We start from the raw sequence: 142333 nt of genomic DNA on the forward strand, positions 1-142333 counted from the left end.
TAAGTTCATTTTTCCTTATTCTATTATTCTGCTGATATTATTTTTAAAATTTAGTTTGAGTCAAATATCTTCTTTAAAGCAGCAAAAAAATATGACTTAATTGAAAACAAAAATAAACAAATTGTTTACTGGTTACAATGCCACCGTCCGACTATTAAATTAAGCCACTGTTAATTGCATTTTTGTTGCTTGCTTATTTTAAGCTTTCCTTACTTTTTCTTGCAATACGTGATTGTTGTTGTTGCTGCAAATGCGCAATCACCCGCTGAAAATTACAAATCAAGTTAATTTCTATGACTAAAAGGGTACGTTTTCTATTTTTATTTTTTTCACACTCCTTTGTTTATTTCTTTGTTAGATTTTTCTTTTATCTTTTGCTTTCTTAGAATTATTAAAATGCTGCTAATGTCGTTATAAAATTTGCCGTATAATTCTTGTCTGTCGCTAAGTGCATGCGAAAATGTTGTCTGACTTTTAATGACCAGTCTTCTAGCCAGCTTAGGTGGTCTGGTAACTTATCGATATTAATGTGGCCACTTGATTTCAAGTATTAAGCAAATGCACTATGCCGGCAAACACTTGTACATATTTATGGCTTTATATGCTTTTAGTTAAGATTACACAGAAGCTACTTTATTCATTCTATCGCGAGCTTCTAACGCCCAGGAAATGGTATTAGGCTACCAGTGAGTAAATTTCGTATATATGGCCACAAGGTGAAGTCATTTTAGCTAAGTTCGCTCGACTTGCCATTAATGGTACACTGTTTTTGAAAGTGATTCAAGTGTTTTTAAAAATCTAAACATCGAATAAGAATAAAAGATAATAAATTGACAGTGGAACAACCCGTTCCACAAACACTTCATTAGGGCACTCTTAGTTACTTACTAACTTACCCTTAATTTTCTTTTATAAATTGGCAATATCAAAATGTTAAACGAGGCTTGCATCTTCATCAAGGGGTAGTTCTCAGATGGGCAACTCTTGGTTAGTTTTAAAATGTATTATCGAAGTCATGGATGATCGAGTATTCTAATTTTCGGTCATAATAATCCTCTCACAATTTGAGTTAACATTTTCACTATTGAATGTTTTTGTGGCAGTGAAACTACGGACTAGACGAAATGCTGAAACTACTGCAGTCGTAAGTGCTTCAGTTAAAATGAGCCAAATCAGCCAATTCCTTGTCACTAACAGGAGAGAGGTATCTCTCAATTAGCATTAGCACTAAATAATGTCCTACTAAAGCCAACGCGAAAAATCCTAAAATGACGAAAATTTCTGCAAGAAACTTTAAACTGTACTCTTTCTAGAAGAACCGGGCAGTCAATTTCGTCATTAACGAAATCAAAGATAAATGATACTTCCTGAAGATTACCTCTGCCACTTATGGGAAAAGATTAATAAATTGACAGCGGTATTCGTTTGATGCTTTCAGTTCTGAGAAATTAAATGAATGTAGTGGAAGGACACACACATTTTTTGAAGTCTTTTGGAAATGGACTGCATGATATTGTCTCCAATTAGAGAAGCGTAATCTAATTTGGACCGACCAACGTCGAGTATAATATGTATCATACCTTAAGAGTGTAGCGGTCAGTGAAGTGCGATGAGTGTCGTCTTACAAAAGCGAGCATAGCAAGAGAATTGGAAACGGCGTAATTGAAGTTTGTGATAAAATTGAGCCTTGAATTAAAGATATATTTTTAATCACATGAAACAAAGAAAGATATGTATAACTAATATAATATTATATGATAAGAGGTATTAGGGGGTTTTGAAGCTTAGAAAATATTATTTTTTGACATTTTTTAATATTAAGAAATAGGCGATTCATAAGGCACCAGGAAAATAAATTAATCAGCTCAGACTGTAGGACGGTGGAATCACTACAATTTCTTATTTCACGAACAGATATCAAACAAATAACAAAGGTCCTAAAATACTACCGGAGTTACCCCAGAGGTGTCAATAAACTGTTTTGAAGAAACCCCATAGATAACTACTGTGCTGCATCTCTTTTTTAAATACGATCGAATCCAATCAAGTCAAAGTCGAATGAAACCCGAGAAAAGCAAATTTAGTTTCTAAAATTTTAAAGATTTTATCGAAGGCTTTAAAGAAGCCCTTGTATATCGCGTCAATTTTTACCTGCGTGACAATCTTCAGAAAAAACTGATAAGTTAGATAAGGTAGATCTAGAAACTATAAAGGGACTAATCAGAGGTTTAACTATAAGATATAACTGGTTTTTGACAACACATTTAAAGAGTATAGATACAGTAAATAATCTAGAAATTGGTAATTCGCAATACCGCACTTATTGCCGCTTTTATAAATTGGAGTGGCTGAAGTCAGCTTTCAAGCATCGATTAATATTACTTTAGTCAAGGATTTATTAAAAATTAGTTTAAGAGGTTGCCCCATAAAGTGACACATTTTAAGCAATGTTACAGAAAGACCGTCGACATCCAATTGAGAAGAGTTTTTAATCTTTAGCAATCCCTCATTGACATCATTGACCTCATAAGAACAAGTGAACCAAAGTCAACTGTATAAGAAAATTTACTCGAGAAATTTTGGAGAATGGCAGCCAAAAATGCTTCCTGAATATCTTCATCTCGAAGTTACATGAGAAGTAATCAGAAAATAAGTTCACTGCTTCATTGAAAGAGGAAGCAGTAACGTCCTTATAAAAAACGATATTAGGAATACAAGAAACCTTTTTAATCCATTTATATTAATATATCACCAACAATTCTTCGGATTTATTTTTATGTTAAGCTGAAATTTTTGATGTATTCTTTATAAAAAGATTTATTTCGCGGTGAACATTCGACTGGAAACCTGGAGTAAACGGTTAACTCAGTTCGCTATCGTTCCATTTTAAAAGATTACTTTTTACCAGAATCTGACATACTCAACATCAGCGACATGTATAAAGACGCATCTGGAAATAAAAATTTAAAATAGGTAAATATAAAATTTGTGATTATATAAGGCTTCTAAGTTGATGAAAATAGTAATAAAAAATAAAAATATTTGTACATATGTAAATATATATCCGGTCATAATTTCTTTTGATAGTTTTTTCTCAGATAAATTATTATGATATCTGAAATATATAAGGCCAAAGATATTATATTATATTTTGCGATTTTACAAAAAGAGAATTTAAATCCTAGAATACATTTTCAAAGGTTAAATTTTATGAATGCTAATCTTCTATTGACACAAAATAATCCAAATCCATGCAGGACATCCAGATCTAATTTGATTCGCATATCTTTACAAAAAAAAAAAAAAAGGATATTGGCTGCTGAGCCAGGATGTTAGGTAGTATTTTTCTGTTATACGAGTAAGTTGCATGCATTTATTGTGGTTGTAGGTGAATAAACCTCTAATTCGTCACCTCTCAGGCATTCTTTCAAGTCATGTAACTTTAGATTTATTGAAAATATTTAAGGCTTTGCTCAAAATAGGAAAATTTGGCCCACTTTAATTACGTGATAGAAATGCTAATTTTTGGTTTTAATATTTTTGTTTGAGAGCTCAATTTATAAGAGAAATTTTATTTTTGAATTTATTTTTTTGTCGATATTTGGACCTAAATTGAAGTCATTTGGAGTAACTCTTGGCTGTGACTGGTAAGTTTTTATCATCACAAAAAGGAGAGTCTTTATTTCGAAAAACACAAAAAACAAAAAATCAGAAATGTAAAACACATATTCTTCAGCAAGTCAACGAAGCAGAAGCACCTATTTTGCATTGCATACTTCATGAAAAAAATTGGAGCTGTATAACGATACTCGCAAGTGAACTGTGCGAAAAATTTGACTTCAGGTTTATGAAAAAAATGTTTTGGAAAAGCAGCTGTGAAACTAGTTTGGTCTCAAAAATGTAACCAGAACTCGAGATGCTCTTGAACATAAAGACTATACTCTGCCAAAAATGCAAGAGAGTCTCTCATTTTCTTAATTAAGCGCTCAACAAATGATGAAAGCGCCATTTTATAAATTACTTTATTTGGGCCAGAAGGCTCAGTAATTTTATCGTAAGGTGTTTAGCTGAACCAACCAAACGGTACAAACCGTATGAGCTAACGGGCTCCACAAATAAACTCGTAAAGCAGCTCACTCAGAACATCCAGGAATACTTCCCCATTCTCCCTGACTCTAAACAGTTACTTTATATTCGTTTTTTCTTTTATTTGATTATCTTGTAATTTATTCATTTTTATTTGAATTTGTTTTTTTATTACTTCATTTCCTTCCCTTTTCATTTCGATTTATTTATTTATTATTGTTTTTTTTTTTCAAAATATAAAAATGTATATTTATTTTAATTTATTTACCTTTTATTTGATATTTGTTTTTATTTTATTTCAATTTAATTTTTTTTGTGTTTATTTCAATTTATTAATTTTTTATTTATTTAATTTAATTTTTTTTGTTTAATTTTACTTTGTATTTTTATTTAACTTTAAAATTTTTTTTATTTTCATTTTTATTTCATTTAAACTGATTTTATTTAATGTTATTTTAATTATTATTTCATGTTTTTTTAATTTTTTTATAAATTTATTTTATTTTATTTTTATTTGATTCGTTCTTATTTCTTTTCAATTTGTTTTATTTTATTTAATTTTTTTATATTTACTCTTTTGTTTTCTTAGTTTTTTTTCGCTTTTTTATTTTTATTTTTTTGTTTAATTTAATTTAAATTAATTTTTTTAATATTTTTATATACAATTTATTAAATTTTTTTATTTTAACTCTTTTACATTTTTTTAATTTAAATTTTTGTTTTAACTTCAATTTATTTATTGTTACTTATTTCATTTGATTTATTTTATTCATTTTGCTTCATGAATTAATCGGAATATGAAGCGCAATAAAAGTCATTTGTTAGTCTAATTTTAACTATATTGGCACTTAACGCTCCTCCGCACCATCAATTTTTCCATGTAGACAGTTTGTGCCATTAATCTCATTTAAAAGCAATTGATTTATAAAACAGTTATTAACATTTAATTAGACTGGGCATGTGAAATGTAAACGCACAAAAACAGCAAAACGTCCCAACTGCGGTCAGCTGCCACAAATCAAAGCGTGAGGTGAGTTGGTTTAAATCGTGTCGACGGCGTCCAACATTATTTGCCATAAAAATATATAATGATTGTTTGCCATTGTTGTTATTTTGCGATTATTGTCATTACTATTCTATATAGATTATGCCTTATTATTGATTCGTAGTTGTTAGTGCGCTGTGTTACGATCAGACCTAATAAATGCGCCGCTGATTTTTCACATGCCAATTTTATTGCTGTTTCTTGAATGTCTGCAATCATAAAATCATAAAAATCAGTTAAGTGTAGGCAATTCAGCAGATCGGTTGATTTTTTTTTCAATTTTTAATTTGTACCATTTTACAAGAGAGTTGAAGTGTCGTTAAGTGTCTGCACAATCATGAGTGAGTCAACGCGGACGAGAGACAAAAAATAAGTAAACATAAAAGTATGCAAAAATGCGTAAGAGTAGCTACATTTTTGCCGCCTCCGTTTTATTTACATTACTCGCTTCCCACACACGTTGAGTAATTTTCAAAAGAAATGTGCCGCTCTGTAAGTTTCACGAAAACTCTTCACATTCACTTTGAACAACTGTTGCTTAAGCGCACTTCATGGCGTATACGCAACATTTTGAATGGAAATTGAAAGTTGCATGTGTGTGTCTGGGGTGTGCATGTGGGTGATATAAGAGAAAATCAATTTTTAAAATCATTAAAAACAGTATAATTGTGAGTAGCTTGGGATAACTGCAAGAAATATTTCACTGTTTTTTCAAACTCATAAAAACCAATTTCCCGATAGTTAAAGAGTCCACAAGCGCGTAAAAATTAATTAACAAACACTTACAAAGCGAATAATGGAATGGAATTGACTTCGATTGTTGTTAAAGCATGCTCGAAAACGCCATATATTAAAAAGTACTAAAATTTCCTAATGCTTACCTTATTATACTTACGCTTTAGTAGAAAAAATAGTAAAAAATTTGAAGTGAATTCCCAAACTGACTTCTCGATATATATCGAATAAATAAAGTTCAGAAATTTTGACGGACGCAGTTCTTATGTAGATATTTTTTTGTATATCTTAAACTTACGCAGTTTCGTGTGTTTCGAAATATGTACCTTTTGGTCAAATGTGAAAAAAATTATGATAAAGAATTCTTTGAAAATGAATTCATAATTGGTCGGGGTCATAGATCCCGAGGAGTTTTAAGCGAAAATCTCCTTTCGTGCCTGACTTCAGTTGGCTCTTTGACATGCACGCCTTAACAGGGACACATTCTTGACTATAACTCGCTAAAGAGAATTCAATAAAAAACAAAATAAATAAATATAAATAAAGTAAAAAAAAATTTATTAAATAAAATGAAATTTAATAAATTAGGAATTTGAAAAATTACAATTCAAACGAATTGTAACCTCACAATTTTAAAAGAGCCACTTGTAGAATAAAAAAATGTGTGCATATTCTACGGGTTTACTTCCACAAAGCCATCTGTGGTTGTTGCTTGAAAGACGGGGTGTATCATCTCAGAATTTTTTCCTTTGTTACCCTGATTATGCGAGGCTAAGAATTAAACAATGAGAAATCATTTGGCACTTGCCAGTTGCATAAGGCAGTTCTGAAGTATCGCTGGACTTTTTTAGATTGTTAAATATTATATATGGGATTAGGGACATTTTTTTCAATTTTGAAAGAATGTTTCCGGCATTAAATATTATCTATACTATAAAGGTGAATGTCTGCACGTTGTCCGCGCATCACTATGAAACGACAACACCAAATGGCTTAAAAAATTTTATTAACTTATATTTTCACCCATCGAAGGTTATAGGCATGTTTTTGTGATAGAACTCCCTTCCCACAACCCCCAAGCCGCGCCACCACTCTCATTTGCCACTAATAATCGAATATTTTCTTAAATTTAATCTAAAAAATCGTAGTTTTTCCTATTTCCCCCTATATATAGCACACTCTAGACTTCATAATCCGCATAAGCTGTTCAACTATGACCCAAATGCAAAGTTCAAAAACGGGTTGAGGTAGAAAATTAATAAAAATAATTTTGCTTGATATTTTTCTGAATGGTTGTTTTTATTTTACTCAACGAGGCATAGCAGTAATATTATGGTTATTCATAAAAAATTATTTTCTATGAAACTATTGTTTGTAATTCTTTTATATATATATCCTAAATCCCTCAAAACTACTCCTACGTGAGCGGGGCCGGGGGTTAAAGCTAGTTATAAGTAATTTTGAAGAAAGATTTGACTGACACCAGTTTTTTTCTTATTATTTTTCTTAGATACAAGCTCGAGAAAATTTTTGACAGAAATAAATCTATTTAAGATTTAAACGATTTAGCATTTTATGCTTGCTACACATTCCAGGTTAGCTAGAACAATTATAAATATAATATGTTGACTGCGTCATTAGTTACATTATTTTTTACTTTTCAATTTATTTTCGCTTACTTAAAATGTAAAGTTTTTTTATTATCGACAAATAATACTTATTTAAAAGTATTGGGACTTAAACATTTTTTTCTTGATGCTTTAATTATACATTTGTACATATTAACAAATGCAAGCCAACTCACTTGCCTCGAACGCTCTTCTGTACCCGCTTTGCTGCGAAGTAAATTTAATCATTGGCAGAATTTCCGATTTGTTGCAATTTTTCTTTGTTAATATTTTAATATTTCAATTGTTTTTGGAGTTGATATTTAAAATCTGGTATCAGTTTATCGCATTCACAGAACCCAGCAGGCATTACGATGGTTACTAGAAGCTATGAGAGGCACTCGTAATTCGATTTATTTTCACCTTTCGGCTTTTCTCTGCTAAGCCAAAATAAACACAATAAGCTCACTGAAGTAGAAATACCCAGAAGATAAGCAAGTTGTGGCCTGCTCTATCCGGACGTAGACTCACCTCTTTCGGTAAACAAGTTTTTTAATGAGTTTGAAGATCTGAGTACTGTGGAAATAAGCGATCTTCTAAAACATTTGAAAGGTTCTCACTGGTTTTAGGTGTCCCATATGGGCAACCGCTACAACCTAACTCAACCTTGGTTACTCAACACAAACGAACGCTCAAAATTATGAAAGAGGATGTTTCCCATACCAGCTTTGCCAAAGCTTTGTATAAAGCGAAATTTGTAGATCCTCTGTATCGCTTAAAAATTAATTCGAAGTAATTTTCTATCATGCTTCATCTTCTGTGTTGCTGGCCTTGCTAATAAATACATTGACTCTGTTTGAAGGGGGAATAGCTATGCCTTACCTGCACCACCCTCAGCTTCGTCCTTTTAAAGAACTCCGGATGTCGATGAGTTAGTGTGACATGACCCAGCCTCACTGCACTTTGTCTACATCGCCATAAATCTCATACAGCTCATGGCGCTGTGACCTGCGTGCAAAGGCCCGTAGAAACTTTCTCTCAAACGCTCCAAAGTACGTCTCATTGGATATTCTCATCGTCCAAGCTTCTGTGTCATACAATAGGACGGTTCCGTGGGATAATACTATGTGTAAAGGTACATGCAAGTGGGGAAAATCGCTGACCGCTTTTCTCCTGGAGGTGGTCAGGATGATTTTTATACGTACGATTAAGCAGCACACGACTATCGGGCGCCGACAAGTATTCTTTGGGTAGCTTCCGGGCTCCAGTTTGGAAGCCAGCTAAAGTGAGAAGGCAAAATGGCCCGGGATATCTGGTTGTGTGCTGGGTTTGGGATTCGCTACGTAAAAATTGGTCGCTAATGGAAACGCATAGAAGTTGATCTATCCTGGATTAAAAGTAAATTAAGAATACTTTAAAGCTAAAAATTAACATTTGCTCGCTTCTAAAAGTTGAATTATGTAACATTAGGTTGAGTTTTAATTTCAGTTTGAGCCTTTATGTCAGCCAATACTGCTTTTACTTACCTCCGAGGGGATTGTTAAAAAATCATCTGTCAAGTGGATTTGAAGAAAATTTTCCTGGAGGCCAATCAGGTTTTTTGTGTGTTTCATGTTTTTGTATGGCTTGGACTGACTATATGACGAAACTGGAGTTGCAAAATAATCATAGCGCTATGAAAATTGAATCAACATTTTTTACTGATATCAACCTACACTAAAAACATAAGAAATCTATCTTACGCTTTCGTGCGACGTGGCAGTCTAGGAAGTATTAGGTCTCGTACAAAAACGTGCGACATGGATTTCAACGTGTTAAACAACATCAAGTTCGCAAAGCGAATTTGGTTAGGTCTGACATTTGAAACCAATGAATTGGGATCCAGAGAGTACAAAGTTAGACGGAACAAATCAAGGTTTGTCTTCGATATCTACTACAAAAATAAACAGATTTTACTTTTTCTATATACCTGCAAGGTGGCACAAAATTAATCATCCCCTCGGGAATGATGCAAATGGCGTCGTACGTGAATCATATTTGACATTTGTGAACTAGACAGCTGTAGTATATAAACAAATCAACGGAGCACGCAGAGGTCAAAATAAGATTTCCATCAAACAAAATCAAATTTGTTTGTATTCAGTAAAAGCGTTACATAAAAACCACCTTACAGGTCCGTTGTGATGCCATTGTGCGACACGGGAACCTCATTTATTTTTCTTCGTGCAAGCATTTTGTGGCTCTTATAAAGCGCAGGTATCATAGTCTGTAAGAGTTGTAATTTTCAGACTTAAATAAATAAATATTCCCACTTCCGCCAGTTCCGTAAGAAAGTTGAAAAAATATTCACTTAGAGAACCTGCTCTGATTTTAGCTGAGGCTGGACAATTGCAAAGGAAGTGCTCAACTGTTACTGTTACTTCCCCTTTCACATCTCTACAACTTCTACAATACAACATTTGATGATTAATAGATATGATTTTTAAGGCTCCAATCGAGTCCAAATGTATGACCGACCCCCACTAACTTTGGACGGCCGATCCACCCATGCCAGTGGCATACCCCCTGGAACTCCCCTGGGGGATTCCCTATACAATCATTTCAAAATATCACCATTTTTGGCCTTTACATGAGAAAAGAAACTAAAAAGTTCGACCCAAATTGGGGGACATCAAAATTCGTTTTAGAGGTATGGTTCCTTCGGCAAAGTTTCTTATTTTGATCCCTAGAATATGATTTTTACAGAGCAATGGGCGATTTTTTTGCCTCCCCACAAAATACACTAAAAGTTCGACCCAAATTGGGGGACATCAGAATTCGTTTTAGAGGTATGGTTCCTTCGGCAAGGTTTCTTATTTTGATCCCTAGAATATGATTTTCACAGAGCAATGGGCGATTTTTTTGCCTCCCCACAAATCGATCCGGCCTAATATATATATTATATATATGTACATATATATTAATAAATAATAACAATTTTTATTCTCAGATTTCCAGCATGAATGCCTCATAAGAGCAATGCAAAATAATTATTTTACCTTTTTCCCGGAACAATTCCCAATCTAAGTATAAACCTCGAAATGAGCTCATCGATTATGTGTTATTAATGAAACTTCTCTTTGCGATTGAAAGGAAAATTTCTGAATTCTTCACCATCCTTGAACTTTCGGCAAAAGCGTTTATTTCAAGGAGTATTCAAAGGTTTCACCAACAAATTTCCAACTGGGTATGCAAACGTGGTGTCTTGTTGTTATTGCCATTCTCAATTTAGTCGCTTATATCAAGTTGCGTTGTACGTACGTACGAGTATATTTTCGGTTATTTTTTGTTATTTGTTCAAAACTGGTCGCATAAGCATTGAGACATGCGATTTTACCTCGCAGGAGCGACTTAACAGCTGTTACTTCAGGGTAGAGAGGGCGCGCGGGGCTCATTGGCTGCAATGAAGCGTTACAAAACATTAACCAGCCAGTCCGTTAACTAGCCAATCCAACAACCAAGTGGTGAATGCGATGGACAGCAGCGAGACTGGTGAGCGAAGCAATAAAAGAAACCAAACTGACGTTGAAAAACTTCAGTTTGGCACGAAACGTGGACGCTCTGAGTTGTGCGCGAAGTAGTGTGGCGTGTTTGCCGCGCGAATTCGTAAATTGGAAACCACAACAAGTCGACTTTAGAGGCGTTCAAATATTTAGTTTTGATTTACTTTTATTTCTTTGTTTGCTTATCGACGAGCAGAAGCTTGCTTCAAAGCGAGTTCCGTGAGTGCTTAGGAAGTGAAGCGTGTAAGGCGTTTGGTGACGCAGGCGCATTTTGAAAGCGTGCGTATTTTGGTTCACATTGTGCAAATATAGTGAAAAATAGCAAGTATTTAAAAATAGACAACAGTTAAACGAAAAAAAAAAATGAAAAAAAATCACGCAAAAACGAGCTATGTTGCATTTTTTGTGGGGTCTTAAAAGGAATTAAAAGAAGTGACAACAAAAATGTGTGCGCTTTAGTTTAGACTTGGCTCAAAGCAAAAACAAAATTGGGAATTACCAGCGAGCAGAAAGTCAGAGGAGAATAGCAAAGTGTGTTGTGTTGTAAGGGAGTGCTAAATAAATAAACAAATAAATACATTTGGAACACGTTGGAAGCAATTTGTTGTTGTATCTGTTTTTTTTTTACCTTGGCTTAACTCCAAAGTTAAAAGAAAAAACCACGAAAATTTAATTAACTGTCATAAAAATTCCACTTGTAATGTAAAAAAATGTAAAATTTCTATTCAATGCTAATGTAAAAATTTCAAGTTCAAAGAAATAAAATTGAATGCCCTGTCCTCACAACATTTCAGATATGATTCAGCTTTAATTTTTTGCGTGAAAGCGAGCAGCAATTTTATTTGAATATAAAACATGATTTTTAATGCTTTAAGTGATAAAGAGAGCAATATATATGTGTATAATAGGCGCGTACACCCGTTTTTGGGTATTTGGCCGAGCAACACAAAATCTCAGAAACTCAACTTATTGAACAAGAAAAAAAAATAATAATTTCTGTCAATTAATTAAAAACCATTCAAATAAGCAATAAAAACTGAAACATACTTACATACAAACACACACCCATTGAGTAATTCCAGTCAAGAGTTTTTAAAATATTTCTTGCCTGTGCCGGTTGATAAAGAAAATCAAAAAGTATTTAAGCCTCATATCAGACAGCTTAAACAGATTTCGAGTGGTTGGGCATTAGCAGGGAAAAACGCTTAGGGAAGTTGATACCCAAAGTGAACAATTTTATATATTATAAAAGCTAAAAAAACTTTACAAGTAAATTTTCTGAAATATTTGTGTAAAAGCTTAACGTGAAGTTCAAACTTCTGTGCGCTTTCCGCTAGATGTTTTTAGTGAGTTATTTCTCATAGGGGCATACAAGTATGGAAGTCCATCGCATTGAGACATATGAAGGAGAGCGATTCCATGTCAAGTGATCCAAGTATTTTATAAACTTTTTCTTAAATTTTTTTAAAGCCTGGTTTATTTGTGGGCTTTAGTGCAAAAAGAAGGAAAGTGAAAAAATTAAAAAACAAAAATTGTAAAGGGACAATTAACAAGTACAGCGCTCAGGCAACATTAAGCCCATTGTACTGCACTCGAGTTCCCTTTTAAATTTTCTTTAAAACTTATTTAAATCCGAAGAAATCTGAGTAGATCTTGTGATGCCAAGGAGCCAATGTGGTCAGTTTTTAACACACCAGTTTCAAAGATCTCAAGCCTGATTCGAGCGAAGGCTGGGCAGATGCACAGAAAGTGATACGCTGTCTCATCCTCCTTTCCAATTGCTGGCCAGAGTGCACTGTCTGAGATGCCGGCCTTTCCCGTGTACTTCGCCCATTGAAAGGGGCCCGTCATCAGCTCAACCAGCTGCCTGCTGTCCCTTCTGCTTAATGACAGGAGGATCAGCGACAGGCGGTCGAACATGACAAGTAACATAAGTTTTGATATTTTTAGTATAAAGTTTTTTAAAGTGTACTATCTTTGGTTCCTTTTAACATTTAAACAGGGGTTTTTTAATCGTTTGAATAAAATATTGTATATAAAATTTTTTTTTTTTAATATTAATAGCTGAGACTATGCTTTTTAATCCCTGAAATGTTTCATAGTGCGATTTTCTTTATTTTTCGAATTATGTTCAAATACAAAATGTCGAAAAAAGATTTTTCTCTAAAATGTTGAACAAAAAAAAAAAAAAACAGAAAATGCTTTCCAAACAAATTACAAAAACAAAAACAAAAAAAATAATTTTAAAATAGGAAATATATTATATTTATAAGGTATTTGACATTAAAAAAAATTTGGTTTTGGAAACTTTTGAAAAATCAACTTCGGTTACTTTGACCATTTTAAGATTTATAACTTTTGTTTTTTACTTTTTAGGACGAAATCTATTTTAACGAAATTTTTTTTTTAATTTTTGTTTTTTATTTTTTAAGAGAAAATGTATTAAACAAATTTTTTTTTGGAATATTTTTAGTTTTTTAAAGATTTTTAATTATTCACACAATTTTTTATTTTTGAGGACAAAATGTATGCTATTAAAAAAAACCAAAAATTTGGAAAATTTTGAAAAATTTATTTTTGTTTTAAATACATTTTTTCCTAGAAGATAAAAAACAAATTACAAATCTTAAAATGGTCAAAGCAACAGAATATATTTGAATTTAAAAAACGCCGTATTAAAATTTCCAACATTTCATAAATCTTAAACTGATTAATTTTTCTACAAAATTTGCTCAGTTTACTTCTTATTCTGCTTAAGTCTACTTCTTATTCTGCTTAAGTCAATATTCAGAAAAATTTACTGCAGTAAGCAAAATACTTGGATCACTTGGATCACACAAGAAATCGCTCGTATGGCATGGATCACATGTACAGGATAACAGGCTTTATCTTGAGGAAGGGAAGACATACATACATGCATAGTTTGGTCGAGTATAAGCGATCGACTTTAACATGACAAAGATAGAAACAAGTAGCTACGAGTATACTTCTATTCTCCTTTAATTTACTGGAGCGGCTAATAGTCTGTGTATTACAGAGATGCAGAAAACACGAAGACGCGAAGCATGTTCTATTCCACTGTCTTCGATTCGTAAGAAGGCGCTAGGAGTTAACCCTGACGGGTGACATACAACCGAGCGTGTCTGACCTAATAAACATCATGTGCAGCTCAAAACACTGCTGGAAGGCGGCGTGCAAATTTGCTAATCTGGCGGTCGCTGAGTGAGCTCGGCGAAGAAAAGCGAAGAAAGGAGCAATTTCAACAGCAGCAGTTAGTGGCTGATGACTATAAGGCCTGAATTCATTTATCACTCACGACTAAGTCATACCGCGACAAGACAGTATTGGCCACGATATTACCACATTTTCGGTGTTCCATTTGATCCCACCTACAGTGAAAGCAATTGGAGACTATCTTGGACGTATGACCTCCACACGACCCAGGCAGAGCGTCTAGACGCAAATTCCTATTGTGGTCGAGAGACACAATCAAGGCTCCACATGTATGCAATGCAAACATGGTTTGGAGGTTTGTTTTAGTGGGAGCATGCCCCACATATCATTGGAGCGACGGTGCCAATTGAGGGTTTCTAATATTTTTATCATACGCTCTAAAACACAAACACAACTTCTACTGGTCTTCCGGATGGCAATCGTCTGTGGTTGATTTGCGTAGACCAGTGATGTCACGAATCTTTAAAGAAAATTATTGAGAAATTATTCTAGTCTAAAGAAAAATTGGTTATCATCTAACGCCATTGACTCAGTGAGTCCAGCTCCTTGAATACAGCTTAGGAAACATTTTGGTGAACAGAGAAAAGAGCAGAGGATTTGATAATAGGTTAGGTTAGGTTAGCATGGTTGGCAATAAGCCACGCATAGACCTTTTGGTCCCTAGCGATACCAGATGGAGTCCGACCTCTATGAATACCTAAAGTAGACATCATGTAGGATGTCAGCGCTTTTGGCGAATCTAAGTAGAGCTGGGAGCTCCGCTTTTGAGACGTCCTCCATACCCTCAAACAGTGGGGCTCCCAGGCATTTTAGTCGCGTTTTTAATAATGCCGGACAAACGCACAGAAGGTGTTCTAAAGTCTCCTCAACATCCTCTCTGCATTTCCTGCATTTGTCCGTGTTAGCAATCCCTATCTTGTACGCATGTCCAGGCAATAGATTATGACCTGTTAGCATACCTCTGATCTATACCTATGGCAGTTCTTTCGCGAGCGCGTAAGTACGAATTGAGTCAGTTTTTTGTCGTTAGTTCTACACATGACTTTTGCTGTTTTGCATGTGCTCAGATTAGTCCACCTAGCTTCCACTCGCCTTTTCATGTGATCGTCCATTTCATTGTATATTGTATTTAGCGGTTTTGGTATGTCGTTCTCTTGCTCAAAAGGTTGTCTAACAGCACTTTTTGCCATCTCATCTACTATTTCGTTCCACATAATGCCTTTGCGACCAGGTACCCAGTAGATATGAAGCCTACTGTTTGCTGCTAGCCTTTCTATGGCCTCCCTGCTCCGCCGAACATTTTTGGACTTAATACAATATAAGCTTTTTGCTTTTATTGCTGCTTGACTGTCCACGTTTATATTAATTGTTGAGTTCTTCGTGTTGTAGTGTAGGCTAGCTCCGCGGCCTTCCCCACAGCAAAAACTTCCGGTTGGAAAATACTGTTGTGGTCTGGCAGCTTGATAGGCTGCCTTATCTCTAGTTTTGAGCAGTAAATACCCGCCCCCACTCCGTCTAGAGCCGTCTGTATAGATGTGAAGAGTTCTATGGCCAGCCTTTGTGCCATCCCTCCTCTTCAATTGTAGTGCGAAACCTTCTCTCCCAATTAAATTACGGAGTCATGTAGTCCGTGCAACCTGAGCTCCACTTTCCTATTTGATAATAAAATTTTAAAAATTTCAATGACTTATTTAATCTTTCAGTATTCTATAGGTAATTGTGAAAATAAGTACATATAAAATTGCATTTAGATTTTTTGTTGGCTGTTTGCTCCTCCTCAAAACTGTTTACACCTTCAGATTTGGGGGGCACCTATTGACAAACCCTCTATATAGGGGGGATCTATAGATTCCAGGCGTTTCAGAATGCCATGTATGTTTCTGAGAGAATAATTTATTATGACAGAAGCGGTACTCGTCATGACGAGCACCAAACTCGAATTACAAATTTTGTTGTAAACAAATTAAACAAAAGAAAAATCAATACAGATTCACATGAGGGCTTCACAGGCCGAGCTTAGGTCCATTCCGCACTGCATCAGCATTTTTGTGTAGACATTCATATCAACTCTTCATTTGATTGCTGAAACTGCAGCGGGTATACAATTATTTTGGTATATTTATTGGTTTTTGTTTGCTCTGAAGAAAGTAAATCACCGAAAAAAGGGAAACAATTAGGGCCTTCAGAGTTAAAAAGTTTATAGAATATTGAATTGTAATGTTACTGAAAACGATTTGAGTGTTTCTAAAATCTCATTTGACAAATAAACAATTTCTAATTTTTACAAAATGTGGAAAATTTTAAATATTTTAAATATCAGTAGATAAAGCAGCCAGAAAAACCTAAATCACGCTTTTTCACATTTATGTGGAACCTAGTAAACTAGTAAAAAATTATTATTTTTAAATAATTGCTTAAGCCATTGCAAATCAACAATAGCAACAAAAATCACGAGCTCAACAGTAACATTTGCTCGTAATTTTCTAAGTAATAGCACAATTTTTTACTGCACAAGCGAGTTAGATTAGCTTTGTTTAATAAATAGTTTAAAAGCAGCAATGAAAAAAAAAAACATTAAAACTAAAATAAACTTTAATGGCAACAACACAACAAATAACTACAGCAACTGCCGCAAAAACTATTGTAACTCGTATTGTTCGTCGTAAACAAAGCGTAACACCTGCCAGAGGAGCAACACCGCACAGCAAAGGCGCCGCCATTGACACTGACCGCGACAGAAGCGGCTTTAGAAGTAACAATAGAAATTATAACAATCAGCAACGGCATCATTATAACTGGCCAAAACTATTTTTAAAAAAGCAAAAACAAAAACAAAAAAGCAACAGCAACGGCACCTTCGCACGAGTGATTAAGAACTTCCGTTTTATGCAAAAATTCTAATAATATTCGTCATTACACCGCTAAGGGAACGATCTGATTCCTTTTTTTTTTGTTGCAAAACTCAGTGACAACAGTAGCCAAAAAACCAAAAAAAAAACTGTACTAATTGACATAAAATACACTTAAAAGTAAATAGAAAAAGTATGACGTCAAGTGAAATATATTTGGAAAGCGTACAAAGTGAGCAAGTGATTTTTTTTTCTTTTTTGGCTTGTAATGCTTAAATATTTAATTGTTCTTTTACTGCTGGGTTAATTAATATAAATTATAAAAATAAAAAAGCACAACAACCATCAGCGAATAAGAACGGAAGAAGCAACCTCAAAAAATTATAAAATTAATCTGCTGCTATTAAAAAAAAAACAACAATTCTACAGCGAAGCGACGCATTACTAAAACAATTACAACACTAGTCTGCAACAGTTTGTGTTTTGACGCGAGAGCGCGAGAGAATATTTGCTAGCATTTTGTTGTTTAAAGTTTCCTTTACTAGTGCTTTTGTGCGTTGCGTTGAGTTGAGCTGCTCAGTTGTGCTTAGCAACATACGCATCATCGTTAGCAACATTCTTTGTATGCTTATGCGTATTAACATGCCTGTTTAAGTAAGCATTTGCATGTAAGTAGGCCTACAGCAGTGTAACAGTCACATCAATAAAAACAAATACAAGGCGAGACGTTGAGTTTGAAACAAAAAAGGTTGCGTCGGGGTCTTTGCAACACTCAAGGTTAGTGTCAGTGTTGCTTGCAATGGGAGATGCTCAGAGTAAGTGAGAAGTGAGAATTAAGAACGGAAATAAAAATGATTGCAATTGAAGGTTAAGTGGGAATAGTATCAAATTAATTAGGATTTAACACTTTATTTACACAGTAATGAAATTGCCTTCAGATGTGCTGTTAAGCCACAAATGGTGTGAGTTTATTGAGTCATTTGCTTTATCCGCATTTTGTTTTAATTTTATTTTTTGATATTTATTTTTTGGAAAAATATTAAAACTTCCTTGACTGGACTTATTTGGAAGTACCTTCAAAACTCAATTTTTTTTTTTTAGATCGGATCGCTAATTTTTATTTTATGTTGCTATGTTTTAACCTGCAAAATAATTTCAAAATTTTCCTACGAAATAATTACTAAAATATCCAACCTGCGGAAATACACAAACATGTGAAGTGGGCGGTAATGGATTAAAAGGGCTTGATTTTATTTCATTTCTGCAGTTTGTCTAAGCTGAACTCTTATTGTTAATTTATATGGCAGTCACACGGCGAACATTTTTGCTGTGTGACGGTCTTTCTAATTTTTCTCCATAGTTTCATTGAATTTTTAGTGATTTATCGACCAGTGTATTTGATAATCATTAACATTGAAATTTTCAGATCGAAAATCAACACACCAAATCAAACAAATTTGTTTAAGTGGGGAAAAATCAAATCGAAATTCTCTAAAATTTTCAGACATATTTAGATGTCCATACGATTGTTTAGTTCCCTTCTTGATAAACTATGAGTACGTTTTAACAATAAATAATGATTTCTGAATTCCGCTTTACTTCAAAAGTACAAATGCACCGTTTGGCCTTAGCATAAACATTATTTTGAGAAGAAAAGTTGAAAAATTTTGTTACTTTCAGGTTTTCTAAGCCTGTTACCTTTAATGTGGCGTTCTAGTGTTTGTCTTTGTTTTTGCAGTACGACTAATTTAAATAACATTTTCCGATAACACAAATGTTCAGTTCAACTAGAACGAACTAATAGCAATAGTAAATGCAAAACAAAAAAAATCAAAAAAAAATTATTTTAAGCAATAAAATATAGTAGCACGTTGATAAAAAATTAAAAGACAACAAAAACTCAAAGACACAACAGTATCTGTATCACTACTGCAGTCCAACAAAAACAATAACAACAACCAAAACAACACCATCACGAGCGGCGTACATATGTACATACATATTTATACATATGCATGGGGATATGTTAAACTGCAAATTGTTACTCCAACAACAGCGAAGAGTGTACGATCATCAGCAGCGAGAGCGCGCTGAGAACGCTGAGTGAACTCGTAAAAAACGAAAACAAAACACGCAATACACTGTCATTCAATAACAAGCACATCAGCGAGCTCCCCAACTAACCAACCACAACGCTACAAAAGCAGCTAACAACAAAGCCATTCTATAGCAGAGTGAGTACAGAGTATTTCGGGGTTTTCTGCACCGGCTGCGGCGAACGGACTGGGGGTTCGCTAACCGGCAAATCAAATTTTGCCGCATTGCTATCACTACGATGAGCAGCGAAGCTTTGTTGTGTTGTGTTCGTTTACTTCAGGGACGGTGAGTGCTTTGGTGTTGTCGCGAGCGATGCAGTACGAGCGAGAGTACAATAAAAACTTAAATAAAAATTGTCCACACAATAACAATAATTATCTATAAACAAACAACTACATACAACTCGGCACTCAGTTGCTCAGTTAGTTGAAGCTAAATAATATCAAGCATAATATACAATATATGAACATGTACATAAATTAACAAATGTATAAATATGCGAACGCGGTGGTTTTAAAGTAAAGTGTGTATAAATACTCGCGAATACCATCACCGGCGACTAACATACTTTTGTTTTGTTTTTTAAATTCAACGCGTTCGCACATTTGTTGTGCCATTTGACGGCTACTATCTGCGAGAGCGTAGTGCACTTATTCGCATATTCGCTTTAAGATCGTTTTTTCTTTGATACGAAACATATTTATTTTTGTTTTCTAAATAGCGAATTAACGTGCGGTTAGTGATAGTGGACGTCGAAGAAGAGTATTCCTAAATTTAAGTAGTGAAAGGAAAAGTGTGGTGCTTGCAAGAGTGCAGAGGTATAGGCAATATCTAGAAAAATTTTGTTAATAAGATTTAATTAAAGTGAATGAAAGACAGTTGATTAGAAAAAGTTGAAAGAGAATGAAGTGTTAAGAAAATATTAATAAAAAAAATACTGCAACCTAAAACAAAATCTCAATTTGATAAAGCAGTAATAATAACGGATAAGTTAATAAAAGATAAGTTAATCAAGCCCAGTAACAAGGAAATATTAAGCAGCAGCAACAACATAAAAAACAACAGCGATCTGTGCTATTGTAAGTATGAAGATTGTATAAAGCACATAAAGTCCAAGAGTTAAGAATGAAAACTGCAATAACAACAACAACAGCGATCATAACTATGCCAATCCGCGACAACCATTAGATTGAAAGAGTAAAAAGGAACAAGTATACAAAAACAACCACAAATAGCGCCAGAAGCGCTGCTTCGATAGTCTAGTAAAAAGTTGTGATGGTTTAAGTAGCACTAAATGTGTTCTAAAATCGAAAACAAGGACAGCATTGTTTTCTTATCTTCAAAAACCCGCAGTACAGCAACATAAAATATTTAAAAATAATTACGAAAACGCCGTAAAATAAAAAAGAATGTAATACTAATACCAGCAAAATCAAATTAACAACCAAAACAAACCAACAGCAAAATTGGAATAACAAATATGCATTTAAATAATACAGTGTAGCCTGGTTGTAGTGAACTTGACATATTAAACTCCTTTAATAATACCCAGGAGTTGACTTTTTAACTTGATTAATTTTTTTTAAGGCCAACATTTTCAAATTATTTTAACTTTTAACTTAACTTTTTGATTGGCACTTGGAAAACACGATTTATTGAAAAAAGATAAACAGATAAAGACCGCTTTTTTACTTTAGCCTACTTCTGTACTGCGAAATTGATAAATTAGCAAATAAAATTTTTAATTAAATTTAAGATAACATTTTGCTAAATCAGAGGCTTTCATTGAATTTAATTTGCTTGTAGAAGAATAAGTATGGGGAATTCAGGCTGCTTTAAGTACTTGGACATAGAGTGATATCGGGGCTTTCGGGCGACTGCAAAACTCTTCTGAACCAACTGGTAACTTATAATAATATAAAAGAAAATATGCTTTTTGAAAAAATGTTTGTGCTTGAAGGAATTGAAAGACTTGATTGTGTCTTAAAAGCGACAGACACGACGATGTCTGCATAGTACATAGTCTTTGGCGAAATATGTAAGAGTTCTAATGCATAATCATTAAGAAGATGGAAGGTATCTCAGTTCGCCGTCCACTTGCATCTAACTAACTAACTTTGCAATGCTTTTGATTAGCTTTTCCAATTTTTGGGTTACTGTGTTCCAAGTTAAAATCAATAGGATAGGATAGGGATAGTATAAATGACTGCCCACGTGAGCGGTCCACTGGGATAAATAATTAAAATTGATCTACCAAAATACAGAAAAAAACCCAGGAAAGAGATCCAAACAGTTGGAAAAGAGGGAGGGGCTTAGGATTAAAGAATGAAGACTAACAAAATTTGCAAAATACTTCACTGGAGTGACTTGTTGCCTTCTTAGAAAGATCTAAGTAGTTAACGGATGGAAATCAAGTGCATGCAATGGGCCCTAGGGCCACCGAGTGTCTAGTCTGAGGCAAGAAACCTGGCTAACCTAGCCTAACTGCTTTAAGCTACTGACGAAATTCACCTGGTGTGTGATACTCAAACCTGCTGTATCCACAGGTGTAGCAAAAAAGTGAGAAACCACATGTCCGAGTCTTAGTCTGACGAGAGCAGGGTAGCTGAGCAGATGGTGCTGAGATAATTCCAACTCATCCTCCGAGCAATCCCTGGTAAGGATACCCTCCAAATTCGAGAGCTTCAGCTTTGTTAGCCTTAGAAGTTGACTCGAGCGCCTACGATCTACCCGTGGCCAGAAGGATCTCGCGACTTTGCACGTTTGCGCACTAACCCAGTGCTCGGTGAATTGACGCGATACCCATTTTTCCAGGGCACAACAGCAGGGCAGCTGAGAAGAAGTTGCTAAGATAATTATATTTCATTCTCCAGACAATACCTGGTAGGATACCCAGCAAATTCGAGACCTGCGGCTTTCTTAGCCTTGGAAGTCCCCCCGAGCACCTCCGACTTATTCTTAGCCAGAAGGATCTCGCAACTTTGCACGTTTGCGCACCAGCCCAGCACTCGATGAGTTGACGCTAGGCCAATCTTTCCAGGAGTAGACCACATATTCTCAAGGGAACCCCAATGCTCTCTCTATGAAACCGTCTCCAAGGTCCCCTGCCTATCCAAGAAGAATAACCAATAGGTGTGTGCAAATTTGAATATTGCTCACCGAGGAATTTTTTGTTTAATAACGACCTTTTTTATTGAAGTGAAACCTCTTAGGCGTCGATGGGCGAGCGAGAATGGAGAGTAAAAGTTCATCGTGCAACGTTTTGGGCATTTTCGTTCCGCGAGAGAGAAAAAAGATGTAACGTAGAGGAAACGGAGAGAGAGAGATATACTTTATATATATGTATATTATATCTTAGATACACTTTAGGCTGTTCACGTCTCCCTTTTGTGCGGTCCTTCGTCTTTTCTTCCACTCCTACGCTAAGACTGTAATCTAAGTCGAACGACGTTACTCGTATTGGAGGAGCAAGAGAGAACCACGTATATATTATATATAAAGCGTTAGAATATTACAGAGAGAAAGAGAGTGACGCGTAAACGTACAGCACTAACGCCATATTACTATAGTAGAGCGAAAGAGAGCAACATATTGTTGGATAGGATTTTTTTTGAAGTTTCGTCTATTTGGCCTCTCTCGGGCCTCTCCCTCTTTCTTTGTCTGCCTTGAAAGTTTCACATCTGTCATGTGCACACTTTTTGTTTATTTATTTTTAACATCTTAATTTTCTTTGTTTTTTAAATTATACGTATCTATACACGCAATCGCCAACTTCACAATAGTACCTACTTTATGCAGGTATGTAAGTGTAAGTGTGTTTGTGTTAAAAATATATTTTTTTTCGTTGATATTTTTTTTTTCGAACATCAAAAATTGTGATAAAAATTATTTTCCTTCGCTGACCTATGTCAGGGGTTCATTCCTACTACACCGCGCTGCATGTCGCATAAAAATTCGCTTATTTTAAGGGTTCCACCCGCAGAAACCTGAAATAAAAAAACTGGTTGCTAACCAAAACAAGTCCCTTAAAAACCCTTAATAATTCAAAATATATACTTAAAAGTGAAACATAATTTTTTGCACTTTTCTCTTTGAATAAGCGATGCACTTCAAAGCCCAGCAACCCTAAAAGAAACCTTAGCAATTGCTGCCAAAAAAAAAAAAAAAACAACAAAACAAGAAAAGCAAAAACAAAAAAAAAAGCGCAAGGAGTGAGTCAACGAGCGCGTCAGAGCCAAGGCAGCAAAGTTTTCATACACTTATGCACATTTTTATGTACATACATACACAAAAAAATAAACAAACGAAAAAGAAACACAAAAAAAGGAATTTAGAACGAGTAACAAATTTAGCACAAAGCCAAGGAACACATGTTGTGTGGCAACAAAAATAGCATTGCAATAACAAAGGCAAAGCGTGGCATTGAAATTTCGATATAAAAAAACGCAATTGATCTAACCCAAAAGTAGTAAACGACAACTTCAAAGCAACACAAACACACACATACAAACACACATACTTAGAACAAGCAACATAGAAACAAAGGCTCTACAACTACTGACGCATAAAAGTTTTGAAAATAATTCTCATTGAAATAGCAGTAAAACTGCACAATTAACCAGTCAAGCAGTCAAGGAAAATTGTCACATAAAGAAAAATCAACTAAGCTCTATTTTGCAATAATTTTTTTTTTGCAGCTAATCATAAAAAACAATAGAAAATTCATACCTAAGTAACTCCACAAAAAGTGTAATTTAAAAATAAAGTTGAAAATATCAAACGCAAATAATCTCATTGTGGTGACAGCTGCGCAAATAGGCAACATATTAACGCCACAAAACAACTAAAAACTGTTGCTGCTGCAACAGCAAAAGTAAGCTCAGCTCTAAGCAACGATAAAAAAGTACACCAGCGTGTACTTTTTGATCAACGCCAAGTAACTTTTATCGCAATCACGGTACAGGTTACTTTGTCCAATACCGGCAACAAATTTGCCACCACGGCGACGTTAACGCGCTCGGAAACAGTAGTTGCCAAAATGAAGCGACTAATGACATGGGAACGCGATCTGGTCGATGCGATGTATGGGTAAGCGATTTCGGAAGTTTCTTTTTCTATTTAACACGAGCAAAAATAATTGCTTTAGAACTTTTCTTTATTACATACATACATATGCTTCATTTATTAAAAAGTTTTTATAAATATTTTCGCAGTTACGTGATAATCATAAAAAGGATGAAAATATTAATATTTATAATTTCCTAATTTCGAATAAGAAGCCAGCATTTCCACTTCACATGTAACTAAAGCTATCCGCAAGTTCACTTTCGCTTTTAGTAAACTGCACCTTCCTCCCAAGAATGATAGAAACAAGATTGCGCCCATCAGAGCGTACGTGACGTCACGTTTGCTGAGTTGTGCAGTATTGCCAACCATTTGCTCTTCGCAATAAATTTAGTGCTTTTTTATACCGAAAATGCGACAATTTTTAAGTTTGGTGTTTGTTTCTTTTTGTTTTTAATTTAAGGCTAGCGAAACTTTAGGTTAAAAAAAAACTGTATTATTAAACAAAAGAAGTTTAAAAAAGGCCCCTCTGAGAAGATTTTAGTGCTAATGAAAATTTTTTTTACTCCTATAAAATTTGATAATTTGAAAGTGCAAATTTAATTTTTGGCTCCATTTAAGGCTATGCAAAAATATTAAATGCCCCGCTCTCAACTCTTCTTAAGATTGAAATCCTTTTTACATATTTTAAAAAGCCTTTGAATTTATTGAGTGCGAATTAAAACCATAGAGGTGTAATCGTTTCTTCCGGTCATCAATCCTTAGTGAGACATAGAGCATCAAGAGGTGTATTCATAGTAAAAATAAGCCACAAAATACCAGAAAATACTAAAGAAACCATACTGACATTTTTACAAAAAGAGTACCTTATCTAGTTACATAACTTCAAATATAGCAAAAAAATCGTTCCCTTAATAAAAGAGTCTCGCTTAACAAAAAAAACTCATAAATTAAATTGTACATAAGCATAACACATTTATTTAAAAAAAACGCACATTCTACAGACAATTTGTCACGCATACAAAGTTCTTTAAGTAACACAATAAAAATTTCGTGTTTTATTTTCTTTAAATGGGCATTTAGTGCGTTTCTATATCCAAAGCTAGGCAACCCTGCAGTAGCGAGAGAGAGATTTGACTGCCGAAAGCAGAAGAACACCAACAACACCGGCAATCGCGGGCAATGCCACCAGATGTTAAAAAAAAGTAAAGCTAAATAAAACTGTGTGAATTATTTAAATAATTATTAAAAAATGTATATTTTACAAAATTATAAACATTACTTTTAATTAGAATAGGCTAGAAAAATGTCATGTGGAATGAACTAAAACTCCGAGACAAAAAATAATAAAAATAACAAAACAAAAATGCTAAATCAAGTTACGAAAATGGTAATCTGGCCATACTGGAGCTAAAATCACGTAACTAGTTGTCAAATTCGCTGAGCGCAAAGTAACGGGACCACGATGGGCGCCATCTCATTATTCTTTGCATCATGCCTTCCTCCCCTATGTTGTGTTCAAGCAGGCTAACAGGCAGAGAAAGCGCAGAACTGAGTTCAAATGGTTTGTACGCGCACACCACGGAAACTTTATATTTCATAAGCCTGATCAGAATTACAGTATGTCAAGAATGAGTTTTGACATTGAAAATAAATTAAATTTTTCGATTTGAATAAAAAAATAGCACTCTTTATTTATTTTTGAATATAAATCAGTAAAAAAAAGTCAAAGATAAATAAAGAGTACTGCTTTTTGCTATTGAAGTCGAAAAATCTAATTTATTTCCTATGTCAAAATTCATTCTTGACATACTGTATAAGCTCTAGGGCAGTCCACTCACACTAAAGCGCACGCTGTGGATACTAAGTATTGGTATTGATTCAATAAAAAAATTTAATTCAATGACACAATGGCTCAAGTTCTCATTTAAATTAATTAATTATATATTTCATAAGCCTATTAAGAATTGCATACACGTGTGCTAAACGAATGTAATTATAAGATTTTATAATGGCATATGCCCAGATTTTTGCATAATTGGGTTGAGCAGCGCGTGAAATTCATTAAACTGGTTCGTTTTGAATGCATTTACGTTTATGTTATTTTCGATACTTGAATCGGTGGTTAGTCTCATTGGTACAGGATTATGTGATATACAGGGTGGCTGATGAATTTTGCTACATTAAGAAACTCAAATAACTTTTTTTTTAGTGTATGGAATTCATTTATTTTTTTTTCAAGTTGAAGGTAATTAAATTTTATTAAATGTAGCTTAACTAGTTTTAAAAATAATTGAATTTAAATGCCTCCCATGCTCGTTGACACAAGTGCGGCATCTTAGTAAAAAGTTGTTCATTGCTGCTTTGAGAGTTGCGACAGGAATAGCCGCAATTGTTGCCCGAATGGATTGTTTTAGTTCATCCAAATTTGTTGGCTTTGTTTTATAAACTTCTTGTTTACATAAACCACACAAGAAAAAGTCAGGTGCAGTAAGGTCAGGCGACCTGGGGGGCCAACGAAATTCGGAGTTTCTTGAAATCAGTTTATTGGGAAATTTTCGTCGCAACTCTGTTATAACAGTCTGGGCTATGTGAGACGTTGCCCCATCTTGTTGAAACCACACAGAGTTGAAAGGAATTCTCTTTCGGCGTAGTTCTGGATAGAAAAATTCTTTCAGCATTTTCAAATAACGGTAACGGTGTGACCATTTTCTTCAAAAAAATAAGGCCCGACAATACAGCGCGAAGAAACCGCACACCACACTGTCACGCGAAGAGGATGCAATCCCGTCTCGTGGAGTATCTGTGGGTTAGAAGTACTCCATATTCGACAATTTTGTTTGTTCACATTGCCGTTTAAATCGAAATGGGCCTCATCAGACATGAAAAGGCAGTTTAACATGTTTTGGTCTTCTTCCACCATTTGCAGGATCTTCTGGCAAAATTCCAAGCGAATCGGCAAGTCTGTTGCATTCAGTTTGTTAACCATTTGAATTTTGTAAGGAAATAAGTCTAAATCTTTGTGCATTATTGTTTGCAAAGACTGTCGGCTGACACCAAGTTGAGCAGATAAGCTTCTTGTTGAAACCCTTGGATTGCTTTGTATAGCTGCAGCTACAGCAGCGATCGGGTCCTCCGTCCGAACTGGTGGGTTTCGATGATAAGGCCTTCTTGCGACTGTTCCTTGCTCAGCAAAATTATTCACCAGTGTCATTATGGTCCATCTGCTCGGGGGATCGCCGCCAAACATCCGCCTGTACTCTCTCTGTACCAAAACTACGGACTCCAGTGCGTGATAGCGGCGGACTATCCAAATTCTTGTTTGCGTGTCCCAGTTATCCATTTTAATAAATTTTAAAGATCAATCTGCAAATTAAAACAAAAATGGAACAGATAACTTAAAAAGAAAAAAAGTTATTCAATTTTTTTTTGGTAGCGGCTTTCATCAGCCACCCTGTATTACAAGGATGGCTATGACCGAAAATTTAAGTAATCTCTATTGAGGTTTAATGATTTTTAATTAGTTTTAATAATTTTTAGTTAATTTAAAATTTTTTGAATAGTGTTTAATAATTTTCAAAAGTTACTGGTTCGGGAGTTTCAGCATAACAAGAATTAAAACTTTGAATGGCGTTTCCACCTTGACATAGAGAGAAAAAATATGTGACTCGTACGTATTATACACATAGGCCAAATGGGCTGAAAAGTCCTGGACCTAACAAAGAAAACCCCTTTTTTTCTGTTAAAGTTTTTTTCATCAACGTAATTGCCATCAAGAAAAACGCAATCATTCTAGCGCCGCTCTAACATTGTAATACCACTTTTTAGAACGATTTATCTTTTGCCTCGAAATAGGCCTCGGTTTTAGCGATAACCTCTTCATTTGAGCGAAATTTCTTACCGGTGAACATTTTTTTAGGTCTGCGAACAGCCAGTAGTCGGTGGGAGTCAAATCTGGTGAATGTGGGAGGAATTCGAAATTCAATTCATGTAGTTTTGCCTTTGCTTCGATTGACTTGTAACACGGGCAGGCGCGGTGCAGTGAGCAAATGCGGCACCAACTTTGAACAGAGCTTTCTCATAGTCAAATGTTCATGCAATATAAAGCCAACGCCTTTTTTTGATATCTTTACGATGTCAGCTAACTCATGCAGCTTCACTGTTCGATCATTCAAAACTATTTTGTGAATTTTTTTTGAAGTTTCTGTTGTTACCACGTCATTTGGACTCCACTGAACCACTGCGTTGTGCATCATGGAATGTCTACGACCACGGTTGAAGTCAGCAAACCATCGTTTTACTGTTGTTTCTGATGGAGCGGAGTCCCCACAACACTTTTCAAGTCATTGCTTCGCTTGAAAGGTATTTTCATCCATCAAGAAGCAGTGTAAAATTAAAACACGAAATTATTTTTGATCCAGGTTTTGAAAGGTTTTGAAAACAATAAAAGTAGCGTCGCTCTTAGCACAATAACTCACGAACTAATCAATAGAATATTAAGAAATTTTTACAGGTTAATATATACTAACTGAAAAAGAGGTGAATGCAATAAAACTAGTGCCATCTATGTGTTAGGCCCGGTACTTTTCAGTGCATGTATTAAAGACTTGTAAAAATTTCTAAAAACATACAATGTTTATGAAAAAGAAATATTTTTATAATAAAAATCTTACTTAGTAAGAACTAAATTCCCGCTAAATGAGTTTTGCTCCTCTGTGTATATATATGTACACATCTAGTGCTTTTATTTCTAATATCTAGTCACAATGAATATGTACAGTCTAATTTTTATTGAATCAAATGAAGGTCTAGTCTTATTTGCACACTGTTTCTTCCACAAACCAAAGGTCGCTGACCACTTTGTTTTTTTCCTACTGACCTCAATTGCACTGTAGATTCGTTTTTTTCTCGCAAACACATTTGTGCAGTGTGTGTTGAATGCGCTCTCACTACAAAAACGTGCGCGCAAATACATGTTAAAATAACAGCATTTTAAGCATAACAGAATTTCATCCATAACAGAATTTTAAAAGACACTGAACTCTAAGCATAACAGCATTTTAGCATAACAAAAAATGCTATTACCGAAAATAGGCGTACATTGGCATAGTAATTTTGAAACCAAGGAAATAGTTGGGCAAAATATTAAGCATTCTAAAGAATGGTTATTTGTTGGGTTGTGGTTTTGTGACTATCATTTTAATATTGCGCAAGAAATACTATACAAAATACTTGATTTTCATTAGAAAAATGTCATGATTTATTTAATTCGAATTTGAATAAATTCATATTCTATGCGAAAATTCAGCAAGAATATTGAATAAAAATAACTGCAAATATATCTAAATATTCAAATACATGTACATACGTACGTATGTGTGCATACACCTATGCCTACATATTTTTAGTGAGTTATCAGATTGTTTTTGTTTTTCTCTTAGTTAAATATTTGAGTAGTATCAGTCGTCGCAGTTGAATGACTCAATGTTTTTTTATGCACCTTGGACCGCCAAGCGGACGTTGCTGAGCCGTTTGGCACAACGGTGACGAGTCACGCCGCGCTGCATGACGGCAGTCCAATGTGTGGAAGAAGACACACGTTTCGCATATTTAATTAAAAACGTTTCATGCGAAATCTATAGAAATTTGCATAAAGGGGAATTCAAGTGTTGGACAGAGAAAAAATAAACAACTAAACTTGTGCTGCTATACAATTTTGTTTAGTGACTTTTATTGCTGCTGCAATTTATTTTAAATTTTGCTTTTGAAGATCATCTAAACAGGTTGTAAGCTCAATTGGCAAATCAATAAAAATTAAATAATTACACGAAAATGCTTGTAAAGCAACAAATATACTTGGCAACGGAAAAAGGTCAGTTCGATGGCTTTGACGGCAGGCAAATCTCAATACCAAAGTAGTTGTAATGAAAATGGGTTAATATGTAAATTACCACGCCAAAAGAAAAATTGGAAGCACTGAATACTTTTCATGGCATATCTTTAAGTTACGCAAAATGCAAAAATGTCAAATTTTTTAAATTATCTCTTCGTTTAAATGGTATATCAAAATTAGCTGATAGTACGAAAATATTACAACAATTTTTGATGGCAGGTATCAGAAAGTATTTAATTTAGATGATCTCTCATCGCGTATAAATGACAAGAAAAAAATTTTGAGCTAACAATAAAAATTTTGTGCAAACAAAAAATTTTTTTTAAAGTATATTTTATCCTAAAAAATAGGAACACGTTTTTTAATTTAAAAAATGACGCAAAATATTTTACTTAAAACAACTATAAACCTAAAATTTAGACCCTAATAAAATGTTTAACAAAAAATTTTCTTTACAAAATATTTACCAAAAAGTATCCAAAAAAATTTTTTTTCTTTTATATATTTTATTCCGAAAAATAACAAGTTGTTAAATGTTAAAAATAACTGAAAATATTTCACTCAACACTAACAAATTTTGAACAAAAAAATATGTTATTTTTCATAAAAAAAATTTTTAATGTATTTTTGATGGCAGGTATCAGAAAGTATTTAATTTAGATGATCTCTCATCGCGTATAAAAGACAAGAAAAAAATGTTGAGCTAACAATAAAAATTTTGTGCAAAGAAAAAATTTTTTTTAAAGTATATTTTATCCTAAAAAATAGGAACAAGTTTTTTAATATTAAAAATAACTCAAACTATTTCACTTAAAACAACTATAAACCCAAATTTAAGCAATAAAAAAATGCTTAATAAAAAATTGCTTTCCAAAATATTTATAAAAAAAAAAATTTTTTATATAAATTTTATCGTGTAAAATAAAGAAACATTTGAAAAAAAATAACTGAAATTATTTCACTGAAAAGAACTATAAACCAAAATTTTCAACAATGAGCAAATCTAAAAATGAATTATTTTCTTTTTTAATTTTTTTTTTAGTTTCTTAACCTTCTTCATATTATAAACAAATTACCTTGATATGGAATCGCTTAATGGTAAATTTTTACTTCTAAGCAACACCATTCACAAAAGTCAAATTCCTGCTTTCAATCCCTAACTTTTTTTCATGGATGATAGGAAAAAATTTTCGTGGCAAGGAAAATTTTCAACTGATAGCTGAAAATAGCTTCTTGACGAACAGTAGCCAAAAACAAAACAAAATCAGGCAGCGTTTTCTTCATAGCACAAAATAAAGTCTTATCAGCCGCTACCTGTTTCCAATTGTATGCCAAGATACTGGCTACATTCGAGGTGCATATGTAGGTTTATCTGTGGTGCATATAAGTAGGTACCACAATTGACATGTAGACAAAGGCAGGAAGAAAGTAATTTGTTTGAATACAATTAAAAACGCTGTGAAAAATGGCATGCGGTTTTAGCGAATAAAACAAACAAATAGTACTCAAAGTAGTTGGGTGTGAAAGCGGGTGAGACAGAAGTAGAAAGGAGTGTGTGCAACAGTGCAAATTTCAAAAAACAAAAAATTTGTTTTTCTAATTACGAAAAGCACCAGATACAACTGAGCAAATTGTGATAAATCAAAAAAGCACGACAAAAGCAAAGCAAAGAAAATAGGCTGGGAGAGAAAATTAACGAGAATTGATAGCCGTAACGTAACGTTAAAAACTTATAGATTGAAAGTTTAGAAAATGTCTACACACTGCCTTAAATAACTGTAGTACAGAACATATTGGCAATTTTTGACAATTATTTGCCTCTTATTTAATTACAATTTTTATTTGTTCAAAAATATATAATTAATTCTTCTAAAAAACCATATAAGTCACAGGTTCAAACTGCGTGTAAAATCGAAAAATAAAAATTAAGAAAAACGTTCACACTTCTTAATTTGAATTTTTAAGAAAATTTCGAGTCTTTTATTTATTTATGTAAATTTCAATTTTGTTGCTAAAAAATACAAAAGTTCTTACTGACTATTGACTTAGTGCTAATATAAAACATTTATTAATAAAATAACAAACTTTGGTAATATAAAAAGGCGAGCTTCAAGCGGCTCAAACATCGCGCTGATTTTTGACAATTTTTTTTGCTAATGATGTTGGGTATTTTCTTCCACATAAAAAAGTGTGCTAGCTTTCTTTATATGGAGAAAATGCATAAAAGCACCAGGTTAAAAAAAATTGTATGAACTAAAATCAGTATACGTAGAGTAAACAGCATTGGCGCTTACACCCTTTTGTTGGATGTTTGGCCGAGCTTCTGCTCCTGTTCTTAGTGTTTCTACAAACGGAGCGACCTACAGTTTTATGCCGCCTCCAAACGGCAGATAGTTGTTTTTTATTATATGATTTTTCATGTCAGAAATACTCTCTGAGACCTGACGACCGAGGGACGACCGCTATTAGAAAAAACTTTCAATCGTTTGGTTGTACCATCCATTAGCACCGTAAAATACTTCTACAAATATCGATGCTGTGTGGAAAATAATTGAGCAAGTCATGCCACTTATAGTGAAATTTAGGCACCCTTAGAGATTAGTATGATGAGATTCAAAAAGATTTTGTATAATATAATCATTTTGTGATAAAAAATATATGTTCACCTTGGACCCACTTAATTTAAAAAACCCTCTATAAATGGGACTTAGCAAAGTGCTTGGAAAGAGTATTGATCATCTTGGGTAATATTTTAGAAAACAATAAAATCGTTTTCAGCCACCAATGTTAATTTTTCCATGATTACGACTGTTGCCACTCTCCAGGGACCACTCTCGAGGGAGCCTATTTAGACCTGGAGCCCCACTGTAACTTATGACTTTCATTGTTAGACCAAAAATATTGATAGATTAGATGTTAGATTTTAATCAAAGGTTACAGGAAAGTTTGCGAAAATCACTTTGGAAACAATAGGTAGGTAGATAGGGTGGCTGTCGCAATGACACACTTAGACCTTTCATAGGTCCATTGTGATACCACTGGATCTTATCCTTACCCTATAGCTTTAATAAACGAGCAAAGCTTCGTTAGTTTTAGATGGGCTATGTCCGCTACATCGGTTAGAAATGCTGTCTCGAGAGTGCGCAGCCTTCTCATAGCTAGGCTTTCACACTCACATAAAAGGTGTCTGACTGTAACCTCTTCTTCTGTATTACGACAGCTTCTACAGAAATAGAAGTACGTGAGTTCTAATCTTCTAGCATGGCTGCCTATTAGACAATGACCAGTTAATAGCCCTATCATTTTCCTTATAGCTTCTCTGTTAAATCTTATCAAGCTTTTTGATCGACCGCTGTTCCATTTCGGCCAAGTTTCTGTGCTTAGTTCGCATGTTGTGAGGTTTTGCCAACTTGTATTTACCTTATTGATGATTTTCCTATTTACATATAAGTAGTTTACAATTGGCTATAGACATAGGTATCAGCGTCTTATTCACTTGGAGGTACCGGTTCGAGCAAGTTCATCTACCATGCAGTTTTCTGCTATATTCCTGTGGTCTGACACCCAAATAAGGTGTATTTTGATACGCCATTTAGAAGTTTAAAACTTTCTATGACTGTTTTTGACGAGTGTGTTTTAGCTTCTAGCGCTTTTATTGCGGCTTGACTGCTCGAGTATATAAAGACTTCATTTGTGAATAATATTCTCGTTTTTATTACCGTAAGTCCTCTTTTATGGCAGTGACTTCCGCCTGAAATACACGGCAATGATCAGGTAGGCGAAATGATTGACTAACTCCGAGTTTATCGGAGTAAACCCCACCACCTACTCTGTTGTCTGTTTTGAGCCAGCTGTATAGATGTTTATATCATGTTCTCTAACAATAAGCCCGTTATCCCATTCCTCTGTTACAACAGGCATGCAGGGGATTTTTTCTAAAATTGAAGAGTGTCCTCTCTGGTTTATTCTGTGTAGACCGATTTCTCTTAATCTGAGAGCAGTTGCTTGCTTGCCAAATTGCTCTATTGGTAATCGGTTAAGCATAATGTTTAGTGCCTCTATGGGTGTGGTTCCGCAAATGGACCCCACAAATGCAAAGACTGGCAATTCTTTCTACATGTACCATGGTTTTTTTTCATATATCACTTATCTAAAGCCGGCCACCATATTAGTATACTGTATGTTGTTGGCAGCAATAACTAAGCGATATTTCTGTATAGAATAATTCGCTTAATGAAAATATACCAGTTAATATTAAAAGTAATTTTGAAAATTATTGTTTTTCATAACATTTCATAAATTTAATGGCAATCGTACAAAATAATGGTTTAAAAAATGATTTAAAACCAAATAAAATGCACGCGACTCAATTAAGGTATAATCAAAATCGATTCCGACAGAAAAATTACGTATTGAGTACCCACACACGAGTATTGAGTAAAAAAAAAATAAATAAATAGAATTCGCTTGAAAAACGTGACTCTGTGACAATCTGTGGCCCGTAGCGAATGCGCTTACTTATCTCTTCCTCTTTCTTTTGCGGCAAAAATATTATTGAAATTTGCACGAATATATCACAATCATTTGCGACGCCTTAATAAATACGCCTATAATTGCCACAGCGAAAGAGGAAAGAAATAGCAAAAAAAAAAAAAAAAAAAAAAAAAAAAAAAAAATTAATAAAAATACTCACACACATACATATTTACATGAAATTGATTATGAATTATGTGTCTCTTTTATGGGCAGTTATGGTGTTATTCCCACCTTGCTCAAATTGCACAGCCGTTCGTTTCCTGTCGGGTAAATAAAACTATGGCTTATGTTTTCTTTTTTGTTTTCTTTTTGTTTTTGTAACTCCATTTATTACTTACAATCCGTCATTTTAAAATAACATTCAATGTTACTTTTAGTTGCAATTTAAAAAAAAGGACATTGAGTAGGAATTGCGTGTGGCGGTGTATATGTTTGTGCATTAGGGAAGATCTGTTGTAAACAGGGTGTATATGTTATATAGGTCCAAGGACGCTTCTCTGTGGTACACCTGCTTTTATTGGGTGGGGGTCGGTGGTTTCATCGTACACTTCGGCAAGGAAATCTCGATTCTGAAGATATGATTTTAAGAGGATGCAGTAACTATGCAGCGGACTCGTTTTAAGCTTATATAATAAACCTTCATGCCAGACCATATCAAAATCATATCAGTAATCAATAGTGGATTGATGTCTGCGAAATCCAAATTGATGTGTGTGGCTATAAGGGCCCTCTGTGCAATCAATAGATTAAGCCTTTTCAGCAACAGGTTTTCGATAAGTTTTGAAATTACAGGCAGTTGGCTTATCGCCCTATAAGAAGAGACCAAATTCAGCGGTTCCATAGCTTGGGTATGAGAGTAATCTGCGCAACTTTCCAGTGGCTTAATATTGTATTATTTATCAGCAGACTTAAACTAAGTATTCACATTTCGATTCTTACAAAAATGGTTGCGAAGTTTTTCTGTCATTTAATGGTTATTAATAATCAGAGTAAGCAATTCTCATCCGAGGCCTTGCGTAATTTTTCTAGTAACGTAGAATCTCTCTTGCTAACAAGTGCTACTTTGAACTAAGTAGGCAATTGAGTAATAAAGTCCCCTCTCGATGAGCAAAACTAACACTCTACAAGACTCTCATCATGCCCGTCTTAACTTATGACGCAGACGCCTCTACTACGATAACATCCGATGAGGTGTCTCTTGGAATGTTTGAGAGAAAGATTTTGCGGAACATTTTTGAACCTTTGCACGTTAGCAGCGGCAATTGCCACATGCGATCAAGGATCCAGCAGCTTCGTTGGCTGGGTCATGTCGTCCGAATGGATACAAACGCTCCGGCTCCGAAAGTATTCGATGCTTTATCAGCAGGAAGAGAAAGGCCTACTCTGCGTTGGAAAGATCAGGTAAGGAAGGAATTATCTCTACTTGGTGTTTCCAACTGGCGACGGTTAGCACTAGAAAGAAACGACTGGCTCGCTTTGTTAAGCTTGGAAAAAATCGCGTAAGCCGTTATCGCGTCATCAAAAATAAGAAAGTTATTAATAATCTCGAGCTGATCGCTAGAAAGATAAATAGATAGACACATAGATATATATATAGTTAGAGGCTACCGTTTCGATCGAAAGATCTATTGTGCCTCTACCTCTCACATTGCAGAGTACAAAGGCGTTATTAGATCATATTCCGATTCTATTCAGATAATTATGCAGTCTGGAATGAATGGCCAGTAAGAATGTCTGCGAGCGTTTTCAGTTGGTCTGTACGAAGGCTTATGAGATGTTTAATCCCTTACGATTCCAATCTAATCTTAAGATATTTGAATCTTTTACGATTATTACCTCCCAGTAGGGATTTTGCTTGGTGCAGATTTAAGGTGTGATGTCGGTTATCGGTACCACGACTTCATTTTCTTCTTAAAAATCATCCGATAAATCAGTTTTTTCTGTTAAAGTCGGCTTTAAGTCGTACATTCTGTGCTAACATTGGGTCAGTTCGTTGTAGTTGGCTCTTCAGTCGTAGCTAGCTTCCCGTTGATTGCGGCACTTCTTAAAATAATTCAGTCGCCAAAAGTTAGTACCAATAAAAAGTTAAGGTCTCGCAAGCTATGACATGTAGTCCTGACATTCTGTAACAATTTATCACTTATATTGTACAAATGGTATTGCCTTGGTAAGCTATAGAGTTGCTAGTCATTTAGCTGTGCTGCTCACCATTGACGGCAGTAGTCGCACCACCTTCAGTTTTGGAAAAGTATGCCTCTGAAACTCCACATTATTTTTGCCATTTTCAGAACGTAAAAGGGTTTTGAGAGTTACACGAAGGTTGCTCTGAGTATTGTAATTTTACTCATATAAGCCTTGAGATAGAAGTGATTCTCATTTTTAATGCGCGCGTAATGATTTTTAAGTTGTTGAATTTTGCTAATAAATTTTCTCCGATTGCAAATGTAAATATTTTGGTTGAAAAACTTTGCATGCCAATTAAGCAGCGCATATTAAATATAACTGCCAAAATAAGTGCTTACTTGGACCACTGATTTGCTAGATAGTGACGAAAGGCAGAACCAAAAAAAAAAAACAAAAAAAAAATATATACTCATTTTATGCCATCAAATATTTCTTTTCATCAAATTATTATCTAATCAGTCATAAATAAAAAATTAAAAAATTAGCGATATTCCACATTCAAATGAATTTGCGTTATTTTATATCAATATTTAATTAAATAATATGCCACTCATTTTGACAGTATTCGCTCACTCAATCACTTAATTGCATTTGCTTGCCAGCTGCGCTAGTGATTGAGTTGTGCTCAGTTTGATTCTGAATTTTTACATAATCGAACAAAAAATTTTTTAAAGCGAAAAAAATTGTATATTCAAAGATAATTGTATTCAAATATAATAAACGAAATAATGAACTGAAAAAGTATTTAATATAAAAAAAGAGTGCTTGTTTATTTGTTTCTTCGTAACTTTTAAGCTGTTCATCCGATTTTCATGAAATTTGGTCATTGTACTATTGGCGTTTATGTGAAGAATAAAGGTATGGTGAATTTCCGACAGATATCTCCCTAGTCGAATTATTGGTAATTTCTATATTTATGAACCAAACCGATTCATATTCTGAATATAGAAATTTCTGGTGTCTAAAACAAAAAAAAAAATACTGCGACCTGGTTCGCACTTCATTTCGCTTTCAGTACAAAGTTCATTATGTAATTTAATTTCAAACGATATTTCCACGATTTTTTTATCTACGACAGCCTGGTAAAAACAAAAATAAAATAAAACATACACACAGAGCGAGCTACTACAGGCCGCAAAAACTATTCGCATGCGGCCGCAAAAACTATTTCACCTGAAGAAAATCGATAATTTTAAGATCTCTCAATTCGTGAGCGCTGCTCTTGAGTAAAATGAATAAAAATGTCAAAAGCATGTGTTTACCTGACAGCAGCTTTGACAAATACGCTTATCGAAAATTTCATACGAGCGATTACACGTCAACTGATCCAAGCATTTCGGAAATTGTCGTAATAGATGAACATATTTTTTCTGAAAAGTGGTTTACATATTTCGTCATATGAATTCAAAAAAGCCCTAAGTTACAAAAAATTCAAAATTGACTTTTTAGTTGATTATCATGTACCGTATAATAATACATGTTCCTTTAAAATTTTATAATCCATCAACCAATAATGACGTTGGTATAAACAAAATTCGAAGAGCCCTAAGTGCAAGCGTAACAAATTTGCCAACCAAAGCTGTAACTTACGCCTTTAGAGAAATAATAAACAACAAACACAAGAAGCCATAGCATGCCATGCCATTGTGTGTGTTCTTATTTATCAGTTTTTTATTTATCAGTTATTGACGAAAAGTACAATATTATAATCAATTTAATGCAAGAAATAAGCAAAATATTTTGAGAAAATTACAAAAAAACAAACTTTCTATTTGAGTTACGCCCTTTTCGATTTCAGAAAAAACTAAGCGTAAGTTTCATATATCTGTAAGTAATACGAAAAGTAATATTTTTTCTTCAAATACTGATTCTTTTATGAAAAATAATCTTAACTTGAGAAAATATTGAAAAATTTTGCCTTATTTTTCATTTTAAAAGGTTTTTTGCTTCTCCTGTAAAATTTTTAAAATGTAACTTAGGGCTTTTTTGATTTCATGTGACGATTTGTAGGCTTGAGTGTGATAAGATGTAAACTGAAAACTTTTTGAAAAAAAAAAAATTGAGATTTATTTAATTCTGATAATTAAGATACGGAGTTTTTTTAAATAAATATTTTCGGCTACTTTTCACACTGTAAAAATTTTAATTTTTTGTATTGTTTTTTTTGGACGATATATGTTTAAAAAATATTTTGTTTTGGAAATTTTTGAAAAATTTTATTGTTTGGTAAAAACTGTTTGTGAGAAATTTTTTCTGGTATTTTTTTTTTAAATTCCTTTCTTAAATTTTCAGAATTAAATATACTTTTTGAAAGATACTCTTTTGAAAAAAATTAGATTTTTAACAAACAATTGGGGAACATGTTTTTGTAATTTTTAATATTTCAGGACTTTTTGTTTGCCATTTCTGAAGGACACCCCCCTCATATTTATTTCAAATTTTTAAAATAAGTTTTTTAGGACGAAATAAATTGAAAAAAAATTGTGCTTGGAAAGTTCTGATAAATATACTTCTTCGGTAAGCATTTTGTGTTTGCAATTTTTTAAGGACATGTGAGGGAAAATTTCATGTTTTTTAGTATTTTTTTTTAATTTTTAGAATAACATATATTAAATAAAAAATAGTTTAAAAAAACTAAAAAAACACGCTTTTATTGTCAATCGAACTAAAAAGTATAAAATAAATTTTAATGACAAAGATATCTATAATGAAGTAATAGCAAATCGAAGGATCAGTCATAGTCAACTACCTCAGAACAGAATTATAACAAAAATTAAGATACAAATAGAATAATTCAAATTAGAGTTAAAAGCGTGGGATGCATTTTGTTTCACTTTCATAACCTTCTGTACATAGGTAGATGCCAATAGAATGATTGTAATATTTACTATATCAAGCATCCCACGCTTTTAACTCTAATTTGAATTATTCTATTTGTATCTTAATTTTTGTTATAAATCTGTTCTGAGGTAGTTGACTATGACTGATCGTTCGATTTGCTATTACTTCATTATAGGTCTCTCTTTGTCATTAAAATTTATTTTATACTTTTTAGTTCGATTGGCAATAAAAGCGTGTTTTTTAGTTTTTTTAAACTATTTTTTATTTTCTACTTTTTAGTTCGATTAGCAAAAAAGCGTTTTTTTATTTTTTTTTTTAACTATTTTTTATTATGAATGAAAATTATTGTTATCATTGCAGTCAGTGAATTAATGATTTGATATATTCGTGTTGTATTTAATTCCTTTCTTATCGACTGTGAGTCTAAAGCTATGCAGTTATCGACCGTGATAAAGAAGTAATCGGGATGAAGAACTTATTTCGTGGAGGGAGCCTGAGAAACGGCTACCCCACTCCATTGGCCAGTTTTTTTCAATTTTCGTGGTGTGGTGCACTATGAATTCCTTCCACTTGGCCAAACTGTTAACAAGGAATATTATTTGAGCGTTATGCGTCGTTTACGTGAAGCAATTCATTTAAAAAGACCAGAATTATGGGCCAACAACTCTTGGTTTTTGCATCACGATAATGCACCGTCTCACACTGCACTCGTTCTTCGTGACCATTTCGCCAAAAATTCCACGCATATCGTTCCGCAACCACCGTATTCACCTGACTTGGCTCCGTGTGACTTCTGGCTATTCCCAAAACTCAAGAGACCACTCCGGGGAACGCGTTTCGAGTCGATTGAGGAGATAAAAGCTGAATCGAAGAAGGTGCTAATGGCTATACCGGAAATGGACATTTGGCATGTTTCGGGGATTGGAAAAATCGTTGGCATAAGTGTATTTCATCGAGAGGGGATTGTTTTGAAGGGGATGAAATTGATTTAAAAGAATAAATAAAGATTTTTCATTTTACAACCAAATTCACCTTACTTTTTGCCCACAGGTAAAAAAAGAAAATATTAATCCTGGCAATCCTGATAAGGATAATGGAAAACTTTTATCAAATTATTGCATTGTCATCGGTCCTTGATAGGTGTGCAAAATTCCAAGTCGATCAGATTTTTAGAAGCCAGTGAAAATTAAGCTTAACGATTCCGTTACATACATACATACATACATACATACATACATACATACATATATACATACAACCCGACCTAATAAAAGTGTGTTAAAAAAAAAATGTTTTTTGTGTTAAAAATTAGTGTTTTAAGCATTTTTGGCGAACATTTTTTGGAATTTTTATTTTTTGGGGACTATTTTTGTTGTCATTTCTAAAGGACACCACTCTCATATTTTTTTTAACTTAAAAAAAAAATTTTTAGGACGAAATATATTTAAAAAAAATTTTATTTGGAAAATTAAAAATTTTTTTTTTCGGTACAAATATTATGGGAGAAATGTTTTTTTAACGTTTTAAAAAAATGCCTTCATATTTTTTAAATTTTTTTTGTATTTTTTTTTTTATTTTTGGAATAATACTCGCATATATTTTTTAGAAGAAACTGTGCTTTGTGTTAAACATTTTTATCAAAATTTTTTTGAAATTTTTATTTTTTGGAGATTATTTTTGTTGTCATTTCTGAAGGACTTTTTTTGAACTTTTTAAAAAAAAATTTTAAGACGAAATATATTAAAACAATTGTGTTTGGAAAATTTTGAAAAATTTATTTTTTCGGTAAAAATTTATGAGACAAATGTTTTCATCCTCTCATATACTTTTTAAAGTTTTTAGAATAAAATATACTTATTAGAAGAATCTATTTGTTGTGTTAAATATTTTTGTTTTCAACATTTTGCGAGACAATATTTTTATAATTTTTAATTTTTGGGGATATTTGTTTACAATTTCTGAAGCACACGCCCTCATATGTATTTAAATTTGTTAACATAATTTTTTAAACATTTTTTTTGGTTCATTCAAACAATAGTCAGCAGTCATTGCTGGTCTTGGCAGGTAATTGTCCATATGGTTGTATATTTTGCGAATTTCAGCTACGCTACTCCAGAAAAAATGCCTTCACCCTAACATTACCACCGCTATGCTTATCGGGTTTTGTGTGTAAAAATGAATCTTGCCGCTTGTTCGGTGGACGCCAAACATAAATATCTTCTTCCATCGGTTCCATAAAGACAGATCATCAATTCATCACACCATATAATGTGTTTCCCAAAAATTTGATATTTTTTCTGGATTTTTCATTATTTTAATACTCAAATGCATCTACCAAAACTTGTTTTATTTAATCTGCTACTAATTTTTTTGAAACCTATGTAACATATGTTGATGGAATTTCATTCAGCGCTGGAGCTTTTAAATGGGTATGCCAATAGGATCGTGCATATCAGCCCATGTTCTCTAGGAGTAGTTCCTGGTCGCTGTCTCATTTTTTGTTACAATATTTCTGATTATTTTTATGATGGTTTACCTTTTGCTGAAATGCTTTGATATTTCAAGAGTTGTGCCTCCAGTTAAATCTGAGTAAGCTGCCACAGTCATGCATAGACACAAATCAGCCTGCACTTTTAATTAAAATTAATCAACTTAGCATGAACATTCATGGATAAATACATACATATTAATTTGTTTTGCTATAATAATCAGGGTAAGATCCGGTCTAGTTATTTTAAAAATAGCAACACTAGTCAGTTTGTCTGATCACTCATACTTTATTTGTATAACTGTCTACTTAAACTGCAGTACCAGTAAAGATAAAGTTTAAGCATAAAACAAATAAATAAATTATTCATCATACCCGCTAATTTCTGGGCAAATAAAAATTCGTCACAATAGGACTTAATAAATTCTGTTATTGTTAATAAAACAGCGACAATATTTTGATACATATTCCCTTTACGGGTTATGGCCCAAATTTTGAATCATGTTTTTGTTATGGACCTAGTTTTTTGTTATCGGCAAGAGTTTAATGTGGAGCATAATTTATAATGCCTACTTATGACAAGATTTTTCTTGGCAAAAATTGTAGGTCACAATTTGGCAGAAATATTTCTAATGTTTCATATTCCAACACCTTTGCTCCGTATGACACACAGAGGCTTACTCGACCATAGCAACAGATTGCTGAGGCCTTTGCTTTTTTTTATTTACCTTCTAGTATTGATGACGGCAATGCGGTAGCAAGTGAAATACTTTAAACTGCACGATATATAAGTTCAGTCACAATATTTATTACTAATGTTTGCTATACTTACACTTAGTAGATGATGACGAACAATTACTAATTGGAGATATGTTTATCAATATGAGTTTGTTTTTTATTTTCAAATGACTTCATTAATTTATATGTGCCTTTAGCAGGTTTTTATTGGTATATTTCCACTGAAGTGAATCTTATCACTGGACCCTATACTTAGGCCTTCTTTATAGTTAGCCGCTTAGTGTATTTGATTTCGTACAGTTCTCGCTAAATTTATAGCACGTGACAAGGCGCCCTTTCTACGTCCCTATATGTGTGTGTGTGAGTATCGAAGATTACATAACTTCGAACAACTAAAAGAAAGAATAATAACATCAACAGATATTAAACCTACTGTTGTGATAAAAACCAATTTCAGCAGGCTACTTATTATCAGCTCGCATAGTTCGTGATTGTGAAGTAATAGGATTTTGATTAGAAATAAATTGACATGTGATGGGGTCTATGATGTTAGTAGGGACTGACTTTGAACAATAACAAACAATCGGCGAATTATTTGTATTTACATATAAGCGGATATAATATCTCTATGCAGATTTGCCCTCTGACTAGTTTTGCCAAAATTGTGTAATGAGCTTTTCGCTTTCTAAAGTTAATATGGATTTTTGTGATGACCAGTTTTCGGTGCTCACAAAAGAGTGTTTTGAAACACTTTTGGAAAAGCTGATTTTATGAAAAGTTGTAAGCTGTTGCCAATTTTAAAACCAGTTTGTTTTCTTTTCTTAATAATCCGCGCAGCAGAACATAATTTCGTAGGTTGGAGTACAAAATCAAATGAAATCAAATCTAACCTAAGCTAATGACATAACTCATGAAGAAATGAAAATTAACCTTTATTTTTTTTGGTTTTTTGAAATCTTTTAAAAGTATACAACAGACAAAAATAACAGAGTACTACAAACTCGCATAAGAAAAAAAGTGTATAGATGAGAATTTCTTTAATTTTTGTTAGTTTGACATATCTAATACTTTTAATAATGAAAAAAAAAAAATACTATTGAAAAGCAAAATTATAATGAAAAACCATTTGGTCTTCCAAAAAATCGTAAATTCAGAGTAAAGTAAAAAGAATATATATGTACAAGGTGGCGCCAATACTTTTAATAATGAAAAAAAAATTTTGTTTTCGAAAAAATCTTAAATTTATTAATACTATTTAAGGCATAAGTAAATGTAAAAAAAATATTAATTATATGTATTATATTATAATACCCAAAATTCATCATCCAATTTTGTTGGATAATAAAAAATTAATGAAAAAAAATAGTTTTCAAAAACCATAAATAATACTATTTGTTGAGAAAAAAAGCTAAAACAAAAGAGTATGTGTACAAGGTGGCGCAAAATTAATCATCCAATTTGTAAATATATTAATACTATATATTTAGAGTAAAGGCATAAATCACCGGAAAAAAAGAACAAATACATATACAAGGTGGCGCAAAATTAATCATCAAATTTTGTTTGATACGAAAAAATAATAATAAAAAAATGTTTTTTTTTTCAAAACACCATAAATAATACTATTTGTTGAAAATAAAAGCATTAATAACTGTACAGAAAAGAAAAAGTATGTTACAAAGTGGCGCAAAATTAATCATCAAATTATGTTCATTTTGCGTCATCTTGTATATATACATTTGGTTTGTACAGTTATTGATGCTGTTATTCTATTTTTTCTTATTTTTTCCATTATCAAATAAAATTGGATGATTAATTTTGTGCCACCTTGTATATAAGCAATTGAGATGTTTAGTAGCCGTTACGAAACATTTTTGTATCAATTTAAAAATTTCGGTAGTAAATTGCCACTAAATATCTTTAGACTCGAATGTCTTTCATAACCAAGCCACTTTATCTTTTTACAATATTCGCAATATTTTTTAGACAAAATTTTTTTCGTTAATTTTTCATAAAAATATAGTACCTTTTGTAATGAAAACCTTATGAATCAAAATTCCAAACTTTGTACAAAACTCGCTAAAATTTAATGAATAAAACGTGCTCGAAATGCTTGGGAGCCCCAAAGCTTAAGGGCCGGAGGATATTTTAAAAAATAGATCCTTCTGCTCTGCTTAAGTTTGCTAAAAACGTTGCATCCTACTTCATGCCTATTTTAAATCTTAATTCAAACCCCCATCTAGTATCGCTAGGGACAAAAAAAAAAAAAGGTCTATGCGTGGCTTACTGCCAGACGGGTTAACCTAACCTTACGAATTTGCAAAAAATCGTCATCAAAAATTACAACTTTTTACTCACAATTTTTAGGAATTTTGTGGTTATGCAGTTTTATAGCCTATTAAATTTCAGTACAAGAAGCTGTAAGTTTGAAGTCGTCAAAAGATGAGGTTTTAACAATTAATATTTGATAATTGTTGTTTTGCACACAGTGTAGAGAATTTTCTTCCATACAAAGCACATTTCTTTGATATGAAAGGCTTTTATATGCGAGAAAAATGCTCAACATCGTATGCAAAAAAAAATAAAAAATACAAAAAAAAAATCAAAGTGATTTTGTGCGAAGTTATGCCTATGAGAAAAGAAATCCATTATTTTTATAGTCGATCTTTAGCTCCGGGGTGATGCTACGATTACTACCATGCCAGTCAACTTCGATTATTTCAGTGATTCAATATAAATATTTATAATATAAATATATTAGAAAAAAAATCTTACTCTTCTTCTTGATTGGCGCTTAAGCGATTTTACTTGAATTAAATAAAAAACTCGACATCTCTTTTCTCTCGTACTAACTTTTCCAAATGAAGATAAGTACTTGTACTTCTATAATTGATATTTTGCAACCATTCCCCTTCTACCTCTGTCTGAACAGGTACGGCATTGGACACTTTTAAGTCTGCATTATTTTTATTAAGCTGTAAATCGCACACAGCTCATCGTGACATCGTTTACCATATTCTCCCTTATCAATAGTCAAAGTTTCATAAATCAGTCACAAAAGATTTTGTTCATCGCCTAAGCTTCTGCACTATAGAAGGCACTTATGACTTCGTGGCCAGAGCGATTTACTCTTTAATTGTCTACTTAAACCAAAGTTGCATTTGCGGGGAAAAAATAATCGCCGATGAATTTCAAGGTTGATAGTATTAACGGTTTGATTGTTGATTTTTAAATAAGCGAAGCCTCCACTACTACAGAATTAAAATTATCTTAAGTCAAGTGGGCGCCTATACACGATTGCATTGCCTGTTTGTTTCAAGGCAGATACTTGAGATACTTCGTTTAGTCCTCGCGCATATTCAAATATATGTAAGCCTTGTTTCTGCTTCTTCTACCTATCTTATCACACACAGTTTTTAGGCTCACATGATATTAATATCGTCGACTCACGCCAGCAACTGTGCGCTCTTGATAATGACAACTATTATCGAAATTCATTGGAATATTAAAATAAGCTGGAAATTAAAAGAGATATCTGATGAAAGTTATCAGTCACCCCACCTTAACATCTGAATTCAAATAACGATTTGATGTTGGCCCTACCTTTGGTTTCTGTACACTGTGGCGTGAAGCGGCCATATTACAGTGATTCGGAGTTGCCATGGCTTCCGAGTACCTCTCTTTAAAGTAGGGCCCAAGAAGTGAGAATTGAAGAAGAGAGGGAAAGAATGCCTAAAGGAACTCACTTTGCGTCACGGCTAGAAGCAACGACTTGGTTGCATTATATTCCATAGAAAAGCCATACAAACAATTGCAAAATTTCTTTTTTCATTTAAAAGTTATTACAAAGAACCTACTTGGAAGATAAAAAGCAGATTGTTTTTTAATATCTTACAATTTGTAAGATAAAAAAGAGTTCATCTAAAGGAAAAGGCAATACTTATTTGTATGTTTATTTGAAAGTTCAACTAATTATTTTTTTATGCCTTCAAAAATGCAAAATCATTGCAAATTCACAAAATTAGCCCTAGGCATAGCGATTCACACCCCTTTGTGAAACAATCAACTGCTGATCGATGTTTGTTGTTGTTATTGAGTGTTTGGATTTGAATTGGTTTGTGTTGCTATATTTTTTTTTACTATTTGTTTTATGAATTTCGTCTGCCAATTTTGGCTTTCTTTGATCTGTACAGCTGGGTTGATGTATTTGCAAATTACACTAGGCAACAAAATGCAAGCAAAATAAATAAATAAATACATAAAATGCAGTCCGAACTGCCACGAAAATCAATAAAAATATATTTACGTTTTTCTCCAATTTTTAAGATATTTCTTAATGCCTTTATTGAATACCGCCAAAGCTAAGTGGGTTCATGCGTGATTACTATGCATTTCTTCCGAGATCAGGGCCCATTGTCGACATGAAATATTAGGTTATGAAAAACAATTTTAGCAGCGGCTTCCGTTCGGCAGACAAATGCAATTTTACAAACTTATTTCAGCTAAGAAAAACCTTATCATAAAAACCATAGAAAATCTTTAATCATACCTAAAAACATCGAAAACTATCATTCGAAATCGGCATAAAACTAAAGCTCCCTCCACATGTAGGACCACATTAAGATGATTTGAAGGATAAGCTCGGCCAAATACCTTATAAAAGATTATTAGTCCTCATCATGAGTCATCATAATTAGTTCAAATATAAAAATATATGGGACTGCTTCGTTAGAAAACCAAAAAAACATATCTAGGGAAAAGAGTTTACTTATAAAACTGTTTTAAAGATTTTCGTGTGTTAGAGATCCAACTACAAAAGCGATTGATTTTTTGTTTTTACATTTTGTTGCCTAGTGTCATTTGGCACGGCATAGGCTGTGAAATTTGGCAAACACTGCCACCCCAACTCAACTAAAGCAGATTCGTGTAATTGTTAAAATTTTTTTTAAATACGCAGAAATGCTACTTTGCTTCACTTTTACCACTATTTTATATTTTTCGGTTTTACTCCCTGGAACAGCTAGTGGATTTTTTCTGAAATTTGCGAAACTTAGAATGATGCGCTATATGACTTTAATTTAATTTTTATTAGTGTGCTGCTTAAAAATATTTTTTTGAATCAAATAAAATCGAAAAGGAATAGCATAAATTTACAAAAGTAGCTAAGAATTTTGTACTTGAGAGGTGCGAACTTATGAAACCGGAATTATTTAATAAAAGAAACTGGTTTTTTTATTATCCGAAAATAGTAGAAAATAATTTGATTCAAGCAGTGGGTAAATATTAGGCGAATTCTGTGGCTATTTGTGATCTCCTTGCCGAAAGAATTGTACGTATTGTAGTTTAACCCTCCGTTGGGCACCTGCTTTAAAACCGTCGGTTGGGTACCCGTGTCTGGCATTTTTTCGTCCTGTTCAAGGAACCTTTTTAAAAGGTTACATCCATAAGTCGAAGGAAGCTTTAGGAAGCTACCTGGAAGCTCAAGTCGTTAGCTATAATAGAAATATGTTAAATTCACGTCCAAAGTCGAAAAAGCCAGTCTGGCTAGACCCGGGTGCCGAACGGAGAGATCAGCCAAATCAGTTTTAGAGCTACTTTGTTTTTATAGTTTCATATGAAACGTAGCGCTGCCGTAGACGGGGGTGTCTGACCAATAAGTTTGTTAAAGAAGCTGATTGTACTACCCAATTTAGCAACTTCGCCATTTTCTTGGCGCGCTGTGCTGGAAAGAAAATCAAACATTTGGCATGAGAAAAATAATCCCTTTGTTTATCCCCTTTTGATATTCTGTGCATTTTTGAAGTAAAGCAGTTCGTTTAATTGCGATCGGTAGAATTCGTTTAATTTTTATCAGTAGCGGAAACAAATAAGTGCTTCTCCTGAATTTAGGAGCACCTACCAGATTGCAAAATTTTAAAAAATGAGATACTGTAGGTTGAAGGCGGTTGTAGCGGCAGGCTAATCACCTACCCTGTCAGAAATCAAAACAGATTAACGAAGTCAACGCAAGACTGAGTCTTGTCGATGCTCTATGCTCCCAAGAGGAGTGAACAAGGAAAAAAACAAAAAAAAAAAAAAGGTTGAAGGCATAAAACACAATATAATTGTAACAGCAAAAAATACGTTGTTAAGGGAATTTTTTTAGTTCGTAAACTGAAACCTATCAGCATTGGTCAAAACTAAACAAATTTGATTCTTCTAATTAGAAAATCCATACACTTGTATTTAACGCCAGGAGTATCAATATTAGCGGATAATTTTGATATCGGGATTTCGAGATATTTTTGAAGTCATCCCGATACTTCGAAATTCGGTTCTGGACCCACCTTCGGGCATAACCTTTTTTATATGAGCAAAAATTCAATAATATTGACTTGAACCTGTTACATATAAAACCTCCTTTGGCCTCAATATTTGTATACTAAACTGTAAAATGCTAGTCGTGAGTCGTTTGAAGACAATGACCAGTGTCTCCACCATTATGAAATATTTCAACTTCTTTTATCAGCACGTCGGATAAATTATAAGTTTTTCACTTTAAGGAAGTTTGCAATAGATTGATTTAGTAAGTTATGGAACTTTTCTTTCTTATATTCAATTGAAACTTATTTATAAGGAAGAGCCGTGCATAAAAACCAACTTTAAATAACTCGCTAGAGCACTTCGGTCGGTAGCTCGTGAATAATTTTAGTAATATTGGCTGCCAATGCCTCAAACGAAGCTGATTTATCCACAAAGCATTTAGGCTTAACATACCCGCATAAATAGAATTTGACATCACAAGATCTTGGTGGCCAATCCACTGACTTGAGACAAGAGAGAAATTGCTCACCAAAACGACGACGCAGTAAAACCATAGTTTCACGGTATGTATGGTGATTGCACGACTTGTAAACGTTGTGGAGGCGTTAGTCTTTCCATGATGAAATGCCAATGAATTACTGAAAGAAATTATTATTTAGTTTGGCGGTAGTTGCGCGTGATCTAACAGCAAAACCCTATTGGAAAAAGTACCTCCAATCTGATCAACCTTTACAAGTTCATATCGGGATTTCTGGGACCCAAGGAACAATGGGATTTCGAGTTTGGCATCCCTAGCATCATATACCTTCTAAATAACACTTACACCCGCATGCATATCCAGATAAGGAAAAAAATCATAATATTTGTGTTTTAGAAATTTATTCTAATAAATGTAAATTATTACTCGTACCATGGCCTCGACAGTGACGTTACCCCTTTCTCGGCAATAAATTTTGTATGCCCTTGAGAGCATTTACACTTTTTATTATACAAAAGATATTTAAATAGAAGTACCACGTAATTTGAAGGTAGCTCTGCCGGGTTAGAGACCAAGAGTAAATATTTTTATTAAACCAATCCACTTACTATTTATTTACCTCAGCTTTGTAAAATAAGTTTTAATTTAAGATATTCTAAAATTAGGTACTACAGAGTTTATGTGCTAGTCAGATGTTTGCTTTTGCAAGTTAAAGTAGTTCAAATACAGCGAGGACACAATTTTTAAAAACGTATTTGGTGAGATTAGAATACTTAGTTTACTTTGGAAGATACTGTTGCCTCTTCATACATAAATACTATTTTTTTCTTTACTTTCGCTCTTTCAGTTGTTCCAGTATTTGTTTTTTTAATGGTATTTGTTTTTTTTTTTTTGATATTTTACGGCTCCAAGATATGATTTTATAAGACCTTGAACTTTTTAGTTAAATCAGTGCTGGTCAATTTGTGAGTGAATAAAGTAAGGCCAGGGTGATGCACGTATTTTTTGGAGCCGTATGATTTTTTTTTATCCAGATAGTTTTTCTCCCTTTTTTACTATTAGTCAGCCCCACACTTTCGCAAAAAAAGCAATGAGTCGTTTGACACCTGAACTAATTTTGGAAATACTGAAAACTTATTGCGCGAAGTAGATATGTGTACCTACTCAGAGTTTGAGTTAGACTTTTTTAGTCCATTTCAGTTAAACAGACATGATTATGACCTCTTTTTCTAGCTGTAAGCTGCATATTGGCCTTAGAAAAATCACACACATCCCACACATCTTATTCTTCTTTAGCTCTATATCCATATTTCGGTGTGTCCTGGGACCAAAAAAACTTCGCCAATGGCTTCTCCCTTTGCGAGTTTCCATCACTTACTCGTACCAAATGTAAACAGATGCATCTGCATGTGGACACTCAAGACATTCGTTGCGGTTCAAGTCAGAACTTCATCATCATAAATTCCTAGAGTTCCAGGATGGAGTCCGAGCTTGGATCGTTATATTTTTATGCTTCTATGTCTAAGCCACTATAGAGCTCATTATTACTACATATTTTATAGTTATCCGTTGTCCAAGCAAACAGCCTCATAGAACTTTGCATAGAACAGTTCTATCGAATGCTTCCAAAACATTTTTTTCTTTGTTAGGCATCGCCAAAGTTTTTGCGTCATATAAAATGTCGGCTATGATGAGGCCTTTGTAGATCATGATTTTTAGTCCTTTGTGTTCTATGGCTTGTATGTATTTAAATTATTTTATTATTATTAACTATTTGTTGTCTGTCTCTCTCTGTCCGATCCAAGCTCTGACTTGGACTGCAACGAACGCAATAAATGCACCAGGTGCAGAGGGACCAGTTTACATTTGGAACGAAAAATTGATAGGAATTCGTAAATGACAGAAGCAATTGGCGAAGATGTATTTTTCGATTGACTTCTCAGCTGTCATTGTGGATGATAGTAATTCTGGATTCTTGGAAAGCAATATACGAAGATTCTTTGTGATTCTCTCTTTGGCTCTGATTTTTGTTTTTTCAGACTTATCATGCCATTATCATCTGCGTATTGATTGATGATGAATTTGGTGATCTATGGCATGTTAGAAGATTTTTGTTGGACGCTTGCAAGAGATCAGCCCCAAGTGAAATATTCTAGAAAATCATAATTTTTAGTTTTAAAAAACATATATATTTTCAAGTGGTAGTTCAAAAGTCTCAGATTTCAAACAGGAATCTGTTTTCCACCTTGAAGAGTCCAAAAAAAGTGCAAAGTACATGTGGCTCATTAAAAAGTTAAATTTTCTCGATCAGTGTTAGTGGTTGTGTTTATGTCGAAAATATGATTTAATTTACAGTAAAGACAAATTAAGGTAAGAGCCACGGCGTATGATGAACATAAATGTTATTGTATGGCATAAGTATATTAATTCCTGCAGTCAGCGGCCACTAGTCACTGTCATCAATTACTATTTCCTCTTCTTCTTGATTGGCGCGATAACCGCTTAAACGATTTGGACCGAGTTCGACTAAGCACGTCATTAGTTTCTTTGTCGTGCTAACCAGTGCCAGTAGGACACACCAAGTGAAGCCAAGTCCTACTCCACCTGATCTTTCTAACTCAGAGAGACTTTCCTCAACCTCTGCTACCACCAGTTGGTACCACAACTAGTCACTGCTCTCTGAATTATATATAAACAATTTTAAACTAAAATATTTGTAAAAAAGATTATTAAGTGATTTTAAGTGAAACCGACTAAATAAAATATGAGGAACAAGGATATAAAAGCCTTTTAACAGAGGAGAAAATTTAATTATTAGTTTGACGATTTTCGTAAAAAATTAAATATTTTTGCAAAAATATTGATGGTTTAAGTAATCACGAGGAAATCCTGGGGCAACTAAGTACTGAGAAGTAGAGTCTACTGGCTTATGCACAACCAAATTGCTCCTTAGACGTTGAAAAATGTCTGTATTTCTTTTAATAAGCACTAAAAGAAGCCGCCTAAATGTTGTATCCTTGTGAAAATACAGAATATAAAAAGAATTAATATACTAGAAATACATACAGAAATACAAAATATAGAGCCTTGCAGAATGGTTCTGAGCGTTACCATCGGCTGCGTCAAATTTATGGAGGCCCTCTTTGAGGCAACTAATTTTCGTGCTACTTCTGTAATTCGAAATGATGAGGATGTAAAAGGTGTAATTATTCTAACTAATATATAAAGTACCCCTTGGTAATAAACTAAAAGCCTGCATCAATTTGAATACATGTCTCACAATTTACTTGATAACCGTACCAAGAACACCAGCAATGCCAGCTTTGAAATCAACCGTGGAATAACACATGTCTACAAAAACGAACTCCTTTTTTATTTTTAGTTTGAAAGCATTTTTTTTGCCGATTTTTACTCCCGTGATCACGTGATCACTATCCGACTGAAATATAGGTACATTGCATCTTATGTAAGTAAGCAGTATTTTTCATGAATTCATAACTTATTTTTGCCTCCTACCCGCAAGTGAATGTATTTTCAACATTTACGTCGGCTGATCTCCCATTCATTTCATGTCATTTGTACTTTATTTTCTATGTGCTTAAAAATTTACTCCATTTCGTACCTTTTCCGACTATTTAAACATATGCCGCTATATATAGTCTTTGATTGACGCAGGTTTTTTATTTCAATAACAAGAGGATAAATCAATAAAAACCTAGCAAGACGGAACACAAGTGTTTTAACTTTTCAATTCAGATATTTCACATAATAAATTGTATGAACAATATCTCAGTATATGAATTGGAACAATAGTATATGAATGCATAAGTAAACGTGTAGAGACCTGTATAAGTCACTCCGCTAAAAAAACTACAGCACAGTGACTTATTGATAAGTTTTGGCAACTTACTTTTTTTATGTATAATCTTAATGATTTTTCTTTATAAAAATATGTGCTGTTTATTTTCCTCATAAATCCAAGTTTCAAACTTTGTGGAAATGTAAAAAAAGAAAATTGGAAAAATTTTCAAAAAACTGCAAACTTTTTTATCACTCGTTGAGTTTTGTTCTAATAAAAAAAAAAATGCATTGAATTTTGACAATTTTTTGGTGAAAAAAAAATTCGAGAATTTTTTAAATATTTCAAACTTTTTTATCAGAATTTTTAAAAAAATTTCGGGTATGCGGCCGCCGTAGTCGAATGGGTTGGTGCGTGACTATCATTCGGAATTCACAGAGAGAACGTAGGTTCGAATCTCGGTGAAACACCAAAATTAAGAAAAACATTTTTCTAATAGCGGTCGCCCCTCGACAGGCAATGTCAAACCTCCGAGTGTATTTCTGTCATGGAAAAGCTCCTCCGAGCATTGATTCGCCAACAGGTGAAAAACCCACCAGATCGCCAGCAATTTCTCAGCCACTTTCCTTCTTTCATACTTTTACTTTCCCTCTCTTATATAAAAATTTAATGGGCTATAAAACGGCGTACCTGAAATTTGTCTTGAAATTCTGATTAAAAAGTATGGAATTTTAATGAAAATGTGTTGTATTGTTTTTTTTTTTAATTTACGCCAAATTGTAAACTTAGATTTATACGGTCTTTGTAAGAGAATCAAATAAAGCTTCATAAAAGAATTATTTAAATTATTAAACACCAGTGCTATAGTTATGAATGTAGTTTATTAATAATTTGCAGTGACAAAATACGATAAAAAAATAGTATTAAAATAAATTATAATTGAAAAAAATATACACTTATACAATAGTATAGATTCCTACTTCGATTTTTAATAAATATTCGACTTATGAACCTCAGTTTCAAGAACACAAGTTTCCTTACAGTAACATTTGTAATGGTAATGGTTGTGCGGGTTAGGCTAAGCCCCTTATGCACTGCGACCAGATTGATCTATTGCGTGCCCCTAATTACTTAATTATAATTATTTAGTATATCGAGAAATCGAACCATCTCCTTAAGAGGTCTTCCTCCTCTAGTAGGTTCGAACCCAGGATTCTGTGTCTCCTGTGGCCTAATGCCTCACAGTTGGTGATTAAGTGTTCTCTTGTTAGACTCCTCTTCATCACAGCAGTACCTGCATAAACTTGTACTAGATTACCCTAATGTGTTAAAGTGTTTATTACAGGCAAAGTGACTTGTAAGTGATCCACAAGTAATCTGAGACCAATTTTATCTAGGGTTAGAGCAGATTTCGCTGTGTTGGCATTGGAGTTCAAAAACTTTTTGGAGTGATTAAGGGCGCTTGTGCCGTCTCAGTGTTCCCTGATTTTTTTTTTATCCATTTTTTGGTTACAGTAACATTACATTTCGGTTTAAAAAAATTCATAATTTTTTCAAAAACTTGATAACACCAAATGTGCTGTTATTCTGAAATGATGTGAGAGTTACCGGCAACTATTTTCTTATTTCTTCATATGGTTATGGACGATATTCAAAATATCCACAGCTCATACCACAAACATTTCTACAACTTATGTTTTTTTTTCAAATATTCATCTTTCAGAATATGTTTTTAAAGTTTTCCAAGTTGTTTCAGTCGGCGTCCGCAAAGTCGTCCTCAAGTCGTTTCAATAGGCCATACTAAGCGTTGATCATCTTCAACTGACATTTTATGTTGGTCCAATAGGCCATGTCACTTACAGATTATTAACTTACTGGGCAGGAAGGAGTCTCTGTAGACAGATGATATACTTTCTATAATGATATTTAGTATTTTTAATCGGAAACACTTCACTTTCCATCGAAAGCATAGGTGGGTGGAAATATTTTTTTGGCAACACCATGGGTATCAGTGGACTTTGTGTACAAACTTGCCGTCTACTTAACTGAGTTCACCCTTATGCATTTCCCTGTTATGCTGTCAGAATATAATTAGCTTTTTAACATGGTGCGACTTTTAACTTAAAAAAAAACACAAAAAAAAAAAAAAAAAAAAAAAATGAAATAATTGAAACAAATGCATTTGTTGACGACAGAAAAGAGTTTTATGTATGGAAATGCCATCCAAAATGATTTTAGCACCTTTCTAAACAACATTCCTGATGCCGATTTAGAACACTCAGTCGTCGGAAAGACTTTGCCCTCAAATATATTCAGCTGCGGTGACCATCTCCTTTTTTATATCTACAAATAGTTTTCGCTAAATTCGTATGAGAAAATCTTTATTAAATACGCATTTGAAAATATGTCACATCTGCAAGAATCTGTTCGCATGCCCTTGGCTCTATAATAATTTCTTAATCCCACGCTGCAACCGTAAGGCATGGCTGAATTATACAAATTTGCTGTTGGACTTGTCAACATTTTGTGGAATATATGAACATTTTGATTAGATCTTTCCTATGCAATTAGTTTTGTATACTCTGACATATTCTTTTGTCTAGCCAGAAGCATTTCGGCAGATGCTAATGGGAAGAATATCTGATAATTGTAATTTACATAAGCAAAAAAGGAGGGAATTTGCCAAATCTGTAAATCAGAAGTGCAGCTGCACTTACAAGCAGACGACATTTACAAGAATAATTTATTTTAAATAGTTTGATGTGAACTTTTGTATATATGAATGTGTGTGTGCATATGCATGTAACAATGCTTTTTTTATTTATTTGAATCATACTACGTACAAATTGATTGTGCCAAGTGATCACTTGTGTTATAAGTACTTCCTTGAAGTGAAGTTGACTTTTTATCAATTTTTTGAAATTTTGTTAGTTATAAAAACAAGTTTTGTTGTCATTCAAAACAAAGTTTCTTCAATTGTGTGGTTAAAGTTCTAGGCAAGAAATTAAATGTTTTGTTAAAATAAGTTTTGGTTCGTGTAAGAAGTCTTTTTTAGTTGCTTTTCGTAAAAAACTATTCTAATTGGATAATTAGTTGTAGGCTCGTTTTTGTAGAGAAATGAAATTTTTGTATAAACATTTTTTGCGTATAAAATATTTTTAAATTTTTTTTTCGTAAAAAGTTGATTGTTTTACCAGGATAATTTGAGTTGCAGGTACATATTTGTAGAGAAATTGATTTTTTATAATATTTTTTTTTTCGTCTCAAAAAGTTTTTTTTTATTTCTTTTCGTGAAAAAAATTTTTAATTGAATAATTTGAGTTATAGGTTCCTTTTTGTAGAGAAATTTAATTGTTTCACACAAATTTTTTTCGCATACAATTTTTTTCTTCACTTTTTTCAAGTTTTTCAAAAATTGCAGAGAGTTGCGGAGAATAACTCTCTAAATAAAAAACAATTTCTTAAAAAAATGTTTCAAGTAGATCACTTTGAGTTCTAAGTACATATGTATAGAAAGAATTACTGCTGTTATAAATATTTTTTTGTAATAAGAATTAAATTAAATCGAATTTTCGAATTTTTCTAATTTTTTTTTTGTAAAAATTGCATCTTTTGATTTGTAGAGAAATTAAATTTTTTTGTAAAAATTTTTTTTGTTGCATACAAATTTTCGTTAAAAATCGTTTTAAGTAGATCATTAAACACATATTTATAGACAAAATTATTTCCTTTATGAATTTTTTTTTGTAATTAAAAACTAAATTAAATTTTTTATAAATACATATTTTTTCGCATTAAGATTTTTAAAAATTTGTTTCCTAAAAAATTATTTTCATTGCCTAATTTGAGTTGTAGAGAAATAAACTTTTTTTTATAAAAAATTGATAAAGTGGATTATTTTGGGTTCTAAGTACGTATTTGCAGAAAAGAAATTTTTGTTAGAAATTCGGAATAAAAAAATAAAAAAAAATTTATAAAGAACTAAAATAAAAAAATTTTATAAAAAAAAATTTATAAAAGTTATAAAAAAAATTTTATGAAAAACGGTTTTGTAAAAACAAAAGGAAAAAAAGTAATTTGATATTTCTAATTGTAGGTACGTACATATTCATATGTAGCTAAATTTTATTTTATTATGTTTTTTCGTAATTAAAAAATATACTTAATTTTTGAAATTTGTATTTTCGTTGTAGATCCTTATTTGAAAAGAAATTTAATATTACTGGGTGTTTTAGTTGGCTAGTTTGGATTTTAGGCACTCATTTGTGTAGAAATCGAAATTTTCTTAAATTTTATAAAAGTATTTAATTAAAAACTAAGAAGTATGTTATGGTGCAATATGTAGAATTTTTTAGACTTTTTTTAATTGCTTTTAATTGTGTTTCGTAATAAAAAATAATAACAAACGTAAGAACAACAATAATATTAATTTACTTATTTTTTTTAATATTTTTCGTAAGAACAGTTTTCTTCAATTCCGTTTTAAGTTTACGTAAATATATTAACTACTGTAAGTCAACAGCAGAAAATAAAATTTGAATATTTATTAGTAAACCCAAGCCGATATTCATTAATTGTAAAACCTGCAATTAGTAGCAATAAACATTTGATCTGCTTTTCTTCCATGCACTTATGTGTATTTGCACCCAATTTGGAATTTATTGGTGTTAATTGTTTAATTTTAACCACAAAAAAATTCATACATTTGTCTTCTTCATTTGAATGTACAAATGTCTGCTAATTTTGTGGCATGCAATAAACTTGTGAGGCACGACATGTGACCTAACATCATATATTTTGGCAACAGATTGCTTTGTGTTTGCCGTTCTTTTGTTGCTGGTTTTACGTAGTTTTTTTGTGTTAAGCAAGAAATTTGCACTAATTTGTGAATTTGTGAAATTCAGATGAAAGCAACTAATTTTGAGCGTGGCGTAGATGCTGGCAAACGCAAGATAATGCTGGGGAAATAAAAAAAAAGACGAGGGAGTAGCTACAACAAATAAGTTTATGTCCACTTAAGTGAAATAAATGAAAATTAAACTGTACTAAAGGAGGTAAAGAAACAATTTAGTGACTGCTTTTGGTACTTACAAGTACATACTACCGGAAGTATGCGGTTATTTGTATGATATATCAAGATTATCTATATAGGGTTTTCCAAACAGAGGTGTTATTTTGATATTCATAGAAAAATGCAATTTTTTAATATAAATGATCGGATGTTTATTTCTTTATAAAGATGAAGGTATTCCGTTAATAGTGAAAAATAATAACAGTCAAATGACTACCACGACCACGCTTACAGGACAATATCCTTTTCATGAAATTTTCCACAACCGGATTGCCAAGTGGCTGCCCTCTGTTCTCGATAGCCTCACGAATTCTATCTTTGAGGTTTTGAATCGACCTTGGGCTGTTGGCGTAGACCTTCTCTTTCCCGTGGCCCCAAAGAAAAAAAACACAAGGTGTTAAATCAGAAGATCTCGGTGGCCAATTGTGATCACCTCTTCGAGAGGTAAAAGATCAATGGTTTCGTTGCTTGTGTCGCACGTAGCGCCGTATTGTTGAAAATAAACGTTGTCCAGATCAATAGCATCCAATTCCGGCCATAAAAATCGTTAGCGATAATTAAATTAGATATTCAAGGTTCAAAAGGCAAAACAAAAGAAGTTTAATCTTCTCAAAACTAGATGAAAAAATTGCGGAGAAATTTCGAGAAAAGTCTGTATTTCTTTGATTTGAATCTAAAATTGACTACGCCAATGAACTTAGATTTTTAAACTTGAAATGAAAGAAATTCCAAAACTTGATTAAACCAATTGATTCTTTAAGTATTCAAGTTTTCAGAAAGTTTTTTTTCAATGGAAATTTTGTCTCTAGTTACACCTCGAGTAGCCAGGCTGTCATCAAATCAATGGGGGCATTTATACTCAGATCAAAGCTGGCTCAAGAATGCCTGGCAGCTCTAAATTATGTTAGCACTATCTTCAAGATCTAGTTGCCGTGATATAGAGATATTGAAGGAAATTGAAAGCCCGATGCACTATCCAGAGGACACTGCTTGAAAATAGAGGCAATATTAGAATTCCTTTGGCAACTCGTAAATTAAGGACAAAAAATAATATTCCCCAGGAGGCAAATAGATCATGGAGAGAAGAAAATATTTGTGTTGCATCCAGGCTAATTTGGCCACAAATATTATCGATAAGAAAAGATCAGGAAAATTACTCATCCTCTCAAGAGAGAACGTCTCGAAGGACGTGGCTTGTGTCAACGGTCATTGGCTGTTAGGCATTGTTGGTAGGCACTCCTCTAGGCTAGAAGTGTTTTCTCATGAATACTGCAGAAGTTGTAGAGACGAGGAAGAGGAAGAAACAGTAGAACACTTCCTCTGTATTTGTCCAGCCTTAGCTAGGAGTAGAGCAAAGTTGTTAACAAAATACTATTTTGACTCTCTTACGGAACTTTTCATTGTTGCACTAAAACTTGAGCATCTAATTATTTCCATGATTAATAAACAGTGATGTTTCTGTGTTACACAGTGGCACTACATTGGACTTGTAAGGTCTAAGTGAGTTGGCTATTCTAAACCGACTGCCACCAAACCTAACCTAACTTATAGTTATATTGAGCAGACATTTTTTATTATTGTTTTGGTGATTTCTAGTAACTTAATTTTTATCGCACAGCAAAGTGAAGAGAAAAAAAAGTGGCTCAATATTTCTTCTAACCAAATTTCATTTCAATATCACTCAGATGGGTTTTTCATGGAATTTCGATTATTAATTATTTCTACTTTTATAACAGATAAGGTTGAAATCATCGAAAAGGAGAGTAATTAGAAAGCACATAAAAATAATTGTTTTTTTTTTTCTTTTTTTAAATTAAGTATTAGACTTGAAATAAAATTTTAAAAGTTCACAACTATACTTAAATGAATAACACTGTGTAACATACGAAAAAGAAAAAAATTAGAAAGTCCTGACAGCGTCATATCGTAAAGCAGGCTAAGGAACAATATTTTTCATACACCATTTTAAAAGCTCACGTCTGCTTAATCTTCTTAAAAACTTTGAGGGTTCATAATATAAAAAGGCATATAAAATCAATAGATTCACGTCTGGTTAATCTTTTAAAAAAAATTAGGATTCATAGGATAAAATGGCATATAAAATCATTACATCCTTACTTCACTGGAATACTGCGATGATGATTTCGTCCGTAGATGAGTATTAACCGTAAATTAATTTTCGGCATATTTATGCAGAGGTATATATAAAATATTATTAATAATAATAAAAAAAAAAAAAATAAAAATATTTAATTTTTTACTATGATATTTTTTATAAAAAAAACTTAATTTTTCATAAAAAAATAAATCGCAGTATTTCACATAACATATTTTAATTCTTTCAATTACAAGAGATTAATCATCTCTTATGATTTCGAATTTCTTTTCTTGCTCAGAAGGTTAAACTTCACCCTAAAAATCATCATTTTGTAAAATTGATATGGGGCTGATATTATGCCTGCTACCTTTTCGCATATTACATACCTTCTGCGGAACTTTATTATTTTGAAAAAAAAAAAATCGATTTTATTAAAGGTACAGTGCAAGTGACGCAGACGCACTTATCGGCCAAGATTACAACTTAAGATATCTAATACAAAAAAATAATAATAATAATAACCACATAAATTTGCTATACAAAAAAACAAAAATAAAATAAATTAAAAATAAAAATTAAATAAATACTAAAACTTAAAAATGGTCACAATAAATCGTCGCTAGATAAGCAACGCGCTGCCCGTCGTCAAAATCTGTCAACCCGATTAAGCCACAATGTGACGCCTTTGATAAGTAGCTGCCATGACAGAAATGTGCGTCTTGCGACAGATAAGACGAGCAACGCTCGATGGCGCTCTGTTATCTGACTGCTCATTTACGTTCATTTACTACTGGCAGAGGGAGAAATTTACCAAGGAGAAAGTGCGAGAGCAGGTGTAAACTGTCAAATCGCTTGCGGCTATGTAGAATGAAATATGGCTGTTCGAATGTACAGTGGTGCTTGTGCAAAGCATAGATGTGAGTGAAATGCGTGCATATGTCAAATATAGGGATGGTTAGATAAGTGTGGATAGTTTTAGTTTGAAAACCAAGATTCTAAACTAGGAAAAACAAAGAATTTAGAAAAAAGTGTGGCTAGAAATAAAAATTTGTAAAAACAGAGAAAAGTATAGGGGTTTTCCGATTGTTGAAAGTGATTTACGCTTATGGCAATTCGACACACCTTCCTGTCTATGGCTGACCAAGTGCCAGTGGAGTTCATGCTTTGCGATCTTTGTAATATAATTTGTTGATGCAATTTCAGTATACTAAGATCGGTGCTTCCTTATTAGCCAAAAATCGCCAGGCGGTTGAAGAAAAATTCTCTCCCTCATTTGAGTTTTCGAGTTGTTAAGTGAGACTCCACATCATTAATCGATAAAATTAATCTCAATATTCATCAATGAAGCTTAGGAAAACGTCATATTTCCTGTTTGGGGATAGTTATAACTAACTGTGCTTCCAATGTTCCACTTTATAGAACTTTGAGAAAACAAATTCTTCTTCAAATTCTACTGGCCTTGATCTTTCTTCGACAAAATACTATTTCAAAATGTTACTAAATGAACTACTTAACTAGTTTCAAAATATTTTCTAACTTATTTCTTTATAATCTGTAAGAAAAGTAAGATTGAATATGAGAAAAAATATAAGAAATGAAATAAATAAGTTTTTAGTTTAAATTACTTTTAATAGATTGTTCAAATAAAACATAATTCTTTAGCCATATATTCATTTTTATAGTCTGTAAAAATGCATCATGCTGAAATTATTATTAAGTAAGTAAATAAATAAATAATTAAAAAATAAAAATATAAAAAAGCAAATACTTGCGCATTTTCGTACTCTGCTATCAACCGCTGTTCATCTGTAATTTTTCATTATGGCAGCAGTAATGATATTTTGAACTTTACATATTTGGCGGATTAGCATAACTCTTTATTGAGATTCTTTGGTTAGCATCTATGAATGTAGTTACGACGACAGTATAAAAAAGCGACAATTTTTTCAGAAAAGTATGACTTTTCTAGTAATTTTTCCTTCCAAAAGAGTTGTCGACGCTGTACTCCATAGATTTCTGCTTTGGTTTGAAGTTGGTTATTGAACCATTAGTATCACAAGTATCTAAGTTAAGCTTTCTCACCGGCTGACCATGAAATCGCCAGTAAGTATTCTAAATATGTATGACTGAACTTATTTGAAATATTAATGTTATTTTCTGAGTTGGATATGTTGCGGTCATATAAAATAAAGTTCCAAAATATGAATGTATGCTAATAACTTTGCACGGAATGACCGGATTTGCAGGGGATTTTTTGTATTTTGAAGCTAATTTCTCCTGCAAGGACATAAGTTGCATACATTTACTAGTTTACTTTATTTGTGAGCTAAAATGTGTTCAAAAATTAATTTTGAGCTTGCAGCGATTTAGAAAAGACTCATTTGGTTGAAGTACTTTTTTTGCTACAGAACTTTTAAATGTTTATTATTGCTCTGCATTATTGAAATTTATCAATTATTTCTTATTTCTATTAAAATTTTGAAAACCAGAAAAAAAAAAATTTTTAAATTGATAATCGCTGTGTGCCAAATTCTTATGATTAAAAGCAACTTTTATGACTAAAAGCAAAAACGCCTTTACAGACATCTTTAAATTTTTTGATAAAATTGCAAAAGATCTTGGACTATATGTAAATACTGAGAAAACTAAATACATGATTCGACCACCCAACAACACTACATGCGAACTTTAAAGAACTACAAAAGAACTTTATTTTCAAGAATATCACTGAATCTAAAGTCTTAGGTTTTAAACTATCGGCAGACAAAGACACGGCGGTAGATATTAACGACATAATAAGGCCTATTATTCTAACATAAAACTATTTAAATCAAGAGATTTATCCAGAACAGAGAAAATAAGAATGTACAAAGCACTGATACGACCCGTCCTTACATATGGATGCTGGAAACAAATGATATTTATCAGATACTGTGCTTCAAAAGGCGTGCCATAGGGAAAATATCATGCATTGCATGGTTAAAAAAATAGACGACACCTACCGCATTCGCTACAACAATGAAATCGAAGAAATTCTTCAGAGGCAAACTTTGGTACGTTTTAGTCCAACGGATTAGATAGATTGGGCACGTACTGCGCATGCCGAAAGAGCGAAATGCAAAGAAAGCATTCCGATTGGAGGAAGAAAAAGAGGGCGCCCACGAAAGAGATGGTTAGATGACGTCGAATCCGATCTTAAGGAACTGAACGTACACAAATGGAGAGATCAAGCCATGGATAGAATAAAGTGGAAAAAAATTGTTTATGAAGCTATGGTGCACCACGAACTGTGAAGTTAAGAAAAATAAGTGTCCCAAACTTCATCAATGGGTATAAGCAGTTAAATCAAAGATGAAAATTGTATGCGCTCTGAGATCTATATTCGCTGATTTGGTATTGTGATGTTTACTATTCCTTCGTCAATATGTATGATTTTCTATATATATATATAATTGGCGCCCTTTTTTGGTGTTTGGCCGAGCTTCTCCTATTTGTGGTGTGCGTCTTGATGTTGTTCCACAAATGGAGGGACCTACAGTTTCAAGCCGACTCCGAACGGCAGATATTTTTTTATGAGGAGCTTTTTCATGGCAGAAATTCACTCGGAGGTTTGCCATTGCCTGCCGAGGGGCGACCGCTATTAGAAAAATGTTTTTAATAATGTTCATGTTTCACCGTGATTCGAACCAAGGTTCTCTCTGTGAATTCGGAATGGTAATCACGCACCAACCTATTCGGCTACGGCGGCCATGATTTTCTATAGTTCCGGTAATTATATCTACATACAGCCTTGGCCAAATTATGAAGCAATTGATATCTCAATTGGAGGGAAATTTGAGAAATTTATCAACAAACAAATTTAAAAATTAAAATATCTATTACTTATAACTAACTTATAAACTAAGCGCCAATTTACACTATGACGTTTCACTCTGTGTGGAAAATCCGGCTCGGAGGCAAAAAGTGTAGGGTAAGCATACACGCACGGTCAGCTAAATTGAGAGTGTTTTTGACATTTCGTTGTCATCGCATTCACATTTTCATATTTTTATTCGAGTGCACTTTGTTTGGGCTTGCGCTCAACCAACAAATTACTATAGAAAATTTTCCGCTTATCGCGAAAAAATACGCAAGGGAAGCTGCAAACAAAAAGTCATCGTGTAAATGCACGTAGATTTTTGCAGACTTCTTTAAAAAAGAATGTGTAAAGAACTCAGGGTGAAGAGCCATCGTATAAATTGGCCCTAAGTAAGTCTTCTGAAACCTTAACCTTAAGTTTAGCTGGGGATTTAAGTTTCGAATGTCTTTACAAAAAAAAAAAAGAAGCTGATTTTAGTTGATTTTTGCCTGCATTTTTTGGTTCAATTCAATTTTTTTTAATGTTAATCTGTACGACTGATTATTGTATTGTGTTAAGTTTTTGTTTTTGTGACTGTTCAGGATATATCAGGCCAGCACTGTACTTGTGGATTTTTTATATGCCTGCACTCATTGCGCCCTAAATTCGACCGCCAATTTCAGCTTTCAGCGTATCAGCTGGCATTTAATAGACAAAAGCGCTTCCGTCCAGCAACACGCTGTGTCATTGTGATACCGTGCCATTGTGATACAACAAAAACGAAACAACAACAAAATGGCAAAACAGCTGCCACGCTTGTGTGACGTTCGATTTGCAGAAAAGTACATTTGCATGTATAGTTGATGAGTTCACCGATCGGCTGGGTGTAGACGCTTTGAAGGGTTGAGTTGTTAGGTTGGCAGTTTGAAGGGTTGTTTGATAGTGGAATGAGTTAATTTTTTTGTAAGTGTGTTCATTTTTGTTCAACTAAAAATTGGTCTATAGCCACATATTTTAGCACCCTTCATCAGACCCCTTTCATCATACTTCACCAAGTGTTCACTTGCTTTTTGCTTGCTGACAGCTTTTTTTTTTTTGGTTTTGGTATTCATGTACGTATGTAGCGCATAACAGAAGCAGACACAAAGCATATGATTTATATACAGCAGAGCTAATGTAAATAAGCGCAAATAAATAATGAAGGAAAAACATATGCATGCACGTACATACATACCAGCCAACTTCTCTGTATGTTGTGTTTTAAATAAAGTAAAAGCAAATAAAAAACGACAAAAATATAAAAATGCAAACATCATTCGGAATGAGGTGTAGGTAAGTTGCATATTTCGTCGCTCTCTCAGCGCCACACACAATCAAAACAGTAGCGGCGGCAGCGACAGGCAACCGCAACAGCTTATAACCAACCAATAACGCTCACCAGCAACATCTCTGAAAACATCAGTCAACATAAGCGGTACAACGCGTTCAGTATAAATCGTCGCGTATCGGTTGAGCGGCGCTGTAGTAGCATTGAACAGCCGGAGATATAAAGTACGTTGATGTGGCGAAACCTTTTTTAAGGGTTTTCGTTCGACGAAGTTTGGATGTCGGTGGATTGTTAGAGGTGTTTTGGTTTTACCTTTTGATTTTCGATCAAATCGACGGTGAAATTGACTTGGAGTGTTCAGTCGATCGTGCGGTCCAATTGCTGGTGTATGAAAAGTTTGTGTACTGTGGAAAAGAAAAACTTATCACGCACGCAAAAATTTAATACCACGAGCAGCGGTACCACAAAAAGGTACAAACAAAAAAAAAAGGATAATAAGCAAAATTAAAAATTTGTGCAAACCAAAAAAAATATAAGAAAAAATAATTAAAATTTTCGCGAAACATTTTGCAATAATATACATGGAAATATTCAAGCAGAGCCACAAATATCTGAAAACCATAAAAATGGGGAAAAACGCGTAAAATCGAGAAAATTTAATTTCGAGCAGAAAATCAACAAAACGCAAAACAATTTTGTAGTACGCGCTTCTGCGTTTCGTGCTCTCACAAAACGGCAAGAGAAGCGCCAGAGATCACAATCGAAATGGAAAATCGGTATTCACTTTGTAGCATTGTGGCCAATACTCAATTTTGGCTCATTTGTTTGGCATTTTTCTTAACTTTTGTTTGTTTTGTTTTTCCGCTCACATCGCATCGGTTAGTGACAGCGGCGCATTTGAGCATTGTGGGAAATCACGCAGAAAGTAGTCAAGTGGATTGTGTACATAAAAAAGGGGGAAAAGCACCTGCATTGTATTTGCATATAGAAAATATAGAATATTCCCCACGTCATACCCCTATAAGTGCATTTGTAGGTGGGTGTGCGAATATTTCCAACAACATAAGTGCATTTGTGTGTGCTGGTGCCCACTAAACATATTTTTGAATACTTTGTGTTGGCAACATTTTTAGTAATCGCATTAATTAGCAACTGCAAGTGAATATTCGAAAAATGTTTATGACAATAATTGAGGCTGCCACTTGGTTTGTGTAAACATGCACATACATACGCAAATATTTTTGTGCGCACATGCATGTTGCTAAGCGGCTTTAGCTCAGCTGAGTGGCAGTGATAACTCTTAACTCACATAGGATGTGGTAAAAAACAAAAAAAAAATAATATAATAATCGGACATAGTGCGCAAAGTGGAAAATTGGAATGAGTGTGAAATATTAAAACAAATATTGAATGAATAATCAATACAATTAAATATTACATGCGATTTTAATTTGCTATAAAAGTATGCTATTGGAAATTAAAAGTACAAATCAGTAAATAAAAATACAACAAATTAAGAGATGATGTGTGAAAATCTGTGCGGAGATATCTTTATGAATATGATATTCTGTTAGTGAAAAAACTTAAACTAAAAACTATGTTTTATACATGCAACGGTTGTGAAGTTATTGCATAACCAGATTTCAAAATTTCAATGAAAATAAATTATTTAATTTACCATAAAACGAATGTTTTTTCTTTGAGTAAAAATTATAACATTAGTTCAAATTCTTACTTAAAATAAAATTAAAATTAATTAATTTTAAATGTATGAAATTTCAACCCGGTTTAGTAGCAACATTTTGCTTGAATTCGGTGGAGTAGTGTTTAGATAACAAGCATGTCTGTGGTCGTATACAAAAGCAGCGTAGGTCGACTGAGCTAAATAATAAATGCCAATAATCTTCATAGTTTTAATTTATTTTTTACTTTCTTTATTCATTCCTCATTTAAATGCATAGAAAATAAATGTTAAGTTTGCTGATTGGATGAAGTTAGTTTCGACAGAAGAGAAGAAAACGCGGCGGCCGCCGTAGCCGAATGCGTTGGTTCAACACTACCTTTCGGAATTCAGAGAGCACTCTCGGTGTGAAAGACCGAAGTGAAGAAAACGTTTTTTCTAATAGCGATCTCCTCTCGGCAGGCAATGGCAAACCTCCGAGTGTATTTCTGCCATGAAAAAGCTCCTCATAAAAAATATCTGCCGTTCGGAGTCGGCTCGAAATTGTAAGCCCATCCATTTGTGGAACAACATCAAGACGCACGCCACAAATAGCATTCAGCGCAATCATGTATACTAAAAATTAGTTCAAAAATTTTTGTTGCAGAGTGGCTTAATCTTTTCTTGTCGCCTATAAGAAAAAGTTAGGGATGACAAGCAAAAAAATAGCAGGATTTTGTATTTTGTGAATGGAATCGCTCCATGTCAAGTGGCTCAAGCATTTTGGACATTATGGTCAATCCTTCTAAAAACTGATTAATTTGCAGGTTTGAGTGTAAGAAAAAGTAAATTGTAAAGTAAAATTGGAAAAAATTTAAAATTTGGAAATTTATTTTTAGTTATTTTATTTAACGTTTCAATTTTTTTTAGATTGAAATATACTAAGGAATTTTTTTATTTTATGGATAAATATTAATTTTTTTTTACAAAATTTCGTTTTTAGGAATAAATTTTTGTCTTCTTGTTCAAAATTTTTGAACAAATTTTTTGTTATTTTTGATCCATTTGACCCAATTTAATGTTAAAAATATATTTTTGGAAATAAAATATTTTACAATTCCTTTGTAATTGTTGATCCATGTAGTCTTATTTTTTCATTAAATACATTTTAGGTTTATTTAACATTTAAAAATGTACTTTTAAGCACACAATTTTGTTTTTTTTTGAAAAGAAATTTTATTTTTGGCATTTTTGACAAAAACCCCGCTCCTATATTTTGCATTAAAAGCCAAGACTATGCTTAGAAAATCCTGAAACTTTCATAGTGGGATTAACAAACATTTTTGTTCTAATTTTTCTGAAAATTGGTTTATTTGTAGTACTTAAAAAAAATTATATTGTAATTTTGAGATTTATTCAAGGTTGAAAGTTTTGTTTAGAGTTTTTTGAGTGAAATATTTTTTATTTTTTATTTTTAATATTTTTAATATATACTTTTTTTGTTTTACTTTTGTATATAAGAATTTTGTTTAGGAAACTTTTTTTTTTGTTTTGCTCAAAATTTTTGGGTACAATATTTTTTTTCATTTAAATATATTTGATACTATTTTTTTATTAATTATTATTTTTTAGTTTTCAGGCTAAAATATACTTTAAAAAAATATTTTTTTAAGGAACAAGATTTTGTACTTAAAAAAAAAATTGTTTCCAGAATAAAATTTTAAACCTTTTAAAAAATCTATTTTTGGGAAGAAAAATTTCGAATATTTGTTTGCAATGTTATGCCCCCAGACGTCATTTTTGACAAAAACCTCTCTCCTATATTTTTCATTATTAGCCAAGACTACGCTTAGTAATCCTTGGAAGTTTCATAGTGGGATTCACATAACCTTTTGCTCTAATTTTTCTTAAAGAAGTAACTGAAGATAAAATTAATAATTCTGAGATTTATTCAGTGTCGAAAATTTCGTTTATAGTTCAGTAAATTTGTGGTTATTTTTAATATTTAAAATTTTTATTTTTCAAGACAAAATATATTTTTAAAGTTTTTTTTTTCATAGATACATTTTTTTTGCTCAAAATTTTTGGGATAATTTATGAGATTTTGGATCTGTTTTGTCCTACTTTTTCATTAAGTTTTTTTTTTGATGTTTTCAGAATAAAATATACTCTTTAAAATTTTGTTTAGAAACATATCCTTAAAGTATAAAATTTTATTTCTAAATAAAAATATTAATTTTTTTTCCTTTTTGTACAACATTTTTGGGAACAATTGTTTTTTTTTTTCAAAATTTTTTCTTGAAACATTTTTTATTTTGCCATGTTTTCTAATTTGTTTTTGCCCATTTGTTAGAATAAAATATATTTTTTAATTCTTTAAGACGAAATTTATTTAGTAAAAAATTTATTTTCGAAAAAATTTGTTTTGCCATTTTTGGAAAACACCTCCCCTTAGATTTTTCTATAAATAGTAAAACTAAACTCAATAATCCCTGCAAGTTTCGTAACAGGATTTCTATAATTTTTCAAGTTCTATTCGAATACACACGGCGAATTGGCAAACATTCTTGTCAGAGCTGAGAAGAAATTTATTTTTTGTCATTTGCGAATGCGTGAATTGTGGAACTTACCATAAAAGAGGATAATTTTTGAGCCAAATTTCGTTAAAGCATCACTATTTTTATTGTACAGGCATTGGTTATCACACTAATCAAGAAGAAGAAGACAGGCGCTGAAAATAAAAAATTTTTAATAAAATACAGTATTAGGACCGGATTTTTCAAATGAAAAAATAACCTTCAAATGTAAACTCTTATTAATAAAAAATATAATCGCACCTATTTTATTATCCAAAAAACTTAACTAAAAAAACAAATTTTTTTAAATAGTTCAATTCAAATATTTTAAGATATTTACTAAGTTTTAGTAAAGGAAAAAAATTATATTTTTCACAAAATATAAAAATAATGAAGCACACGAAAATAACGAACTGAATAAATCAACTAAATTCAGCATGGACGAATAAAAAAAATTAAACGACTTGCAAATTGCTGAAAAAAAAATCATATTTCTTGCATGAAAAACTTTTAATCAGAGAAAATAAAAATAAAAACTGAATAAAAAATTACTCGAAGGATATAAATTATTTTATGATTTCAAGATCGCAGTTGCGCAAAGTAGTGTTCAGAGCGTTCTACTTTTGTATACAGAGTAAATATGGGCGCTGATGAGAAAACTCTACTAAGAGGTCAAGCAACTAAAGGGATAGAAGTGGAGAAGATATATTTTATCAAATTAAATTTTATTTCACTAAGCTAAAACTGATCAGCAGATTTCTATGCACTCAAGGTGATGCTGGGGTGCGTTGATTTGAGTTTTATTTAGTTTGCTTTACTTGATTCTCTAATTAAGAGAAATTGATTTGTGAGATGAGGTTGCGACAAATGCTTGCTGGAGCTCTTAGTAAATATTTAAAATTTATTTATTGATTTTTTGTTTTCAAATCAAAAATATATACATACAAATTTATGAAAATATAAACTGAACTGGACAACTTGAAAGTGCTCAAAAATATTTCGTATTTTTTAGGGTTGAAAAAAACTGTGATTTTTCGATAAAAAAAAACGTATACTCCTATCGACGAATAGTTTAAATTTATTGGAGGATTTAATCAGTTATTAATTCATAGCCTCCCTTTCTATAAAAATTATAATTTTTCCTGTGAGCAATCATGATTTATGCGACTCAACTCAATACATAACAACTAAAGAGTCACCTGAGCTGGGTTTTTCAAAATTGCACAGAATCGACTCTTATGGTTTTGAATGATTTTTGTTTTTTTGCTTGTCAGTGGCAACTGTTTCTTTATATCTAATATTTTTCTCAATATCGTATAGTGCAAAGTTCAAAACAGAAATTTCTCTCATACACAAACAAAGGATAATATAAATAGTTGAAGCAATGAAAAAATGTTTGGCCTGAAAATGTGCGCTACTAAAACAACGACAACAACAACAACAACATGCCATAATAGCAATAAGAGAAATGTTTGCGTAAAATACAGTGTATTGAAGCGTGCGCCAGTGAAGTTGCATAAGACGAACAACAATAACAACAACAAAAGCATGCAAATAAGCAAAATCAGTTGCGGAGTTAATAGCAGCAACAACAAAAAGTGCAAATTTCAGTGCAACATTGTGATTGTTATAGATAGCCACAATTATATGGATTGTTGTGGCATAAGTGGCGACAATAAAGTAAACAACGGCTATAAAGGCAACAACAACGACAAAACAGCAACAGCAACAAGTGCAGCAGCAGCAGCAGCAGCAATTGTTTAGCTCATTACTGGCCTTCATAAACAACGAGTTGTATGCATGCAACGGCGGAACAACAACAACAACAAACGAAAGTGTTAACACAAAAAGAGGCAACAACAATACACATTTGAGATTTGTTTTGCTTAACAAATGTGTGCGAAAAAATAAAATTAAATTGGCGCAAAGAAGTTGAAGCAAAATGAATAAATTAATAAAATGGAAAAATATTTGTTGATATGCGCACACGAGCAACAACAACAACAAAAATATAACAACAGTGTCTGTGTTAAAAATAATAATAAACGTAAAAAAACAATAAAAATTAATAATTAAAGAACAAAAAACAAAAAAAAAACACCAAAAACCAGACAAACAACGTCATCGGTGATAAATAGAACTCACTTTTAGTACCAAAATGCATACAACAAAGAACCCAATCTAGTATTTATCAGAATAGGCTACGTAAAATTAATTCACTTGCCAATATATACACATACAAACATACATATGTATGTGCGAATATAAAGAATTGTGTGTGCCCGTGCAAGCAAAGCGCGAACTATCAACAACGCAAGGAGGGAAACGAGGCACAGCACTCGCATAAGCCATCTACAGCTGCATAAAAATTTTGTCAGTATTTCAAAGCATCCTAAAAACAAGAACACGTGTATTTTTGCGTGAATGCATTTGTTTGTTTAACGCTCAAACGCATTAGCTCCTACACGTACACACATACATTCATACATATAGACATAAATTTATATGTGCTTCTTCGTATCGCAATTTGCCTACACAATGCCGGAGATCAAACGCAATCTGAGCCGCCTCTCTATGCTGATGTTTCGGCCAACGCATTCCAATGAGCCTGGCTGGCGTGCAGAGCTCTTAAGGTACACACATACACACATGTTTATACGAAGTAATTTTCCTATTCATTTTTTTATATAGCTGAAGCGAATAATTATAGTTAAATTTCTATGGAATTTTAATAAAATATAAATAACTGGCTTTAACCCCCGGCCCCGCTCGCGTAGGAGTAGTTTTGAGGGATTTAGGATATGTATATAAAAGAATTACAAAGAATAATTTCATAGAAAATAAATTTTTATTAATAACCATAATATTACAATACCCGGCATCCATTGCTAAGCCTCGTTGAGTAAAATGAAAACAACCAATCAGAAAAATATCAAGCAAAATTATTTTTATTAATTTTCTATCTCAAACCGTTTTTGGGTTTGCATTTGGGTCATAGTTGAACAGCTTATGCGGATTATGAAGTCTAGAGTGTGCTTTAAATAGTGGGAAATAGGAAAATCTAAAATTTTTTAGATTAAATTTAAGCACATATTCGATTATTAGTGACGAATGAGAGTGGTGGCGCGGCTTGGGGGTTGTGGGAAGGGAGTTCCATCATAAAAACATGAATGTATAAAAATTTATACGTCATTTGGTGTTGTCGTTTTGTAGTGATGCGCGGGCAACGTACAGACATTCACCTTTATAGTATAGATAAAATTATTTAATCACAGCAGGTTTTGCTTCTTATATTCATTATTTTTTATAAATACTTCACATCAAAGTTATATGTTTTATTATTTAAATTTCATAAAATTATGCATTTTTGAGCTTAAAAAGATGAATGATTTAAATAGTATTGTATTGCAACGCAGCTGTTTACTGATTGACAGTCACAATTTAAGTAAGTCGACTTAAGTGGTTTTGTGAAAAGTCCACAAATTAGTATCCCTGAGCTATTTTTGCGCGCCTGCATTTGTGCATGGCTATTTTGTGGCTTGTTGATAGCCATGCGTAAACATTTAGCTGGCCATATGAGCAGCACTTCATAAGAGCTGATGTGCGTTTATGTGCATGTAAGTTTGAATGCCCATACCTACTATGTACATATATATGTATGTATATAAAAAAATATGAGCTTTTCGGTATATGCATGATTTTATCTATTTCTAAAAACACAAAATCGGTTTTCTTAAATTCAAGTTGCTCTGGAATTGTGCTTGAAAATGAATAAAAATAATTTTGCTTGATATTTTTTTGATTGGTTGTTTTGATTTTATTCAACGAGGCATAGCAGTAATATTATGGTTATTAATAAAAATTTATTTTCTATGAAATTATTCCGCAGTAGATTGGCGGTGAGTGGTGTCTTTCACCGATAAAGCAGCGCACTTAAAAATGTCAGAACATCAAAGCCAATAATGCCACCGAATGATGCACTTACTTTTATCAAACACATTTCTTAATAAAACTAAAAATTTCTTCACATCTTTTATAACTAATTGATTTGCGCAAATGAAAACTCCATAAAAACTCTATAATTTGATAGCACCTAAAAGACGCCAATTTCGTTACCCCTCGTTGCTGTTATTAGCATAGAGCGTAAAGTGCTTAGAAATATTACGTAAATAGCAGTGCCAGAGAATGTTAATGCATTCTCTGGCAGTACTCCTCCGAATTACAGAATGTTAAGAAAACAATGTAAAATAAGCTGGAGGTAATCACAGTAGAAACAGTGCGAATATTCTACAGGCAAAGATGCTGTGAGAGGAGGGCACTAAAATACTAAAATACGCAAATTTTGTTATCTCTCTTTGTTGTTACAGGTATAGAGCGTAAGGCATCGCGAAATGTTGCGTAAATGGCAGTATTCGTCCGAATATACAGAATGTTAACTAAACTACTGCAACTAAACTAATCTTCGTTGCCCAATTTCAGAATTCTAAGGAATAAGAGGGAAGGTATTGCTAAAAAAAATCCATCAAACGTGAATACGTCATTACGCCTGATTATTGTTCATATGTACCTATACAAGTTCAAATAATATCAATATTTGCTTAGTATGTGATGAAAAAAATTTACGAGCATCTGAATGCTCAAACACAGCTGAGTAAAGACAAATGCCTTCGCAAGGAGAAGAGAGAAGAAAATTTCAATTATTAAAGGTGCAAAAATAGATTTAAATAACATAAAATAAGTCAGAAAAGAAAAGTGGATTTGATTGTTTAATTGTTGAAAAGACAAAAACAAAAAATTTAAAAGCAAACATGAATTTGAGTGAAGCGAAAGGTAAGGTTAAATACTTGCAAAAGTAACTTTTTAGAGCAAAATTTTTGGATAAAGATTTTGAGTAGGTATAATTTTTATAATGATGGCAATTCTTAGTCGAATCGATGACGAATTTTTAAGATTTTCAAAAAAATCAGAATTTACTTTTCATCGGAAGCATTGCACATCGAATTAAAATTGGCATCGATGTGCCTTAGGGTATTTTTGTTTTTCGGGATAACGTTCGTGAAAAGGTAACTCTCACGAGTATGAAATGAGTATGCACGACTTGTAGCTTTACAACTACATCTACGTACTAGACACCACTCCACTATCTATCACTCTCTCCGTGGAAATGCTAAAAAGGTATTACCCCATGGGACGGGTTGCCCTATACACATCCAGTTATTTTTGGCTCCTTAAATCATTATGCATATATTTTGCATGAGCGTAGATTCCCTTCCACTTATCAGCTGATTTTGGCATAAAATCTACAATATTTTCTCCGATGTTATGGGCTCCAGAAGCATAAGGTGGGTATTGGAACAAGGTGTGATGAACATATTCTTCCTTCTCTGTGGAGATTGGGCAGTTTGAGGAACTTTCATGGCCAAATCCATGGAAGTATTTTTGAAATACCACGTTTCCTGAAAGGAATTCGGTTGAGTGGTAGCCTGACCCGAACTTGTGGGCCTTGGGATATGAAAAATAACAAATGCCTTTTAGGGTTGAACGAAAATGTAGTGAAAAGTAATAGCTGAAGTTAGCTCAAATGACTAATGGCGGTATACCTACATACAACCCGTTGAAGTTTAGCTCATTATTTAATAAAAACGTATAAAGTAAAATTTTAACTTGTGTACAAAAACTACAAAAATTCCACAAATTTTGTATCACAATTCCACGGTTTTTAATTGGAATTTCCAGAAAAATTTTTAGTATGCAGTTTGTAGGTTATTCTGTGATAGTATAAAGAAGGGCAAGTAAGAATTTCAGCCGCCTTTTCCACGGTCTTCATCTGCTGCCTTCATAACTTCAGTAAACAAAATTTAAAGTTTTTTGGCAGATTAAGCATTAAACCCATGCGCAAAGTTTGCATGAAATCGAAAACCGTGTTGCAGAAAATCACCATTCTTTGTAACATTAAATTTAAATATTTAATAAAAACTTTAACTTCAAAAAATTCGATCTTAAAGTTCCAAAAATTCTAGAACAAAAACGACAAAGAAATACTTAGTCTAATTCCTACTTCGTGTACACCTTATCTCAATAGATCCGCAAAGAAATGCTATATTATATTAAAAAATGTATACAGAATAATTGCAATTATTTTTTTAGCTCTTTTTCCAATTAGCTTTAATGCTATTTGGCTATTAATATGAACAATTATTTAATTTCTTGCCCAGCTGTGACACAGATTTTCGCCCACATGCAGAAAAATCTCCACACTCAAGTAGGTGTGTGTGTGAGTATGTGTGCACACTCAGTTTTCTGTCATAAAGAGTTCATTGAAACGGGAACGAAAAAGTTTAATTAAAGCACATTTTATTATATTTATTAAGCAAAGTGTTTTTTTTTTAATTTTTTTAGTTTCTATTTACAGAAGTCAATGTTGGGGAATATTTTAGCTAATATTTGAAAGCAATTGATCACAAATGAAAGTGAGCAAATTTTGAACAAAATGAGGATTAGACGAACATAAATCTTTAATTATGGTATCAATCTTTTTTTCTACTTTTTTGTCTATAATGAACTGGTTCAATAATTTCTGTAATGCGTATACAAAGCTTGATTGGCTCGTTAAATTATATGAAGCTAATAGCAAAGATTGATAAGTACAGGTCTACGGAGTTCCCTCTTCTTCCTTTGCTATCACCAGCTGGTAGCGCATCGAAAACTTTCAGAACTGGAACCTTTGTTTCCATTCGGACGACATGACCCAGCCAGCGTAGCTGCTGGATGTCTATGTAGTCGTAAAGCTCATACAGCTCCTTGTTCCATCGCCTATGGTACTTACTGTTGCCAACGTGCAAAGATCCAGAAATCTTCCGCAGACTCTTTCCCTCAAACACTTCAAGGGACGCCTCATCGGCTGTGTTCATCGTCCAAGCTTCTGCGCCATCACGGACGTGAAGAGAGTCTTGCAGAGTGTTAATTTTGTTCGTCGAGAGAGGACTTTACTACTCATTTGCCTACTTAGTCCAAAGTAGCATTTGTTGGCAAGAGAGATTCTACGTGGGATTTCCAGGCTTACATTTTTATTGGTGTTAATGCTGGTTCCTACATAAATCAACGAAGTCTCTTACAACCTCGTAATAATAACTGTCAACTGTGACGTGAGTGCGCCGTCTGTTTGTTTGATGACAGGAGGTACTTCGTTTTGTCCTCCTCGTTTACCAACAGACCCATTCGCTTTGCTTCTTTATCATCTTTTCACTATTCGCAATAATCAGTCATCAAACTTGCAGCCTCTACTATAGACAAGCTTTAGTCGACAAGTTTAGCTGCTTACACAACAATTACATAAAAGTCTCAATATTTCTCAGCAATTAAAATATGACATAATTTCTTTCACCAAAGCTATCAATTATGCTCCTCAGCCTTACATTATTTTAATTTGAAGTCACCTTATTTATGAAGAAAGTGTTAGAAGTTTTCCTTTATTTCCAAATGCATAAGCATGCGCATGCACGAGTATTGATATGTTTTCTTTTTGATTTATTTTGAGACTGAAAGAAGAATATCTTTATATTTTGCACAGTTGATTCAATATGAATGCTGAGAAGAATATATTTTTATATACATTTTCCGCCTGAGTTGCTAAGCGCAGCATATGCATAAAATATAGTACGAAAACATTTATCATTTTTCATGACAGTGCCTACATGCATATGTATGTATGTGTCATATGCATATCCATATAGCTAGAAATAGATTTATATATTTTCACACAGCTATAACTATAACTACGTACTATAACTCGCCCATAATGCACTCGTGCTAGGAATTGTTGCTAGCAAAATCTTAGACATGTTGCTGAGGCACTGCCTTTGTTGTCGGTGTTGACAACAATCAACATCAACCAACATGACGGGCAAGTGCATTATTGTTTAGCTGTGTATGGGTACGTATGGGATGTATGTACGTGCATAGGTGTGCAAATAATTCATATATATATATATATTATATATTTTAATTCTTGCGTACAAAGCGCTCATATGTATATACATTTGTATTATATTTGTGTATTAAGCACGCATATTTCTGAACTTGTTTGATATTGCACCCACTGACGTCAATGGCTTGCAGTTTAGATGCTCACAACATATTTATGCAGATAGAATTCAGTCCACTATATGAATATGTATGTATGTATGTATGCATGCATGATGCTGTTAGTGTAATCAAAAAATGTGGTTTGATCTATTTATTTATCTGCAACATTTTCAGCTGACTATTTTCATTTCTTTGGGAAATTTACGTCATTCATTTGCGAATTTAATATTCGATCAACGTCATGAAAAGATATATAATATATACCAGCAAGGGCATTCAAACATACACGCAAAAGCACAAATACATACATAAGTCATTGGTAGAAACATTTCAAATTCCTGATTGATATCAGCATTAAGTGCTGCAGTGGCTATTAAAAACGGTATCGGTTAACTGATTCATCAAACGCATGCAAACTGTAGTGAAATATAATTTATCTCAAGTGCTTTTTTGGGTGATATGGAAATTTTGCGTTCCCTATTTATAAGCAATCGCTGCGAACTCATCAACCCTGTGCTTAAGATTAAATTGGCAGTATCATGGAAAACAGCAGCCGTTGGCTATTAGGTTCTCAAAAAACTTTTACATGAATAGAACATTTATAAGAACTTACTAAATTCCAAATGATTCTAAATATTACAAGGCCAACCGCCTATTAAGAGCATACCATAACCTTCAAAAATACGGAATTTTAACAATACTCAGCATTTTTATCAAATATCCTATAAAATTCTTATTTCGAAAATCAAGCAGAACCCAAATTTAGCACCAAACACATTTTTCCATGAAATTTCCTGGAAAATTCTTACGTTGAGAATCAAATTGGAGCCAAATTCTTACTAGAGCCAAATTTAATAGCAGTTTGACTTTTTCATCAAATTTCCTGGAAAAATCTTATTTCGAAAATCAGACTAAACTCAAATTTAACAGCATTCTACCTTTTTCATCGAATTTCCTAGGAAAATCTCATTTCGAAAATCGATTGCACCCAAATTAACAGCAATCTGCCTTTTCAGTCAAATTTCCTAGGAAATTCTTACTTCGAAAATCAAGCAGAACCAAAATTTAATAACAAGCTGCCTTTTTTCAAAATTTCTTAGAAAATTCTTACCTCGGAAATCAAACTAGGCATATTTTTGTGATTTGGCATTTTTCTTTTGAAGTTTTCAAACTTGATTTTGACCTAAAAAAAATTATTAAAATCGCTGGCATTTGAATTGCTTAATGTAAAAAAGTTACAGAAGGCTCTCTTACCAATTACTTAAGTGTTTTTTAGCAAAATTAATAAACTTAGGCACGAGATATTTTTAAAACCTCGAAATAAATGCACTAATTGAAAACATTAAATTGAAAATTTTTAATTCCAAAATGTTAATTTGAAACACTTAATGCGCCAGAATATGAGGGCGATACGAAAGGCAAAATGGGTTCGTTCCTTTGGCGCGATAACCGCTTATGCGATTTTGGCCGAGTTTAACAAAGTGCGCCAGTCGTTTCTTATTCCTCAGAATCTTTCTCTCGAACACTCCAAGCGTCGCTTCATCGGATGTTGTCATCGTCCACGCTTCTGCGCCATACGTTAGGACGGGCATGATGAGAGGCGATATGGCTTATTACAATAAATAATATAGAGTAATGAAGTCACATTTGATGAATTCACATTACGAAAGTAATTGGCTTTTAATCACAATTGCGTGTGCAATTTAAACCAGCTGCCATGATTTTGAACAAGCATCAATACTCGTAAAGCAAATATTTTACAGATAATTGAGTATTTTGAAAGCAAACTGAATATTAAATAGAAAAAATACTTAACTATTTATATACTTATAAAGGAATGTATGGTGTTGGTGTTGATCCCAAAATTTCGGTATGTTTTTAGTGTACGCCCGATGCTTCGGGATTTATCCTGGAACACAACTTCGTTAAAATAAGTAAAAACTTATTTAATTAAAAAAAATTGCTATGAAAATTTGAAGCATTTTAACTTACCAGGTTAAAATATGAAACAAACTAACGGGCCAATTAAAGATAAGCAGGTTTAAAAAGTTATATTATCTGTTTAGTTCAAATTAACACAAAGAGACAATTCGAAAGAGTGCAGCTAGTTATGTAAATAAAAGAACAACACCATGATCATTTATGTAAAAAAAAAAATTGCTTTTCAATATTTTTTAAATTTCTCCTTTGGCTAACAACCCTAAAACGAGCATAAAATAACATAATGTTGCACACTTATATTTATTTTATGAAGGACAAAATAGAAAAAAATTGTAGTTTTAAGTAATGCCTTCCTTTACGCTCTAAATTGGAAAAGAAAATTAGCAAAGGGTAACGGGTTTCATATCAACTTATTCCGGAATTTGAATAAGAGTTTATTCCAAATATTATATATTATTTCTTTGAGAAAAAAAAAATATATATAGGTATATATCGGGTTGGCAACTAAGTAATTGAGTATTTTTTCTAGAAAATCAAAGACAATTTCTTCATGGAACTAAATAACTTTATTCTGTAATATATTGCCCATTTTGATCTTGACTTTGACCTTTTGCCATCTTTCAGGCAGCATCACAATCCCACGTTCATAAAACTTTTGGTTTTTATTAGCAAAAAACTGAATCAGGTACGATTTGACATCATCATCATTATTGAAATTTTTACCATTCAAAGAGTTTTGTAAAGATCGAAACAAAAAGTAATCAGATGGTGCAAGGTCAGGATGTTGCAAAACATCCCAACCAGGCTCTAATAATTTTTGCCGAGTGACCAAAGATGTGTGCGACCTAGCATTGTCATGATGGAATACAATACTTTTTCGATGTGTCAATTCGGGCCGCTCTGCTTCAACTGCATTGTTTGATTTCGTTAGTTGTTCAATGTAGACATCAGAATCGATCGTTCGATTGGGTGGCAAGAGTTTAAACTAGACAATTCTTTTGATAATCCCACCAAACTGAAACAAAATCTTCTTTTGATGAATATCAACTTTTCATGTTGTTTGAGTTGGTTCACCTGGCCTGCTCCACGATCTTTTCCGCTTGATATTGTTGTGAAAAACCCATTTTTCATTGCCAGTTATCAGTCGTTTTAAAAATGAATCATTTTCAACACGTTTCTCTAGCAAATCGCAGCTGTTAATGCATTGCGTTAAATGCGTGTCTTTTAGTTCGTGAGGAATCCATCGAGGTTTCGAACACAGCCAAGTTGTTTTAAGTGATTTTCAATGCATGTATGTTAGGGCGGGTCGATTTAAAACTCGCTCATTGCTCTGTGAAAATCGTGTTCTAGGGATCAAAATAAGAAACTTTGCCGAAGGAACCATACCTCTAAAACGAATTCTGATGTCCCCCAATTTGGGTCGAACGAAAAATCCCACTTTGATCCATTTAGAATGCTCCAATCGAGTCCAAATGTATGACCGACCCCCACTAACTTCCACCCATGCCAGTGGCACACTCCCTGGAACTCCCCTAGGGGGTTCCCAATACAATCATTTCAAAATATCACCATTTTTGGCCTTTACATGAGAAAAGAAACTAAAAAGTTCGTCCCAAATGGGGGGACATCAGAATTCGTTTTAGAGGTATGGTTCTTTCGGCAAAGTTTCTTATTTTGATCCCTAGAATATGATTTTCACAGAGCAATGGGCGATTTTTTTGCCTCCCCACAAAAGACACTAAAAGTTCGACCCAAATTTAGGGACATCAGAATTCGTTTTAGAGGTATGGTTCCTTCGGCAAAGTTTCTTATTTTGTTTCTTGATTATTGCTTTGATTAGGGCTTTATCAACTTCAAATGGCCGGCCAGAGCGTTTGTTATATATAAATTATCCCGTCGTTCACATCAGCTAATCTCGGGATTTTAGGGACTAAAACACAACGAAAGCCTGGCATGAAGATTGGCATGCCTAGTATGCTTCAATTGCATACTTTTGCTATTATATGCAATGAAAAAATGAAATCCGCATTAGCAAAAACCTAATAACGCGCAATTAACAGCTATTCATGACATCTGTATGTAATTAAATATGACAACACTTTCAGAACGGCTTACAGCGGCTGTCGTCAAGCTCGGTTTCGCACACACACAAACTTACACAATGCCACTTTAATGCGCGGCTGTCGTCAAGCTGAGCTGCTTACTATATAACTGAAATGCTTAGCAATAAAACATAACACCCTACAACAACATAAAGGCACTGGCGCACTCGTAAGCAGGTATAAAAATATTATATGAACAAATGTTGAATTTATGTCTTTGCTGTGAAGTGCAGACAAGTATAAGGTGGGGGAGGAGTTCGCTAAGCGCATCTTCGCTACAATGTTGATATAAATAAACACATTTATGCTTCGCCGAGATAATATTTATATGAAAGCCGGAATAAAAAACTTCTTTTTTTGCTGCTACGCGTGTCAAACGAACTCTTCCGTTTACTCACCGTTTTGGATGCCTAGTATTGCTACTATAAGTGCCTTTAGCAGTGATGGTAAATGATTTTTTGAAAAATCCCTACACAACCCAAAAAAATTCCTTACTTTTCGCGACGCTTTAAAAAATTTTCCCTACAAAATTCGCTACATATTTTTCTCCTGTGTGTGCACAATAATGAGGCACTTGCAACGTCAAAATTGAATTATATGCTTAAGTTTTAACACATTAATAACAAATTTTATTTCACAAATATATATAAATACACATATTTATTATATTATAAACCCATATATAAAGAAAAATTCAGCAAAAAAAAAATAAAAATTAGACTTTCATTACATTCAGTTCGGTTTAAAATAAGACAGAGTTTCTATTTTTTCAGAATCCGGCATTACTTTTAAGATTGAGGTTAAATGGTCCACATTTATGCTCAACGAAGGACATGCTAAGTTTTATTTCGAAATTTCTGGAACCATTTGGTTTACTCGGCTTTTTCTTAAAAAAACTGTTTATTTTAGGTGTCCTTTTTATTGTCTTGATATTTTTTTGATACATTTTTGCTTCGGCGTGCTTCTGCACATCAGAATTACCGCAGTTCAAAACTTTGTCGCACTCAGCGCATTTTTATTTAAATGGATCGTTAGCCACAGCTTTCAACCAGCCACTAAAATTGTCGTCTTCAAGCCACTTGTTATTGAACTTTTGTTTCCGATACTTGAATTTTTCTCCTGGTGTTCCTCCGAAGAGTCACTTGAAGAGGAGGAGCTCATTTCTATAAAATATATAAATTTTAAATATAAAAAAAGCTAAAATTAAAATAATTCCAAACTTACTTCAAAAGTGGAAAGCACCAGAAAACGTGGGCCAACTAACAATTTTCGCGCGAAGAAAAAATCGCCTTAGCGTTAACGAAGGGAAGAAGGAAAAAAACACTGGCATGAAATCTTAGTGCGGCTTTTAATTTGAAATGACCTTTTTTAATTTTTCCCGCTATTTTTAAATTTTTTCTGTCCTTTTTGAAAATTCCCTACATTTACAGAATTTAAAAAAATCTCTCCTTCTTTTTCGACAAAAATCCCTACATGTAGGGAATTTTCCCTACATTTACCATCACTGGCCTTTAGTCGTAAGGCATATGAAGTATTTTATGCATTATTTGCTAATTAGAAACGATGAAGTCAGAAATGAAGAGACTTCGTTTTTCTAGGAACCAGCATTAACACCGATAACAATGCCAGCCTTGAAATCCAATGTAAAATTTCTCTTGCCAACAAGTGGCACTTTGGACTCAATAGGTAATGCAATAGTAAAGCCCCCTCCCGACGAACAAAACTAACACTCTACAAGACTCTCATCACGCCCGTCCTAACGTATGGCGCAGAAGCATGGACGATGACAACATCCGATGAGGCGTCACTTGGAGTGTTTGAGAGAAAGATTCTGCAAACGATCTTTGGACCTTTGCCCGATGGCGACGGTGAGCTGTATGAGCTTTACAACGACATATGGTAGACACAGCGCAGCGAATAAAGTTCCAGCGGTTTCGTAATTTCGTCTGAATGACCACTCTGAAAGTATTCGATGTTGAGCCAGCTGGTGTTAGCAGATGAGGAGGAAGGCGCCCTCTGTGTTGGAAGGATCAGGTAGAGAAGAACTTGGCTTTATTTGGTGTGCCCAAATAGTGCTAGTTAGCACTAGAAAGAAGTGACTGGCGCGTTTTTTAAGCTCGGCCAAAATCGCGTAAGGGCTTATCGCGCCAATCAAGAAAAAGGAAACAGCGCCTTATGTGGTTTAGACACCTTAGAAGTTTTCAGCGATGTAAAATTGATTCAACTAATAGGAGATACTTATTAAAGAGTAAGGTTAGGCCAGGTTACGGTTGCTGCCACTCTCCATGCAGAGCTTTCTCGTTACCATTTGTTTGAACTTAAGTTTCCGCCCTCGATTCCTAATGTAGTGGAGACACTTTGTCGTGTCTGTGCTAACAATATTCTGCTAGGAGCTTACATTGCCCAGAAACTGAAAGCTTTAGTTAAAACAAACAACAACAACACAACTACGAAAGTAAAATTCTTATAGAGTCTACCTGCATCTTAGTAAACTCCTATAAAGAGGAGATCAAATCTCTTGGGTGTGTAGGTAATATTTCTCTGATCTGGGTTCCAGGACATAGGAACAAAGAGGGAAATGAGATTGGTGATGAGCTTGCCAGGAAGGGGACTGAATTGGCCTCAGAGACCTTCTACCCGGTCATCGGCATCCCCCTGATAGTTGTTAAGGGGAAATGCACAAATTATTTCTCAGGAAAGCGCAGAAAAGATGGAGCTCCATTTCTTCATCTGCTATTCGATAAACCTTTGGTCAACACTCAATTTTCAAACTCGTAGCTGTGTTTACCGGTCACTGGACGACATTTAACCCCCATTGCAGAAGCTGTAGGGACCTTTTAGAGAAGGAGACTGTTGAGTACTTCCTCTGTAAATGTTCGCGTTTGGCAGCTAGACGATTACGATCACTGGGTGCTTCTTTCTTCGACAGCCTGGAGCAGTGCGCCAAACTAAATCCCATCAATCTTCTCCCATATATCAACTGCTTTGGCTGGCTGTAGATATCTGCCTGTTGGAGGTGTTATAATGGTATCAAAACGGCGCTTTAGTGCTACTTGAGGAGTGCCAGACTACCTACCTACTTCTTAACTAGTTTGATAATTAGGGTCACAGTTTGTTTTTTTTTTTTGAGGAGAAAATTAAAGTACAGTGCCTATTGCCTTATTTAATATTAAACAAAATGTGGTATGCCATTAAAGAGGAGATCTTTTCTATGCCGTCGCCATTCACTCCGTGGAAAAAAACCAGATATCTATTCTTACGCTTGCTTCGGGGCTTATCTAAGCCGTAGTCAAAGTTAATTTCAATAAAAAAGTGCCAGAAATGAAAGCGACATTTTTTCATTAAAAAATAATATTAATAAAAAAAAAGAAGGAAACAAATTAAAAAGAAACATATTAAAAAAAAACACTTTCTAAAAATGTATTTTATTTTCAGTAATCAGGCATCCACAAATATTTAAAATCACACTCTGTCTGCCCACTGTCAGATTAATTGCATACCCCCATATATATAAACTCGCATAACTACATATGTATGTAGTTATGTATGCATGCACGCACAAACACAACATTCCAGGCCAATTATGCCATTTGGCCATTCATGTGAATTTATTTTTATTCACTTCGTTGGCAATAAACAGCTACCGGTTCATAGTTATTTTGTTTACTACATAAGTAAATAGAATATGGTAAGACAACTAAATCATCGTTACCACCTAAAATGGTGCACTTGAAAATAATAAATGCTTGCAGCGAAAAAAGGAAGCGAAAAGCGAGTACCCTGGAGGGAAAACCAGAGCATGCAAAATTAAATTTTTGTTTAGCTTACCGCTGTTTCGTCTTTAATTACTTCTTCGTTTTCGTTAAATAATACAGCACAGATCGTCCCCTTAGTATTAAAATAGCCTATAAATTTTTTGATGTTTTGAGAAAATGAATTTCAAACTTTTTGTCGAAAGTAGCTCTCACTCAAATCTCGTTATGTCTGTAAATATTTATTATTTTTTGACTGACGTTTTGACCCACTTTGTGGAAATAGAATTTGATAAAATTTTGACCACATATAAAATCGACGATGGAGAATCCAAAAATTCAATAAAAAACTAATAGCCTATGAGCACATAGGCTATTGTTATATTAAGGGGACGAGATGATCCCCTTTAATAAGTCACAATTTAATGAAATGTTTTTTTGAAAATTAAAAAAAATTTAAAAAAAAATTAAAAATCAAATATTTTTGGTTAATTTTGGGCTTATTCGGAAGAACAAATACTCCCATTTTTTATGAAATACGATTTCATTCACGAGTCTATCTCGAATGGCTTCCAGTGGCTCATTTTGTTATTACAGTTTTCCAAGGAATTTGTGACGATTTTTGGCTCTATTCCATGAATGGCTTTAAAAGCCTTAATCGAAGCGGCCATTTGACATCGCCGAAACGGCTGATAACCCGATTACCAAAATTGGCGCCCAAAAGATCGTTTGTAGCATGAGCTGTGTGGCATAACCCATCATCCTACTAAAACCAAATATCGTTCAAGTTCATGTCTTCAATTGTCAGCCACAAAAATTGTTTATCATACCTCTGTAGAGCTCAGCGTTGACCATACTGGCGTTTCTAGCAGCATTTTCAAAGATAAATGGCTTAATTATGCCACCTCTCAAAAATCAGCTCTATACTGTGACTTTCTGAGAATGCAGTCGAAGATTAAGTGCGGGTTTTTCGACCCCCAGATGCAGCAGGTTTTGCTTGTTAACATAGCCGCCGAATTGAAATTGCGCTTCACCGGAAAAGACGATCTTGACTTCTTTTTAATAAACTCACTATTTGAATGAACACAACATAAACTTTGGAAATAAGTTTGAAATATGTTCCAGCCTTTCTCAGCGATTCATTTGAAAATGTTGTCTCCTTGCCGCGTTATTCAGTTAAAAGGATGCTTCTCAAGGAAGATAAATTCCTAAGTTTGGCCAATCTGCTATGATGAGGAACAAAATTGTGCGAGCAACTTCGACTGCCACGTCACTGGGTATTCGGTCGCCGCATTCTGCTCGCTCATTTCACACGTAATCACACACTTGTCCAATCAGTCCTTGTTCAGATGGCAACGAAGCAATGAGAGCGGAGGTTGGGTTGAATTTTTTCGTTCATCACCAACACAATCTCAGTTTTTTAGTAAACAAACCGCCGCTATGATAACGGTGACGTGAGCCAATTGCCTGATTCTTTCAGATTCGCTGAGGACCGGTCAACGGTCTGATCTTGGCCACACCTTCCGAATTTTTTCCACCATGGATGCTTATGGTACGAAGTTCTAGCCTAGGTGTTTCATAACAGCTGATTGCCGAAGTTTTCCTTAGTAGAGATCGCCTGATTTCAAAGAGAGTGTGCCGGAACTGAAAAAAAAGAACGGGTCCGAAACACAGTATGCGGCGTTCTGCTCGTGCCAAGTTTAACAAAAAAAACTTCAGCATTTAATCAGAATATCATTTTATAGATTGTTTTATACTATCTCAAAACTTTGACAGTGTAAATGCTCTTCAAAGATAAAGTGAAGTGATGTCGTGTATGAACAGTTGCACAACACCCTCGTCCCTAAAATGACAGTAAATGTGTCTTGATGAGTTCGTTACGCCACATGTGAAACTCAATAGATGCAATTGGTCGGAAAATATATGCCGGGCATAAAATCTATTAGCGTAAAATCTTACAGAGAAATTTTTATCTCTATCGATTTTAGTATAATTTTAGTTCGGAACATCGAAAAATATGAGCAGAATTAGAAAAGTGGCACTTCATTCAGCTTCGTCATTAAATTTTGCAGTTGCCTTCAGGGAAAATCTATGGTCCCCAATTCACTAGAATCACATTAGTTGGGCACTATGAGTAGATTTCTCTGCGGGGCCTGTACCACAAATATATGTAAGTTATCAACGAACCTTTTTATTGGCTTGCGCTACATGTTTCATTTCACGATACTAAATTATGACTCAAGTGATTGATGATTTATTTTGATTTTGCTAATCGTAAATTACTTTGAGAAAGTGAATTTCTTAATTACGTCAGCGCGATAGATGGTTTGAAGAAAGTGGAAAAAATAATGGCATATTTAATAATTTTTTATTTGAAAGTTTTATTTTTTTAATTCATTTTTTCTAATTGAAATTGAAAAGATTTAATTGTGGTCAGCTTTTATCGTTATACTTTTTGATTAAAAATGTTACTGAAAATGTGATTAAAAATCGATTTCTTAAGCAGGGCCAAGACATATTTTGATTTTTAATTTACTTGGTCTCTAAATTGGCAAACTTTCGTACATATCTTATATACCTACACCTGTATTCACAATTATAGCAGCGTGATATTTCAGAAAGTATTTACATTTAATTTTTAGTTTTTGATTTGTTTTTAGTTTTTATTAAAATTTTTAATTTTATTTATTTAATTTTTTTTAATAAAATTCTTTGTTCTTGTATTTTTCATTCAATTTTTTTATAAAATTTTTACTTTTATTTTCTTATTTTTATAAAAATATAGTTAATACTACAACAAACTTAATATGGCTAAAATTTTCACGTTTAGCACAACTTTTGAAGAATCCAAAAAATGTTCATAAAAATCTTAAACTTTTTTTGTGAGAAATTTTAAGGAGCAAGTGTCAGGTACTTCACTTGCACAATTACAGAAGCGCGATATATTACAAAGTTTTGACTATTTATACATTTTTTTTCATTTTTTTTTTAGTTTTTATTAACTTTTTTAATTTTTTTATTAAATTTTTTAATTTATTCTTTCTTTATATTTAAACAAAATTTTTTTTGTTTTTTATAAAATTTATTTATTTTTTTTAGAATTTTTAGAGTGCAAGTTTCAGGTATTTCAATTTCACAACTAAAGCAGCGCGATGTTACAAAGTTTTAACTATTTTTGGTTTTTGGTAATTTTTTTTTTTGTAGTTTTACTTTATTTTTTATTTAGTTACATTTATTTTTTATTTGTTTTCATTTAATATTTTATTGTTTGTTCCTTTTCATTTAATTTTTTATTTTTCCGCAAAGTCTTAAAAATCCAAAATTTTTTTATAAAAATCTGAAACTTTTTTTTCAGAATTTTTAAAGCGCAAGTTTCAGGTATTACAAAACTCGCTGATCTTTGATAATTTTTTTCTTGCGCTGTTGTGTATATTCTTCCATATAAGGAGTGCTCGAAATTTGTTTTATGTGAAGAAAATACTCAAGACAGTCAACAACAAAACAAAAATTAAAAAAAAAAATTGTCAAAAATCAGCGCGACGTTTGAGCCACTTCACACTTGCGTTCTGCATACCCAGAATTCGGTTTAAAGATTCTGATTGAAAAACTTAAAATTCTGATGAAAGTTTGTGGAATATTTTTGAAGTCGAAGTCTAGATGGACAAGCCAAAATGGAGAGTAAAATTTCAAGGGCATGCAACGTTTTGGGCATTTTCGTTCCGCGAGAGAGAAAAGTAATATAACGTAGAGGAAAAGGAGAAAGAGAGCTATACCTTATATATATTATAGATACACTTTAGGCTATTTTTCCTGAATTTTTCCTTGTGGTTGCTAATTTCTAGAGAGAAATAACACTGCCTACTTTTTTGCGCTTGTTTGTTGGTGCAATCTTGTAGGAAATATATTTTTGGTGCCGACTTTTTGGCGTTGTATTTCCTTGGTGCCTACTGTTTGGGGCGTTGTTTGGTGTCAATTTTTTTTTGAGTTTTTTGGTGCCTACTTTTTGGCACTTATTTCCGTTTCTTGGCTAGTGCTTGTGCATACTATAGAGTGCTATCCATTCTGGCGTCGGATTTACTGGTATTGCCTTGCGCTAATTTGTGCCGTTGCAGCGGTCCTGGAATCGCTGGGTTTGTGCGGGTGATAAACGCTCGGAATAGTGCGCGTTGTTACCACGGTTCGTTTCCGGCGTTGACCTACACCGGTCGACCCTTCTCCGTTTTTTGTAAATTTTGTCTATTTGTATTCTCTGCAAATGTTGTGAATTTATTTAGATATATATTCTTTCTCTCTCTCTCATTCTCTCTCGCGTCTCTCCCTCTTTCTTTGTCTGCCTTGAACCTTTCACTTCTGTTATGTGGACTACGCTACTCGCACCTTTTTTTTGTTTTTTTTTTTTTTTTAATTTGAATAAAGTTTCACACTTAGAGATATTTGGTTTATATTGTGGTATGAAAAAAAAAGCAAATACATAAAACGTCAAAATTTTGCACCATGTCGGGCTGCTATTGGTGTGAACACAGGTGAATGTACATATACAAGTACTATATGCCAAACACACATTTACACTAATAGTAGAATTACAATTTTTTTTATTATTTTTTTTGTTTATTCCTTATGCTGTATATGTAGAATCAGCTGTTTTTGGTCCTCTAAAACTCAAAAATAGAAACAAAATACCTACGGACCTGTTTCGAATAACTTCAGCTGCACAAAATTAATAGCGCCTGTAGTTTCAAATATACCGTTAATTGATAATTATTTTTGTTTTTATGTTCTTCTATGTTCTTGAATCGGAAATTCTAGTTTTGACTGAATATTTATTGCATTCTCCATGCACCCTCTTCTTGCATCACTTCTCCTCTTTTCACACCCCCAGCTTAGGTAATTGAGACCTCAATGACCTTGCTTAAGCCCCCTACACACAGTACAACAACCCCTTCGGCAGCTTATTGGTTTTGCTATGTATACTATATGCATATATGTATATATGTGTGTACGTATGTAATTATTATGATTTGTTCCGTTGCTTATGTTGTCGCTATGGGCGCCCAAATATGTTTCGAATATGTTTTGGGTGCCTGCAGGTATTATTTGTATTAGCATTTGTTTTGTTTTATATTCTCTTTAATACTCTTTCATATTTTCCTATATATAATATTTGTATGTACTTGTATGTATGTTATACAATATTTCTCGTATTTTGAATTTATAAATAGGTTTTGCTGATTTTTTTCAGCTTTCTCTGCTGGTACATAAGTACAATGTACGCTCTTGTACTGGCACGTTTCGTTGGCGTGCTTTGGTAAAATGCGCACAATTTTTTTTTATCTGAATATCTTCTTGTCAGCTTTAAACCAATTTGTGATACATTCAGAGAGAATTATACATTTAGATAAATATTTAGTTGCTACGAGCTGACAGTTGAGGTGCACTGATAAGTGTGTTATGAACTAATTAAAAATCGAAACAAAGAATGCTCAACACACAAACATGAAAAAGGTATTTGAGTGCCGAGGAAATTGCACTTTAGATATTTAGCTTAAATTAAAAACAAACGAAAAAATGCAAATAGCGATCATCTCTTGTCTGATGTGCAGGGTGGTTCAAAATTAATCTCCCTATTTGAGGATCAATCGTATTTGACACTTGTGAAGTTGAGATGTGTACAATACAGTATACAAACAAACAAGTAATGGAAGCCACCCAATTTTTTTTATTTAGTAAAAAAATTATAAAAAAACAAAATTGGATTTTTATTTGGCGCCACCTTGTATATAAAAAAATACATAAGGTTAAAATAAAGATTTTAATCATTCTAATTTTTTTTTATTTAGTAAAAAAGTTATTGAAGCACGAAATTGATGCTTAATTTTGCGCCACCTGGTATAAGACATCTTAATCTTCACTCGAATAATTAATAATTGCATAGAAGGACGAAATAAAGTATTCCTAATGCGAGAATGGCTTACAAATATCAGCGAAGCTACTTTTATTTAATGTTCGTCTGTCTATTTTTCCGTAGAAATCAAATTAGCAAATTTTGTCATAGAATTGAAAGTACCCATGAATAATATTTTGCCCATTTCCAGTGAAAAAGAATGATAAAAATAATAATTTCACATGAATAAAGCGCAAGATAATTCCAAATGAACACCTCATAAGGTACCCGAATTTTATCCTCTACTTAATTCACTGTACTGATAAGACTGTTGTTGTTGGTTTACGTTTCACTGATTCCATTTCGGTTCTAATAACTGGTAAAGTGATTGAAGCAGTAAGAGAGATACTATAATTATATACATACATATGTCTATTCATTTGAAATAATAGTCAATAATAAAAATATGCTTAACATTCCATACAATATATGTATGTTGTGGTAGTTGTGAGAAGGTTTTTCATTGCACAAATACATTCGGAGGTTTCCCCTTGCCTGTTGAGTGTCGACCGCTATTTCTTTCTTTTCTATCCCTTTTCCATCTTTTGATGCTTCACGTACCTACACTTGGATAAACCAGACGCAGCCGAATGGTAGACGCGCACATGCAAATGCACTCGGTGTCTAAGAGACATTGTTCGTGTTAAAGGTGCCCATAACGGACATTTTAATTGGTTGGGGAAAATATTTGTTTTCGTTTTTCTAAAATCAGAGAATGTCTATTGAGTACTTTTTATTTCAATACACGGACTTTCACTTATAAATAATATGTACAAATTTTGTATCTGTTCTTGCTTTTTTACCTGCTCAGAAGCAATCGTTGGTTATTAAAAACAAATAATAAATTAAAAATCAACTATTGCTGCTTTATGCTGAGCCTCCTAAAAATAGTTAATAATATTCGGCTTTACTGTGAATTCCCTCGGAACAAAACATGCTCCTAAATTAGAATATACAACAAAAACAAAGTGAACAAAAATTGGAATTTATGGAAATGATTATAGTTTTAAGTCTTCTAGTTTTTGTTTTCGTGAATCACTTTCGACCAGCGCCAACTGATTCCGTTTGAGCAAATCCTCTCATTTATGGTCACATGCCTATGTAAATGTGAGCATTTTGTTGGTACCCCGATCACCAACTTTAGACAACAACACGTGTAAATACCAAATACAGGCCATTGAAAAGACAGCAACTACTGTAAAAAATGGAAACAATAACAAGAACTACCGAAGTGTCTAAGTATTGGGTGAAACTGAATTTTATACACATGGCGCACGTTTTTAACGAAATTTCATAGCCATAGTCGTAGAAAATTGTTTGAAATACATATATTTTTTCTGTGGAATAATTGTGTTTAATATATTTTTAAATTTTTGTTTAAATTTATTTTTAGTTTTATTAACATTTTTTAAATTGTTTTTTAGTTCAATTCTTTGATCCGTTATATCCCTCTGTTATGAGTATTTTTTGCACTTTCCCACAAAAGAAACAAAAAAGACGCAACTGTTGGGCGTTAGACGGTTAAATGCTCCAGAAGAATATGGCACATTATTTTTTACATAGAACTGCTGTACACATCATATATCTGAAATGCAAGAATCACAAAATTTACTATGCCCATTTAACAAAAGAACGAGTAAAAGTGCGAAAATTGGGACCTAACCTAAAATAAAAATAAAATTCAGACGTAAACCTTCAAACCGCCTATACGCGCATATATGTATATTTTTTGGCCACTACATCAGAATCCGTTCTCCAGTCATGTATATAGAATGTGCAAAGCGTGGGAAATGGGGGCCAACTTAAACAAAAATTCAAACTTAAACTTTCAAATCGCCGATGTTCGCTTCTTTGCAATCTAATTCATTGTCGTAACCCAATTATGCTTTTTTGTGCTCTACGGGTCAAAATGGAGAATGGTACTCCTGAAAATTTGGATTTGTTTTAGTAAATTTGCCTAGGATATCTGTCAGAAGGGGCGCTATCTGATTATAAAAACTGTCAGAACAAAGCAAAGCTGAGAAAGATATCGTAGAGCCAACTAAATTTTTGGTCCATATAGGTATCTCCAACAACGACTGATTGGGCATACTGACAGTACTAAATAAGTATAATGGACTCATCTCATTACTCTGAGAAGTTTTGTATAAAAACTGTATATGCATTTCCATTATTCATTCCGTTGGGCTATCAAACTAAGTGTTGTTAAGCCCCAGTGCATTAGTGCGCGTGGGTATACAAATGAGATCATAAAAAGTACAAAAAATCCGGACTCACTTTTTGGCAAACACTTCAGTGAGTCACGTTTTACCAATGCGGCGTATGCCATTTAACAATACCTAATAATTTTGATATGACAGATGTATAATAATAAAAAAAAAATTATAAGTAAGAAAAAAAAAATAAAATTAAAATAATATAAAAAACGTAAAAAAGTAAAAAAGTAAAACAAAAAAAATCAAGCTGAACAAATTTTGCCACCAAATAATGAAAAAAAACCCGTACTAAATGACCAGCGTCGCAGTAGCGTAAAAACTTCTTTGTCATTGTCACGATCGTGGCGGCCAAATTTAAAGTGATTTGAATTGTAAATTATTTCTCTTAGCAAAGACACTCCTTAAGTAAACAAACTTATATAAATAAATGTACATATTTGTCTACTCGCTGCTAAAAGCCGGTGATTTTGTATAAACAAAATATGGTTTCTTGAAAGCTGGAGTGTGATTTCATAGCTCTTTCAGTTTCACAGCAAATTTGCATTACTTTTCATATTTTATTACCTTAAAGTTAAGTGACAAATTTCTGTCTTGTCTTGTTAGCTGTCTAATAGTGTCTACTGCCTACTGTGCACGTGAAAATTGTTGTTGCTCCCAGCAAAGGCGCATAATTGTTTTCTATTTTAGTTATGAGCTCATATTTATAGTAAAGTAGCCTATAAATTCTTAGACGTTAACGTCTTTCAGATCTTATGCGAGTGTTTAGTAAAAAAAATATATCACTAGGCTTTAGGGCCGCAGTGAGTTACAGATTAACCAACTTTTTTATCTTCACAAAAAAAGAAAAAAATGTATGCATGTCTAGATAATTGAGAAAGTTATTTTTTTCAAAGTTTAGTTTTAATATTAAGATTATAATTTGAACCGAAAGTAGTTTCACCGGAATGTGACACAAATAAGTTAATCTGCCACAAATTTACCCAATTTACGTACATATATAATAAATTCGAGTACATTATCAGATGTTAAATAGCTAAGACTTTCATATATTCAAATTCAAGTTGAAACTAATCCCTGCGTAAGCAAGTCTGATGCGAAATGCTGCTGCATACTGTGCAAGCTCAAAATTTGCTGAGAGGTTTTGATAGGTGATCTTACCTAATTGGGACTATCTAAATTCAATGGCATCTGCCGTTTTGTCAGATTGGCTCCGGTTTTTTGAGATACAGGCATAATCAAACTTCCTTTGCGCCGCTGAGCGTTCAAAGTGCTTAGAAACAACTTTATATCATCAAATCTGAAATGAAAAACTGTTTGATTTTAATACAAGGTGGCGCAAATTTATTCACCCTATCGAAATGTGCATAATTTTTGCAAATGGCGCTACACGTCAGTCACTTGTGAACTAGACAGCTGCAGTGTTCAAACAGATAAGCAATGGAGCGTCAAAGCACAGATGCCCATTAATCACTCAAAATTATTTTTTTTCTTGTAAGTAGTAAAACAATTTTTCAAAAAAAAAAAAAAAAAAAAAAAAAAAAAAAACATTAGATAAAATTTTCTTGTAAATATGTATATAAAAACTATGTAAATACACATTTGCAATATATTTTATTTTTTTTCGTAAAAAGTTTTTTTTATAAACTAATTTTTTTTTATAATTTTTTTTATGAATTTGTTTTTTATAATTTTTTTTTTTTTTTTTTTTAATTTTTTTTTAAGTTCAACATTTTTGCAAATAACTGCCCTTAAAGCTGTTCTGCTAAACATTTGCACAATACTGTATTTTAATATAATAACTGCTTTCGATTTATCAACTACATAGCGAGTAGCGAATAAAACAAAAAAATGTCCATTAAAAACTAGATTTGCAACACTGCAAAGGCAGCACTGCATTATTTCCATTTTGACAAACTGTAATGTAATAGCATCGTTTACCAAAGCATTCCGCCTGAAAGTATGCAAAACAGTTGGATACATACATTGCCTCTCATAGCAACGCGTCTGAAAGTATGCAAAAAAAAAAAAAATTAAGTATATATCTACGTATACTTGGAAGCACTGGCTTGAGGCTTGAGCATGCCGCTTGTGAACTAAGTGGCTACAAAGCAAGTCGGTTTTATTATAGCCAACTTGTTGTTGCTTTCAATTTTTTGGTTGGCGAGAAGTCTAATTCTCTTACGAGCAGAGAAGTGATGAATCGAAAGTGCAAATATTTTTGAAAATCATCAAGATCGGATCAGCTAAGATCTATATAAATGAAGTCTCAGCAACCCACAATTTCTCAATTCCAAATTTTCAAATAGTTTTCTCGAAAACTGGAGCCAATATGACAAAACGGAGGACCCCATGAAATTTAGAAAGCGCGTTATAGTGAAGTCAACTACTAAGATTTATGCCAAAAAAAAAAAAAAAAACATACATTGCTAATCTGAGCAATGTGTAATCGCACTTCAGCTCTCTAAATACAATTACGAAAACTAATCAAGGCATGCAAGGGCAATCAGTTTGTCTTTCATGCCGATAACATTTAGAAATTCTATAAACCATAACAAATTGGCTATCAGCAATGCCACAGTTCATTTGCAGTTCAATTTGGAGCAGATATCTTGCTTCAGTTGCTTTAAGATTGGCGACATATCTTCTACCCATTATTGAGTGACTAGTTCATCCACTTACTCAAACTTACTCCGAAAGGTCCAACCATTTCTTATTTGCAAGCCCTCAGTTGCCTCATCATAAAAAAAATGAATAAATGATGAAAATAATTTGGTTGCTATGGTAGCAGTTAAATTCCTTATACCATCAAGAAAAGTTGTGATGAGAAAATAAAAAAAATATTCAGTTAGAACATTAAATGGAAAATAATATGATAGCCTCAAACTGTACAATAAGCCACAAGCCGTATTTCCGTTTGTTATAAATAGGAAAGGAAAATAATGGAAAATTTTCTTTGAAGCCCATACAAGTGTAATATTCTATAGCTGCCATCAGACAGTGCAAGGAAAATATTTTCTCAACTAATTTTTTTGAAAATATGTGAAAGTAACAGAAAAGTAGTATATAAAATTATTTTAAATTTTTGGCATGCAATTTAGAAAAGAAAATTTGCATAGTCGGCCTGCAATTGCATCAAAATTTTGGTAGATGTGGAAGGTTACTTTCAATTCGTAGCTAATTTCACGAACTGTAAGGGACTAGAGCATATTTCTGGTAAATTTATAAAGGAAAGTTGGTAAATTATCAAAAATATTTTGCAGAAAATATATAAATATTTTTCTAGAAACAGGTATTGGATTACTGTGATTTTAAATATTTTTGATAAGACTGGCAGAGATTTAAACCGTGATGGAATGTCCTAATTCTTGTTTTATTGATTATTGAAATTATCAAAAATATTTTGCAGAAAATATATAAATATTTTTCTAGAAACAGGTATTGGATTACTGTGATTTTAAATATTTTTGATAAGACTGGCAGAGATTTAAACCGTGATGGAATGTCCTAATTCTTGTTTTATTGAGATAAAACTCATGGCATTTGTCATTGAATTGTATATTTAATATTGCTATTATTTGTGTACTAGGCCAGCTGTATTTCAGAAAAATAAAATAAATTAAAATTAGTAGTGCAAAATCCTGACTCCACACTGAAGGCAATAAATATAATGCTTTCTGTTTCTGAAAAGTGCTTGCATTTTCTTACAGAATAAATCCGATTTATTATATAAACAATTTGTGGACAAATTTTAAAAAGTTGTGAACGCTTTCTACTTCAAAAGCTACATGGTTTGTATTTTTCAAAATTACTATCCAAAATAGTTCTCACCCAAATTACTTATTCTTTATTTTTTGTATTTCAACGCCAACAATTTTCCTCAAAGTCACTTCTCTTTTATCCACAAATTATGAGAATTTTATTTCAAAAAATTCTGCGATAAAGTATTCGCTCTAGCCAAGAAGTATTTTCCGTGAATTCATTTGCTATTCCCTTTGTAGAAATAATATAAAATAAAAAATTAAAGTAATAAATAAATAATTTCCGAAATTATTCAGCTACAGTCACTTTCTGAAAGTATTTTCCCCACCACGTATGGCGGCTACTTATGTATGTGTGCGATAAAGACACAAAACACAAAGGCACAACAAAAAAAAACCCTTTAAGAATCAAGCCTACACAGCTGGAGGCTACTGATAATAGTGAGCACATTACGTGAGTTGAGAGCGATTTATATAGGACTTAAGCAACAAACAAGTACAAGCAAGTGAAGATTATAAAAAAAAAGTGAAGAGGCAATCTGAGCTAAGCTAACAATGCACCCAAACCCCAAGCAGAGGCAGCAACTGAAAAATAACAAAACAGAGAGTAAAATTCAGCCTAACTAATCAGCTAATGAGAATGCACTAATGCGCTCGCATACAATAATACAATGCAACAATTACAACAATTACAACAACAACATCCGTATTCGCACACCACAAAACAAGTGTAACAACAACAATTATTTTATTGTTATATTTCATATTGTAATCAATGGCGGCGTTGACAGAAGAGCTCAACACGCCAACACTCAGGCCATCGAGTTCGAGCTCGAGCACGCCTCTCGCTAAGCCGCACTATTGCTATGATTTGATAGACGAAAAACTATCCGTCCGTCCAATTGTGTTTGAATTGCTTTTGCACTCTGCATTTGTACGTGCATTGAAAATTATGAAAAAGCGTTTTGAAGCATTTAGTTTTGAAATTGAGAGCTAACGATGTTGTTCAAAACCGCCGGTAGCGGTGAGATGGTGCGGTAGAATGTTCTATTCAAGGCGGGCATACGTGCGCGGAGGTTTGAAAGAGGCGCGGGTGCAAGGACTTGCAGTTTAGAAATAAAAATGAATGGCTTAAAATATATAAATAAATATAATACATATAAACAAAAACAAATATATGCCTATCCATACATATATACATAAATAGAGTGGAAAACATGATAACAAAAAATATAAAATAAAAAAAAATTGTGAAGCAGTCAAATGTGAATAAAAATGATTTAAAGTTCATAAAGGCATAATAATTTTTTAATGTAATTGTGTTAGTGAAAACTAATGTTTAAAAAAAAAAAAAAATTATATATGAATGAAGTTTGTTTATAAATAGAGGGCGGTGAAATTTAAAAAAAAAAAAACTGATTTCAAATACAAAACAAGTTACTAAATTCGATGCTAAATATTTTTTTTAATTTTCATTTATATCTCACATTTAGTTATTTTTTAATTTTTATATTATAAACAAATTTTGTTGGTTACTTCATCAGCTAACGGTTTTAATTTTTGGTTTTCGTCGAAATATTGAAATTTGTAGTTCATTGTGCATAGTCGTCATATAAAACGCTTTTAAAAATTAAGAAAAAACAAAATATAAAAATACACATTGCTCATTTACTTCAATGGTGTCAGAATGAAAAAAAAAGATAAGCATGTAAAAATGCCGAAAAGCTCTTTTCTTACTTTCACTTAGGAGAGCATAGCGAATTTAAAACGTTGAGGACGTTTTTCTCAATAATTTGGTATTTCTGATTATGCCACTCTTGCAGTAAAGGAGCGAAGTGTGTTTTTTATAATTGTTTTTTATAAAAAGATTTTATTCGATGTCTATACACAGAGGGCCTTTGCTACATTATTACATATAATATTTTACATGTATTAGAAAATACACCGAGATTGATAAAAAATTAAAGAAGATATATTTTCAAAAATATCATATAGGATTGCAGACAATTCTAAGGATACTAAACTTTTTGTTAAATACACATTTTTCTTTTAAATTCTGCTTTTGCAATTTTATTTATTTATTAAACAATTTTATTTCGAAAAAAAAAAAATTTAACTTCTAAATAAAAAAATGTTGTATTAAAAAATTTTTTTGTTATATTGTACAAACAAAATTTTCAATATAAAGAAAAACTTTTTTTAATGTAAACAATTTTTCCAAATAAACCAAATTTTAATTTAGATTAAATAAATTAGAAAATGAAAATAAAAAGAATTTAATTAAAATTATTTTTCTAATTGAATTAAATTTTTAAATTTAAATTAAATAAATAAATTTTATTTTTGCAATTTCTTAATTTTATTTTTAAATAAAAAAAATTTATATCAAAAATAAGAAATGCAAATAAATTCGAAAATCTTTAACAAAATAGACACATGCTAGATGCAAAGCGAATTTTTTTCTTATTTCTTCTTGATTTTTTCCACTGTATATTTTCTGTTGCATAATCCTTGACATTGACATTCATCGGGCGCATGGCATTTACGCGCATTCCGTTTTGAAAGCTTATTCTAAACAAAAAGTGAATATATTTTTCTCTTTCAAAAGCAGCGCCACATTTGAGATAGCAAAGGGCGGGCATGAATTGCAAAGTAGCTTTAAGGTCTATGAAAAAAGAAATCTGATAAAAGGGAAACAAAAAAGACTGAAACTAAAACCAAATATTTATAAATAATTAACAACGAATTGAAAACTGAACAGTTAGTCAAGCAATAATAAAGGTGCGAGGCTAAAAAAACACAGTTATAAGAATGCCAACAAAGAATCAGCGAAGGGAGAACAGTGAAAAGGTGCAATGCAGATTTCGACACAACTCAATTTGGTGTAAAAGCTGTGCTTTGCTAGTGAAAGACTTGCCATTGATGTTCATCTGGCTTTTTTGTGTTTAATTGTGTGCTCTTTTATTTGTAAGAAAACCAAAATATTGTAAGACTACCAACAAAAAGAGGTCCAACTGGTGAACTTTAAAAAAAAAGTTTTGCTATAAAAAATGTTTTATCATCTGCGCTTGGCAGAAATCACGCGCTGTCAATGAACCAACGCCTGATTTGCGCTTTTATAGTTTTATTATTTTTAAAAACACTTTCATGCCGAATGGTTATGAAATACTGGTGCTGATTTTGAAAGTTTTTGTTCTTTTATTTATGCATAAATGTTGCTTTTATTGGTGCTTGTTTTTGTGATTTTCACTTGGTTTCCTCTACAAAGCTTGCTGTGGTAAAATATTTTATTAATTTTTATTTTAATTTAATTTTTTTAATTTTTATTTTAATTTTTCAATTCTTATTTTCTTTTTATTAACTCCAAAAAGTAGTAAAAAATTAAGTAAAATTTATTGTATACTAAAAAACATTTATCTTAAGGTCTTAAAAAAATGCAGGCAATTATCCTATTATTCTTATGAATTAAAGTTTTCGACATATTAGGTGAAGTTCACAGTACTTAACCTTTTTTCGCTTTATTTCGATGCTGAAATTAAGATGCTTATAATTATTTTTTTGTAAATAGTTCCAAATAGTTTTGTAACTAATCTTCGAAAAGAAAAAATCTCCATTTCCATTCCTTCTTCTTCTTTCACATTGTATAATGCGGAGTGCATCAAATGCTCACAATGCTCCTCCAAAGCGGTCGATCTTGTGCTTTTGCTTCGTAGTTACGCATTCCCAAATCCCTGAGATCATTCCACTGCGTCTATGCATTGGTTCCTTGGTATGCTTTTGGCCTTTATGCCCATTTCCTTTCCTGTCATGGCTTTCTTGACGACACAGTCAGCAGGCATACGGGTAACTTGACCTAGCCGTCTTATGCGCTGCGCTTTAACAAAACGCACAGCTGCCTCGTTCTGAGTGAAATCGTTTAGTTTGGAGTTGTACCGGATTCTTTATGTACCATCATCCATTATTAGTGGGCCTAAAACTTGTCTTTGCATGCTAGCCATCAGCGGGCAGTCAGTAACTTTAAGAGTCCATACCTCAAATCCATACGTTAAGATTGATCGGTTCTTGTATATGCATAGTTAGTTTTTTTGCTTACAAGTGATCTAAAACAATCCTTTCAATAAAACTCTGCTTAGATTATTTGAGGCGTGCAGCAGTCGACCAGAAAGCTTTAAAAGGTTTCTGATCTGCGACTCTGGCAGTGATCTTTATGCGACGCGCCAAACCTGACTGTCAATGATCTATAGGCCAGTGAGCTCTTATTATGGTCGTAAAGAATCGCTTATGTTCGCTTTTGAAAATCTCAATACGTGCCGAATTCTTCATTTGTGAGCGCTGTATACTAAACTTTTCCCACCTGCTTTCAGTCGTTGGTGCACCATTTTTTTCAACTTGTGAGTAGACGAAATTCTGTTAAGCACTCTCTGTCTCACACTGTTAAATGTTTATAATCAACTCCCCCAAGTCTTGTCGCAGACTCTTTTCTCAAAGACTCGTTTGCTACCTTTGCTTTCGGTACGCCACCATGCCCAGGGAACCTCTTAGAGATTAGTGGGAGTTAGAGATTGTAAGGAGCTTTGCTATTTTGAAACACATTTTGCGTTGGTCGTTGAGTTTTTGATTTAAAACTAAAACTCCATATCAGTCGTTCCAGGCATTATTGCCTTTCTGCGCTTTATTTAGCTGAAAATTCTTACAGCAACGTGGGGGACATGCAATAGATTTGAAGGGATATAACTCTTCAAAAGTTCCATTAGATTTAATTGACAATAAGTCTACAGACTAAACGAGTACTACAACAACAACCATATAACTTTAAGATTGAAACTTGGTACAAAATAAAAAACATCAACAAATTTCTATTAAAATTTTAAATCTTTTAGTCAAGATTTCTTGACTATTTCCATATGACTTATTTCCACATAACTTAAAGTTTCAAACTTTGTAAAAAATTTTAAAATAATCTAAAAGTTGTCATCAAAATTTTAAAATTCCTTATCAGAATTTTTAAGAAAATTTCGCGTGTGCACTTTTATAGCCATTTAAAAATTTTTATATTAAAATGCAAGCTTGAAGTTACTCAAAATTTGCGTTGATATTTTATATATTTTTTTTACACTGCTATGCAGTTTCTTCCACATAACGAAAGCTCAAAATTTTTTTTCTATGGAGAAAATGCCAAGACCGTCACTAAAAAAAATTGTCAAAAATCAGCGCAATTTTTAAGTCACTTGAAACTTGCACTTTAATGTACTGAAACGTAATGGGCTACAAAATTGGGTACGCCAAAGGGTTCGAAGAATTATTATTCAAAAGTTTGAAATATTGATGTAAATTTTAGAACTAAAAAAAAAAATTAAATTTTTACAAAGTTTGAAACTTTAAATTATATGATATTTGCTGTAGTAGAAACTATATTTAAAAAAAAAAAAAAAAAAAACAAATTATTAAAAAAGAAAATAGTAACAAATTGTTTTGTTGAGTTGAAAATTTCCGTTTAAAAAGTTTAAAACTTTGAGAAAATTTTTCATTTTTTTTTTTGCCAGTTTCAAACTTTGTAAATATAAATTTTTTTTATTTTCAAGATTTCTTCAAACCCTTCAACTTTTTAACTGGAGTTTTAGAAACTTTTCCGGGTATGCAGTTTTATAGCCCATAGGATTCTAATAATTTTTTTCGCTGCGTCATGACACCCTTTTCTTCCGCATAAAGTAGAATAAAATGTGGAATATTTCTGGGTATGCAGTTTTATAGCGCAATAAATTCAAGTCTAACAAAATGCTAGTTTCAGGTTATTAGAAAATACTGTTGAGTTTTGAAAATTTTTCGCTGAGATGTCACGCCTTTTCTTCCGCACAAAGTACTATGGAAACTTGAATTTTTTTCAGAAGGAAGAAAAAGCCAGCCAATAGTAATGGTGTAGCCCTGATAACCTACATCTGTATGTAAATGTAAATAAACACAAATGATTAGCCAAGGCATTCAACGAATGCTTCTTATTTCACTATAGAAACTGAATTGACTTTTCTCACCATTTAAATATTTATTTACTTTTTATATTTACTTTAATTATAAAATCGCTTGTTTTTCCCGCCTTGGTATTAATGACTTTTAATTATTATCTGGAAATTTATTAATTTTTATTTAAAAATATTTGCTTTACGTATTAAAGGCGCCAACTTTGCAAATACTAGAATTAAAATGAGATTATTCAACTAAGCGCATAAGTAATTTCAAATTGTCATTCCCTCGTATTAGGAGGTACATACTTAGTTTTAGTTGAGCCATTTTTCTAGAGCTGAGCATTTCCTTTGTTGCGTCTCTTTGCTCCTTTTCATGCTGATTTATAAGCAAACAAAATTCAGAAACATATTTTCTATATATTTTAATCCAGTTGACATGCAAGGCTTTGCAGAAACTCATTTACATATGTATATAAGTACACTTAAGCGTATACTTAAGTCACTTAGGTATTAATTTTAAAATTGCTTATCTCACTCACAAACTTTGTTGTTTTTCCGCTTTGTTGTCATTGCAGGTATAGACAGACACGTTTTAGTTCGCGACGTGTACGAAAACGTGTTATCTTCAAGCATGGCGAGTGTAATGTGGTTCAAGGCAATGTGGCGAAACGGCGACGCAGGTATCTGCAGGTGAGTGGCACACAAAAAAAAAAAAATAAAAGAAAAAACATTAATGTGAAAATGAATGGAATAGACGTACGTACATACGTATCCGTAGGGAATTTGAAAAAATATGAGTGGCACCAAGAATGTTTATACCTTTCATTACTGTGTTGCAGGTGGTATACATTCACTTTCTCATGAAATTTGCAACGCATTTAAAATAATACACTTTTCTCAACGAATAATTCAATTATTAAAACATTTTTCAAAGACTCTTTTAAGCATCGAATTCCTTACTCTTCGCAAGTCGTCGAAAAACGTGCGTGTCGATATGGTAATTTTAGTTTTGAATAGAGAAAAAAAAACAGTCGGAGCCATATAAGTTGATTACCTATGTTGTTCGCTAGTATTTGTTGAGTTCTTGTACAGAAATTCGTTCACAATGGTAGGCTTTTAAAATGTGCAAAATCCATTCATCTTGTCATAAGTCGAACCTTTGAAAACGCCGTATATCACCCAGATATTGCTTATTTACCGTCTGGTGATTTGGCGACAACTCTGAGAGCATTTTTTCTTTTCTCTTTAAATGGTTGTTACTCGGTATTATTGTGAGATAATTTATTTGTCAGATCCATTAAAATAATAAAAGGTTGTAATTGCGATGACAAGGTGACGGCTGTGACGCCCGACAGTCTGTCTATCTGCTTGAATAAGAGCTAATAACCTAGACAGACGGCGGCATTAAGCTATGTTTAGTGGTGCCTTACCTTAGTCTTACCTTATAAGCGCAACCATAGCAATCAGCTGTTCTGATCAAGCATATGGGAGTCACTGTAAGCGATTATAGTTGCCACATCATAGCGCCATAACCATAACCGTAGCCGTATGTATCTATAAAATTTTGGTTTTTCCCCGTAACCGTAAGCAGATGTGAAATTCTTTACATGTATTTTGATATTTGCGATAAAAATTTGAATATTAGAATTGAACAACGAAAAATTAATTGAACGACGAAAAATTAATTGAACGACGTAAAAATGCAAATGTTGTTTGTCAAAAATGCAATGATGTTCAATATCAGCTCTTTATGGTTACGGTGTGACTAATCGACAAATGCTGTAATGTTGTGGCTCTGGTTATTGTTACGGTCATTGCGCGATGGCTACGGCACTATTTGCAGCTTAAAGCGCGTTTCATAATTATAACACAGAGAGTTATTAAAAAGTTTTAACAATTTATTTTGCATTTTTTATTTTTAATAATTTTTTGTGAAAACATAGTTGATTCTAATATAAAAACCATTAAATATTATTTTTTTTTTTTTAATATTGAACCATAGTCCAAGGCAACCAAGGCTTAATTCTGTCGCAAGACAAAACTGGCTTGTACTTATATGGGTTCCGGGACACTCCGGTGTTCAAGGAAACGAAATTGCCGACGAATGGGCCAACCGTAGATCGGCGGTGGCCCCCCCAAGGGCCAGAGTCAATAATTGGAATCAGTTCCGCCGGAATCATGAATTGGATCAGCGATTATGTAGGCAATCTACAAAAAGAGCGATGGTCCGATCTAGAACGCTGCAGAACTGCTAAGTGTTTTGTGACAAGTCCGAACAGAAAACTGTCAAACTTTCTACTAAAACTTAGAAGGAAAGACGTTCGGTTGATGGTCGATATCATTACAGGACACAACCCATGAGGTCAGCATATGACCACCATTGGAATTATTGAGGACCCAGTGTGCCTGTCATGCTTGGAGGAGACGGATAGCACTGAACACTTTCTCTGTGAGTGTCCTGCCTTTGCTAGAGTACGGCTACGAGTTTTGGGTTGAGAATGAGTAATATTCGTTCTCTTAAACTGGAGGATATTTACTAGGGCAGGTCGATTTAAAAATCGCTCATTGCTCTGTGAAAATCGTATTCTAGGGATCAAAATAAGAAACTTTGCCGAAGAAACCATACCTCTAAAACGAATTCTGATGTCCCCAATTTGGGTCGAACGAAAAATCCCACTTTGACCCATTTAGAGTGCTCCAATCGAGTCCAAATGTATGACCGACCCCCACTAACTTTGGACGGCCGATCCACTCATGCCAGTGGCACAATCATTTCAAAATATCACCATTTTTGGCCTTTACATGAGAAAAGAAACTAAAAAGTTGGACCCAAATTGGTGGACATCAGAATTCGTTTTAGAGGTATGGTTCCTTCGGCAAAGCTTCTTATTTTGATCCCTAGAATATGATTTTCACAGAGCAATGGGCGATTTGTTTGCCTCCCCACAAATCGACCCGGCCTAATATTTACAGATTTGCCAAAGAATCTTGAAAATTCTCACAAGACTAACTATCTCTATCTCTGCCTCTATTCTTTCCTATCTCTTTCTCTGATACTTTTCTTCTTCCCTCCTTCATTACCTACCGCATTTCCAGAGCTTTAAATACAATGGGCTTTTTAGCCTGAGTGCTTTGGGAGCCACCAAATCTCCTGGTGCTCCTTGGCTCAACCTTTTCAAATTTCATTTCAACCATAGTCCACTGCGCTCTCTATTGTGGCCTATTGCTCTTGGCTCTTAATGGATTTAAAGATGGTTTCCTTTTCTCAAAGTGGCCAGATAAATTTTCTCCTTCAAAGCCCTTTTCCACCGCAAAAATCTTGCTATATCAATTGCCTGATATTCGGGGACATAGGGGAGTTTGGAAGATCTGCGTTTTAGAATATCCGTTTGTATGCCGAAATCACGTCTTTAAGCAACAGAATCCGGCGCTTGTTCAGGCATGAAGGCCGAATGGTTTTGATGATCGCATTGCTAATAGTTAGATTCTACATTTTTTTCACAGAAAATTTGTTGAGCTATATCATTTGTGCACAATCGATCATTAAGGTACATATTTGATTTCATATTTAAAAAAAAAATTGACAATCGAGCTTTTTATTATATTTGGTTTCCGTTAAAAATTTACATGTAAGTAGCTTTTCGTCTAAAATTCGAGTGCTTTCTGAATACGAGAATAGCTTCGGAAAATTCTAGTTTCAAAGATACCGTCCCACCTTTCTTCCAGCTGAAGACATGCACATCCATACTAATTTGTATTCATTGTTTACCTATCAAAGTGACTGTTGGGTTGCTATGACAGCTAAACCTCTCAACTGCTGATATTGGCTGTTGCCAGTTTCCTGCTATTAACAGCTACACGGACTGTTAGCGTCGCCAACAGCACTTTGTCATCCTTTTATTTTGCCAGCTGTTCTGTATTTATTCACTTCATTCATATTAAATTTAAATATATTCTGCTCTATTTCAGCTATCAGGCAACCTTTCACTCGAAGGCCTAAATTTCACATCCCTTCTCCATGCACCCCTTTTGCCTGCCTCTATTCCATGTGCATGTCCTTAAAAGTCCTTTCAACTTTGCCAGCGTTAAACGACTCGCAGCTGCTGCTCGACTGGCGAATTGCATAAGCTACAAGATGTTCACCGCTTTTCTCGATTTTGCTGCTGCAGCAACCGCATCTCTTCGCTGCATTGCGAAGATTGCCTTCGATTTCATTTGCAGTTGCAGCCAACGTGTCGTCGCCGTGCCACTGTGTCTGCTTATTGTTATTGGCGCTGCTAATCTTTTTATAGCTTTAACCTCATTTCGTTCGTCGTTTTCTGTGTGCTATAGTATAGAATTTTCATTTTCGTTTTTTTAAATTTTTTGCTAGTTCCTTTTTTCACTTGAGATCTTGAGCTTTTCACACGCACTCGCGAAATTTTACATAAGTAATTTCTGTTACGTGAGTGAAATTACAAATACTATTCTGTAAGGTTGTCTGTGCGTATGTTATTTGCCCCTCGGCGCATTGATTTAATCTGGATTGCACGTGAACGACAAGGATACGCGCGCGCTCTACATTTGCAAATGCGTCACTTGTTGCGCTGCTAAGTCGATAGTGGTTAAGCTGCACATATTTTGTACTTCAGGGTTTATTAACTTAACTGTAAACTATCGTAATAGGGGAAAAGCGCGTTTGACCTTTCGTTAGTTCTATTAATCTGTCGATGTATGATGTAAAGCGTGCGTGGAGGTGCTCACAACTTACATGAACACCCAAAGCGTACCAGTTGTTAACTGTAAATTTTTCTGTTGCTGCCACAAGGTCGCTTACCATGTGACGGAACAAGGAATTGCATACATTAACGGACTAAATATTTGGATCTCTGGCAATTTTAGGCGCTCCATAAATTTGGTTTCAGTTAGTTACGGAAAGGAATGTAAGAATTCTAAGGAATATAAGAATTAATATTTTATAAACCTGAGCATGTGGCCCAATGTCTGAGAAACTAGTTTCAATAATTTTTTGAAAATTTTCAAACTATTGATTTCGAAAATATAAGAAATCCTCTTTTAAAAATTTACCGAGCCGGCTTTCACAAATATAAAGAGTTGTCAGCTGCACGCTTATTTTTTTCGGTTTTCCGTATCCGTTACCCATTAAAAAAAAACTATTTTTTTACCAAATATGAATAAAGTCACTTATGGAAAACACCGCAATTTTTCCAAAATTAGGAAAATAAAACGAAGATATAAATTCATGATATATTCATTGAGTATTATTTATCAGTTTCTGAACCTAAAGCCCAACGGATTAGGTAGATTGGGCACGTACTGCGTATGCCGAAAGAGCGAAATGCTAGGAAAAGTTTTATTTTACCACCGATGGGAGGAAGAAAAAGAGGGCGTCCACGAAAGAGATGATTAGATGACGTCGAATCAAATCTTAAGGAAATGAACGTACACAACTGGGGAGATGAAGCCATGGATAGCATAAAGTGGAGAAAAATTGTTGATGAAGCTATGGTCCACCACGGTTAAGAGCAAGAAGAAGAATCAAAATCCCCAGAAGAGGAACTTATAATTGATTGATAATTGACCAGTGATTACAATGGTGGTCATATGCTGACTCTTTGGGTTGTGTCCTGCAATGATACCGACCATCAACCGAACGTCTTTCCTTCTAAGTTTTAGTAGAAAGTTTGACAGTTTTCTGTTCGGACTTGTCTCAAAACACTTAGCAGTTCTGCAGCGTTCTAGACTGCACCATCACTATTTATGTAAATTGCATAGATATTCGCTGATCCAATTCGTGATTCGTGTAGAACTGCTTCCGATTATCAGCTCTGGTACCTGTGGTATAGCCGCTGATCCGCAGTTGGCTAATTCATTGGCAATTTCATTTCTTTGAACGCCGCGGTTTTCTGGAACCCATATTCAGTCTTATTCCGTCTTGTAACATAATTACGCTTATTCTTACATTCTTCAATAATCGTTGAGGTTTGCTTTGAGTTCTCCAGGGCTTACAATCTGTTTCCCACTCCATCTCATTTCAAATATCCATTCTGATATTTTCAGAATGGCACAAATTTCCGTTTGGGAAACAGTTGCCATTCCTCCCATATCGAAGTGATACTTACTACTTTCGTTTAAGTACCATCTGACTCCAGCACCTATTTCATTCTTGGACCCAAAGAATAAGAAATATCCGTCAAGTTTCTTGGAGTGCACTCTGGATTACTCCATTGACACCAAAATTCCATCCAAATGAAACTATGGGCATAAGATCGTCCTTAGGTGCCAAAAACAGTGGATACTGCTGAGATATCACTTTAAAGATTGCTCTGTGTCTCGAAGTTCCGTCCTCGTGCCAGAAACCATATTTATGGAGTCTACACATTGCTTTTAGTGTTTTCTGCTGTGTCTTAAGGTCCAAGGGGAGTAAATTGAGCATAGCATTTAGGGCATCGCCGGAGGTTGTATCCATGGCACCCGTAATGCAAAAGCATAAACTTCTTTGCAGCCTAAAGTAATTATATATTGGATGATTTTCTTGGCCAATAAGCGATATTATGATGGCAGATTTCGCGATTGTTGCGGAAACTGCCGAATTTTTAGCTGATGATTTGATGCTTCATATATTAAGCTGCAATTAGTAGTGCCGCCATAGCCGTAACCATAACCAAGGCCACATCATTTCAGCATTTGTCGATTAGTTTGCTGTAACCAAAAACAGCCGATATTGAAGTAAAGTTAATTACAACATTTGCATTTTTACGCCATTCAATTAATTTTTCGTCGTTCATTTCTAATATTCAAACTTTTAACGCGAATATCAAAACAAATGTAAAGAATTTCACATCTGTTTACAGTTACGGGGAGAAACCAAAATTCAATAGATACATACGGCTACGGTTATGGCTATGGCGCTGGGGTGCGGCACATACGAGTATAATCATTTACGGTACGACACCACTAATCGCAACTTTAAGCAGGGACTAATTTCCACAAGTTTCGTGTGTTCAAGCTTATTTTGCAATTCTCTCCGGTTTTATAAATAAGATGATCGAATCAGGTGCAACCATTTTAAAGGTGCAGAATATTAGTAGTCTCGGAATGAAAACATTATTCATTTCGATTCCGAACACATTACTCAGATTCGAAGTAGTTAACTAGCCTACTCCTTCTCGGTAACAAAGAGTATTGGTAGCATTATTATGTTTGTGTGCATGTATGAAAAAGTGTTCCCCTCCTATAGTCAATCGATACTCCTTTTAACTAATCGATACTCCTTTTAACTAATTTTATTTTTTCAATATTTCATTCTCTCTTTTTCTCTCTCTCTTCAAACAGGACATATTTACCACGCTGGTTGATGCACAATGGCGTTGGACGATGCTTGTTTTTGCGCTCAGTTTCCTCATCTCATGGGCGCTCTTTGCGTTTGTGTGGTGGGTGATCGCGTATGCGCATGGCGATTTCGAATTTATCTATAATCGTGATTTCTTTCCCGAACGCAATGAGAATGTGACGCATCGCATGTGTGTGACGGAGGTGCGTAGCTTTGTCTCAGCCTTTCTCTATTCGGTGGAAACACAAACAACAATAGGATATGGTAATCGTTATGTAACGGAGGAGTGCCCAGAGGCGATATTCATTATGTGTTTACAATGTATTTTGGGCGTATTCATACAAGCATTTATGGTGGGCATTGTATTTGCGAAATTATCGCGTCCAAAAAAGCGCGCACAAACGTTGCTCTTCTCGCGAAATGCTGTGATTTGTCATCGGGATGGGGTGCCATGTCTGATGTTTCGGGTGGGTGATATGCGAAAGAGTCACATTATTGAGGCGCATGTGCGGGCGCAAATTATAAGGAAGAAGGTAGGTGCCAAATTTGATAGAAAAATATAATTAATGTAATTCAATTGAAATTCTATGCTTTTAGGTCACAAAAGAGGGTGAAATATTGCCATTCTATCAACAAGAGCTAACGGTCGGTGCAGACGGTGGAGAAGATCGTCTAATGTTCATTTGGCCAACGACGATCGTACACAAAATCGATCGCAATAGTCCGCTGTATATGCTTTCGGCGTCCGATATGCTGAAGGAACGCTTTGAAGTTGTTTGCATGCTGGGTAAGTGCGCCGCTTAATTGATATGGAATTCTAGTGTAAGATTTTTTATCATTTCAAAATCATGTCTTATAGAGGGTGTCATCGAGTCTACTGGCATGACGACACAGGCGCGCAGCAGTTACCTGCCTTCGGAGATCCTTTGGGGTCATCGTTTCGTGAATGTGGTCTCGTTTCGCAAGGAGACCGGAGAGTATGAAGTAGACTACACGCTTTTCAATAACACCTACGACGTGGATACGCCACTGTGTAGCGCCAAACAGTTGGATGATGTGAAGGCGGAGTATGCGAAAAACTCTAAATTGGGTTTAGGTGAGTCGAAAAATAAATTAAAGAAATTTAAGTAGTTTTTAGAGAGACCAACAGTAGTCTCGTGTATCGTGCACGCTTTATTCTGACTTGAAAAATTTGTTTGCACCGTTTTACTTTCTTAGTCTATCTCTTTACTTTGTTCGTTATTTACTTGCCCTCGGTTCGTGGGGAAAAAGCTAAAATTTAGGTATTGAACACTAATTTTAATGGACCAAAGCCGAAGATACGTTCAGAAACTCATCAACTATGTTGCTTTAATTTTACTTCTTTCATTGCCAAACAAATGCTTTTATTGTCACAGGTCTTAATTTAAATGCAAATTTCGGCTTTTGCGAATCCCGGGTCCAATTAATTGAAAAAACTAGTATAACACCTTATTTGCCATTAATATTGCCTTCGGTGGTCTAATAACAAAATTTAATTGCCCATGCTTTTCTGAAACTTTTTACAGAATATTTTTTAATCGCGTGAATCATTTTGCCTCTTATTATTAAAAATTTGGGAAATAATATTCTTGCAGGGTCTTTGAAGGGTTAAAATGTTCCACAAAAATATTGAAAAAAGAACCTCAGTAGGAGTCATCTCGGACGAAAATAATGTGTGATAATGGGCAAAGGTTCAAAATTAAAGTACGTCTGACTTCTGAAATTGATGTTTTCATATTTGACGGAAGTTTCATTTAAAAATATACATCTCTCAATTATATTACTGATACATCGATTTTTCTTTGCTCCAGATACAAGTTTGTACCGATTGTGAGTTTAGAGTCGAAAAATTTTCATTCAATCTATCAGCCAGTAAGATATTTTCGGGGTAATAAAGGGTCTTTTAAAGGAGACGCCTAGATGTCAGTGGTGAATAATTCCCCGACGGCACCTATTTTTTATAAAAAATGTTAAATAGACAGTAGTAGTAAACGTAAAATGTTTGAGAGAAAGATTCTGCGGAAGATTTTTGGACCTTTACGCGTTGGCAACTGGGAATATCACAGGCAATGGAACGATGAGCTGTATGAGAATTACGACGACATAGACATAGCACAGCGAATAAAGATCCAGCGGCTACGTTGGCTGGGTCATGTCGTCCGAATGGATACAAGCGCTCCGGCTTTGAAAGTATTCGATGCGGTACCAGCTGGTGGTAGCAGAGGAAGAGGAAGGCCTCCTCTACGTTGGAAAGATCAGGTGGAGAAGGACGAGAAGGAAACGACTGGCGCGCTTTGTTAAACTCGGCCAAAATCGCGAAAGCGGCTATCGCGCCAATTAAGAAGAAGAAGAAGAAGGAAATATAAAATTGTATACGCTTGTTGGTTGTCGAAGTGGTGATTGACCAAGAATCCAATTAGCGCTTCCGCACCATTTTGTTACTACATCCTCGCTTTTAACAAGTTAAACCGAGAGCCCTTCACGAATATACACAGTCCATGTGATTGAGAAACCTTATACGTTTGTTTATGTCTACGCCAGTCAGGTCTTCGAGGTTTTCGAAAAGCGATTTGGCAAGAGTGAACGTCCTCTCTTTCCAAAGGCAGGTTACTCACAGAGGAAGTGGAAGATAACTTCCTTTTTTTCGGTTGATTACTGTTGAAATAATTTGTATATTTTAGTTACATGGCAACCTTATTTGGTTTATTTAGACCTTCTGTCGAAATGCACTCCTACTGTCACTTGTAAACAGGCACAGCGGATAGATATTTTTGTTTTCATATTTGGTTTTCTATACTTTGCGTTATATTTCAATAAAAGCCGTTTGATTACAAAAATTACAAGTATGGCGGTATATATTGTAAGGGATGCCCATTTTGGCTGCCTGCTGTCCTATGGACCAATGCCAGTTATCACTGCCGTGAATCTGCAGGCACCCTTCGCTTCATATTTATCAATGTTGACGTTTGTTTGTGGTGGTTGTGGGTGGGCCATAACGTTTTGCTAACTTTGTATGTCGTCTGATCTCTCCATCTGCAATCCGCTATTCGGAGATATTTTGCAAAGATTGCATTCTTGATTACAGCCAGTGGTGGGATACCGATGTTATTCTTTGCTAGCTCGTCTGCCTTTTCATTTCCTTCAATGTTCCGATGTCCGGAGCCAAGATTAAAGTAACGGTATGGTTTACGCTCAAGGTGGTTAGGCTATTTCTGTTTTGTTCCACCAGTTTAGAGGCTGTTGCAGCCGAATCCACTACCTACATTGGCGTTTGGCTATCCGAAAGAATAGCGATACTGCCCTTAAAAGAAAAGTCTGCGATTAGTAGCCTACAAGCTTCCCCTATTGCCAATACTTCCGCCTGGAAGGCACTGCTAGACGCGGTAGAACAACGCGTTAAAATAATTCAATCTGATTATGAAAATGTTCAATCTTTAAGACAACATATCGCGAAATTCGTAATTTTTTTTTTGTACACATCATCCGAATGAGGTGACAATTCAAAGGTTTGTGAAAAAATTCCAAGAAAATTGTTCTGTAGAGGATAGAAAAATGACTGACAGACCAAAAACTGGACGTTCTGTTGAGAATATTTCTGCTGTAGTGCAATTGTTCAATATCGATATCTCGACGTTCTTAACAATTCATAAATCGACCGTTTGGCGGATTTTACCTATAGACGTGGACGTGGTGGGCATTTAATTGAAACAAAATTTACGGAAAACATTTCACATACAATTGCTAAGAACTGCACATTTTCCTCTTAACAAATCCGCAGCAGCTCCTCGTTGTATCTGATTCTATAACAACCATCCCCAACCCGGATTGGATGATACACTTTTCGTAAGACTCTTCTTTGCAAAGTTCGGAGATTTTGTTCATTCTTGATTGACATTACCCATGACACACAAGCATACGTAAAAACTGGTTTTGTAAATACTGTATTTAGAATAGAAAGCTCTGATGGTTAGGCCGCAGTGGCTGAATAAATGACCGGATTCCACATCGTCCTTGATTGCGTAGTACAAACGTAAATTGAGCAGAGTTGTTGATAAGGAGTCGCCTTGTTTGAGATAAATTGTTCGGAGTTTGACTGTTGCACAAAGCCTTTTGCTTTGGTGTTGTTAAGGGTGGCCGCAGTTAAGTGTAATAGTTCTTTTTTTATACCGTGCTTCATGATTGCTTGAAAAATTCTGATTCTAAGGAGGCTATCAAAAGCTTGTTTGAAATCGTTGTTGTACTTGTAACACCTTTCAAGCTTTTGCATTAGATTGTACACCTGGTCAGTTGTTGAGCGACCGCGGCGAAAATCACACTGATACTCTCTCAGTATATTCTCCGCCGCACATCTGAGGCAGTACGCCAGCAAATGTATACTAGAAGCATTAAAATCACAACTGTAATTACTAAATTAGATAAAGGCATGGAGAAAATTATCCTAAATATATAAATGAAGGAGTTCTTGGTGTACTAAAAACGAATTTATTTGTTTATTATTTTACTATCAAATAAGTTTAATTGCAATTGAGGCTTGAGAAGCCTTTTCCGTTTAAAATTCATTATTATTTAATCTAATTAAAAACAGCTCTCGTGTATGGGTACATATACAAATGCATATATGTACATATGTATAAAATAACTAATATTAACTTTTCTCATATTCTCCTCACTTGCAGAACGCGCCTTCTCCGCCGGTCTAATGCATATTCCATCTACCATATCCGTAGATCGACTGGATCCGAATAGCGACGAGTCGTTGGACTCACGTTTGCACACACGCAACAATTCCATCCCCAATGGGGTGTTGGCCGAGGAGTTGCAACCGTTAAATTGTGGCGGTGGCGGGAGCAACAATGGCAGCTATCATTATGTGCCACCCTCATTCACAGTAGGCGGCTCAGCGATACAGTTACCCTCGTTGGCACTCTCCACAAATCTACATAGTATTAATGAGAAAACGAATTCCGGCAGCAGCAGCAGCAGCAGCACCAACAATCTCACTATTAATTCCACCACCACCACGCCGAATACGCTGTCACCGGCTACGGCGCTTATGGCGAATAACAATAACAACAACAACAATAATACCAGTCATGATAAAAGCAATGGTAACGGGGGTAGTATTATGAAAAAGACACCATCGAGTAGTCGACGTTTATCGATAAAACAAGATCAATTGTCGATTGATTCGATTTGCTGATATTGGAGGAAGCGCATGGTGAATGCTTGCAAAGAGTGAGAATGAGAGAAGTGAGTGAGGTTTTAAGCGATTATTACAAAAACTATTGTTATTGAAGATGGAGATGGTGTGATGGCAAAAGAGCGAGCGACTCGCCATTTGTACAGAATTATCGATTTGTGTGTATTTGTGGCGCTATGCTGCAACTGGGAACTCTAGGAATTGATGATGAATGTATTTGTGTAGCAACGATTGTTTGTATGCAAATTCCTGCCGGGGTTGGCGTTTCCAATGCAAAGAATTTAATTTTTCTCTTAAAATTAAGTTAAAAAAAATTAATTAATATTTAATTAAAATACCATAATTGTGTAGAAACACAGATTTAAATGTATTTGCAAGTCATAGGCGCAACTTAGCTGTAGGTTTTTGTAATTATAAGTTAATATAAGTTTAACTAAAAAAGTAAACTAAAAACTAATCGGCTGGTTAAAATGGGCAGTGAAATGCGTATATCAGCCTGTTGGGCAGCTGTTCAAACGCGGCGAAATCGATAGCTTTCCAATTTAGTAACTGATTCTAATTGATTAATGCAATTCATGTAATCGAGGACTTCACCGTTATTCAAGTTGCTCAATTTACGATTATTGGTTGTTGTTGATTATAAGAATCAAGCGGATGCTCGCCTTCAGTTCATTAAAATATCAGTTAGTCGACTAAATGCCCGATAGTTAGTCGATTAGTGAGCAACAAATCGTCAATTAAACTTTTATTCGTCACTTCGACTGCTTATCATCCATCCTCCTTTGCAGTTATTAGTTAATTCGCTTGCATTCGTAACACGAGAATTTATACTTTTTTATAATATGATTTTTATCGACATTTTTTTTATGGACATAGAACTTCTTAGGGGAAATGCAGTGTTTAAGAAAGTTTTATTTTCAAAATTTTCAAGACATAATTATACATAGGCATACATACGTACACATGCATAGATATAATTAATTACATACGTACATAGATGATACAAAACGAAACCAACAACAACAACAAAAAACCAAAAGCAAAAAAACAAAACACAAAGAACTTTCCACATGTAGAACAAAGAAATTTTTGCTTCAGAAAGGGATCCATGAAAGGATGCACCGCCGTGCTAAAAATTACTAGTACGCGCATATTCCAAGCTTTTAGTAAGCACTACCATTGCTTATGTTGGCAAAATTCTAACTTTTAATTTGTTACTGTAGCACTTTTCAACTATTATAAATGTTTTATCCTTTTTCTCAATTAGTTTTAGCACATAGAGCAATTGAAAAATTTATTATAGTCACTAAGCTTATAATCTAAGACCAAAAAATTTTAAACATACTATAAAATAGCAAAAAAGAAAAAAAATACAAATTTAAATAGTGGCTGGAATTGACTTTTAAACTAAAGCAACAAGTAAGTTTTACAAAGAAAACTCAAAAGAAACAATAGAGCTGTGGAAAATACCGAAAAAGTGAATTACGAAACTTTATACGTTTTCGAATGCATCCAAGCGGGCTGTCGAAAATAGGCGCACTCGAAAACTCACACAATTCATATAAAATAACTGCAAACTGAATGCGAACAATTTTAGTTATTTGCATAGCCGACTTTTAGGCGCCTGCTTTGAAAGCATTCCAAAACTGGTTGTTTTCAAAACTTTACCAATTCTTAACCATTTACAAATATTTGAAAAATTAACGCTCAATAAATATGTACAATAAAACTATGAAACGAATTTATCACTTTACACCCGCAGACAAACACATACACATAAAGTGACATATGTATGTACAATTAGTTGTTGGACGAGTTTAACGTACACAGGCAACTCTGCCGCTTGCAAAATGTATTTATACAAAATCTTACTGTAATTTATGCAAAAGTAATTATTCAACATAAATATGTTTGCTGTGTAAATGTGTAATAGAGTCTAAGTGCATATGTATATGTATATATGTATGTATGTACACAAGCAAAAACTTCCATATTGTCAAAATGGCTCTTGAGAAAGAAAGAGGGGAAAAATGTTAAGGAGCAAAAGTTGTAGAACAAAGGGGAGCAGTAAGTAAATTAAAGAGCGAAATTGAAAAAAGTAGAAAAAAAACGAATTTTATATTGCATGCACATGCAGGGTGGCGCAAAATTAATCACGCTGTAATTTATAATTTTTGCAAAAACCAGCCATATTTCACACTTGTGAACTGGGTAGCTGCAGTATATACACACACACACACGCAGACATGTAATGGAGCGTGTAAAGGCCCAAAAAAAGATTTCCATTACTCAAAATTATTATTATTTTTTTAATTTAGTAAAAAGACACAGACAGACAATGGAGCACGTAAAGATCCAAATAAAGAATTCCATCGCTCAAAATAACTTTTTTTAAATTTAGAAAACAAAGACACACAGGCAAACTATAGAGCTCAAAATAAGGATTTCCATCACTCAAATCTTTTTTTTTTAAATCAGTAAAAAATGACATACAGACAAGCAATGGAGAGCTTTCCGGCACAAACAAAGAATTCCAGTGCTCAAAATTATTTTTTTGTTGTTTTCAAATTTTTCAAAAAAAACAAAAACAAAACACAAATTCGATGTTTAATTCTACGCCACCTTGTATAAAATAAATGAAAAATAAATTTCAAAGATTTTATCAACAATTTTTAATGATTATTTGAAAATTTTCTTTTTCAAGGGACAATAAATATTGCATATTGCGATATTATTTGGCTGCAAGTCTGTATTATGTATAATAATTTTTCAAAAAGTGTATTATAAACTATATTTTTAATATTATGTAAAATGAAAATATAAATACAACTACAAAATATACTATATACAAACAAAAAACGTTAAACAAGTGAAAGCGAAATAAGGAAGCATTAAATAATAAATATTTACTACCAAGTTGCTAAATTATACACAAAAAAAAAAACTATGAAAAAGGCTGGAATAAAAAGCGTTTGAGTAAATGCAAAATGAACGTGATGAGAAAATAAATTATCACTGTGTTTTTATTACTTCTATAAATTTAAGCGGATGGCTAAATAAAGGGTGATCAGAGGTATTTTTTCGATATGGTTTGTTTTTGACAGATCACGCGCGACTACCGTCAAACTAAATACATACATCTTTTTAAGTATTCATTGAGATTTTATCATGGAAAGACTGACGCCTCATCAACGTTTATAAATCGCACAATTCTATTACGAAAACCGACGCTCTGTGAAAAGTGTTCATCGCGCGCTCAGTCCAACTTGTGGTCCTACACCATACACATGACCGTCCTACCTAACACACCATTCGGCAAACTACGGCAAAATTGAGATTAGTTTTACATTATTGGATGATACTCGAACGATTGGACCACGTAAAGTCCGAAGTGAAGAGAATATTGCGGCTGTAAATGAGCGTTTTGCTGAAGACCCGGAACTATCGATTCGGCGCGGATCTCAACAACTTGGCTTATCTTATTGTACTGCGTGGACGATTTCACGCAAATATCTGGGCTTGAATAAAAATACAGTTAGTTCAAGATTAGAAGCCGGCCGATCTTCAAAAATGTTATAATTTCAGTCGTTGGGCTCTTGAAAAACGCGCCGAAGATCCGCATTTTGGGACCCGAATTTTGTTCAGCGATGAGGCCCATTTTTGGCTTAGTGGCTGCATCAATTTGGGGCTGAGGAGCAACCAGAAGCCATTCAAGAATAGCCATTACATCCATTGAAAGCAACAACTTAGTGCGCCCTATGGGCTGCAGGAATCATCCGCCCATATTTCTTCAAAGCCGAGGCTGGCGCCAAAGTAACAGTGAATGGCGAACGCTATCACGCCATGATCAACGACTGTTTGATGCCGGATGCTTGAAATTGAAGCCCGTGATCTCCACAACATTTGGTGCCAACAGAACGGCGCTACTTCCCATACAGACCAACAGTCAAACAATTGATTTATTGCGTCCTTGTTTGGGTGAGCAATTTTTCTCTCGTCGCGTACCAATGGATTGGCCACCAAGATCGTGTGATATCAAATTTTATTTGTGCGGGTATGTTAAGTCTAAATGCTTTGTGGATAAACCAGCTCCGATTGTGGCGTTGGAACGCAACATTACTAAAATTATTCACGAGATACCGACCTAGGTTTTCCAAAAATTGGAGTCATTCAAAATTGGTGTTTACGGATGGCCGAGTTAAGGTGCAGTTACAGTCAACATTTGAAACCTTTAGAAATATAAATGCCATGAATGGTTCTAACAAAAATAATAAAGTTTGCCCAATCAATTTGAGTTTTCGTTGTTTTATTTGAATTTATAATCCGATACCTCTAAATTAATCACACTTTGCATTTTGAATAATAGTCAATTAATGTAATTGTTCAAATTTAAAGTAAGTGAGTTGAAAGTTGCATGAAAAAAGAGGTTGTCTGTAAAGTCGATTTACTGACGATAGTTTAACGTGACAACGTCATAAGAAAATATTGATGGAATGGTTGCAATTTTCAAAACAAAATTTTAATTTTATTTGTTTGATAGATATTTTGTATGGATATAGAGGAGGAGGTAAATGGAATTGCAATGGAATAGGTCAAGTTACATTTACACAAACGTGAAAAATGACGAAAAATTTATCAAATTCATGAAAGATATGTTCAATTTCGATTGTGCATCAGACGTTAATAAGTCAACAACACCAAGAGGCACCATCATCGATTTGCCTTTTTCAAGACACTTTACACTCGAAACACTCCCTTTCATTTCCTACTTTTTCTATCATCGTCCTATTCTCAACAGAGAAATGGTTCATTACCATGCACACAGGAAGAAGGCATATGCAAATACAAGAATGTGAATTTATATACCTACATATGCGCATATACATACATATATACGCTCACTTAAGTAGGAGAGAGCAAGATGTCGAACGTTGTCGTTCGTTTGCTTTGTCGTTCGTTCCGCGCTTTCGCTTGCAGTTCATTCAAGGTAACGGCAATGAGCAAGGTAACGACAAATGAGCAATGTAACGACAAATGAGCAAGGTAACACTAATGAGCAAGGTAACGACACATTTTTTCGTGCGTGCAGCCTGTTAAATCGAATTATAAGACGTTATCACGTCAAAAAAGAACTATTGTAATAATAATAACGAAACACCAAATGACAAGAAAAGTTGCATTTTTATTATCTCATTTCATTGGATTTTTAGGATTTTTTCTAGGGATTGATTTGCTGAATACCGAATGCGGCACTGCTGCGATCTGAGCTGTGGGATCGATGGCTTAGTTATATTTACAAGTAGTAAGAGCTATAAATTCCTTGGCGCACACTAAAATTAAAAAAGGATAAGAATTTGAGGAACAAGTCTTTTTTTTTAATTTAAATTATCTAATGCCAAAGTTCACAGAGATAAATATTTGCGCTTTGCTAAGAAATTTAAGTACTTAAGTAAAGTTCTGCAGTGTAAATATGTTCGAGGATTTGAAGATGAAATTAAAATGAATCCTAAAGCGTTCTGGCGATATTTGAAATCCAGGAAGGGCTGCTCTAGCATTCCCTTAGATGTTTTCTTTAATGGAAACTACTGATAGAGGAACCAAGGAGGCTGTTGACCCTTTTGGGGCTGTTTTAGTTCCAATTTTGTACCAGCGTCAGGATCAATTAGATATGATACTGTTAGGATACTGTTTCTTCTGTTAGTTTTGGTTCTTTCCAGTTAGGTTAGGTGAGCCTGGTTGGCAATAAGCCACGCATAGACCTTTTGGTTCCTAGCGATACCAGATGGAGACCGACCTTTGTGAATACCGAAAGTACACATCATGTAGGATGTCAGCGCTTTTGGCGAATCTAAGCAGAGCAGGGAGATCCGATTTGAGTCATCCTTCAGACCCTCAAACAATGGGGCTCCCAGGCATTTTAAACGCGTTTTTAATAATGCCGCGCAAACGCACAGCAGCTGTTGTAAAGTTTCCTTAACATCCTCTCTGTATTTCCTGCATTTGTCCGTGTTAGCAATCTTGTACGCTCGCATGTGCAGCCCTGAGTAAAGGAATCTCCTGGGGAGTTTTTACTCAGAATTCAGTTGGTTATGTAATTCTCTTGCTCTCAATGCCTCCCGGCTGAAAGTATGCATTGTAAAATATGAATACACCACGAGCAAGGCGAATTGAGTAGTGAAGGTAGCGTCTTCCCAAACAGTTATTTTATTTTTAGCGTTTTTGGCAAGTCTGACGCCAGGCTGCTTTCCAATACAAAACAAGCAAAACGGGGAGAAATTACATGTTGTGAGATTTAAACTTAACAAAACTATTGCAAACAAAGTGCTGCGTCTTGAATTGTGAAAGCACAAATTAATGTAATGCCTCCAACACAACCTTGTGTTCTATCATCCTTGCACCACCTCCACCACCATCCTTGTCTTTTTCAACGAGAACAAGTAAATGCGGCACCATAAAGAAATTTGGAAAAAGGAATGTTCGAAAACGCAAAGTATGTACGTATTTAAGGCGCAGCATGAATGCCGCATTGCAAAATGGCACAGTAGTGGCTAAACTAAAAATGCCGAACCGATCACCTTCCTGGCACATTGTGCGCTTTTAGGCGGTACTAAAGACCATCCAGTTATCTATTGCTTTCTTCAACGGGCAACTAATAAGATACATAACGCATTTTTAGGCGCAATTTTTGCTAGCAGTATACAAAAATAAATTAAGTAGTAATTCATTTGATATGAATTTTGATCTCTAATTATTTCTCACTGCTTCGTCTGACTTGACGCTGCTCGACTATGATACTTCCTTTGGTGCTATGTGAAATCTATGGTCTATGCAGCTACCAGAAATTCTCAAAAATGAACGGTATTTTCTAGGAACTTAAAACTTGCATTTTGTTACTAGAATTCATTGGACTATAAAACTGCATACCCAGAAAAATTATGAAAATTCTAGTAAAAATGTTGAAAATTTTGTAACAAAGTTTGAAGCTTTGCGTTATATGGCTTTAATGGTAGAGTGAACTAGCAAGTATTGGATATTTAGAAAGGGTGCATGACACGCAATATTTTTAAGTAAAGGGTCACTTTTGTGAGGCCTAGATATGAGTAGTAGATATAGGGTGGGCCATGTAAAATTTGCTTTTTGAATCGGCTATAAAAAAAAAACTAATCAATATTTTTTCAAACTTTTTTTTTATTTTGAAGATTGAACATTGTTATTTATGAATGGAAAATAATATCGTTCGAATGACGGCCATTCCATCAACCCAATTTTTAAGCACATTTTCGATTGTTTGGGCTCCAATTTCATGAATGACAACTTCGATTTCGTGTTTTAAAGCATCAATCGTCTCTGGATGGTTCGCATAGCATTTGTCCTTAACGGCTCCCCACAAAAAATTGTCCAACGGGCTTAAATCACAGCTCCGAGACGGCCAATGGATATCGAAATTTCGGCTGATTATTCGGTTTTCAAAAACGGTAGCCAAAAGTTCGAGTGTAACTTTGGCAGTGTGACAAGTTGCACCGTCCTGTTGAAACCAAATGTCGTCCATGTCATCCTCTTCAATTTTTGGAAAAAACTCGTTGAGCATGTCACAGTAACGCTCGCCATTTACTGTAACCGCGGAAGAAGAAGAATACTCACCACTTTGGAAATAGGCTTTTAATATTTCCCAATTTTGTTCAAGCGTATAGCGTCCCATTTCGTAAATGTCAAACCTTTAAGTAAATTATGAACACATTTGACATGTCATTTGTGTTACCATTCTGAAAAAAATAGGTGGTTCAAAAAGCAAACGCTATATGGCCCACCCTGTAATTCCTAGACATTACAATTTTTACCACGGATACTTACAAGATAGAACAACAAGTTAAAATTATTGAAACTTATTAAGAAAATGGTCGATTTTTAAGAACAACATATCGTAAAATTGGTGGAAATAATCGTCCGAGTGAGTCGGCAATTGAAAGGTTAGTGAACAAATTTGAAGAAATTAGTTCCGTCGTAAACAGAAAAAGGATTGAGAGACTAGAAGCTGGACGTTCTCTGGAGAATATTGCTGCTGTAGCGCAAAGTGTGCTGAACAACCATCAACATCGATATCTCGACGTGCACAACAATTAGATATTCATGAATCGACTGTTTGGCTTTAACACCAACTGGCTTCATCTAATACTCGTACATCGGCTCCACATACTAGTAAAGAATCTGATTTCATCCGAGCTGAGATAAGTTTTTTACATGCTTGGAAATGCAGGCAAACTGACAATACCAGACTTAGAAACTTACCTTCCTATGGTATGCACGGCGACATGTGAGGCGTACATATTCGATAGGGCTGATTTTTTTCCTGAAATGATTTTAACTGTAACCTTTTGGTGCCAAGTAGATGCCTCCTTTGACACATTGCATTAGGACAGTCAGGGATGTTGGGCCTAGTACTCAAACCGCTTCCCGCTGAAGCACTAACGGTTGTACCGGAGGGATCGGTAGCAGGTTTACTATAGTTCGAGTTCAAGTCCAGCACTGACGGGATTAGACTTTCGAGGCGTCCCCCTCTTAAAAAAAACAACAAAGAAACACATGTCTGGAACAATTTTTACTTACACGAATCGCCCTCAGTTTTTGTTTATACAAAATTTTATATTTAGAAATGTGTGAAAATTATGTATTTGAAATGGCGCTTAAAAATTTAAATCCATGCATTTCTCAGTTAAATATTTAATTACAATGGCCGAGGTAATCACGAATCGTTTTTGCGTGTGTGCTTACTTTGTTACTGCCTTCTATAGGCCGTTAATTTAATTTGTAAATAATTACTAAATTTGTAGCTGCAAATATACATACGGAAATACACCCGGGCTCATAATAATAGTAGCGCGACGATATACCAAGTTTTGAAAATACAATTTTATTTAAGTGGACAGATGCCTGTAAACGCCCATATTTTCCCTGATTTTCCTTAAAATTATTTAAAATGAAGAAGTCAATATATTTTTGTTAAAATTGGCATGCAGTTTATTTATACATTAAAATAATATACATTTTTTTTTTTATTTATTTTAATCATTTAAAATGGCGGATGTACACTCAATTTTTCCAGGAAGGTCGCAGCGGGGCTTCTCAATCGGTGGGCATTGTAGCATCGGCGTCAGTGACCTGAATACAAAAAACCGAAAATTTTTTTGTTTATTAATGTCATAATTTTTATATGAATTAAAAAATATGGAAAAGAAAAAATTCGCGGAATAAAATGCTTCAAAAAAAAATTTATTTTGGCGCGAATTTTCCTACTATTTTTATTCCAAAACAAATTATTCTTTCGAAAACTTGTAAATTCACATAGAAAGTAATATCATAAAGAAGATGTGTGCAAAATTTCAGTCAGATCGCTCAATAACTTTTCGAGTTATCGCGTACGTTAATTCGAAAAATATATTGTAGTTTTGAGAAAAACGCGTCTAAAGTTTGAATACATACAGTTAGTAACATAAATAAGTATACAGGAGCCTGATTTATGAAATTGTTTGACGCTAACACTTTCCTTAATATGTAATCAAAATATTTTAAAAATAAGCTTTCATATGCGCCTTAATATAGCTGTAAATTTTAGGTAGCGTTGTCCACGCTTTGCTTTGTCTTTGATGCCAGCGAAATTTATGTCACAAAAGTTAGTATACAGCAAACGCATTGATTAAAAAAGTTAAAGCTATTAAAAGGAAATAATTAAAGTGAGTATAAAAATTAAGGGAAGTACGATTTGTTTTAATTTGTTCGACATTTTTAGTAATGACACCAAGAGGAAAAGAGTTTGCTGATGATTTAAAAAAGCTGATTATAAAATATCACAAGGAACATAAATCATTGCGAGAAATCGGTCTTTTGATAGATAGAGCTTTGCTACAGTTCAAAAGATTGTGAATAAATATAAAAGTGCGGGAAGCACCATAAAAAAAAGCGTTGTGGGCGTCCGCCGCTCTTAAGTCTCCGAGAAAAAAGCTTAGTCGCACGGAAAATCAGAACAAACCCCAAAATACCTAAGTGCCCCCAAATTGAAATCTGCAGTTGAAATTGAGACTGGAAAACAATTTAGCATCCAGACTATTCACCGGGTTTTGCATAGTGCTGGTTATCATGGGGGCAATGTTACGAAAAAGCCCTTCGTGTGTAGTGTCAATCGGAGTAAACGGATTTCATTCGCAAAATATCATGAAAAATGCGACCAAACGTTTTGGAACCAAGTCATATTTTTTTATGTGTGTAAGTTTAGTATCTGTGGATCTGATGGCCGTGAAAAAGTTATTACGGCTGTTATTATATACAATGTGCGAAAACAGCTGAAAACACCGCCACAGTCCCCGGATACCAACCTAATCGAACATTTATGGGAACATTTAAAGCGGCAACTACGAGGGGTGCCTTTTATATTTCGGGATTTGGCAACCCTGGTGTTGCAATCTGACAACTGACAGCTGCATCGCAAAGTTTGACATTTTTTGGCTTTTACGTACTCAGAAGGTTTTGAAATACCAGCGCTATTTGTGTTGTTTACAGAAACTTAAAAGATTCATCTCGGTCCAAAAATGGAATTAAATCGTGAACATTTTCGTGCGATTATTTTTTACAACTTTCGACGTGGATTAACTCAGCAACATTGCATGGATGAACTTAATTCATTTTTTGGCGATGAAGCTCCATCAAGGACCAGTGTTTATCGATGGTATGGTGAATTCAATCGTGGTCGTAGTTCACTCCAAAACGAATTTCGTGAAGATCGTCCAAAATAAGTTGTTGTTCCGAAAACCATTGATGCTGTGCGCGAACTGATATTGCTAGATCGTCATGTGACCTATCGTGAGACTGAGACAATCTTAGGCATTAGTGGGACCAGCATACATTCAATATTGCATAAACATTTGACTGTCAAAAAAATTTGTTCGCGTTGGATCCCACACAATTTGTCAATCGCCCAAAAAAAGGCTCGTGTCGATTGGTCGAAGGAAATGCTCAAAAAATACGATCGCGGGGCTTCGAAACACGTCTATGACATCGTGACAGGTGATGAATCATGGATTTACGCGTATGAGCCCGAAAGTAAACAGCAGTCGACTGTATGGGTGTTTCAATATGAGCCAAATCCAACAAAAGTTGTTCGCGCACGAAGCACTTCCAAGCAAATGGTCGCCTGTTTTTTCGGAAAAACTGGACATGTCGTAACCGTACCACTAGAACAACGCAGAACAGTAAATTCTGAGTGGTACACAACCATTTGTTTGCCAGTTGTCTTCCAAGAAATTAGGAAAACCAATCGCCAAAGACGGATCACTCTTCACCAGGACAATGTGAGCTCTCACACATCGGCTCAAACAACTGAATTTTTGAGCACCCAAAGCATCGAATTAATGGGCTGACTTGGCACCGAATGACTTCTTTTTATTCCCGTACGTAAAAAACAAACTGAGAGGTCAACGTTTTTCGACACCTGAAGAAGCGGTTGCGGCATTCAAAATGCATGTTTTGGAGGTACCTCATTCAGAGTGGCAAAAGTGCTTCGACAATTGGTTCAAACGCATGCAAAAGTGTATAGATCTTCATGGAGAATATTTTGAAAGTGATTTTCGATGATTAAAATTTGGTTTTGTTCTCTAATCCCGACATATAAAAGGCACCCCTCGTAAGTAAACATTAGAAATAAGGAGCAACTGAAAAACGTCCTCCAAGAGGAATGGAATAAAATACCACCAGCTGTAATTGAAAACTTGTTGAAATCAATGCCATCACGACTTAAAGCGATTGTAAAGTCTAATGGTTATCCTACCAAATACTAGGATTTGATTTTAATTATGTTTTTGATTTCACAAATTAATAATATGATGAACTGTAAATTTACTTTTGAGACATGAATATTTATAAAGTTTAATATAAAAAGCTATAATTCTCTTCCTTTTTAAAAGCCATTATTTGGATTAAATATGATTTTTGTATTTCATTCATGTAAATAAAACACAATTTTGTTATAACTTAGGTTGTTTGAAGGAATCGATTGGGGGGAAATTGAAAACGCGTCCGGTGTATAATTACTTACTAACTGTAACTACACCTCTCCGAGCGCTCGAACGCAGCGCTCACGGTTGACGATCTATAATATAAGAAACACTTAAATTTACGTTCTAAAAATTAGTTGACATATTCTTAAATGATTATATTAACATTTTATGAAAAAAAACAATTTTTTTTCGAAATTTTACAGGTATCTGTCCTCTTAATTTTTTTATGTTTTTACAAAACTATAGTGCATTCCGCAACAAAACCATATAACTAACACTAACTCCAAACACTGTACAAAATTCAGAAAAATTTCCGAAAAATTTAAGGAGCTCCCAAGAAATTAACAAATTGCACCAAAATGTTCCACCTTTCATTCAGAGTTTTTAAATGATTCGATTTTGAAAATTTTCTTCCATATGAAGCAAATGCGCAAATTTTTTGTATGGAAGAAAATGTTCGCCACCTCAGAGAAAAAAAATTCTCAAAAAGCAATGCAATTTTTGAACCACCCAAAACAAGCACTTTGTTATACTAGAACTCAATGGGCTAGGAACCTAGGTACTCGAAAATTTTTAATTAAAAGTTGACAATTTTGATGTGTCTTCTTTTTTTTGAAGTTTGTTAAATTTTTATAAATTTCGGAGACAGTTTGGAGCTTTGAGTTATATTGTTTTTGTTGTAGAATATTCTATCCTTAAATACAAAAAAAAAACAAAGTTATCCCGAAAAATAGTTAATACTTGGTAATCCGTTGCGCTACTAACGGGTGATTTTTTAGCTATTATCTTTTTAAACAGTTGTTTTAAACAGCTGACGCACGTTTTTTGTCTATAATTTAACCATGAATCGTCTTACAAACGAACAACGCTTGCAATTCATTGAATTTTATTATAAAAATGTGTGATCTGTTAAGAAAGTTTATCGCGCGCTTCTTCCATTCCAGTGATTAGGCACATTTTCACCTCAGTGGATTCGTCAATAAGTAGAATTGCCGCATTTGGCCGATTGATAATCCAAAAGTGGTTGCCGAAAAACCAATGCACCCACAAAGAGTGACTGTTTGGTGCGGTTTATGGGCCGGCGGCATCATTGGGCCGTTTTTTTTCCAAAATGAGGCCGGTCAGGCAGTTACTGTGAATAGTGTTCGCTATCGTGAGATGATAAAGAACTTTTTATGGTCCGAATTTGAAGATATGGATGTGGACGATATGTAATTTTAGCAAGACAGTGCCACATGCCACACAGCACGCGTAACAATGGACTTGTTGAGAGGCGAGTATGGTGAACATTTTATTTCACGTTCGGGACCTGTCAATTGGCCACCCAAATCGTGCGATATAACGCCTTTAGATTATTTTTTGTGGGGCTATGTTAAAGCTCATGTCTATTCAGACAAGCCTGCTTCAATTAACGCATTGGAAGACAACATTAATGCATTTATATGTGAGATACCGGCCGAAACATTGAAAAGAGTATGCCAAAACTGGCCTAAGCGGATGGACCATTTGAAGCGCAGTCTCGTTCAACATTTGCATGAAATAATCTTCAAACATTAAATTATATGGACTGTACTATCGATTTAAATAAAAATTTTATGCATTTTTCTGAATTTTACATGTGTTTTTTTGAAAAACTTGAACACAGGCCTGCTCTCCAATTCCCAGCTAATTATAAACAATTGCAAAAATAAATTAAAAATAAATGTGAAATAAATATGCCGTGGCGCAAGGTGGCACAAAATTAATCATCCATTTTGTTCTTCACAAATTCTTTTACTAAATAAAAAATAAAAAATTTACTAGATAAAAAAATTATTTTGAGTGATGGAAATCTTCACGCGCTCCATTGCTTGTCTGTTTGTCTACTACAGCTGTCAAGTTCGCAACTGTCAAATATAATTGATGTGCGACGCCATTTGAAAAAATTGCGCCACCTTGTAATACACATAAGTAGTAATAAAAAAAAGGGTGATAACAAAACTATGAAGCCGAGAATATTTCCATTTGAAAATTAACACCACTCGCACGCAGTTAAAGGTGTTTAAAGTCAATACTTGAGGGTTTAAGGAAATTACAGTCAAGGGAGGCTGCTCTTGACGTGAGGCAAAATTCTATTTTAATTCATACAAAAAAGGTAAACCCATGTGTAGGCCTGTATGTATGTATGCCTATGTGTCTCATGAAACTACGTGCCGCGTGTGTGCTTGTGATTGTTCAGCATTTGAGTTGAGCCGCGCTCGATACCCACTGTACTTGTAAACAGGAGACATCAAATGATAGGAAACATATTATATTTCTTTAATAATAGTCTCTTCTGAGCAGACAATGACAACCTTATGCCATACAAACACTTTTTATAAAACCCATCTGCGGCATAAAACAATAGAAGCTCATTACAACTCTTAACAAAAGTAAACCAATTATATTTTATTTTTTTCGATCATCGATGTGGAAGCGTTAAAGCCCCGATGGATATCAAAATAAAAATTTCTAAATTTTCTAATTTTCAGACCCATTAGTGTTACATGTAAACAAATTCTATTAAACACCCTTTTCTGAACTAAACTGTATCATTAGAGCTCACTTTGTCGATTATGTTGGTATTTCCCATATAAGCTTTGATAATCCTGGTTTCTAGCATAGAGATGACCCAGCTTCTAACTAGGTTGTGGTTTTTTTCAGTAAACCCCTTCGTTTTGGTGCTCCGCACTCAGGGTTCTTGGGTTCATCTGGACAACCTGGACACCCATGCTTCATGGTCGTTTTACGGGGTATTGACGTCGTCAATCAGCATGGCTATATGCTGCCCTTTAGAGCCATCGTTTTTGGCGGAACCGGCGTCGTTCAGTTGCATATCTGTGGCCAACTCGTCGGTGTCGGTAAAGTCGTTCTGCTCATCTTCCGGACTTGCAGAGCGGAATATCTTCAGCTGCGCTTTCCTCACGCCAAACCGAAGTTTGTTGTCCACTTTTCCTAGTGGCTCGATGATCTCCTCGGAGGTTTGGTGAAGGAAGGACACGCTGTTCTTTTGCGGAGCCTCGGCTTTTATGATGCTCCAGTTATCCATCGGAGCATTGCGGTTATGTGCTTGTAAGTATGGGATTAGCAGTATGGCTTCTAATTCCATGTTCGGTATCCAGATAATCATATAACCAGATCCAGCTTAAAACCTTCTCAGTTGTTCTGCATCTTGCCAACAGCGGTTTGCACGAAGTCAAGAGGGAGCTTATCATCGCGTTTGATCACCCTGTATCCACGGACCACCTCCACTGAATCAAATCCTGGCACTTGACCGTGCGGGCTTGTCATGACGTGATCAAGGATAGTAAGAGACAGCCGTGCCCCGATTTCAGATAATTTCTTCAATGCAGTTCTACCGCGGTTAGTTATTTCGTCAACCAACGCAACCTGTGCCACCTTGTTAAATGTGCGTATGCCTGGATTGGGTAATGATTTTTCGAAGCTTTCTTGCTCTCTGCGACTTCCGTCTTCTGGGTGCCCTGGAGCGTCTTATCGGCTACGTCTTTTGGATGAGTTTCACCTTCGGCCTCATTTTTGCTTGTTCTTGAAAGACCTCTTGTAAAGCTGACTCGTACACCTGGACGGGCCTTTTTTCATTTGGACGCTTTTGTTCCTAGGCGTTAGCAGATGCGAAAGGTTGACTTATAGTATGTAGATGGCGTGCTGTAACCCACAGCATTTAATAATTTTTCTGTTTCTTACGGTCACCTGGCGCGCCAGGAGGCTGCATATGCCGCCATGTGCGGTGACCAAGGACCACATTGGGGAAATAACCGGTCGACCATGGCAGCGCCCCATATGGTAAGACCATCTTTACAATCTGAAGCGACCTGGTATCAGAAGAGCTCCGTTAAAAGACTTATTTAGTCTCCCAGCTGCCAAACCTACCCTATAGGCACAGGTCGCATCACACCTTGAGTTGAAGGATTTTTTTTTAACGAAATTTACATCTTCCACCTGTGTGGCTCGCGGGAGATCTTCTTCTACCATCCATATCTGGGAAGCGTGCCTGTATCCACCACCTGGGGATGCGTCGTCTAAGGATAACAGGTTCCCCCGAGACCAAAAACTTTTTATTTTAGTGAAAAAAATGAAGCGCTCATAATATAAATACAATTTTATTACGTTTAATTGGATCACTTGTTGTATTACTGATCGGTTAACGGACTCTGCCGATATTAGAAATATGTCTGGCATCCTTTTGTTCTGTAATCCAAAATTTCGACTTGTTTATTATTTGTTAACCAGTGGAATCCTACAATCTTACAATAAGCCGTTTTGGTTCTTCAATTGTCCTTCCTGTCACTGCCATGCTTTTTGTAGGATATCATTAAAAATCTACAGTATATTATGAAGTTATAAAGGGTGGTTAAATTGCAAGGGCCGATGCTGAATGTGAACCACACCTAAACGTCAAGCTTTTTGCTGCATTTCATTTGACATTTTTCAATTTCAGACTAACTCAATTGGAGCCATGGAAAGATAACAATCGAGCAACGCGTTAAAGTTATTCAGGCTTATTATGAAAACGGGCGTTCAAATCAAAATGCATATCGCGCACTTCGTGAAGAAAATAATCTTCAGGGATAAGGCACATTTTCACTTCAGTGGATTCATCAATAAGCAGAATTGCCGCATTTGGGCAAATGATATTCCAATAGTGATTGCCGAAAAACCAATGCACCCACAAAGAATGACTATTTGGTGCGGTTTATGGGCCGGCGGCATCATTGGGCCGTATTTTTTCCAAAATGAGGCCGGTCAGGCAGTTACTGTGGCAGTTACTCTAGTGTTCGCTACCGTGAGATGATAACGAACTTTTTATGGCCCGAATTGGAAGATATGGATGTGGACGATATGTGGTTTCAACAGGACGGTGCCACATGCCACACAGCTAACGAAACAATGGCTCTTTTGCGCGAAAAATTTGATGGCCGAATAATCTCACGTCGCGGCGATAAGCCAGCAACAATTCAAGAGCTAAAGGATGAGATAATTCGGCACATTAACGGCATAGAACCTCAATTATGCCTCAGCGTCATCGAAACTTTGGACCATCGGATGGAGGTGTGCCGCCAAGGTCGCGGCGGCCATTTGGCCGATATGCCGATATTTTGTTTTAAACGTAATTGAGCTATACCAATATTATCATAATAAAGAGAAATGACAATAATTTCCTAAAAAATTGTATTCTATTCAAAATCAACACCGACCCTTGAAACGTAACCACCCTTTATTTTACTATTAACTGGTCATTCAACTCTTTCTATTAAACCAAAAATATTGAACATTTTTTACAGCATTTTTAAAATTAAACCAGATCTTGGTTCACCCTTTATGATCATTATCTTCAAGTTCATAATCAATGTGAAATGCCAAATGCCATAATGCAAAAACTCGTAAAGATCGTCACGAAAATGTGAATTGCTTTCAGCTCCTTTTACTTACATAAAACAAAAACAGTTTATAATGCGTTGAAAACTGCTCCAGCTCCCCCATTAAAAACGGGAAATTTAAAATCACAGGCAGCCACTTTTATTCCTCTATATATGTTCGTATAGGTATGTATGTATAAGTACATATAAATATAAATGTATGTATATGACCAATAGCACTTTGTTTCCGTGTTTATGGGCAAAAGTTCATCTTAGCGTGATGTTGTTGTTGCTTCACTCATCATAAAATCATCATAAAATCAATTTAACTGTCTGTCGCATTTCTATTGTGTCAAAAATGCGCCACAATCAACACCTCCTGCTGTTGTTGCTGTCACTTATTCGGTTATTTACTGATTAGCCGATTATTCAATTATCACAGCTAAATTGAAAGCACCCAGTGTCGCCTGCCCGATGATCATTGCATAAAGAACACTCAACACGACGACGGCTGTTATATTTTTGATTATGTTGACTTTATAGTTGGTGTGGGTGAGCTCAACATAGAAACTACATACAAACAGCAAACAAATAACGTACCTACTTAAGCATGCGTCACTTGTCATAGCTCAATTAAGAAAAAAATGTAAATCGTACATAGTACATATATCTATGCACATTTATAAGTGTCGATGCACATACAGAAGTCGCTCCAAGAGTTCTAGGGCTTACAGTGAGCAAGGTCGGAAGGTAGTGAAAGACAATGAGAACTATTGAGAACTAACATAATCGTGCAGAATTGAACTGTTAATAACCGATGCACGCTTGTAATGCAATTTTAGTAGGATAAAACTATGTACGTATGAATTATTATCTGTTGATGTATTGTGTATTGATATTTTTCAACTTTATTAATCTTAGATTTTCATATTTACTAATTTACCTTTTTTAGTTGTGCATTATACAGTTCCCTCGTTTCTTTCAATGCTCCTATGATTGGGAATCCAGAAAAGGTTGATTCTTAGTCACTGTGTGTAATCCCGTTTTGCATTTCTTTATTAGCTAGGATTTGGATGCAAGATATATGATACCTCCTGTCATCAAACAAACAGTCGGCGCACTCGCTTATCGGGACTCACGTCACTGTTGACAGTTATGATTTCGAGGTTGTTAAAGACTTCGTATATTTAGGAACCAGCATTAACACCGATAACAATATCAGCCATGAACTACAACGTAGAATCTCTCTTGCCAACAAGTGCTACTTTGGACTAAGTAGGCAACTGAGCAGTAAAGTCCTCTCTCGACGAACAAAACTAACACTCTACAAGACTCTCATCATGCCCGTCCTAACGTATGGCGCAGAAGCGAGGACGATGACAACAGCCGATGAAGCGACGCTTGGAGTGTTTGAGAGAAAGATTCTGCGTAAGATTTTTGGAACTTTGCACGTTGGCAACGGCGAATATCGCAGGCGATGGAATGATGAGCTGTATGAGCTTTACGACGACATAGGCATAGCGCAGCGAATAAAGATCCAGCGGCTACGCTGGCTGGGTCATGTTGTCCGAATGGATACAAACGCTCCGGCTCTGAAAGTATTCGATGCGGTACCAGCTGGTGGTAGCAGAGGAAGAGGAAGGCCTCCTCTGCGTTGGAAAGATCAGGTGGAGGAGGACTTGGCTTCACTTGGGGTGTTAAACTGGTACCGGTTAGCACGAGAAAGAAACGACTGGCGCGCTTTGTTAAACTCGTAAGCGGTTATAGCGCCAATTAAGAAGAAGAAGAGGATGTCACAATATTCTGCCATGATACCTACTTAGTCTTATATGTACACTTGCATTTACGTAATTAAGGATTTTCATTTTCCGAAATATTTTTCATAATACATTTTTTAGTTAATTTTTGTATAAAAATATAGTTCATCGTAAAACAGAAATCTTATAAATTAATAAATTGAAGTCCCAAACTTTATACAAACTTTTTACAAAATTCACAAATACTTAGCAAATTTCAAAATATCATAATCAAAATTTATGAATTTCAATCAGAATTTTTAAAACATATCTGTGCATCCAGTTCTATATCCCTTTAATTTTTATATGTTGATTTGTTAGTTTAAAGTAACTTAAGAAGGTATGCGTTGATTTTTCACAATTTTCTTTGCACAAGATTTTGAGTATTTTAATCCATATAAAAGATTTCTAAACAGGAAGTAAATGCTCAACATTGTATGCAAAAACAAAAATGTCAAAAATCAAGGAAATTTTTGAGCAGCCTTAAATTTACACTTTTCTATATTAAAAAATTAATGGGTTATAAAACTGCATACCTGGAAGATTCTAAAGATTCTGATTAAAAGGTAGGAAATTTTGTTCATCAGGTTTTGGAGTTTGCTAAATTTTTTTTACGAAATTTAGATCTTTGTTAAAACTTTAAATTTGACAATATTTTATTAAAAATTAACAAAAAAATGTGTGAAGAAAAATATGCCGAGTATGCAGTTCGCTAATTAAGATAATGTAAAGTTTTACATATAAAAACTGGCTATAATAAATATTTAATTTCATTTACTTCAGTGCCAAATACGCGTTTATGCAAATTTACCTAACCTTATACAAACTTCCATTGCAAATATTTTTCGTGTCTATGTATGTGTTTTCTAGTATTAATTTACGCCCAATGTTACTAATTAATTTTTCACACTAATGTTTTCCTGTAGGTTAAAAATAAGTTATAAAACTTCGCAGTGTAGTTGTTTTTATCAATGCAATTGAAATGCTTTGAAATGAAGCCATAGTAGACAAATGAAAATTGAAACGAGATTCGTAGTTAATATTTTAACAATTTACTACAGAATTGAATATTTAACATCAAAACATAAAAAAAAATACTTTATCGAATGTATTTAAACCGAATTTTGTGTATTTTCACGAATGGCTTAGAGATCCCAAATGAACAATCAATTGGGGAACAATCACTATCAAAAATTCTTCTTAATTATAGGATTAAATCCTGTTCATTAACAATTTTCATTCAAGAGATACAATTTGATATTCAAAAAATATTAGTTGTCGATAGAGCTGGATGTCCAACAATCATTCCAGCGATTGGGAGGCCGTCCGGGTGGCTTCGTATTCCTCGGTTTTCCCGTCATTGCAGATCTAGCCAATCTATTGTCAGGCATGCGTAGCACGTGACTTTTCCAGTCCCTTCTTCACCTTTGGCTCCACCTGGTAGTGTCTTGCGTGTCACATATCCCTCTAATTCTTTCCTTTCGCACGCAATTTCTGCGAATATGTCCAGTGATTGATCGCAATATAGCCATCTCAACCTTGGTCATTGGTTGTTGTATTGCAGTTGTATCTGCTCAATGTTTCAATGTTGCCAGAATGGCAAGCCTACACAATAATAATCAGTTTAACTTTTTCATTTCAGATGTTTTGAAGAGCCAAAATCTTGTTGACAGGCCACCTATATTTTTTTAAGACGCTTACTTTGGTGCCACACTACTACAAAAAAAAAAAAAAATGTAAAAAAAAATTGTTTTTGTATACTATTTGAAGTCAATAATAACATACAATAAAATCAAGACGATCGCACTTTTTTTTCCTAAAAAATTTCTATAAAAAAGAATATTTGATCAGACTACTACCTTTAAGAAAATTACAAAGGAAACCCGAATGCAGTATAATCGATTTAATTGTGCCTGAATGCTGTAGTGAGTGCTGGTAGTCTGTCCCGACAAACAAAACAAACTGATCCAACGCATGTTTCATAAATTCGGACTTTGCCTTTTAAGCTTAGATGCTTATTTCGCCATATTACATCGAGTAAGCATCCAGAAATTCGTGCTGTTTTATTCATGGGGTTGTTTACTTCGGCTGTTATATCTTTCGATGATGTAATTATTGGAACCTTCCAATACTCCATTCCACAACCTGCTCGATACTCTTTCCATATACTGCAAGCTTACACCTGAGCGGCTGTTTATATGAGCGTTTATGTAGAGCGACGGATCTGATCAGAGACTCCGAGTAGAACTTTTGGCTACCACATAGAAACTCTTCTTCTGAAATGGGTTTTATCTTAAACAAAGATATTATTTGTTATGAGATGCTAAAGAATAGGGAACCTTGAGAAAAGAATGTTTGCAGAAAAATAATCCAGGATTTCCGCAGCAAACGCATTGGACATTATTGCTTCCTTACAGTCGGCACACTATTCCTAAATCCGAGTAATAGGTAAATATTGTAATAATTACACTAATTACCAGCAAAATAAAAAAAAAGAACTAGGCCATCCATTTCTTACTGTTAAGTCGGTAAGTTGTTTTCAAGATATCGCCAAACATTTGTATTATTAAAAAATCATACAAATTTATATTTAATATGTTGAGTAGTCGTTTTTTTATTTTTTTACTTTTCAATCAAGCTAAACATTTCCAAGATATTTACGAAGTTAAAAAAAGGAAGATTTTTGCAAAAATGAGGAAATTTTGAATTTATACTCGTATTATAAGAAATATTTTAAATATATTCTGTGGTTTGACGATTCGAACTTCGAGATGAACTGAATTTACATCGTTTTAAAATATCAACAAGCATAGCTTCTTAACCTAGTCCATTTTCAAGGAAATAACACAAAACTTGTTAAACGAGTTTTTCCTTTCCTACAGGTATTTGGAACATCTGGCGTGACGTTCGTTAGACGACGGGTTGCCAAGGAATGCTATGCAGATTCCATGGTGTCCACTCTTAAGCATGGGAGAGGCAGCATTATGATCTGAGGCTGTATGACTGCTGATGGTGTCAGCGAAATGTTCATTTGAGAGAGTTGCACAGACAGTCAAAAGTACATAAATTTATTAGAAATTGTACTTTTGGCTTAGTTAACGCACATTTTTGGCGACACTAATTTAGATGGAGTTCAATAACAACAAGAACTCCATGTCACAAATCAGCGACTGAGTTCGTTTAGAGACAATAACATTGTTTTGTTAGATTGGCCAGCACAGTCTTCAGATCTACACCCTCCAGGACGCTTGAGAGCTATTTTAAAACGTAAGATAAAGGAATATAGCATCACAGACTTGAAAAACGTTTTAGTTCACGTGTGGAGCGCCATAAGTACAGCCGAATATGCAAAGCATGAACGCAGCATGCCCGAGAGGATCGTTGCTGTTCTCAAAGCAAAGGGTGGAGCTACTAAATATTAATATTTTTTATCATTAGTCCCTTTTATTAGTATTGATTTATTAATACAAGTCATTACTTCACTTTTTAAAACGAAAAAGTAATAAATGGAGGGCCTAATATTTTGATCAAGGTTGTATATATTTTATAAGAACCCGACTTTAAAAGAATTTGTTTACTTATTACAGAAACAAAACCATTATTATATAAAAGAAAACAGTTCTCAAATAATTGCAAAACCTATTCGCATGAGAATAAAAGTACTGAATTTTGCAACGACCATACTAAAATAATGTTTAACAGTAAGAGTAAGGCCACTCAAAATCAAGTTTTTTATATCACCAACTAGTTTTTCTAGTAACAAAGTAGTTAGGGTAATAAATTTGCATTATGTTTAAAACTACATTTTCTCATAATTCTTACAGTATAAGCCGCAAATATTTACTAATTTTAAAAACTTTCTGAATATTTTGAGTGTTTTTTATTTTATTGTAATATTGTTTTTTTTTTTTTTTTTGTAAATGCAGAGCAGTCATTTTGACTGGTTCTGCAATTTTAATTCAAAATTCCTACTACTACTTTCCGAAATGATGCTATGACTTTGTAGCTATAAGTGGATTATATAATACATTTTATGAACTTAATGTTACTTTATATGCAATATATTAATAACAAATATATTTCTTGCTATTGACATTTATACCAGTACAAGTCAAAATGACTGGTGCAAGTTTCTGTGAAGAAACGTATGATTTCGAAGCAATCATGAGGAATATATCGCCAAGTGGCTTCGTTCGTTTCGTTATCGGCATTGAGCCGTTGCTATTGTATTCCTATTACAACCATATTTTGGAACATATAAGTATTTGTACTGAGTTAGAAGCTTCTCGAGTAAGTTAAGCGTATGAAGGAATTACTTTGAGGCCTCAACATTTGTAGAACAACAAGCGGGGACCACCATTTTTCTCCAGCTCTATGTGTAGACGAGATTTTATTCAGTTTCTGCGATAAATTCGTTTTGACAAAAGAAATCAGAGAAGTCAACGTTTGCAAACGGACGGATGCTCTAGTTTCAGCAATTTAGAACAAAGTTATTGAAAACAGTCAAAACTGCTTCGAACTGGGAGATCATATTGCCGTGGATGAGCAACTTTTTCCAACGAAGGCCAGATACAGATTTATTTCGTATATGCCAAACAAACCGCATAAATTTGGCATACATTTTTGGCTGGCGTCTGAAGTAGAGACGAAATTTGGCTAACCGCATTTAGAAAAAGACGAGTCTAGAAATGCACCAACCTCCTAAGCGAGTTTGTCGTAATGAAACTTCTTGAACCGTCTACCAAAGTATTCCTTTGACGTTAAAATTAAGATCTAAAAATACTTCGTTGCTTGAAACAATACGTGCAAACAAAAGAGAATTTTCGTAAACTTCCACGTTTCTCAACCTTGTTGGACCAATCCAATAGATGCACACTAACCGGGTATAAAAGCAAACCAAATCAAAAAGTGCTTATACTAAGTACAAAGCATAAACACATCAAAAGTGATAAAGCTGCTAGGAAATTACCTGAAACTGTTTCATTTTATAATATGACCGGAATAAACAGCTGAATATATTGTACAAAAACACAACAGAAGAAAATATCTCACAATCTCATATACTTTCTGTTTAGATTAGTTGTTGTTGTTGTTGTTGTGTTGTAGCAGCATGTACGAAGAGTGCTGCTGAAGTCACAGTCCTTGACCGGATATATAGTAAATCTGAGTCGTTCCGGTAACGTAAAACCGGCTATCGGGCACGATTAGTAAAAGAACTTGCTTGAATTTCAGACTTCACGGCAAAAACCACACGAATGTGATATTCCAACTACAAGTGCCACGGTTTCTGTACGCGAATGGTGCCAAATATAATATTGCAATAATAATCAGACTACAAATATTTGTAAGATATCCAAAAAAATTGTATGCTGAGAGTGTACACACATGAAAATCTATATTACCTATGTAGAAATTTTGACCGACAAGCTGTAAACAATTAAGTATTTTGCTATTTGACGATGTCTATAAATTAATTTATCTATTACAACTAATTATGTTGAACTTTTTTTGTTTTTTTAGTTTATAAAGACTTGAAGTCACAATAAGCAGTTTTTCTTATACACCAGTCATTTTGACTGGTTTTGGTAGAAATAGTTATATTTAAATAGCTGGTAAATCTAGTGTTCAAAGCACAATTATAACGGTAGTTAACAGCGGCCCATTTAATACCTCAGCAGGTAAAAAATAACTGTTTAAGACCTTCAAATAAACTTTTTGTACTGATGCGACTGAAACGTCATATAGAAAAATAATAATAACAATTCATCCTCCTAGCAATCGGTCTCCATTTCCCTCAAATGAACACCTAAATCATAAAATTTGCTGTTATAGAGAAAATCTAAACAAATACTCTTGTTTGATTTATTAGCTGGAAACAACAACAGCGTCGCCCAATTGCCCTTTTCTAGAAAGATTTATGATCTTCGCTTCGACAAGTAGCGATTGAAAGGGGCATATGTATGTATGTGTGTGCGCACATATATGTAGATATGTAATTTATAAAATCGGTGGTGTTTGGTAAAGAGTTGAAAAATAATAACCGCGAATAAAATAAAACAAAGACACAGCAATAAAAAGTGCAACAACAATGAAAAAAAAATATTATATATAATAACAATGAAAATGTAAAAAAAATTTAGTTTTCACTCATAATATATAAGCAGTTTTCAAAATCCGATTTGCAAATAATTTTTACACAGCAAGCACCGATATACACACGCTCACTTGCTTAAAACAAACTAAATACAGTGGCGAGCATAACTGAGCGCATTTTTTAATATCTACAATGCTTCTTGGGATCAATCATTAAGCCCTCCTGTTAATAAATGCTGAACTAGCCGAAACTACAGTGTCCGGTACTTGAAGCGCAACCAAAATTTTGTTTGGGAAATTACTTTTATTCAATTCAAAGTAAAAAATGTGTGAAAATAATACAAAATTAAGAAACAGTTTACTTTTGCTCGATATGACCACCTTTTGCCTTAACAATGGTATGAAATGAATCGCAAGCTGCCCGAATATGACTTGCTGGTATTTTGGACCACTCGCGGACCACTTGTGTGGACGTTCTGAAGTTCGAAACGTTATTTTTTAGCCATTCTTGGTTTACTCGAGGTTTGTGAGACGGCTGCCACCGAAATATTTGTCCTCTCACGGCTTTAAAGCAACCTCCAGAATACCATACTTTCCCGATAATAT

The 142333-nt window shown here is 34.0% G+C and overlaps 1 protein-coding gene across 5 annotated transcripts; it reads left to right on the forward strand.

Annotated features, from left to right (window-relative positions):
• The first annotated feature begins 11055 nt into the window (after positions 1-11055).
• Positions 11056-119366, forward strand: LOC128871619 (G protein-activated inward rectifier potassium channel 3). Of its 5 annotated transcripts, none has more exons than XM_054113510.1 (7): positions 11056-11294; positions 23893-24283; positions 104420-104534; positions 111180-111710; positions 111775-111964; positions 112037-112273; positions 115875-119366. In XM_054113510.1, the coding sequence occupies exons 2-7, from the start codon at positions 24234-24236 to the stop codon at positions 116396-116398; spliced, it is 1647 nt and encodes a 548-aa protein (XP_053969485.1). In that variant the 5' UTR covers positions 11056-11294; positions 23893-24233; the 3' UTR covers positions 116399-119366. The 5 variants fall into 5 exon arrangements, with proteins under 5 accessions (XP_053969485.1, XP_053969486.1, XP_053969482.1 ...); XM_054113507.1 differs by lacking the exons at positions 11056-11294; positions 23893-24283 and adding exons at positions 65894-66324; positions 71410-72722; XM_054113508.1 differs by lacking the exons at positions 11056-11294; positions 23893-24283 and adding exons at positions 65894-66150; positions 71410-72722.
• The last annotated feature ends 22967 nt before the right edge of the window (positions 119367-142333 follow it).

The sequence above is a fragment of the Anastrepha ludens genome, chromosome 2, assembly GCF_028408465.1.
Source record: "Anastrepha ludens isolate Willacy chromosome 2, idAnaLude1.1, whole genome shotgun sequence".
Lineage (NCBI taxonomy): Eukaryota > Metazoa > Arthropoda > Insecta > Diptera > Tephritidae > Anastrepha > Anastrepha ludens.

What these genes read in the sequence shown, in the direction of transcription:
- LOC128871619 (XM_054113507.1), top strand. Translation starts at nt 72,595, where the DNA reads ATGTGCTTCTTCGTATCGCAATTTGCCTACACAATGCCGGAGATCAAA. An exon ending in TGAAGTTGTTTGCATGCTGG is followed by an intron (nt 111,965 to 112,036) that starts GTAAGTGCGCCG and finishes CATGTCTTATAG; the next exon opens with AGGGTGTCATCGAGTCTACT. An exon ending in AAACTCTAAATTGGGTTTAG is followed by an intron (nt 112,274 to 115,874) that starts GTGAGTCGAAAA and finishes CCTCACTTGCAG; the next exon opens with AACGCGCCTTCTCCGCCGGT.